This window comes from Notamacropus eugenii, chromosome 2, assembly GCF_028372415.1.
Source record: "Notamacropus eugenii isolate mMacEug1 chromosome 2, mMacEug1.pri_v2, whole genome shotgun sequence".
NCBI classification, from domain to species: Eukaryota; Metazoa; Chordata; class Mammalia; order Diprotodontia; family Macropodidae; genus Notamacropus; species Notamacropus eugenii.
This window is the reverse complement of record NC_092873.1, coordinates 18,593,825-18,727,761: the sequence shown is the minus strand read 5'-3', so window position 1 is coordinate 18,727,761 and position 133,937 is coordinate 18,593,825. Positions and strand designations below refer to the sequence as shown.

Below are 133,937 nucleotides of genomic sequence, written 5' to 3'. Positions count from 1 at the left end.
AAGGCTCACACAAGACATTTGTGAAAGGCTTGGCATGTCTGGCACATAGTAAGCACCATGCAAATGGAGATTTCCTGATCTTGGGAGAGCACCTTCCCCTCCCTGGGACTCAGTTTCCCTAAGTATAAAGTGGACTTGACTGATGTTCTTTCTGGTTACGATCTGGTAGGAGATCATGTCAATAAATGTTTACTAAGTACTTACTATGTACTACGGCAGCCAGGGGGGGCCACGGTGCAGAAAGCACCAAGCCTGGAGTCAAGAAGACTCATCCTCCTGAGTTCAAATCTGGCCTGTGGCCCTGAGCAAGTCACTTAACCGTTTGCCTCAATTCGCTCCTCTGTAAAATGAGCTGGAGAAGGATCTTTGCCAAGAAGACCCCAAATGGGGTCACAGAGTTGGACGCTACTGAAAAATGACTGACACGAAGACAGGTAAAAGGCAGGCCCTGTCCTTTAGCAACAGTCCAGGGTGAGGTGCTGAGGGGGCTGCACGTGGGGGGACCATGGGAGTCCAGGATGTCCCTTAGGCTGGGGGTCCCTTCTACAGTAAAGGGGGGTGTTTAAAGGCAAGGGTAAGGAGGTGTTTGTACACGTGGCCTCAGTCTCCCCAAACTTAAAGACAGGACAGGTCAGCCTCCGAGGATCGTTCCAGCGCTGGAGCTGGGATGTCAGCAGGGGATCTGTACGTTGGGGCGGGGCTCTTGCCTTTGTGGCCCCTGAAGGTGGGCTGGGGGTGGAGCCAGTGCAGATGTTTGACCGCAGCCCCGCCCCCGCCCCGCCCTCAGGTCACTGTCTCCTCCCCTCCCCCCATCAGTTTCTTCCCCCTTCCCTCCCCCTCCCCCCAGGTCACTGTCTCCTCCCCTCCCCCCCATCAGTTTCTTCCCCCTTCCCTCCCCCTCCCCCCAGGTCACTGTCTCCTCCCCTCCCCCCCATCAGTTTCTTCCCCCTTCCCTCCCCCTCCCCCCAGGTCACTGTCTCCTCCCCTCCCCCCCATCAGTTTCTTCCCCCTTCCCTCCCCCTCCCCCCAGGTCACTGTCTCCTCCCCTCTCCCCTCCCTTGTCAGTTTCTTCCCCCTTCCCCTCCCCCCAGGTCACGCCGTGTCTCGCCCCTCCCCCCGCAGGTCCCCCAGGCTGCTGCTCCCCGGAGCCCCGTGCCCCCCGGCCGGCCGCACGCGGCCCAAGCACACGGCCGTGGCCTTCGTCAAGACGCACAAGACGGCGGGCACGACGGTGCAGAACATCCTGTTCCGCTTCGCCGAGCGCCACAACGTGACGCTGGCGCTGCCGCGGCCCAGCTGCGAGCACCAGTTCTGCTACCCGCGCGACTTCTCGGCGCGCTTCGTGCACCCGGCCACGCGCCCGCCGCGCATGCTCGCCAGCCACCTGCGCTTCAACCGCGCCGAGCTGCGGCGCCTGCTGCCCAACGACACGGTCTACGTCACCATCCTGCGCGAGCCGGCCGCCATGTTCGAGTCGCTCTTTAGCTACTACAACCGCCACTGCCCGGCCTTCGTGCGCGTGCCCAACGGCTCGCTCGAGGCCTTCCTGCGCGCCCCGCGCGCCTACTACCGGCCGGACGAGCGCTACGCCATGTACGCGCACAACACGCTGGCCTACGACCTGGGCGGCGACAACGAGCGCAGCGCGCGCGCCGAGCCCGCCTACCTGGCGGGCCTCATCCGGGACCTGGAGGCCGCCTTCTCGCTCGTCATGATCGCCGAGTACTTCGACGAGTCGCTCGTGCTGCTGCGCCGCCTGCTGGCCTGGGACCTGGAGGACGTGCTCTACGTCAAGCTCAACGTGCGCAGCGCCGCGTCGCGCCGGGCCGCGCTGCCCGAGGGCCTGGCGCGCGCCGCGCGCCGCTGGAACGGCCTGGACGCCGGCCTCTACCGCCACTTCAACGCCTCCTTCTGGCGCCGCGTGGCGCGCGCCGGCCGCGAGTGCGTGCAGCGCGAGGCGCGGGAGCTGCGCGAGGCGCGGGAGCGCCTGCTGCACCGCTGCTTCGGGCCGCGCCCGCGCCTGCGCCCGGCCGCCGAGATCCGCAACAAGCAGCTGCAGCCCTGGCAGCCGCTGGGCAACGTGGGCATCGTGGGCTACGACCTGCCCAGCCGCCCGCCGGGGCCCGGCGGAGACGACTGCCTCAAGCTGGCCATGCCCGAGGTGCAGTACTCGAGCTACCTGCTGCACAAGCAGAAGCTGCGCGCCTCGGCCTGGGCCCAGCGGGACCGGCCGCCGCCGCCGCCCCCGCCGCGCCCCATCCGAGCGCTGCCGCGGCTGGCCCGCAGGGGCTGAGCCCCGGTCCGGTCCGGCGGGAGACGGGCGTCCCCGGAGATGGGCAGCTCCGCCCCCGCCCCCGGGAGACGTGGCCCCCAAGATGGGCAGCTCTGCCCCCGCCTCCGGGAGACGTGGCCCCCCCGGTGGGCAGCTCCGCCCCTGCCCCCGGGAGAAGAGACGGGCTCTCCCCGAGGGGGCTGATCCCCGTATAGGCAGCTCCGCCCCCGCCCCCGGGAGACGTGCCCCCCCCACCGACCACGTGCGTCCCAGAGATGGGCAGTTCTGCCCCTCCCGGCGGGGACGTGACCTCCCAGCTCACGTGCTGCCGAAATGGGACTGACCCCCCCCCCCCCCCCATCCAGAGTGCTTTGGAGAGGTGGGCCCGGGAGGGCGTGACCTCCTTGGGCAAGTGCAGCAGAAAGGGGACTGACCCCAGGCAGCTCTGTCCCGGTGATCCCTGCCTCTCCAGGTGTGCACCTCACCCCCGGCCTGGCCAGCAAGGGGTAAGCCCACACCGACAACACGTCCCCTCCCCAAGAGATGTGCATATGCAGCTGGGGCGGGGGGTGGCCCCTCTCCCACAGATGTGCAGATCCACCCCCCAGGCTGGCCAGGAGGGGTCGCCCTTCCTCCCCATAGTGGTTATCATCAGGAGGAAGTGATTTTTTTCCTGCTCCAGAAGGTGGTGATGCCTATCCCTACCTTCACCCCTCCCCCAGCTCTGAAGCTGCTGCCCTCAGACTCACGCACACGCACACTCATACACACGCTCATACACACGTATACACACACTCACTCATACACACACACATACTCACACACACACTCATTCACACACACACACACACACACACACACACATACACACACCCTCCAAAGTCCTCTCTTCCACCTAATCAGGGATGCCTGCATGTGTGTGAAGTCAGCGAGGCCAGCTCCCACATTCACTCTCATCTAAAGGGGGTGACCCCCCCTCTATCCGAGCCCTCCAAAGGGCTGGGGGCTCCGGGCACTACAGTTTGGCTCCAGAGGAGTTGGGCACCCTATGCCTCCAGCTGTGAAGTCCTGTCCTTCACCAGCACACACATCCCAAGGTCCTCATTCAGTCTTAACCTTCATGCTCCCCCTTGACCCCACCCTGCAGTTCTTACCACTCTTTGTCTCCCTGACTCCATTCTTTCCGTACAGCCACAGCTGCTCCCATACCCAGGGACTGAATATGGCTTGGGTTTTTTGTGGTTGTTTTTTAATAAAATGGATTTTCTGAGGTCAATCTCCTCTCCCAGGCATTACTACCCTGAGAGCCCAGGTTGTGGGGACACGTCTGGTGCAAGAGTTCAGTGCCCTGGTAGCAGGAGCCTGAAGGAACCCTACTCATTTCAGCAGAGACAAGCTGAGTCCTAGGGAAGTTCACTGACTTGCTTGGCTTGCCTAGATATACAAAGCTTAGGATGGAGGATTTCAAACTGACTCTTCCCAAGTGGGTTAGCAGGCCCACTACACCAGTCAGAGGCATTGACTGCCATCTGTAGCTAACTGAGGATCCCCTGGGGTGGGGGCAGCTTTTGCTTGAAAACCTCCAGCAGAGGAGGCCCATTCTTGTGGAGACAGCCTTCATAGTTCCTTTGGTTTGGTTTGCTTTCGGGGGCGGTGGGAGAGGGCTCTCCTTCCAATCTGATTTTTCCATTTATTCTGCAAATGTCTGAGGGACCCAGTGCCCCACATGGGTTCTCAGCTCCTGAAGGGCCCAGCATAGGACTGACTGGTGGTGTGTTGGTCCTGAAATCCAAGGCTCTTAGATCTCAGCTGTGTGACCTTCAGAGGCTCTCTAGGTGGTGCCGCAGTGCACAGAGTGCTGGGCCAGGGAGGCAAGGAAGACTTCAGTTCAGATGCAGCCTCAGACCCAGTGGGGTGTGTGACCTTGGGCAAGTCACTTCTCAACCACTGTTTGAGTCTGTTTCTTTAACTGTAAAATGGGGATAACACCAGCACCCACCTCCCAGGATTGTTTTGAGGCTCAAATGAGAGATTTGTAAAGTTCTGGTCTTGGTACTGTATAAATGTGAGCTATTATACTTATGAGATGTGGGGTCTGGGCTGAAGGGACCGTTCCTTCTAGCTTTCCTTTTGGACTCAGCGCTTTTGGCGTAGCCTAGCAGAAAGAACTCTGAAAGCACATCATCGCTCAGCTTGTTGTTCAGTCATGTGTGACTCTGTGATGCCACCTGAGGTTTTCTTGGCAGAGTTGCTGGAATGGTTTGCCATTTCCTTCAGCTCCTTTTATAGATGTGGAAACTGAGGCAAACAGAGCTAAGTGACTTGCCCAGGGTCACCCAGCTAGTAAGTGAGGCTAGATTTGAACTCTGGTCTTCCTAACTCCAGGCCCAGTGCCCTAACCACCACACCACCTAGCTTACTGGCTGGCTGTGTGATGGTGGCTGAGCCATGCCCACTCTCTGGCATTCCAGTTGGGAAGCCCTGCTCTGGCTTTTCAGGAGGAGCTGGGCTCCTTTTTCCTCTTGCATTCCAGATGTAAAGATCGTTCTGATCCTCATTTTACAGTTGAAGAAATGTAGGCAGGCAGATGACTTTCATGGCCTCAGATCTTCCTTACATGGGCAGGCCTGTACTTGAGGAATAAATAGTTACTTCCTGGGATCCTCAGACTCATGGGATGTCAGCTGCTGGAAGAAACCCCAGAAGCCACCTAGTCCCACCCCTTTGATGTAATGATGCCTGTGGAGTCCTTTAGGTTTTTGAAACACCTTACCTCTCTTACAGCTCATTTGCTTCTTCTAAGATCCCTAGGCCAAGTAGAAGAGGCATTTTCCTCATTCCTCATAGGAGGGCCAAGAGGCTCTGAGAGGTTATGTAATTGGCCCGAGTCTCTTTCTCCAAGTTCGGGGGCCTTTCCCAGCTAATCCAACAACTATTTGAGATCCTGCAGTGCCAGGCACTGTGCTTGGGCTGGGGCTGCTCCTTCCCTCAAGGACATGCCAACAGATGGCATCTCTATGATGACTTGAGGAATGGGGAGGGAGCACCTGAAGAAGGTGTTTCTGGCTGACCCTTCAAAGAAGAGCTGAGATTCTGAAGAGCTGAGCTGAGGAAGAAGGGCATTTTTGGTGTGGCAAAGGCCTTTCTGGTGCCAGCTTGTGGAGAGCTTTCAGTGCCCCAAAGAGGATCTCTGTAGGTTATCCTAGAGGCAAGAAGGAGCAATTACGATAGATGATATACACAGACTTGTGCTTTCTATCACCTCCCTGCGAAAAGGGGAAACTGAGGCTGGAGCCAAAAATCACACAGAGATGAGATAGTCAAGCCAGGAACTGAGCCCATGTCTTCCCACTCCCAATCCAAGACCTCTCCCCCCATGCTACACTGGGCCACTTACAACTTGTCCTCAATCACAGCTACTCCTGTGTCTAGTATGAGGACTGAGAATTGAACATGAGGGCCCCAAGGCCTACTGTGCTCTGCAATCATCCAAGAAACACTTGGGGATCCTAATAACACTTTCAGCTCCCACTTCCATGGCGTCCCATTGTTGACCAAGCGTTTTCTTAGCAACGAGTCCTGGGAGCCTGTGATCTCTACAGCATTCCCTGTGTGAGGCTCCGTGATTCTGAGCTAAGTTCTGCTGAGAAGACACAAAAGTTAGAGGAGAGAAGACAAATATGATCATTCCCCCTTCACCAGTGAAGAAACTGAGGCCCAGAAAATGTGGCTTATCCAAGGTCACGTAGCTCCTGAGCATCATAGCCAAGATTGGAGCCCAAGACATCTAAACTCAGGTCTGAGAGTCACCCTGTTTGCTTATCAGTCTGTTGTCTAGTCACTCAGTGATGGGCCATGAGCTGTAGGTCCTGCTGGTGATTTCATTGTCTAAAGGGCCATGAAGTCATCAGCTTTGCCCTTCCATCCCCCAATGTGGCTTAGCGGATGGGGTGCTCAGCTTGGAGTCAGGAAGACCAGCTTTTGACACGCTGGTTATGTGGCTTTGGACAACTCTCTCATCACCTCTCTGAGCTCCAAAGTCCTCATCTGCAAGAACAGAAGGATGATGTTTACTGAGAAAATTGTTATGGGATCAAATGAGATGATAAGGTATGGAAAGTGTTTGCAAATCTTAAGGCACATTACTAATGAGAGACTGTTATCATCATCATCGTCACCACTATCATTATCATTCTACTTACCCTAAGGCAAGGGTGACCCAAGGCCTGACCCAAGGGTGTATGTGTGTGTGATGTGTGTGTGTGTGTTGTCTGTGTGTGTAGTGTATGTGTGTGTGATGTGTGTGTGTAATAAGAACCAGAGAGGGAAATGCAAAAGACATGTTTTCTCTGCCTATCAGAACTTCAAAGAATGGAGTGCCGACTAAGGGGGAAGGCGGTTCTCAGAGGCTGGAAATGGGTCAATGGCATACATTTGCTTCCCAAGTGTGAAGGTTGAGCTCAGTCAGTAAGGATAAGAGATCCCCAGGTCTTCACAACCATCCGGAAAGGCACAGAGGGTGGGCTTGAAGGCCTGACCAATGCCACTGTTAGAGCTGTAGCATGTTCCCACGGACTAAGAACGGCAGAGGGCAGCAAAGCCAAAGGAGTCTGGGAGAGCAGAGGAAGAAACAGGGAAGGGAGCACTGGGGAGCTCTAGGTCCATGTAAGACACTCCTAGAAGGTGAGGATCAGAAGAGCAATCCCATGGAGAAGCCGATGTAGACCTACTGAGTTATGTGGCATCCTCGGGAGGGGGAGAGAATCACCTCTCTGATGAGCCCAGGTCCTTTCCCAGCAAGCAGGAGTGTCGGGCATGGCTGCAGCTTCAAGGCAGTTCTGTAAGTCTGGGACAAGCACAGAGAGGTACCTGGATAGGTGGGGCCACCATAGGGATCAATCTTCTTGACTGTCTAGGGACTTAAATATGGCCTTTCTCTAGACTTTACCGTGTTCAGCAAAAGCTGTTCCATGCCTTAGATGCCCGATACTGTCAAGCGAAAAGCTCTTTGTGGGAAATAAAGGACCATGTCAGTCCCAATTAGAGAAAAGCTCTCAAATCTGAACCCGATTATTTGTCTAAGGAAAAGTGTCTAGGAGCCCGTCACCGTCACACAGAAATTACAACAGTTCACTATCATATAACCCTTTGCTTCCACGAATCACACTGGATCCTTCCTTACCACAGCCTGGGGCACATACCAAAGCAAGTGCTACTATCATACTTACCCACCTTTATGTAGTGCCTACTGAGCGCCAGGCACCTTGATAAGTGGGGGCGCTTATATTTTAGGTATAAATATTTTATTTGCATATAAATTTATTTATAAATACTATCTCATTTGATCCTCATAACAACTCTGGTAGGTAAGTGCTAATTTTTTAAAACAAATTTATTTAAAATATTTTTATTTTGCCCCCATTTTACAGATGAGGAAACTGAGGCAAATAAGGTTAAGTGACTTGCCCAGGGCCACACAGCTAGTAAGTGTCTGAGGCTGGATTTGAACTCAGGTTTTCTTCACACTAAGGCCCAGCACACCATTCGCTGTACTACTCACCTTCTTCTATGATGTCCCAAGGTCATGTCAAGGCTCTACATACAGTGTTCACAACAGCCCTATAAGGAACTAAGACAAGTGTCAATATTCCATTTTACAGATGAGGAAACAGAGATTCAGAAAGTGGAAGGGATTATCTAAGGTCACTAGATCTAACTGTCAAACACAAGGCCTTGCAGGTAGAATTCACTCTCCCAGAATGAAGTTCACTAAGCCTCCCTCAGGTTTCTAGAGGTACCCTTAAGGGTTAGCCCATACTATTGGCTAGGGTTCCTGTTCCTGTGTATTTCCCCCAAAGTGATTCACCAATGATATGGCGAAAACAGGAATTCCAAAGTGTTTCCCCAACACATGGAGCCAGCTTTCCCATCCATCACATTGGTTTCTGGAGAGAGGAATCTCATCCCTGAAGCATCCACTTCCAGAGCCAGCCCAGCGGAGAGAGGAGTTGCTGCTACCCCTTCCAGGCTGCCTTTGATCGTTTCTGGGTGGGACGGATTCCTTAGGACTTTGCTCCTCACTTTCTCCCATTCCCACAAATCTCAGCAGGAACTCCAGCCCCAGGACTTTGGGAGTGCGGGGGCGCTATTCTGTCCTATCCCAGCTCACATAGTTGCAGCCACCTCTCGTCTTCCTTCCCCTACAATGGGGAAAAAAGCAAAGGCCAAAGGCCAAGAGCCATCCCTAGGGCCCTCTGCTGGCTCCAGGGGAAGAGGACCAAAGGTTTCTTTCCTGTCCAAAGGCTAGGATGTAGGCAGTCAGGAAAAACAAAGGAGCAGAGGCCCACTTTTGAAGCCCAGCAGCCAATCACAGCCCATCTCTTCATTGTGTGGTTAGTGGCCTGGAGCCAGTTTCAGAGGACAGGGCCCATCCTTGGCCAATCATCAGGCTTTCCTGAAGCAGGCTCTGAAGGCGTTTCCAAGTCGGCCAACAGCTATCACGGCATGGTTCGTAGGCTCTCCCTTGGCCAGGCCCTGTTACACACCATAATGGGCTCTCAATTAATTATTCCTGAGTGGATGAATGGCTAGAGCTAGTTAATGAATGCATGAGGAAGTGAAAGGCTGCGTTCAAGGCAAGCTAAGAAGGGAGAATGGGATTTAACACTGAATCACCGATGATCTGCGCCAGAGGAAACCCTGGAGACTATTTAAGCCAATCAATCCATTGATTCTATGAGTCTCCTAGGACGTAGAATCTAGAAGATGCCTCATGATCGTTGAGTCCAACACTCTGTACAGAGAAGGGAAGGAATTTCACCTGGTGCTCAGTGCGGGCTTCACAAAGGACCTTTGAAGGGGGAAGAGGACGGTGTGCAATGGGTGGAAATGGAGAATGACCTAAGTGGCAGAGGTGACCATGAGCTCGGGGGTCCTGAGTCAGAGAGGAGACAAGCCATGAGAGCCCAAGGTGCCCTTTAGGATCGGAGCACAGCTCTCTGAGAGTCAAGGTTGCATGCAGGAAGAGTGACAGGTCAGTAGCTTTGGATCCTATGGGGGGATTTGTAGTCTGGGCCTCTTACAGAGGCAGAGTCAACACTGCCCAGGGGGCCAGAGATGGGAGGATAAGCCTATGGACCTTGCAGGGCAAGGATGTCAAAGGGACAGGTGCTCAGCTCTGCCTTGCTTACTCACCTCGCCCCCAGGCTGCTGAGTGCTCCTAGTTGGTTCTTGATCACATCTATTTGAACAACTCCAGAACATAGAGGGAGTGCCCAGGTCCTGAGTCACTCTATGTCGATTTTTAGGGGATCTACTCCTTCAGCTCTGAGGCTGAAACCTTGGGACAAATAGGAGAAGGCTTATCTCCAGGGGAGAGGACAGACACCCTGGCAGGGATGAGGCCGCACAAAGAGCCTCCAGCTGGGTCAGGAGACTTGACTTCAAATCATAGAATCCTATAATTTGAGTACAAGAGACTGTTCCCCCTGAAATGGATGGACCGAGACAAGCACAGGCAAGAGTTAATTGAGAATTTGGGAGCGTCTTTATCAGCCAGTGGCTGTCCTCTGAAGAGGCAGCCCTGAACAAAGGTGTGTGTGCCTTTTAAGCATCTTAGCACCTCCTAGTACAGCCTTGTGGTTCCAATAGCACACATTTTTCACAGAACGGTTTTGACAGGGGTTCCTAGGTACTGCTAGGCAAGGGGGCACAGCAGAGAGGGGGGCCCAAGCAGCTGCTAGGCAAAGGAGTACAACAGAGATAGGGGCCCAGGCAGCTGCTAGGCAAAGGGGTACGACAGAGAGGGGGGCCCAGGCAGCTGCTAGGCAAAGGGGTACAACAGAGAGTGTAGCCACTAACAGAAAGTGGCTACTAGGCCCAACCCTGCCTAGAAACTCAACAGACATTTCTCAACCCAGGGGCTCTGGGCGGGGAGGGGAAATAATGTCCACTTCACTCCCCCCTTTTCATGTAACTAATTTAAACGAGGGACTCATCAGAGTCCAAAGGGGTATATCCACGCCTTGCGCCCTGCGACCTTAACCACTGATGAATTTGACAGGCTCACTTGAAAAGGCCCGGTCCACCGAGGTTCAAGCGAGGATCCCCGGGGTAGTTGTTGCTTGATATAAAGATTTGAGAGCACTCTGGACCTCGCACAGAGCCTGTAAGGACTTAAGGAAGGCAACGTTAGAAAAGTCGGGAAGCCAACACCCAGAATTAACGACTGAAGAAACAACGGGGGGGGGGGGACCTACTCCGAACATGATTTCGAAGTGGGGCCAGAGAGAGAGCCGTGGGATTGGGGGGGTACACCTAGCCCGAAGCAGGGCAGAAGGAAGCAGACTCACCCAGGTCTCGCCAGTTTCAACCTTTAGCTTAGCAATATGCTCCTTCAGGGTCCTATTCATCCTTTCTACCTGTCCTGAACTCTGGGGTCCAAGTACATGTACTCAAGCACCCCACCCTGTCCCCTTTTAAGTAGATGGGACCCAACATGTTTTGGGATAAGGGATGAAGGTCTCGGCTTCTGAAACTGCTTCCTGCTGAGACTGGACGTAGAGCTGACCCTGCCTCACAGGGTCCCAACATTGGAGGGGTTGGGTCTTTAACCAGTATGAGGGACTTGACGATTCAGAGGGTGATAGGTGATATTACAATTCTTGAGAAAGGGACGTCCCCGCATCAGGTCAGGGAACCTGGTGGAGGGAGGCAACTTACAGACCCTAACACAGAGAATCCTACTTAATTGTTCATGTGGCCTTAGAAAAGAGGGGAGGGGGAGAAGCAAGACAACAGTACAACAAACAATGGGGAGATTTGAGTGACTTCCAGGTTTTAGCTACAACCCACAGTGCTTTCACAAAGAAAGCTGGTAGCTGGTAAGGGGGGGGGAACCAACCGACGACCGTCCACAAGCCCTGGATACCTAAAACTCAGGTAACCAAGGAGAAAGGCCTTATGGAAAATTAAATACAATCCTCACATTCTTTCCCCTATACATTCTTCCCTTCATCTATCCCCTTTATTTACAAGGGGACTATCCCATGTTGTAAGTACAGAGATTTAAGATACAAAGGTAGATCAATGAATTATCCATTCAGAGGTTCCATCTCATCTGGGAAGCGACATCATCTGATGCAGTTTTCTGATCTAGATGCTCCTTCAGTCATCTTCAGCACAGCATCTCTGCACATTCTTTATCTTCTTGTAGAAATCCGGATGTCCACTCTCCTACAATACTGACCTTAACACCATTTCAGATGACCATTCTTAAGCTCTATACCTTTATCACTCTACAAAATCAAAATTGGGACTTTGGCCAATTGTCATATTTAAGAAATCCACATTGGAACCCATCTTACACTCAGATCTAAAGTACTAAACCTGATAGCTTAATTTTAGACTTAACCTCAGATGTTCCCCTACCAACAATCTGTTATTTCATAAATCTGATATTAAATTTACAAAACCTTTGACTATAGGAAATTGCCATTAAGAGTAGGGACATTGCAGGGAGACAACATCTCCCTAACTTCATATCAATTCCAGGCAGGAGCAGATTGTCAGCTGGCATTCAGCCAGGCTTAAAGTCTGCCACGTGTCCTTGGGGAAGTTGAGTCAGGAGAATCCTACCTCAGCCCAGGCTGAACAGCCGTTCTCCCAACTTTACCATCACAGGCTTACTGACATCATGGATCAGAGGCTCAGACCATCTTTCTTGCTATCCACACCTGGAGTTAGACTCAGAAGAACAGTCAGTTAATAGTCCCATGACATCTTAGAATAGCAAGTCCCAATAATCAGGTTTCAGATATGACTATAATTTCACATTGGCTAAGGAACATCCTTGACTCTGTTTGAATTCAGGTAGGGGTGAAATTTTCCAATCATGCAGTATCTGTATTATAGCCAGACTCAGGAACAGTCAGGTGGGAACGATTCCTTTATAAAAGGACACAGTGGAGAAAATGACCAGGAGGATCCCATCCTAGATTGAGTCTAGAATTGTCCCCTTGGTGTTTCCTCTCCAGGTACAAATTTCACCTGATCAATAGTACAGGATGCAGGATCACAGTCCCTCTGAGTAACTTGTGGCATATTCTTTCAGATACTGATTTAATGCAGACAACTATACCCAAATTCAAACTTAAACAAAAATATTTATGGTCCCAAATGCTTTTACCTTAAACAGCAAATTTCACTAATCCCAATTTAGAGCCAAATACAGTTATTTGTATTCCCATGGAGTTGAAATAAGCAATGAAGATTAACAGGACTTACATACATAAGAGATTTCATTTCAGATACTTTTTTCTCAAATTTAAAACTTGTCCTGATATAAAAGCCAATTGTTACACCTTTTGAGCAAGTCACATTCATTGTTAATGAATTATATAAGCCAAACAATTTTCTTAGGACTGATGACCGTGTCCACGTGAAAGGGTCCTTGGCAGTTTTACAAAACAAAAGGAATTGGCATGGATCCCATGTCTGCCAACCCCAAGCATATAGGAGGACTGTTCTGAATGGGCAGAACCAGTCTAAATAAATTATTACTCCATTCATTTCTTTCCACACATAGTAATCAATTAGCAATTTTAGGTTTAGCATTAAAATACCAGCTTTTTAGCTATAACCTTTTTTAACAGGCAAAGGTGAAAATACCAGGTTTTCTAAATAACATAACTGATTTTACAAAACTTTTCCAACATCTTTTAGTTTCAACAAAATTCAGATTACAAATTGCTTCCTCTAACACCATTTCTGGATTATAGAGTAAAATAAGAATCTTGATGGTTCTAACTTTTACTCAAGAAAATTTCCCATCTGTGTCCACTCCTTAAAAATGTTTTTGAAAGAAAAAGTTGTGAAACTGCAAGTGGAAGTGAGGGAGACTCTGGAACAAAGTCCAGTGGCACCTAGTCTCCTCCTTTTCACTTGGGAGTTTCACAGCCTGATCTCTGAGGTGACTTTTCTTTTTTCTTTTTGTTTTCTTTTTTGTTCTTTTTTTGTCGTCTTCCCCGTGTGTGGGGAGGCTTTAGAGAGACCTTAGGGTTAGGGTGGGGAATCAAATCTATCCAGATGCTGATATATGGGATCTGATCTGGATGGCCCAGATCCCCATTCACTATTCTCCGCATCCGTCCTGCAATGGATTTATCCAAAGTCCCCTCAGGTGGCCAATCCACCCCGAAGGTGGGCCACTCTTGTTGACAGAGTAAAGTTAATTTCTCCTTGGAGACTGTGTACTCATAACCAGCTGCAGCTTGTTGGAATTGTTTAAAACACTTTATCATGAGCTGCAACAGGGTCTCGGGACCTGAATGTCTTTGGCCCATGAGACCGGGAAAGGAGAGTAAGATACAAAGTCCGATTAAACTGGGGGTCAAACAAAACCACAAAACAAGAGACTGACAAAATGCACGGACACAGTTAGACAGTCCGGACTCAAACAAAAACAAAACAGGAGACCGTCAAAATGCAGAATACAGACTCAGTCAAGCGGTCCGGACTCTCGGAAACCCAAAATACAGGAGAGTCTACACAGGACCTCACGTAGTGTCCCACGGAGGCCAGTAAGGGCATTTCCCGCTGCATCCAGCCTCGCCACTTACTCCACAAGAGTACTCACCTACACAGGGCGCTCAAAATGGCCAGGTCAGAGGAATTTTGCTACCGGGAGCCTGGTTTGCATGGCTGTGCTTTGAGATCAGGGCCGGGGAACATCAATCCCAGTGGCCACCCCCTGAAGTCAAAGCACAGTCCGGCCGTCCAGGGCAGACGGTTTGCCTGTGCACACAGAGCCAGAGGCTGTCTCGGTTGAACAGATCGAGAAAAAGCACAGGCAGGTTGCCCGTGTACACAGAGCCAAAGGCTATCTCGGTTGAAGAAAAATCACAGCCAGGTGCCTGTGCACACAGAGCCAAAGGCAGTCTCGGCGGAAAGAAAAGTACAGGCAGGTGCCTGTCCTCACAGAGCCAAAGACTATCTCAGTGGAACCTCCATGTGAAATGGACGGACCGAGACAAGCACAGGCAAGAGTTAATTGAGAATTTGGGAGTGTCTTTATCAGCCAGTGGCTGTCCTCTGAAGAGGCAGCCTTGAACAAAGGTGTGTGTGCCTTTTAAGCATCTTAGCACCTCCTAGTACAGCCTTGTGGTTCCAATAGCACACATTTTTCACAGACCAGTTTTGACAGCGGTTCCTAGGTACTGCTAGGCAAGGGGGCACAACAGAGAGGGGGGCCCAGGCAGCTGCTAGGCAAAGGGGTACAACAGAGATAGGGGCCCAGGCAGCTACTAGGCAAAGCGGTACAACAGAGAGTGTAGCCACTAACAGAAAGTGGCTACTAGGCCCAACCCTGCCTAGAAACTCAACAGACATTTCTCAACCCAGGGGCTCTGGGGGGGAGGGGAAATAATGTCCACTTCACCCCCTACAACATTCCTGACAAGGGGTCATTTGTTTGAAAATCTCCAGAGAAGAGGTAATGGGGGTGTTCATAGGACATCCATGATGAAAGAATTTTCTCCTGGCCTGGCTGATGAATTCACAGAAGACTAGGGGTGAGTAAGAGACCACAAGGTGTTGAGGTCTTAAGTAAAGTACAAAGAAGGGTTACACGTTGTCATTTCTTTCTGAGGTATGGTGACATTCTCCCATCTAAATGGATGGAATGAGAGGGCAGCTGCCTGGTTTCTGAGCCCGGATCAGCAAGTCCCTGATGGCACTTTATACAAAGAGACCCAGTCTCCACGGAGTGGTTGAAGCCGGAGATAGGAAAGTTTCTAGCTCATCTCTGGCTAGGGTTTGACCATTGGCAGTGGAGAAGAAAGCCATCAACCCAGACCTCCAGAGAGAACTGTACCTCTACAATTTGTAGAGAGGGGAGTTTTTCCTCTCTTTACCCCCTCCATGGTCATGGTACCTTGTATTAGAGCTACTGGCCCAGTAGGAGACAATATACCCAGCAGGGAATGGTCCTGCTCAGACAAGGCCTAAGGACAAAAGAGCTTTGTGAGTTGAGAGAGCCTTAGCTGTGTCCAGAAGGAGTTGAACTGTAGTGAGAAATACTGCCCCAAAGCCCAGCCAAACTGCCCAGCAGAGATGCCACACCCAGATGAGGGTGGATCAACAAGGAAAGGGACAATGGGGACCTGTTGTGTGGGGGCCACCTGTGTTCCCGAGTGTGTACTCTCTGGGCACCGGCGAACACTACAGAAGCATCCACACACTTTTCCCACTGACACCGCCTATGTGTGTGGCAGAGTGTGCCCCAGAAATGTTTTATTATTATTATCTTTTCAATGAATCTTAGTAAATGCCTTCCCTTGGACCTAATTGTGTATTGGCTCACTGTTAATATTAATTAATGGCCCTGCCTCCCAGGATTGTTGTAAGGATCCAATGAGATAATTGTAAAGAACTTACCTAGCTCATGGGAAGCACTATGGAAACTGTTGTTGTTATTGTTAAAAATAAGCACCCCAGCAGTGGTTTGTGAGAGAGGATTCCCCAACTAGTGAGAACCATTCTTCCCCCAAGAACCCAACCTTTGAGTAGGAGTGAGCAGGGATGCAAGGGATGGAATAGTCCCTTCTCATAAAAAGTTTACTTGGGGGGACAGGAATGAAACATGTACAGAAGTAGATGCATACATGGTATTCAAGAGGGAGAGATCTATGCGGGATGGGGTAGGCACAGAGGGAGCAGGAAAAGCATTTTTTAGGGTATGGCACTTGAGATGGGCTTTCAAGGAAGCTGAGGATTCTAATGGATGAAGATGAGGAGGGAGGGCAGGTCCAGGGAAGAGCCCAGGTTGTTCATGGAGAGGGCATGAAAGGTGCACAATATGAAAGACCACTAGGAAGGTAGGTGGGAGCCAGATTGAAGTGCATGTTAATTAACTAATTACTAATTAATTAATAGGGTGGTTTACTTTTTATGCTAGAGACAAGAGGGAGCCATTGAACATTGTTGTCTAGAGAAAGTGTCATGATCAGACATGAAGGAAAAGCATTTAGGTCAATTTATTCATCTTACAGACTGTATGGAAAGAGATTAGCCAGCTCCTACTCTGGCCACTGTCTAGGTAATGGAGAGGAGTTTGCCTGTTACAGGCATCTGAACCCCCTGGGGGCACTAGAGATGTGAGTGAGTCAATCAATCAATAGGAAGTCATTAAGTGCTTACTTATGTTTCCGGAGAGCATTGAGGTGGGGCCATAGACCACAATATCTGGAGTCAGGAAAACCTGAATGCAAATCCTGCCTCAGACACTTACTAGCTGTATGACACCAGGCAAGTCATTTAGAGCTGTTGGCCTCAGTTTCCTCACCTGTAAAATGAGCTGGAGAAAGAAACGGCAAACCGCTCCAGGATCCTTGCCAAGAAAATCCCAAATGGGTACACAGAGAGTCAGACATGATTGAAATGACTGACCAAGCACAAATGCTTCAGGAAAGTCAGAAGCGTGACCATCCATACTGAGATACCTCTGGGAGCCCAACTGCATCTGAGCCTCTTCTATCATGGCCCAGGCTTCCTAGCTCAGCCCTCTCTAGGCTTTGACACGGAAAATCATTATCCTACAATATTTCATAAGTTTATCACAAATTGCCTTCATGGGAAGCTCGGGGGCAGTAAAGAAGTTTTGCAGTTTCTCAAAGGAAATCTAGTTCACCCTCCTCCTCTTTTCTAACTCTGGGCCCAGTTCATTTTGTCTTTGTACTGTCTGTCTCAAGTATATATATATACACTATTGAACAAGTTCCGTGGTTGTCCTCAAATCAATGATGTGACCTTAGTAATAGACATCTTTCATCCACTTGGTGTTTCCTGGGTGAATGGTCAGGTCAAACTCTTATGGAAGCATATTTAAAACCTTTATAGTTTCTCTAGAAATACTAATAATATTCATCTGGCCTAAAAATTCTTTCTGAACTTTTTTCATTAGAAAAATGTATGGAACAAAAGGTAAGGTCTTTTTTAGGGAAATGGGTTAAAAGTGATACCCAGCCTTAACTCTTGTCTCAATAAGATCCTGGTCTTTTCCACCTTGGAAGTGACATCCAAGAACCAAATGTACTCCATTTTCTATCGTCATTGACATTTTGGGCAGCCACTGGAGTTAAGCCTCATTTTCCTGAGTTAAGTTTTGTTTTTCTGTAAGTCGCATTGTTTCAGGGAAGTCACTCATGATTGTGCCACTAACAGGTGGAAGTAACTAGAGTGCCCAAATTCTGGAAAGTTCCTAAATCTAAAAATAGTAACTGTACTTTAACTATAAAAAACCATTGTAAAGACCAAAGATCCATTTAAATATGTGTCTATATATGTATAATGATGCCTCGGGGGCGGAGCCAAGATGGCAGAGTAGAAACACACAAATACACTAGCTCCGAACCCACAGCCCATAAAATATCTGTAAAAAAGAACCCCCAGAGAATTCTGGAGCAGCAGAAGCCACAGAACAACGGAGCGGAGGAGATTTCTGTTCCAGAGAACCTGAAAACCTTTCACAAAAGGTCCATCGCACTGCGGATGCAGAGCCGAGCCCAGCCCAGAGGCTGCAGGGCACTGAGAGGAGTGGATCCGAGCAGGCTTTAGGGACAGAATCTCCAGCGGCTGCGCGGGTCCCTCCACCCACAGGTGACGGGGGTCAGTGAGAGGGTCTCTTTGGTGTGTCGAGAGGGGAGTGGGGTACCCCCATAACTCAGGCCCCCTTGGGAGGCAGCAGCAGAAGTGGGAGCAGACTGGGGCTCCCCAAGCAGGCAGGAGCCTGGATCCATTGTTGAATGTCTCTGCATAAACTCCCTGAGGGAAATGAGCCCGTGAGGCAGCCCTGCCCCCACCTGAGCACCTGAACTTGATCTCACACTGAATAGCAGCCTTGCCCCCGCCCAAAGCCCTGAGGCTGGGAAGCAGCATTTGAATCTCAGACCCCAAGTGCTGGCTCGGCAGATCTAGAGGCCAAGTGGGTGTGAGGAGGACGCTCAGAAGTCAAGTCACTGGCTGGGAAAATGCCAAGAAAAGGGAAAAGAAATGACTATAGAAGGTTACTTTCTTGGTGAACAGGTATTTCTTCCCTTCCTTTCTGATGAGGAAGAACAATGCTTACCATCAGGGAAAGACACAGAAGTCAAGGCTTCTGTATCCCAGCCCACCCAATGAGCTCAGGCCATGGAAGAGCTCAAAAAGGATTTTGAAAATCAAGTTAGAGAGGTGGAGGAAAAACTGGGAAGAGAAATGAGAGACATGCAAGCAAAGTATGAAAAACAAATAAACACCCTGCTAAAGGAGACCCAAAAAAATGTTGAAGAAAATAACACCTTTAAAAATAGGCTAACTCAATTGGCAAAAGAGGTTCAAAAAGCCAATGAGGAGAAGAATGCTTTCAAAAGCAGAATTAGCCAAATGGAAAAGGAGATTCAAAAGCTCACTGAAGAAAATAGTTCTTTCAAAATTAGAATGGAACAGATGGAGGCTAATGACTTTATGAGAAACCAAGGAATCACAAAACAAAACCAAAAGAATGAAAAAATGGAAGATAATGTGAAATATCTCATTGGAAAAACAATTGACCTGGAAAATAGATCCAGGAGAGACAATTTAAAAATTATGGGCCTACCTGAAAGCCATGATCAAAAAAAGAGCCTAGACATCATCTTTCATGAAATTATCAAGGAAAACTGCCCTGAGATTCTAGAACCAGAGGGCAAAATAAGTATTCAAGGAATCCACAGAACACCGCATGAAAGAGATCCAAAAAGAGAAACTCCTAGGAACATTGTGGCCAAATTCCAGAGTTCCCAGGTCAAGGAGAAAATATTGCAAGCAGCTAGAAAGAAACAATTCAAGTATTGTGGAAATACAATCAGGATAACACAAGATCTAGCAGCTTCTACATTAAGGGATCGAAGGGTGTGGAATAGGATATTCCAGAAGTCAAAGGAACTAGGACTAAAACCAAGAATCACCTACCCAGCAAAACTGAGTATAATACTTCAGGGGAAAAATTGGTCTTTCAATGAAATAGAGGACTTTCAAGCATTCTTGATGAAAAGACCAGAGCTGAAAAGAAAATTTGACTCTCGAACACAAGAATGAAGAGAAGCATGAAAAGGTGAACAGCAAAGAGAAGTCATAAGGGACTCATAAAAGTTGAACTGTTTACATTCCCACATGGAAAGACAATATTTGTAAACTCTTGAAACTATTCAGTATCTGGGTACTGGGTGGGATTACACACATACATATGCACACGCACATGCACACACACAGAGACAGAGAGCACAGAGTGAATTGAAGAGGATGGGATCATATCTTAAAAAAATGAAATCAAGCAGTGAGAGAGAAAAATATGGGAGGAGAAAGGGAGAAATGGAATGGGGCAAATTATCTCTCATAAAAGAGGCAAGCAAAAGACTTATTAGAGGAGGGATAAAGAGGGGAGGTGAGAGAAAAACATGAAGTTTACTCTCATCACATTCCACTAAAGGAAGGCATAAAATGCACACTCATTTTGGTATGATAACCTATCTTACAATACAGGAAAGTGGGGGATAAGGGGATAAGCAGGGTGGGGGGATGATGGAAGGGAGGGCATGGGGAGGAGGAAGCAATTTGAGGTCAACACTCATGGGGAGGGACAGGATCAAAAGAGAGAATAGAAGTAATTGGGGGCAGGATAGGATGGAGGGAAACATAGTCAGTCCTATACAACACAACTATTATGGAAGTCATTTGCAAAACTACACAGATTTGGCCTATATTGAATTGCTTGCCTTCCAAAGGGAGGGGGTGGGGAGGGAGGGAGGAAAAGAAGTTGGAACTCAAAGTTTTAGGAACAACTGTCGAGTACTGTTCTTGCCACTAGGAAATAAGAAATACAGGTAAAGGGGTATAGAAAGTTATTTGGCCCTACAGGACAGAGGAGAGGATGGAGACAAGGGCAGAGAGGGATAATAGAGGAGAGAGCAGATTGGTGATGGGGGCAATTGGAATGCTCAGTGTTTTGGGGTGGGGGAGGGTACAAGGGGGGAGAAAATTTGGAACCCAAAATTTTGTGAAAATGAATGTTAAAAGTTAAATTAATTAATTAATTAAAAAAAATGATGCCTCTACCACTAATGATAGTTCTACTTCTACAAAATGAAACATCATAAGTCTCTTCAGGGTCTTTGTGCCTGCTGAGAGGTCCTGTACCCTATTTGTTCTGCATTTACTTACTTTGCTGATAAATCATATAGCTCGGATTTTGTTTCCTCAGTTATTATAAAATTACTCATGACAAAGGCAGGGTACTCTTTGCTCATCTCCTTGAAGCCTTGATTGTCACTGTGATCCCCTTCTTTCCTCCTTAGTCAAAAATCTTCAATAGTTAACTTATCTCTAGGATAAAATGCAAACTTCACTTATTAATGGCATTTAAAACCCCCTTCAATTCTGGCTTCCATTGATCTCCTTAGTCTTTTTTTCTTGTTGTTCTCCTTCCTGCATTCTCAGCTCTCTGCATCAGTTTCCTATGTCTCTTCTTTCCATTACTAAGAAAGGATTAATATAGCCATCCACAGAAGGAGGTCCCTAGGTCCCTTCATTTACTCCCAGGGTCCCACTGACTCCGTAAGGGGAGTGTGGTCCAAGAGGGAATGAGATGGTGACTTTACTCTTTGACTATTCTGTGATATTTTATCTATTGTGATCTTTTTTCTTGTTTGAGATTCCTATAAATGTTACCTGGAGTCATCGTAGAGCATAAAGTCATATCTGAAAGCATTGATGGAGGCTGTCCTATGCCTGGAAAGCCTGGGGCACTAGTACAACTGATTTGCTGTTATCTCTTTTCATTTAGGCTGACGCTAAGACTGATACTCGTCAACGTGAATGTGTTCAGTCACACTTTTTTCACACAAAGTGCCCAATGATGATTCAATAGTCCAAAAATCAACCCCTGCAGGAACCAACCACTTGATCCCTCCTGGTCCCACCAAATATGTCTCCTTTTAATCTTCACAATGAAGCTCCTTCTGGATCCACCCAGAAGTGGAGGCCACGTGACTCCCTCCAAGGTGGTACTCTGACAAGCGTCTGTCAATCAGTGCTCCTCTTCATCGAACATGTGATGCTTTGGGAAACACTCTTGGTGGAGACCTAGGTGCAGGCTGAAGACTGAGGCTCCAGTGGATTGTTATGGTTCTGGCTAATGGTGGTTACAAGTTACATCAAAATTCTAATTGGGGATTGATTGCTTAAGCTTAGGATAAAAAGAAAATATTATGCAAAGCTGAGGAGATTATTGAGTGTTTACCACATTTTGAGAAGCTAGGTAGTACAGCATATAGAGTGCAGGGCCTGGAGTCAGACTCATTTTCCTGAATTCCAATCTGCTGTGTGACCCTGGGCAAGTGACTTCTCCCTGTTTGCCTCAGTTTCCTCATCTGTAAAATGAGTTGGAGAAAGAAATGGCAAACCACTCCAGTACCTTTACCAAGAAAACCCCAAATGGGGTTGTGAAGAGTCAGACACAACTGAACAACAACCAAACATTTGGAATGTTAGCCTGAAACTGGAGTTTTACATGTGAGCTTTCCCTCATTCAAGATTCTATGTTACCTGAAATCATCATGGAGCAGAGAATCATGCCAGAGGGCACGAGGGGCTTTACCAGTTTGGATGTCTCCATCTCCGAGCTAGAAATGGTTGGATATAATCATAAATACTAATAAATTAAATAAAATTGATTCTGGTAGACTTGAGCCCCAAAACACAGAGTACAGTCATAGTATTCATGTTTTGTGTTCACAGTTTAAGCAAGGAGAGACTTATGTTAGACATGAGAATAAACTCACCTCCCAGTTCCTCAATATTGACTCCCATGATCCACTCCTCCATGCCACCCTAGCTAAAAATGGGGACTGTGTTGCTATGTATGCTTGTTGACAGACTGATTGACAGTCACACCCCTGATTTTCCCCCGCCTACATGTGTTCCACTTCCAAGATAAAGAATTGTGAAATCCCTTGATCTAACCATTATCTTTGATCATTCCATTTCTCCTGAAACTTATCATCTCTGTGATCTCTAATCCCATCCCTAGTCCCTAGTCAAAACCCACAGTCCTTGAGTTCTCTGGTTCCAAGCTACTTTCTTCTCTGCTGCTTACAAGCAGGGCCAGATTTCTCCCATCCTTAGAAAACCTTCACTGAGACTGTGATTCCCTCAAGTTATTCTCCAGTATCTCTCTTCCTTTTTGTCTACAGGGCTGCTTCTCCTTCCTTCTTTCTCTCATTCCTCAGCTCTTTTCCATCTGGCTTCTGACCTCATCACTCACCTGATAGTGCTCCCTTCACTTACCTGCGATCTCCTATATGGCAGCTCTGATAGCCTTTTCTCAACCTTGGTTTCAGTCCATTGGTTCAGCCTGACAATAAGCATCTTTCTGGGGGGCAATTTCCATTGTTCAGGGTCATTTTAAAATTTTTACTGTTACTGTTTTTCTTAGCAAGCATTTATTTTCCCTCTCAATCACCTCATTTTGTTTACATCATTGTATTCCACACCCTAAAGTGACTGGACTCTTGACCCATCTAAGGGTAGACTGCTTTTTGACTCGCCCTTCTCCACTGGGAAAGGATATTTGTTGTTGAGCAGTGTTAACTCTTTTTGACCTTTTGGCAAAGATACTGGAGTGGTTTGTCCGTTCCTTCTCCAGCTCATTTTACAGATGAGGAAACCAAGGCAAACAGAATAAGTGACTTGCCTAGAGTCACACAGCTAGTAAGTGTTTGAGGTCAGATTTGAACTGAGGAAGATGAAGCTTCCTGACTTCCTGACTTTATTTATACACTATACTACCTAGCTACCTATGATGGGGTAAGCATTTTGCCATCCAGAAAGGATAGATGTCTATCAAAGGGAGGAGGTCTCTTTATTTACTTCAGGAGTGATACTAGATAGTTTCCTGAGCATCTGAAGCCTGTCTACAAAAGAAAACTCCCAGATATTGTCTCCTGCTGAGTCTTCCAGATCCTGGTTCTGGCCTGTTTGACTCTTTCTTCTCAGGTTTCCTTATTGGATAAACACCGACATCATGGCCCCTCCCTGTGAGTGTACCCAAAGACTGTGTCCCAGGAATCTTTTCTCCCTCCACCCTCTTGGTGACTCCGTCTGCTTCACTATCACCTGCGTACAGGTAACTCCCCAATCTATATACCCAGGCCCAGACTCTGTCCTGACCTGCCAGTCCCTCTATCATCTAAATATTTCAAACAGGATATCCTACAGTCATGTCAAACTCTACAGGTTTAAAAAGGACCAACCCCTCCTCTGACCTGCCTGACTCCTGTCTAAAGTACCCCATCCTCCCAGCCATCTGAGTTTGCAGCCTTAATTCCTCCCCATTCCACAACCAATCAATGGGTAAGTGTTACTGATTCTAGCTTCCTCATATCTCCTGCCTTGAAAAGCTTTTCTGTACTCAGATGGCTACCTCATTGGTTCAGGCCTTATCAACCTCTTTCTGGACTATTGCCTGCCTCCTAATTGGCCATTAGCTGCCAGTGTTCATGTCCTCTAATTCCCACTAGAACTTGGACTTCCAGACATGGGTACTGTGTTCTGAAAAGGGTGTTTCCCCTTCTCTTGCCCCAAGAGGCCACCACAGAGCCCCAAACCAAACTGTCTAAGTCCCACTGTCTCACTCTAATCCACAGTAAGCTCCTTGAGGGTAGGCACTGGTTGGCTTATTATTGTGCTTAGTGCTTAGCCAGTAGCCTAGCTGATAGGGACAGAGACAGGAGGCAGCATGTGCCAAGTAAATCAAGCTATCACCCACACCCTGTCGCCCATGGAAGAGATGAATTGAACTTACGTTTCTGCAGAAAACATAATAACATCTGTAATCCCAGTGATAATCATTTAATATCATTTTTGAACCCTCAATAAGGGCCCAGAGACTGAACTGATCAACCAGGAGCAGAACCTGCACCTAACAGCTTCTTTGTTCCTTGTTCCCTGAGGGCACTCAAAGAATGCCTTCCCATGTCAACAAGGCCAGTGGGGCTGACTTAAGATCACCATTAAGGACCCTTAACCCAAAACGCTATCTTGAAGCATGGGACTTTTCCCACATCTCAGTATTTTGTGGACATATACTATGTTATGTCATGTTAATGGTAAAGAAAACACAGATTCCTGACTTCAATGGACACTTTGTCAACTCTTATCGTATTTACCTCCTGTTCAGTTAAGACATCACTTAGCCTGTTTGGCTCTTTTACCAAACCTTCAGGTCAACACTAGAAAGCTTGTACTTCAATTAAGAGAATTCCTTTAAAAGAGTTTATACTGTGTCATTCTATAAAGAAAATGAGGAATGTGGCAGTAGTGTAGACCCATGTGGGGTGAGGTTGAGGGAACCCTGGAATGCTGGCCAACAAACAGGAGGCAGGCTGGGAATTTGAATTGAAAGCTGGGCATATAAACCTTGCATTTGTCTGAAGCAAGTGTAGTAGTCCATTAGGAACTAGCCATTCATTCATTACTGTGGCTCCATCAGCACTGAGTAGTGATGTACCATGGGTTTTTGGTCCACAAATAGCTTTCAGGGAATCATAAAAGTGCTTTGGATTGTTACTATCAGCATAAAACCGAATTTCTTCTGCCTTCTTACTGAGCCAGGAATCCTGCATCTCTCTAAGTCCAAAGCTTCTTGAATGATCTTGTGTCAGTCCTTGTTGGTGCCAGCTATTTCCTGGTTTATCCCAGTGCCCTGTTTTTGGTCTCCTTCCACTCTGTCATCCTTGATTTTATGGAGAGCTTGCATGGGGCAGGCAATCACATGGTGGCCAGAAGAAACGATACAAGGACATTCTCAAGGTCTCTCTCAAGAACTTTGGACTGGACCGTGCAACATGGGAGACACTGGCACAGGATCGCTCAGCATGGCATGCCCACATAAGAAAAGGTGTTGTGCTCTTTGAGCAAAGCAGAACTGAGACAGCACAAAGTAAATGCAGGATGCACAAATTTAGGATATCCACCCCAAATATTCACATGGACTATCTGTGCCCACCCTGTGGTAGAGCATTCCAAGCTCGTATTGGTCTGATCAGCCACAGTCAGACACACAATGGTGATGCCATTTTGGTCCTCTTCTGAGATGAAGGACAACAACCACCCATTCATTCATACATCCAGTAATGAATGTAAAAATTAAGAAAACCTTTCCTGACTTCACAACAGATGTTGTCCTTTTTAAAGTGAATATATTTCTAACAGCCATCTTCCCTTAGACCCTGATGGGGACAGCCCAGGGTCTGAGCCCAAGGGCCTTGGAAGAGCCACACATCTAGTCCAGGGTCTGGGTGTCCTGGTCATCCTAGGAAGCGACCTCAGGGGAGACACAGCTAGGACCTGCACCTGCAGGGGCTGCAGCCACAGTGATTGGGGACCTAGAAGGGAAAATTGTGGCCCCCAAAGTCCTGGGGCCTGTCCATGGTTTCTTACATAAAAGAAATACACAAGAAAGAGCTTTCATAGTTGAGGGGAAAATAGGTGGTGAGCAATGCTTGAATCTCAATGTCATTGGCATTGTTTCAATGAGGGGAGAACATATGTACACACTCCTTTGGGTGTAGATATAGATCTTACCCAATAGGGAAATAAGAGGGGAAGGGGGTGAGAGAAATGGGGGAGGGAAATGATAGAAGGGACAGAGGATTAAGGAATACAGAGGCCAGAAGCAAGCAAAACAGACTTTTGAGGAGGGTCAGGATAAAAAAGAGAGAAGGATAAAAAGAAGAAAATGGAGAGAAATACTCAGTAATCATAACTGTGAATGTGAATGGGATGAGCTAACAGATAAAACAGAAGCAGATAGCAGAACAGATTAGAAATGAGAATCCAGCAACATATTGTTCACAAGAGATACACTTGAAACAGAAAGACACACACACAGTTAAAATAAAGGGCTGAAGCAGAATCTAATATAATTCAGCTAAACCAAAAAAAGGCAGCACCATGATCTCAGACAAAGCAAAAGCATTGCTTTAAATATTAAAAGAGATAATTTCTTCCACAATTTCCTCATGAGGAAACTCCATTTTGCTAAAAGGTCAGAGACCATGAGGCAATATAAAAAAAAATTTACAAGTTTCTCTGGTAAAAGCCTCAAAATATAGAGAACTGAGTCAAATTTATAAAAATAAGAGCCATCCCCCAATTGATAAATAGTCAAAGGATATGAAAAAGTAGTTTTCAGAAAAAGAAATCAAACCTATCTATAGTCATATGAAAAAATGATTAGAGAAATACAAGATTAAAACAACTCGAACACCTGTCAGAAATGACAAATGCTGGAGGGGATGAGTGAAAAATGGGACACTAATGCAGCTAAATAGGTTCACTGATAAAGTGTTGGTGGAGTTAGGAGCTGATCTAAACATTCTGGAAAACAATTTGGAACTATGCCCAAAGGGCAATAAAACTTTGCATATTCTATGATCCAGCAATACCACTACTTGGTCTATACCCCAAAGACATCAAAGAAAAAGGATCTATATGCACACACACACACACACACACATTTATAGCAGCTCTTTTTGTGGTAGCAAAGAATTAGAAATCCAGGGGATGCCCATCAGTTGGGGGATAGCTGGACAAGTTATGCTATATGACTGTGATGGAATACTACCATGCTGTAAGAAATGATAAGGGGGATGGCGTTGGGGCAGCCTAAGAAGACTTGGATGAATTGATGCAAAGTTAATTGAGCAGAACTGGGATATCATTGCCCACAGTAATAACAATGTTGTAATAATGATAAACTGCGAAAGACTTGGCTACCCTGATCAATAAATGCAGTGATCCAGAACAATGCCAAAGAACTCGGGAAGAAAAAGTGCTATCTTGTCCACCTCCAGAGAGAGAACAGGTGAACTCAGTGCAAAAGGAAGTATAATTTTCTTGCTTTTCCTTCCTTCCTTCCTTCCTTCCTTCCTTCCTTCCTTCCTTCCTTCCTTCCTTCCTTCATATGGCTAATGTGGAAATATGTTTTGCGTGATTTCACATGTATAATTGATATAATTTACTTGCCTTCCTAGTGGGTGGGGGAGAGGTAGGAGGGAAGGAGAAAATTTGGAAGTCAAATTTTAAAAAATGTTTAAATTTTTTTAAAAATAAAGACCTGGACAGCTGTCTTTGAGTATTTGAAGGGCCATCATGTGGAGAAGGGAAGAGCTTAGATTTGTTGTGTTTGGCCCCAGGAATTAGCTAGAAGTTGCAAAGAATTTGCTGTGGGCTTGAGGTTAGGGAAACCTCCCAAATGTGTGTGGGATTGTAGCCTGGGCCTTTGTGTTGGCACCTTCAGCCACAGACTGTATAATCAGTTATGTGTCTATCACGTGGAAGCAGAAATAGGTTTGGGAGGCATGATCACTGAAGTTCCTTCTGACGCTAAAAGTCTGAGGTTTTGTAAATGTAACATCTTCCAGATGTTAACAACTCCAGAGGCCCAGCTGGGGATGGTAATTCTACAGAGCACTTTATGTGAAATACATCGGGAGAATACATCCAGAAAAAAAAGTAAGGTGACCATCCTCCTTATCTCTGGTGGGGTCACACCCCCAGAGTCTCTGGAATGGGGGGGTCTAGTTCTAAGCACCCCATTTCCAAGATGGTGGTGTTCAAGGGTCTGAAGGAGTGTCCTAGAGAAGAGAGATCAGCAGGTTTCTGCTTAGCCTGACAAGGGCTGGTCCCAAGAAAGCTTCAGCTCCCCTCAAGTAGCTCCTCACTACTCCCACAGGAGCTCTGGGCCCAAGAGGCCAGTCATTCCAGCCAGAAGAAATTGAGGCAAGTTTCCGAGTGGCAGATTAAGCTGATGTGCTGAGAAACTGCCCAGGGATGAAGACAATACAGAAGTGGAATGAGTTGCCTTGGGAGATAAAGCTGCCGCTGCTGCTGCTACTACTACCACCACCACTACTGTCATTTATATGGCTTGGTAAAGCACTTTAGAAATATCATCTCATTTTATTCTTACAACGACTCTGGGAGGGAGGAGTTATTATTATCCCCATTTTATAGATATAGAAACTAGGCTTCGTACAGCGAAGTGACTTGTCTGGGGTCACACAGCTGGCCGGTCTCTGAGGTTGGATTTGAACTCAGACCTTCCTGACATGAGGTCCAGTGAACTATCATTGAGCTCCCTGTTACTGCAAGTCTGCAAGCAGATCATAGATGACAATTTGTTGGGGATGTAAACTCAGGTCTGGTGACCTTCGATGGTCTCTGAGATTCTAGGGTTCTGTGAAAGGTACTCTAGTGGAAGGCCTGAGCCTTTATATCACAGAAGGGTCTCCATGGAAACCACCAGGCCCCTCCATAGAATGTGAGACTCCACAAGTCCCTTGGATGAACTGAGGTGAGGAAAGAGGGGTCAATGGGAGGGTGGAGAGGGCAAGGAGGACCATGTCTGGAGTCTCCCAAGTGAAATACTGGTCACTCTTGTCTCAGTTCTAGGGTTCCCATTGAAGATGAATTACTTAACCGTTCCAGAGGAGATCCGGAGGGAGGCTGAGCTTCCACCCCCTCCTCCAGTTACTCCAGTAGCCCCCACAACAGTTGTTCCAGTCACACCACCTACCAAACCTAGCCATTCTAAGCACTCGTCCAAAGTCTCCCACCCATCATGGGGCCGTGTAAGCCTGAAGAGCAAGCCTTCTCGAAGTAGTAGCCGAATTCAGCCGTCCTACACCTCCATGGGTCAAACCTGGGAATTTGATCACCATTCGAGATCTAGGAAGAGTAAGGCCACCTACCTATTGGTCCCTAGGCTTGAGAAGCCCTATCCTGGAGCCTAGCTTGCACCTAAGAGTGCCAGGTTCTGAATCATGCTCCCCATAACCCTGATGGGATCACCTCAGGCACAGTCGAGGGAATAATGGAATCCTGTCAAGGATATGGCCATCTCTAGCCTCGAGACAGAAAAACACTACTGCCTAATCCTTTGGTTTACTGCCATCTGGGCCCAAGGCCTCAGGCAACACTCAGTCCAGTCTCAGCTGAAGCATTTCCCTAAGTGTCTATGTGCTCACCCTCCTCCTTTCTTTTGTCATACTCCCCTGGTAACATTCCAAAGACCCCTTTAGAGACCCCCAGCTAGGACTCCTCCTCATGACTGCTTCAGTCCTCCTCTGTACAGTGAAGGGAGTGCTCTCTTCCAGACTGAAATAAGTAAGCCTGAGAGTGGGAGAGAAGCCAGTGCCCTCCCATGCTAGAACTCCTTGCTGTGAATTATCCTGCCCCTCTGATTGTGACTGTGCCAGGGCTCCTGTCCACTTTGTTCCTGAAGGTCTCAGAGCCCTCGTAGGCAGATTGGGCCCTGGTACCATCACTGGCCCGACCCTGACCTCCCTCCTGCCCTGACAGCCAGGGTCCAGCATGCCCACAAGAAGCAGATGGCGGCTGACGAGCTTTTACACAAGTGTTGTGGGAAGATCCTTCAAGGATTTTGCCACGCCCGATCCATGCTGGCGGTCATGGTGGAAAGCCTCACCTTTGAGATCTTCATCTTCATTGTGGTCTGTTTTAACACCATTGTCCTGGTGGTCCAGACTTTTGCTGAGGTAGAGGTCTGGGGAGGTAAGCATCCTTGGGGGAAGGGCTGGAGGGGCCCTGGCTAGCTCCAGTCTGGTCCCAAGGGTTCAGGATTTCTCAAACTCCTGGGGCCATCAGAAAGGGCAAGTGCTGATAAGGACCAGGTGGACCATCTTCAGCTACCTGAAAGATTCTGTATAGAAGAGGAGGGGGTGGTAGGCAGGGCATGGGTTTCGAGGGTCATCCAAGTACCCTGGGACAACCCTTTGTCCTCCAAGATGTCAGAGAAAGTCCCAGTTACCATGCATGACAGGTATTCCAAAAGTATGCCAATGATTCTGCATTCTGCTCAGTATGTAGAGGGAGACATGCCTAATGAATAAACGGGCCTGGGAGATGAGAATGAGGAAAGGATTCCCCAGTCTGGAACATTTCTGCCTCCTAGTTTCCTTCATGTCTCGTCTTCTGTAAGAACCCTCTTCCAGGCCTCCTTCACACTGAGAGGACCCCAATTGACCCCATTCATTTCTTGTCTGCACAAAGTTGTTTGAACATTGTCTCCCCCGTTAGACCCAAAGGTCCCTGAAGTCAAAGATTGCCCCTAAGTGTTGCCACAGAGTGCTGGGTCTGGGATCAGGAAGACTCATCTTCCTGAGTTTAAATCCAACCTCAGACACTTCCTAGCTGCATAACCCTGGGCAAGTCACTTCACCCTGTTGACCTCAGTTTCCTCCTCTATAAAAATGAGCTGGAGAAGGAAATGATGTTACCAGTCCAGGATCTCCGCCAAGAAAACCCCCAATGGGATCTTGAAGAGTTAGGCACAACCAAGCAACAAAAATTAGGCACCATGCTTAGCACAGTGCCAGACACACAGTAGGCACTCAGTTAATGTTTGTTGACTGACAACTCACTTGAGATGACTCATAGGAATCAGAATTTCAAACTAGAATCCAACCTCCTTATTTAAACCTGTATAGGTCAAGTGATTTGCCTCTGTTAGTTTTCTCATTTGTAAAATGACAAATAAGAGCTATAGCCCCTTCACTCCCACGGGTGCTCTGAGGATCAAGTCAGATATCAAGTGATTTGTGGGTCCCTCAGGGAGTTCAAGGCCCAACCCACCACACCCCAGTCTCCCCAGGACGCCTCATTGCTCTGACTTGGTGAGGTCTCCCCAACGTTTCAGTTCTATTTTCACAGCCTCAGGTTGATTTAGGAACACTAGCCTAGAGGCCTTGCCTCTCCTGAGCTCCAGAGGAAGAGGCAGGTTGGTGTGAGCCTGTGGCCCAGAGAGGGCACCTGTTGCTCCCATATCTCAACCATTCTGACACCCTGATCATAAGAGCACAGAGAATACTACAGGCATTGCAATGGATGGATGGAACTCACAAATACTAGTCTGATGGAGCAGAAGTCTATGGGTTTAGAATATATCCAGAATAAAGGGGGGCAGGGGAAGTTTTAGAGAAAACAGAAGACCTTCAGCCTACTTCTATTCTGAAAGAAAATCCAGTTAACTACTAAGTAATCCTGATAAGCATGTCATTTTGGATTTACTATCCAAGAGGGGAAGAAAACTCTCATAGACTATTTATCCTCGAAAGAGTAGGGACAAGCTAGCTAGGAATCCTACCTGAGGAGAGCAAAGAGGTGGTTGGGTCAAGGCAGAGGGAGGAAGTCTGCAGATCAGGTGGGGAAGCCAAGGCCTGCAGTGAACCTGAGGGTCTGGCCTCCCCACAGAATGGTACTTCACAGCTTTGGACTCCATCTTCCTCTCCATCTACTTTATGGAAGCTCTCCTAAAGATTACGGTCCTGGGACTTGGCTACTTTGATTATTGGAATGGTCTAGGTGAGTGAGGCTTGGGTGCTAGGTTGGATGGGAAGGGGAGGGATGGCTGAGATTAGGAACAGGGTACTACCAAATAAGAGGGGGATTGGGCACAGAGTGGTGGCAGTAAGAGACCGCCATGTTCCCCAGGGAGGGGTCTTCCAGTTGGGGAAAGGGGTTGGAACAGAGAGCACTCTTTAGATATGGGCTCTAGACTTAGGGAGAAGAGGCTCTGCTGCCTTGCCCAGAAGCTTGCTTTAATGATAAAGACGCTGTGGCTTAGAGGTCAGAGCACTGAATCCTAGAGCCAAGAAGACTGGCTCCAAATCCTGCCTCTGGCACTGACTTGCTAGGCAACCCTAGGCAAGTCATCTCCCTACTGAACCTCAATTTTCTCATCTGCAGAGTGGGCATAATCATGCCTGCCTCCAGGGTGACTATGAGGTTCAAAGGACAGAAGAGGGGGGTTGCTTCCCCAGCCTCAAGGAGGCAGATAGCTCATCATTCTGGGTCATGATGAGCAGTTGAAGCTTTGCAGGATGGGCTTTTGAGAGAGCTACTGGGGCTCCCCGCAGATTTCTTCATCATGCTCATGGCCGCTGCAGACTTCCTGCTCAAGCAGATGTATTTCTCCTCATCCACAAGGATGGCCCACAGCAAAACCGTCTTCCGAATCCTCAAGATCTTCAAAAGTCTTCGAGCTCTGAGGGCCATCATGGTGCTTCGGAGACTCAGGTGAGGCCCAGGGTCAGAGGGCTAGGCTTGAGGTCATCTGGCTTCACATCCCACCTCAAGCGCTCTGAGCATTCCTTACCTTTGGAAAGTCACCTGCCCTATGGGCCTTAGGGAGGGAGGTGAACTACATGATCCTAAATGTCCCTTTGAGATTCTTATTCCTGAAGGAACCTCCATGTTCCTCATTTTCTTCATCTGTAAAATGAAGGGGGTTGGGCTAGAAGCTTTCTAGATGACTTCCCATTCGAAATTGATAGTCCTGTGGATTCTGGGTCAGCAGGTCCTGTCCTAAGGCTCTGTTCAGCTTCCCCACTCTGTTTTCTGTCCCATGCTCTAAGGGTTCTCCCTGCTCCCATACCTTGTTCTTTGCCCCAAAACCCTTTCCAGTTCTAAGGTTCTTTGAGGTCAAAGGTCCTGTACAGAGGCTCAGAAGGGATGAGAGAGAGAGAGTTTTCCGATGCCCTAACTGGTGTTGTCCAGCAAGGCCTCTGCAGTCTTCCTACTGGTCCTCTGACCTCCTTGTCTGTCTCTCCTCCTATTTTCAGCTTCCTCAACAGTCTCCAAGAGGTGACCGGGACCCTGGCCAGGTCATTGCCCTCCATCGGGGCCATCCTTGTCCTCATGTTCACCTGCCTCTGTATCTGGAGAAATTTGGGGGCCTGGGGGGATGGGCAGGGTATCTCGGCAGGGGGAGGTTACTAGGGCTGTGATAGTGAGGGCTAGGCAGAGGGCTGGTCCGCCAATATTGCAAGGGCCTCAGGGGCCTCCTTAGCCTCTTAGTCTTCTTCTCTGTGATCCTGCGAGCCCTGTTCAACAGTTCGGACCCCAAGCGCTTCCAGAACATCTTTACCACCATCTTCACCCTTTTTACTATGCTCACTCTGGATGACTGGTCCCTCATTTACTTGGACAGCCGGGCAAAAGGTAATGGAGAACAGGTCTGAACTTTTGAAGGGGCTGAGAGGTGGGTTTGGGTCCAACAGATGTGTGAAGGCTGGATATTCTCTCCAGACTGGTCTTGGGAGCTTTGCAACAGGAGCCTTAAATAACTAGGGTAGGACAATGGGGATTTGGTCCAGAGTGCAAAATTCAGGGAGTGCCGATGTAGAAACAATTACACAGTATCTAGTTAGGAAGAAAAATTAAGATGGGAAACTCTCGGCTAGGTAGTCCTCCCATCCCCTATCCTTTCTCTCCCCCACCTTCCTCCAGCTATATAATTCCTATATAAGTCCCAGGCCTGGTCTATTTTACTGGCTGAGTGCAAAGTTAAGGCCCTTCCTTCCCCAGGTGCCTGGTATATCATCCCCATCCTCATGATCTACATTATTATACAATACTTCATTTTCCTCAAGTGAGAAACTGAGCCCTCTCTCTCCTCCCCACTCTGAGGCTCCCCAGTCCCCCATCCCTACCCTGGGGCTTTCCACACCCTTCTTTTCCATCCCTCTGGCCCAAGCCCCTCCAGGACCTGGCCCTGTTCCTAGACAAGCCCCCCTACCTCAGTCCCTACTCTGCCTATGAACCCCTTCCCCTCCTACATCTACTGCCCCTTTGGAACTTTGGACCCTGCCCCTGCACATAGAGCTCAGACCTCACCCTCCAGTGTCTCATAGCCTAGTGATTGCAGTGCTGGTGGATAACTTCCAGATGGCCTTACTCAAGGGACTGGAAAAGGAGAAGCAGAAGGTACTGGGAATTGGGGGGCTGGAGGGACAAGGGAAGAGAAAAAGGCTGTGTCTTGAGACAGTTCAAAGGATCATTCATATTAAGCGCCTGCTATGTGCTACTATGCACCTACTATGCGCTGGGCATTGTACTAAGTGTTGGATGCCCAGGTTTGATGCAATCATCCCCCCAGGTTGGCTAAGGATGCACAGGAAGGGAGAAGACTCTGTTTCTCTCCAGAAGGCCTTGAGCAGGCAGAGTAGGGGCACATGCATGCACATTCATATATACACACATACCCCAAGAATGCCAGCCCTCCCCTCTAGATACAGCCCTTATGAGGGCTTGGGTGAAGCTGAGGGACCTGCCTATCCCCTGGGGCCTGATCTCCAAGCCAAGAATCTTGTGCCAAGGAGCAACTCAGCTGGAGTTCTGCTGTGCCTGGGTGGGTTTCACTCTGTTCTCTGTTTATTTCTCTACAAGAACATCTTCTCACAGTTGGTAGAGGGGCACATATGTCCAGGAAAGCTGAGAAGGCCCCTAGCTTGTGCTCCTTTCCACAGCAGGGGGGTCAAGAATGGATGGTCAGTCATTGACACTTCCCCACCCCCTGCCCTCTGCCCACACCTACCATCTCAGCCCCTTTGGCTGTTTTTAATCTCATGTATATATATGAGATATATACATATCTATGTATATATGCACACATACACTCAAACATATAAACAGATATACAGATATATAGATCAAACATATATATGTATCCACATATTATATGTACATATATATCCAGCTTACTTTAACCAATGGAGACAAGCAATTCAGCCAAATAACCAAGCACCCAATCCATCACATTCATTTAATCATCTGTACAATGTTCTGACCCCATAACCCCCCATCTCTGCCAAGGGAGGAGGGCAGATTAGCTCCTTTCATCTTCAGAGCCAAGTCGGATCATTAAGATTGTACCTAGTTAGGGAAGGGATGGATAAGGCCATCTCTTAGGGGAGTCCAGGAGGAAAGAATTAACTTGTGTCTCCAACTCACTCTCTAGAAAGTAGCCCGGATGCGTGAGAAACTTCTGGATGAATCTTTGACAAACCTTGGCGCAGGTACCAACAGCCACCTGCCCACCACCCTGTGCCACCTTTTGGGAACCTGTAATCACCTCTTTCTGACTTCATGTCCCAGACTCTCAGAGGTAGATGGTGCCTGAGTGGGGTCAGGCACTTCCAAGCCAAACTCAGGCCCCATGCTGGAATCCCCTCCAATCTCTGCTTGCATGCCAGCTGGTGACAAGGGACTGCCTCCCACTCAGCTTCCTGACCTCTCTCCTCACAGAACACGAAGAGATGATAAGTGACTCCTCTCTACAAATGCAGATAATTGAGAAAAAATATGGGGACCTGACTCCCAAGTAAGGGGAAACCCCTGGGACCCACACTGGGGAGCAGGCAGGAAGACCAGGGAGGAGTCAGTGGATCAATAGGCAAGAAGAGAGAGGGGGCAGGAGTCCACTGGAGGAAGGTTCCAGACCCTCAGAGAACAGGACCAGTTATTGAAGGAGAGTTCCTTGGGTCCTCAGATCCTGGGCTAAGAGAAAGTGTAAGAAGTGGCCTTGGCCCTGAGGAACTGAGGAGACAGGGCCTAAACAGTTAGAGAACAGCCACCTCATTTTGCAAAGGAGGGAACTGAGGCCCAGAAAGGGAAAGGAACTTGCCTTAGGTCTGAAAGAAGAGAAAGCCTCAGAGTCAGGATTCTTATCTAACTCTTCAACTGCGAGGCCCAGTCTCCTTCCAACCGTCTGAGGTGACTCTGAAAGGCCCAGTAGTCTTAGGGATGGCTCCTGGGGGTGTGGGAGCTTGGCCTATGGACAGACTGATCCCTGGGGAGGGTGAGGTGATTGGGGGAGGGGAAGGAGTTATTGAAGGACATATAGTTGGGGGGAACAGTGCCCCACTTTCTGCCGGGCTGTTTATGCTCTAAACCATTCACATCTCTAGGATCTGCTCTTTTCTCCAGGAAACAACTGTGTGGGGAGGCAAGGAGCTCAGGGAGGAAGGAATCCTGTGTGGGAAAGGGTCCTGTGTCTACAGGGAGCAGCCAAGGTCTCCTCCCTAGCCATGGCTCCCTAAGGTCCCATTTCTGAGATGGAGGAACGCTACCCAGAACCCCCTAGTTCTGCCAGCTTAAGGGACAGGAGGGGCATCCAAACCCAACCTTAATGGTTCATAGAACATTCAAGGTGGGAGGGACTTTAGAATATAAAAATGGAAGGATAAACCTGGGAGGGACCCCAGAACAGAGAACAGGGAATGTCAGATCTCGAAGGCCTTTAGAACAGAAAATTTCAGAGCTGGGTGGACCCTTAGAGCATAGAAAGTCAGAGAACAGAGAATGAGAGCTAGAAAGGACCTTAAAACCCAGAGCATGGATTGTCAGAGCTGGGAATAAAACCCAGAACCTGGATGTTGCACCTTGTCTGACTTTTCACTCTGGACCTGGGTTCAGAGTCCACAACCATAAACTGGATTCTTATTTGAGTCTGGGGAGCTCCTGAGATCTGTCCAGGACCAGATATGCAGGAGAAGGCTGTGGGGAGGGGGCAGCCTCCTGCAGCTCAGAAACCTGGCCCAGGATATTGAGGGCTGAGAGCTGAGGAGTAGGAGGTGACAATGTGCTGCTGCTGCTTCAGCCCCTGTATACACTTGTATGCAGCACACAGCTCTGCATTTCTTGTCCTCTGCCATTTTAGCAAACTCACTTCCCCTCTCTGGGCCTCAGTTTCCTCATCTGTAAAGTGGGAGCAATAACCTTTGCCTGAGCTGCACGAGGAAAGCTCTGGGAGGTCCATGTTCTGGAGCAGGATAGGCATTAACTGAGGTCATCCAGAAGCTGGTGGCTTCCCCATAGACAAGGGCATAGGGACCACTCAGCTGAGGACTGCCTGTGCTCCTCTCTTCCAGACAGCAGGACAGAATGTTCCACTATTTGCAGCTGATGGCCGCAGTGGAACACCACCAGCAAGTGTTCCGCTCACAGGCGGCTGTCATAGATGAGATCATCGACACAGTGTTCGAGGTGAGCTGGGAGGCACGTTGGGGGCACAGTGCTTGGATGGGAGGAGCTGAGGCCCAGAGGGTGTCATACAGGGGGAGATGGAGGACCACCCAGGGTGGGGGTGGTGTGGGGTCCTCCCTTGGCTCCCCCCGACCCCTCCCTCCTTCTGCTCTTCCTCCTAGGCTGGAGAAGAAGATTTCAAGAAGTAAGGAGAGGTCACCAAGTGACTACAAGAGGCCACAGTCCAGACTGGCCTGGCCCTACGTTCCAATAGAGTTCTGAAGTCTGTTCTAACCTCATCTCCTGACTGACTGGGAATCGGTGGGGTTGGTGGGAGAGGCTGGAGAGGCTCCAGGACCCAGCCCCCCTCAGATGTACCCACCTGAGATGAGGCCCCACCTTGGGGTATTTCTTCAGCAGGAGCCTGGGCAGCCTGTGACCAGAACCTCAGACACAGACTCCAGTGGGCACAGACAAGAGTGGTTGGGGGAAAAGCAGGCTCTCGAGAGACCTGAAGGCCTGTGATGGTTCTCATTTGAGCCCTTCAACAAGCCTGCATGGCAGGTGCTATTACTATCCCCATTTTACAGATGAAGAAAGTGAGGCAGACAGGTGAAGCTGTGTAACTCAAGGTTACACAACTAGTGAGTGTCTGAGGCCAGACTTGAACTCAGGTCTTCCTGACTCCAGGCCTTGCCCTCTATCCAGCTGCTAGGGAACAACAAAAATTTCCAAGGTGAAATGGGTGGTTGTGGACAGGAGGGTGGGAGGTCTTCTACAAGGGGCATCTGCTCCTTGGCATCTGGAAGGTAATTCAGACAGGCAGCAGAAGAAGCTCCTGCAGCGGGGGCTAAGGAAGGCCCAAGGTCCATCCTCCCCTTTGGAGACTTGGAAGCTGCCCAGGGCAGTCAGTGTGTCCTGAACCTACATGATGAACCAGGTGGGGAGGACCCCACCACACAGAGGGGAGCCCCCAACTCTCCTAGGACCAAGGAGTCAAGTAGGACAAGGTCCCGCATCTTCAGAGCCCTGATTACTCAAGATCATGCCCAAGAGCCAGGTGTCACCTGGGCCTGAGTCACTCCTCACCAGACCAGGCTAGCGTTGTGCCAAATTCCACTCTCTGCCTGATGCCCAGAGAAGCCAATGATGAAAACAGTACTCCCCACGCCTCCCAAGGGCCCAGCCCTGAGTCAGTTTCCACTAGTGTTGAGGCCCTACTCATAGACATTCCCACCCTGCAAGCAACCTGGGTCAGGTGGTGGTGGCCCAATGAAAGATGGCAAACTGGACCTTGGTCATGCCCTGGCATGGCAGGCTGCCAGAGAGAGACTGGAGGGGGTTCACTGGGCTGGGAGCAGAGGGAGGAGTAAGGCCAGTCATGCAGATGAAATTTGCGGCTGTGGGATGTTGGCCATGGTTTCCTAATCTGGGATGTATAAGAGGTGCTTAATAAATATTCATTGATTAAATGACTGAGGACGAATCTGGACCTCATGTCTAGGGACCTAGGCTAAAAGCCTATGAGCCTAAAACTAACTCAGAAGGGCTTCTGTTTGGTCCAATCCAGTGACTGCTTATTAAGTACCTGCTGTATACTGGGCCCTACACTTATGAGAATATAAAATTAAAATGAAAGCTCAGAGTTTTTTCAGCTTGGAATCCCAGGATGAGACTCAGGGAATTTCCAAATCAGAGCTGTAGGGTCCAAGGAGGACCAAAGGAAACCCCATAGGGGAATGAGAGGGATGAAAAGGCAGCATGCCAGCAGGAAACTGAGAGGACATTCAGCTGGGGAAAAGGAAAGGCTTCAGGGGGGAGGGAGTACCGGAATCCAGGGGGGCCCCCATCACATGACACCCCACCAGCCAGAGCTACTCTGTTTTAGGGGCTCCCCACCTACGTCCTGGGCTTCTCCCAATGTTCTGTGCCAAACTGTCTCTGCCTCCACCCTGTTACTCTGCCTGTAAATCCACCATTAGAGCCCTGTTCCTGGAGGCTGGTGGTGAAACCAACAATGACCACCAGAGTGAATTGGGGGAGCAAGATCTTCAGGAGATTTCAGGGGAAGTGCCTTTGGAGGCAGTTAGAGGGACAATGAGGACTCCAGCTGAGCAACCAAAGTCCTTACTGGAGGGTAGAGGAGGTAGGCTGGAGAGGGGAATCCAATCAGAGAGAACCTACCCATCGAGCACCCATTTCTCAATTCTGCCTTGGCATGCCCTGATTGGGCCAATATTTCCTCTTTCCAGGAACCATTCTTTTGCCCCTTGAATTGTGTGGTTCCATGTGTAAATGTGTACATGTTCCCAGCTATCTCTAGGTGTGGATGTGTGTCCAGATCTCTAAGCAGGGCAGATATGGGTGAAAGGGAGAAAGAGGATGCTTGACTAGGGAATTTTTCCTGTCCCTGTTCCCATTTCCATCGCATGAAGCCCTAACAAGTTCTATGTCCCCAGGGTTTGTCTCTAGCTGTTGTCACAAAGCAGCAGCAAAAAAATCCTCCTTGGGATCTGGAGATTCAGTCTGTCTGGCCCTGGAGGGTGGGGAGAGGCAGAGAGATAGGCCTCCCTCGGTCCCCTCTTCCATCATAATGTACACTCATTGAAAGCCAGGCTGTTTTTAACCTTTGATTGTATATTTGGCACTTGGCACAGAGTCTGGCACATAGCTCTAAATGTTAATATTTCCTGGGAGACACTTGTCCCCTCCCCTCTCCTTCCTCCCCCTGCCCCAGGCCCTAGTTTGGGGGTCTCAGTGGAACTCAGAGAAGTGAGCAAAGAAAATAATTGATTTATCCATTTATTTAGACAGATGTGGCCACTGTTCAATCACCAGGCCCTTGGAAGATCCCTCCACCTTTCTGTGCAGAGCAGGCCTGTGTGTGCTGGGACCAGCCAGGGCCTTCTTAGACTGGTGAACATGCGATGTGCTGAACGCTGGTCTGATTTTGCCAGGGAATCACCAGCACTTCAAACTGACATTGTAGTTTCTAGGGAAACAGAGACAAGTCCAAAAGATGGAGAAAGGCCTTCTGCCCATCCCAGACCCTGGGAGAAGGGGGCACCTAGATCAGGAATCCCTTTCCCAATGAACTCATCCAGACTCAGCCCAGAGAGTTCTCAGGATAAAGGACCCCCTGCCTCCTGGGGCAACCCATTTCCCTGAGCTGGAGTGGGAAGACTGGCGTGGCCAGAGCCTGTGACTCTCCAACTACAGCCTCACCCTACTCTTTTAGGTCTCTTTTCTCCTCCATAGAATGGGAAAGAAGTGATGATAAGACCCTTCCAATCCTAAATCTGGAAGCAGAGGTGGTCATGGCTGTCCTGAAGCCTCTATGGCTAGGTCCAGCTGCCCAGAAGCTCAGGGTTAACTGCCCCAGGCAAAGGACCTGAGAGGTCACCTTACAGAAGATCAAACTGAGGCCCAGAGAAGGGGAGAGAATGCCCAGGGTCTCCTGGATAGGAAGTGGCAGTGCTTGGATTTGAACTCAGCTCCTGGAGTTCAGTTGGCCATGCCCCTCCTCCAGAGCTGCTCTTTGCTTCCTATGCCCAGCCCCTCCTCCACTGCCCAGGAATGAGGTGGGGAAATAGAAGCGTACAGTCCTTTTGTCCTGAACCTGGAGGCCAGGGGTGTGGATGGGGTAGGGGTGGGAGGGATGGGGAAAGTGGGATCTGCTATGGGGAGGGGGCAGGGGTAAACACACACACACACACTGACCAGCAGACAGACACACACACACCCAATGACCAGCAGACATCCACACAGACATTCCTGGGGCAGGACATTAAGGAAAGTGCTTCCTGTCTGGATGGAATGCCCAGACTCTTTGAGGCAGGTCCTGGGGTCTCAGAAGTCGCGAAGGTTTGCCCCCGGAGCCAGGCTGAGCTTGGGGAGATAGAGTCCCAACCCGGGCCCCTCCATGGCTCTTACCTCCCCTTCTGCAGAAAAGGGGCAGCTGGCCACACTCACTCCGTCCAGAGCATCTGAACCCTTCCGACACTCGGTGCTACCCATCTCCACGGTCAGGTAGTATTTGATGCCAGACACGAGCTAGATACAGCATTCCCTCCCTCAGGCATGCGGCTGGCTGCCCAGCGGGCAAACACCACCCACCCCCCAGGTTGGAAGTCCACCCCGGGGCTCCGACCTCTCCAGCAGGAAGTCAGCTAGCCTCTACTTGAAGACCTCCAGGGCTGGAGAGCTCACTACCTCCCAAGGCAGCCCATTTTGGATCCTTTAAAAGATTAAAGTTTTTCCTACATGGAGCCTCAAGATTTCTCTTCCCTCCCCAAACTTCTCCAACAATGCCGCCCTTAGTCAAGGCATCCTGTGGGCCCTTTCCAGGGTTTCCACTGCCATATTGCTCGTATAAAGGGATAGAGAGGCCGAAAGAGCCAACAGAAGAAGGACCAACAAATGGAAACCTCCAAGACCCCAGACGTGCCTTGCCTTGAAACCCCAGAGGGAACCTGAGCAGACTCCACTTCAGACCCTTCAGACAGGCAGCCTGTCTCCTCCTGCCAGGGCCTCTGGGAAGGCTGACTTGGGCCCTTCCTCCTCCCCCCCCAGAGCCCTGCTCTCCTGGGTAGGCCAGGGGCCGCCAAGCCTCCCCTCCTCAGCCCCTAGACCCAGCCTTCCTTCCCCTCCAATGGCCACCTCTGGCTTCTCACCTGCCTCTCGGCCTTGATGATTTTACTGTCTCGGAAATAGTATACACTGTTGTGACCCTTGTTGAAGGTTTCCACAGCAAACTGGGCCGCCTTCTTCACGTCTGGATTTGAGGGGGCCAGCGGCGTCCGGGCACCCAGCAGGTTCCCTGGCTGAGGAGATCTGCCGTCAGGACTGCCCCCCTCATCTCCATGGGCTGAGGGCAGGGTGAGAGAGGTAACGCAGAGCACCAACAGGGAGAGCAACATGTTGGAGCGATCAGGCAGGGCCTTGGGGAGCACAGGTGAGCAGGCCTGGCCAGGACAGCCTTTTACCTGCTTTGGGAGCCCCACCCCCTGAGCCCAGCACTGGAGAATCTCTGAAAGTCCCCTCCTCCTCCTCCTCCACCTTAGGCCAAAGGCCCCACCCCTTAGAGCTGTCCAACAGGTCTGGACCTCATTCCTCCCCAGCCTCAGGGTCTGGATGGAAACTCTGCCTTGGCACTCCCTCCTCCTGGGACACAATCCTGGAGTCCTTCCTTCAGGGGGGGGAGGTTGAGAGGGTAAAGCTCCCACCCCCATCCCAGAGCTCCCTCATTTAAGGGGCTCTCTCCCATTCCTTGTTTATTTAGTCCAGGGCTTTAGGGAGAGTGAAGGCACACCAAAGACACAGCAGGTAGATCAGAAGACTTGGGTGAAAAAACTCAAGAAAAATAAAGTGTGTTTCAATCTGTATTCAGATACCATCAATTCTTTGCATTCTTCATCACAAGTCCTTCAGAGTTGTTTTAGATCACGGTATTCCTCAGAATTGCTAAGTCATTCACAGCTGACCATCTTACAATATCGCCATTACTTTCTAGACAGTACATGTCACTTTGCATCAGCTCATGTAAGTCTTTCCAGGTTTTTCTGAGAGCGACCTGCTCATCATTTTTTACAGCACAGTAATATTCCATCACAATCACAGACCACCATTTGTTCAGTCATTCCCCAATTGGTGGGCACCAATTTCCAATTCTTTGGCCCCAGAAAAGAGCTGCTATAAATATTTTTGTACATATAGTCCCTTTTCTTTTTTGTTTTTTAATCTCTTAGAGATACAGACCTAGGAGTGGTATTGCTGGATGAAAGGGTACTGCCGAGTCAGAAGGCATGTATGTATGGTCTTATAGCCCTTTGGGTATAGTTCCAAATTCTTCTACATAATGGGTAAATCATCACAACTCCAACAACAGTGCATTGATGTCTCATTTTTTCCCACATCTCCTCCACCATTTGTCATTTTCCTTTTCTGTCCTATTAGCCAATCTAATAGGTGTGAGGTAGTACCTCAAAAATGCTTTAATTTGCGTTTCTCCAATCAACAGTGAGTTAGAGAATTTTTTTGATATGGCTATAGATAACTTTTATTACTTCATCTGAAAACTTCATATCTTTTGATCGTTTATCAATTGGGGAACGACTCTTTCAAAAAAATAAACTTGACTCAGTTCTCTGATGTTTGAGAAATGAGGCCTTTGTCAGAGAAACTTGCTTCAAAACTCTTTTTCACATTTACTATTACTAACTATATTTCCCTCCATCTTACCCCCCATTGTATTCTATTCTCTCTCTCCTTTCACCCTGTCCCTCTTCAAAAGTGTTTTCCTTCTGACTACCTCCTCCCCCAATCTGCCTTCCTTTTATCACCCTCCCCCCTTCTCTTATCCCCTTTGTCTCCTGCCGCATAGGGTAAGATGATTTCTATACCCAATTGAATGTGTATGTTGTTCCCTCTTTGAGCTAATTCTGAGGAGAAGGGGCAGCTAGGTGGTGCAGTGGATAGAGCACCAGTGCAGGAGTCAGGAGGACCTGAGTTCAAATCTCACCTCAGACACTTGACACTCACTAGCTGTGTGACCTTGGGCAAGTCACTTAACCCCAATTGCCTCATCCTGGGTCATCTCCAGTCACTCTGATGAATATCTGGTCACTGGATTCAAATGACTCTGGAGAATAAGTGAGGTTGGTGACCTGCACAGCCCTCCCTCACTCAAAACAAAGTCAAGTTCAAGCCATGTTATTATTTCTCTGATGGCATGGTCTTCTTTGGTAACAAAAGACGAACACACAATTCTGAGGAGAGTAAGGTTCACTCACTCCCCCCACCCGTTGTGAAAGGTTTTTTTGCCTCTTTTATGTGAGATAATTTACTGCATTCTATCTCTCTCTTTCCCTTTCTCCCAGTACGTTCTTCTGTCATCTCTTAATTTTATTTTTTTAGATATCATCCCTTCATATTCAACTCATAACTATGCTGTATGTTTATATATGCTCCTATCTGCTCTAATGATGGGAAAGTTATGATTTACACGTATCATCTTTGCATCTGGGAATGTAAACAGTTTTAACCTTATTAAGTCCCTTATGATTTCACTTTCCTGTTTACCTATTTATGATTCTCTGAGCCTTGTATTTGAAAGTCAAAAGTCAAATTTTCTATTCAACTCCTCTCTTTTCATCAAGAATGTCTGAAAGTCCTCTATTATACTGAATAACCATTTTCCCCTTGAAGGATTATACTCAGTTTTGCTGAGTAGGCAATTCTTGGTTGTAATCCTAGCTCCTTTGCCACCAGAAATATCATATTCCAAGCCCTCCAACTCTTTAATGTAGAAGCTGCTAAATCTTGTGTTACCCTGCCTGTGACTCCATGATACTTAGATTGGTTTTTTTTTCCCGGTTCCTTGCAAAATTTTCTCCATGAACTAGGAACTCTGCAATTTGGTTACAATATTCCTGGCTGTTTTCATTTTGGGATCTCTTTCAGGATGTGATTGGTGGATTCTTTCAAATTCTATTTTATCCTCTGATCTAGAATCTCAGGGCAGTTTTCCTTGATCATTTCTTGAAAGATGATGTCTAGGTAGCTGAACTTCTAAGTTGTTTTTGACTGGAAAATTGTTTCAGTCTGTCTTTTTGTGAGTTCTGCTGCTCTGGAATTTGTTTAGAGTCATTATTTAGAGGTGTTTGGAGGGGTGGGGAGAGCTCAGGCAAGTCCCTTCCTTTACTCTGCCATCTTGGCTCCACCCTTCCGATTCTTTGTTTAAGAGGAAGGGATCTGGAAGATGGGAGAGTCTGGCTGGGGGCAGATATATTGAAGTGAACCTCTTTCGCCTTTGTCTGAATCCTCAGTGCTGAGCAGAGAGCCTGGCACACATAATCTCTTAATCAGTGCTTGCTGCCTGCCTGCCTAATTGACTGACTACAATTCCCTGTGACTGACCCCTTGAAAAGACCCCTCCCTGAGGCAGAATGGGGAGAGAGGCCAGGTTTGTGTTGAGAGCTGCCCCCTCCCAGCCTCCTAAAGTGTGGCCCATTCCCCCTTTCCTCCATCCCAGACCTTTGCCCTGGTCCTCTCAGAACTGTCCTTTGCCCCACATCCTCCCTGGCCAGGATTTTGGGCCATATGATGAAGGAACACTAGCTGGTCAGAGCCTTACTCCTCACTACTCTTAAACAAATGTAGCCCCAGTCCCAGAGCCCACTGGCTGAGCTGAATCCCCTTGGTCCCAATGGGAGAGTCCTGGGTTTCACCTGAGAGCTCTTTGAAGTCTCTGGTGTAGCAAGCTTCTTCCCAGAGTCTTTTCTCCCTTCAGTAACCCAAAGAGAAGTTGACATCTTCTATCTTCTCCCTCAAAACTAGAACAGGAGCCTGTTCCAAGAGACTAAAGGGGATCTGAAGGAAACCAGAGGACTTTGCTCTCTCCCTCCCCAGTTCTGTCCCACTCCTCATGCCCAGACAGAGCCTTCGTCTCCATCAATAAGGACTGAGGCCACACCAAGGGCTTCATGGATCCTGTCAGGCCATCAGGCAGGGTTAGGGTCTCCTCATCTGCTCTAAGTTCCTCTCTGTTCCTTCTTGCTCACTTTCCCTTATCGTTACAGCAACATCACCTTTGTTCCTGAGAAGGAGGTGATTATTGCATTCTGGGATTCTACGTCCCAGATAACCCAGAATGAAGCTTCTCTCCCTGACCACCACTTCCTGCTCTCTGCAACCCAATCGTGGCAGTCCCAACCTAGATCTTAAACCCCTTCATTCTCTCCTACCATTGGGCCCTCTGGAATGCCTGTTTTGTTAATAAAATACCTTTGAATCAGACTTGTGGTTATCTCTGCCTAAAGTTACTGGGTTTAAATTTTGTATTCAACTTTCTAGGTGCTCTTCTCACCCCCAACCTCCTTCCACATATACAACCAAGACATATAGGCCCTTTGAGGATAGGGCCTATCTAATTTCTGGTTTTGTATCCCTATCACCTAGTAGGTATAGCTGGGTGGCACCATAGTGCACAGAGCACCAGGTCTGGAGTCAGACTCAACTTTGTAAGCTCAAATCTGGCTTCAGATACTTCCTAGCTGTGTGACCCTGGGCAAGTCACTTAACCCTGCTTGTCTTAGTTTCTCATCTGTCGAATGAGCTGGAAAAGGGAATGGAAGACTATTCTGGTATCTTTGCCAAGAAAACCCTGAATGGGTCACAGACTGGATGACATCTACATAATAGGTGTTTCATCAATTGTTAAGTGGCAGCACCAGAATTTTCACCCAAGTCTTCTGATCTACCTGCTATGTCTTTGGTGTGCCTTCACTCTCCCTAAAGCCCTGGACTCAGAGGACCTAAATTCAAATATCACCTTACTACTGACTACCTGTGTGACCTTGGAGAAGGTCACTCCTTTTCTCTGGTCCTCAGTTTACTGATCTGTCAAATGAGAAGGCTACAGTAGATAGCATTGAAGGATACTTTCAGCTCTAAATCAACGATCCCAGAACTTCCTGTACATTCCATCACCCTCTACAGGTGTCATGAAAACAGATGTGAAGTAGAGTGGGCAGCTGCCATAAAGGGACAGAAGAAACAAAACACAGTAGGCAGCTGGTCAGCCATTCTCTGTGGGGGCAGAGGCTGGGCTAGGATCCAGAAGAGATAAGATACTGAGCATGGTGGCTGTTCATGGGGAGGCCAAGTGAGCCAATCAGATATGCTTCAATGGGATGAGTTCCTGAGGTTTGTGTTCCTCCTGGGTTCCTTGGGTTGAAGCCTAGCCCAGAGTTCCCTATGAGCTCTCTTCCCTTTCACATCAACTCCAGGCAAATCCTGGGTCTAAGAAGTCTGAGTTAGTCCTGGATTTGGCTGGTCCTACACAGAAGCAGAACACTTTGTGTGTGACCCTGACCTAGAGGCCTCCCTACTCAAGGTCTCAGTTTCCCTATTGGTAAAGCTCACAGGGTTAGACTAGTTGACCCTCAATATCCCTATAATCCATGATTTCCCAGGATGGCTGGTCCATTTCAGGTCCCTGGGAGGCCGAGAGCTGGACCCAGAGTCGAGAGCTGAAATGATGTCTGACCTGGCCACATGATGTCTTGGCACCCTTCCCCCTCCCAGGCCCTCCTTCTTCAGCTAAAAAGTAGAAATCATGACCCCTGCACTCCCCACGTTATAAGGAAGGACCTTGGTGGGAGGAGGGAGGGAGAGTGCCACCGACTCAAGCTTGATTGTTATTGTTTTATTAATTTTGTGGTTCCCCCCACCACCACCATGGTCATGAATCTCTCTCCAGATGGCAGGTCACGGCTTCTAAAGTGTTGGTTCAAGCCCACATGGCAGTTTTAATGAGGGCTGCCAGTGCATACGGGCACTGGTAACCTGGACAGGATTCAGCCCCCAACACACCAGGATTCATCAACCCTGTGTTTAAGTCTTTGCTCACCGTCTGCTAGCAGAGAGGGTAGGGTCTGAGGAGCAGAGACCCAAGACGGACATTTGAGAGGGGATTTTATAAAGGTGAAAAGGGGAATGGAATGAAATCTGAATGGAAGCAGCCAAGCACACAAGTCTTAGCTTCATTGCTAACCCATTGTGTGCCTCTCTGGGTCTCAGTTTCCCCATCTGTACAAAGAGTCCAAATGTTAACAGAGGTCAGCCTTAGATCTTGGCACCACTTCTAAACAGCAGACCTTTTCTAACACCCCACAGTCCTGGGAACATGTGATAGTCTAGGGATTCTCTGGGCTGGGGCTTCTCCGTACTCAGCTTGTCCTTCCAATGGAGGCAGCTTGGAGAAAGCAAGGGAGTTACTTGGCCTAGCCTAGTCCCAGCTGGTTCAGCCCCAGGAACACTTTTTGTACCTGAGGTCAGGCAGGAATGGGAAAGATTCACCTTGGGGAAGAGGGGAGACTCACCAAGAGGAAGAAGTCTGCCATGGAATGGGGCAACCCTGAATGTCCCCACCCTTTAATAAGACCAAAAGCCATTAACCAACTAATAAGTGGTCAAAGGACACATTACAGGTCAGCCTCCTATAATGTCACTGCTCACACCTCAACAAAACCTGACCCTGGACTTATGTATCTGCTCAGGTTACTGCTCACTAGGGGCTTCCCGAGCTCCTTTACATAACAAATTGACATCCTCTAATCCCAAGTGGTCAGCCTCAAACACTTTCCAGCTGTGTGACCCTGGGCAAGTCACTCCACCCTGCTTGCCTCAGTTTTCTCATCCATAAAATGAGCTGGACAAGGAAATGGCAAACCACTCCATTTGCCAAGAAGACCCAGCATGGGGTCATGAAGAGTCAGACATGATCGAAATGGCTAAAATAAAATCCAAATTGGGCCCTATTATAGCAAGACGATGCTTCCCACCTCATCCCCCCACTAGATACACATACACACAGACACTCACACACACATACATACACACACACATTCACACACATACACACACACATACACACACTCACACACAATCTTGGCCATAAATGTGTAGTCTGAATACAAATCTCCCATCCCAAACTATACGTTTCTCATCCTGCGTCATCCTCCTACCAAGGCAATTAATCTTTTTACTTCTCCATAAGAGATTTGCCATCTGCCTCTGCACAGGGGTGGTTCCCAGCCTTTCCTTGTTTTCCCCAGCCTCCTTCCCACATTTGGGCAGTTGAGATTAGATAATGTCAGCTTGCTGTGAACCCCAGCAGCTCAATGGTGAGACTTCTGCCAGCTCAGTTTCAGCCTGTTGTGAGTAGGAGAAGAAAAGATGAGATGGTGGGAGTGATCCGGGGTTGTGTTTTGTTGGGGTGTGAGCAGTGATAAGACAGGGGCCTGAGGGGTTCAAGAGTCATGGGACCAGGCAGCACGTTTCCATGTGTCTAAAGACAGACAGTGGATAGATTGCTGGGCCTGGGGTCAGCAAGACCTGAGCTCAAAAGCAGCATCAGATTTAGCAGATGTGTGACTATGGGGAAGTCACTTCACCTCTGCCTGCCTCAGTTTCTTCCACTGTAAAATGAGTATAAGAGTAGCACCTACTTCACAGGATTAAATGGGCTAATATCTGAGAAATGCCGGGCACATAGTAGGTACTTTAGAAATACTTATTCCCTTTCTCCCCCCCCCCCATCAGCTGGATCTGGCTTTGTGCTTTAGTGACCTCCCATGAGCTCCTTCTCCCTCTTTCTACATCTCCTAAATCTTTGCCCCGGATCCCTTCCTCTCCTCCTTTGCTGATCCAGTGTCCTTGCTAAGGTTAACTCCTTCTCCTAGCATTTGTCCCTTCAATCACCATGTCTCTAATCTCCACTCTTCCTATCTGGGGGTTCCTTCTCCACTGCCATCTAAACCTTATCGTACCCCTCCAACTATCACCCGATGGCCCACCCCAGCCACCTATGCCCAGGCTTTTCTTCATTTCTCAGTTCTCTCCATTCAGTCCTTCCAGCCACATCACTCAACAGACTGCTCACAGTCAGAACCAACAATGATGGCTTAACTGGCAGACTGGCAGTTAGGGTTAGGGCATGACTCCCAATCTTAATCCTTCTTGACTACGCTTTCTCACTTGATGACTTCATCAGTTCCCATGGATTCAATGGTCATCTCTGTGCAGATGACTCCCAGGCCTCCGTGTCCAGGCCTGTATCACTAATTGCTTATGCTCCTGTATGTCCTGTAGATCTCTTAAACCCAACATGACCAGGATGGATCTCGTGATCTTTCCCTACAACCTGCACCTCTTCCCAGCTTTCCTGTTCTGCCACTCTCCCCCTATCCAGGCAAGTGCCAAATGTGGCCATTTCTCACGTTGACGCATCGCTCTTCTCTCACAAAGCCACCACATTAGGGGTCTTGAACATTTCAGTAGTCTCCAGATTGACCTTTTCACTACCTCAAGTCTCTCCCCTCCCCACTCCCTATTTCTGCCTCCTAGAGTCTCATTTCCTTCCAAATTCTGCCCAAGGGCCACACTTTTCTACATGATTCACACACACACACACACACATACACACACACACACACATACTCACATACTCACTCACACACTCTGTGTTTGTGTCCTTCTCCTCAAAGTGTATGTTGTGCTTGTCTTGGGTACACTTTCTATATCTTCTCTCATGAAGATGGAAGCTCATTGTTGAGAGCAGTGTCGAATACAGAAGGTGTTTACTAAGTGCTTGTTGATTAAGAGAAAAGCAAAGGAAAACAACTCTAGCCTTCAATTCACACTCAGCACTTTGGAAAAGATAACAGAAGATGGGAAAAGTCAGTATTGGAGGGAGTACGAGAAGAAGACAGGCTAGCGCAGATAGGGGGCATTATAGTGAATAGTGTCAGGCCTGGAGTTCAAATCCAGCCTCAGACATCTACCTACTAGTGGTGAGACCCTGGGAAAGTCACTTAGCCCTGCTTGCCTCAGTTTCCTCCTAAGTGGTCTCTTTGGGATTTTAGCAGAAGAGTGAGTGCTAAGCTGTGCACTCCCAGCCCTCAACCCAGCAGTCCTGCTGTGGGACTTGGAGGAAGTCAAAGGCAGAAATGAGGGTCCTGCATCTAGCGATGCTCTTTGTGGTAGCAAAGACATGACTTAAATGGGTGCTGGCCATAGTCGTAGAGGCGAGATCCTTCTCTCTTCGTGGGCCCAACGTCCCTAGCTCACTGATCCTCAAGTGGCCCCTTCCATCCCAGCTGCTCTTCTGCAGGTGTCCTTGATTTGATGAGGCAAGGTCCTAGACTCAGGCATCAGCCCTTTCTTGGTCGAAGTATCCTCCCTCCTGCCATCTTCCCACCTTTTCCTAATATCTCTTATTTCCAATGACTGCCTTCCATTCACTCTCCATTCCAGTCAAACTGGCCTGCTGGCTCTTCCCCATGTCTAGCATTCCATCCCCCACGCCCACATCTGGAATACACTCCCTCTTGAACTCCCCCTCCACCACGGAATTCCTGACTTCTGTGGAAGCATCCTTCAGGTGGCATCTTCCTACTTCCTTCTAGTATTTGGCCTCTCTCTCTATATATTAGTTTGCTACTTCATTATACTTTGTACATGCTTATGCACTTGCTGCATACCCTAGTACTGTATCCTCCTTGAGAGAAGAGCCAATTTGTTTTTTTGACAGTATGCCAGCCTGGAACATTTGTGAACCCTAAAAATGTTTGTTGGATGGAATTTGTAATTGTGAGTTTGGGGAGGGGGCATTAAATCCACAGATACAGAAAACATTTATCAAGTGCTTACTGTGTTCCAGACGTTGTATTAAGTTACAAATACAAGCAAGCAAGATAGTCTGCCCTCAAGTAGCTTATATTCTAATGGTGAAAGACACACAAAGGAGGACTAGAAATTTCATCTTCTATTGCGAACTTAACCATGTGATTGTTTCAAATCATTAGCAATAAGGCAAATGGAAAGCAAACAATCTGAAGGCTTCCCCTGACAGCAAATCGCCAAGGATGACGAAAGATGGGAAGTCAGTGTTAGAGGGGATGGGGCAAGACAGGGAAGTGAACAGACTGTATTTTGGGCTGAGGGTACAATGAATGAAGTATATCTCTCTAAAATAGACTTTCATTGATCTCTTTGGTTGTTTTTATATCCCCCTGGATTTCTCCCTCCCAGAGAGCCATCCCTAATCGTTAACACTTTTTTCTAAAAGAGGAAGAGAAATTCAGTAAAAAGTCAACGTATTGAACAAAATCTGACCTTCTTTGTAACGTTACACACCCATGAACCCCAACCTCTGCAAAGGAGTAGTGGCCTCTCTCTTCTCTGGGTCAACATTTTTGAGTTTTGTGGCGTTTTTTCCCATTCCCATTGTTGTCTTCCTGGTTCTGCTGACTTTCCTCTGCATCAGTTCATGTAAACCCTTCTATGTCTCTCTGTTTTCATGGTTTCTTATAGCACAACAATATTTCTTTATATTCATGCATCAGAATTTGCTTAGTCATTTTCCAGTTGATGGGCACCTACTCTGTTTCCAGTTCTTTGCTATTGCAAAAAGGGCTGCTATAAATATTTTGGGGGTCTATGGAGCTTCTTTTTCTCACTGACCTCCTTCAAGTATATGCCAAGCACCTTGACACACTGTTGGTGGAACTGCTAATTGATCCAACCATTTTGGAAAGCAATTTGGATTTAAGCAAAGTGATGCCAGAGATGACACTCCTAGGAACATTTTCCAAGAGGGTTAGTGATAAAAAGAAAGGTTCCACAGACACCAAAATATCTATAGCCACCCTTTTTGTGGTAGCAAAGAACTGGAGACAGAGTAGGTGCCCATCAGTTGGAGAATGGCTGAGTAAATGCTGGTACATGATTATAATTACAGCCTATTACTATGCTGCAAGGACATTGAAAACGGAAGCATGGGGAAATTTATATGAACAAGTGCAGTTGTTGTGTTTGTCCTTCCTTCTGGGAGAGGACCATGACATCAACATGACATGACCTGCAGTTGATTTTGATTTGAGTGAGGGAGGGCTGTGCAAGGTCACCAGCCTCATTTCTCCTCCAGAGTCATCAGGACTGGAGATGGCCCAGGAGGCAATGGGAGACCCTGGCCCTTTCAGGATAAGGTCCTATCACATTCTCACTTTGAGTGAGATACAGCCATTCAATGAATAGACTTCTTTAAGTGGTTGGTCAAGGGATGGCCCCTTTAACTAAAAAAAAGCATCACACGGGGAGGTCAGACCCCCCACAAAACAGCACATGGGGAGGTCAGACCCCCCCACAAAACAGCACACAGGGAGGTCAGACCCCCCACAAAACACCACACAGGGAGGCCAGACCCTCCACAAAACAGCACATGGGGAGGTCAGACCCCCCCCACAAAACACCACACTGGGAGGACATACCCCCCACAAAACACCACACGGGGAGGCCAGACCCCCCACAAAACACCACACGGGGAGGACATACCCCCCACATTCCCCGCCCGGGCCAATTCTGCCCTGTCCTTTTAGCCTCACACTGTAAACAGTGTTCTTTTCTGCATCTATTCAGAGCCATGATTTGGATTTTAGGGTTTTTTCAGCATTTTTGTAGGGTTTTGTTGATGACTGCTCTTTGCAGTAGCACTGCTTTGATTGTCTTGTGAAGTTACCTTGTCAGGAAAGGAAAAGGGGGAAGTTCTAGGTTCTGAATCAGCAGGGAAGGGCTTGCTGAGCCCCTCACAACACGTATTACACCTTTCACTGGGCCCAACAATCAAGGGCCACATTCCTGCCATCTGGGGCTCTAGTAACTTACTCAGGGTATGGGGGGATGTGGTTTGGTCAGCTCCCTGTCAATCTCCCCAGGTTCAACAGAGAAGGGACCTTGTCCAGCTACACCCAGAGTTCTAGATGGCACCAGTCAAAAGTATGCCAGCAACTGGTAGCAGGGTGGGAGGGGGCGATGAAAGTGTCAGGCTGGGCTAAGCAAGGGAGCAGAGTGGGTGCTCCGTGTCAGTGATGGAGCCCTGCCCCATCCTCACCTCCCAGTGAGCACGCCCTACCTGGGATTTCTGTAGGCTCAGCATCAGATAACACCTTCCCCTTGGGCATGGGACAGCAAGCTGCTGGCTCACCCATTGCCACAAGTCTCCCCAGGACTCTCTTTTGTTCTGTCATCCTTTGGCCAGTCTCACCCTTTCCAAGGGTATGCTCTGGGGTGCCAACATCACAAATGGCCACAGGATCCCACCAAGAGAATACAGAGATGACCTGTCATTGCTCCTTCTTGCCTCATATGAACCTAACTCCAGCCAGTAACTGGGAAGATAAACAGATATTTGCCTCCTGGGCCCCTACTATGTGTCTGGCCACCTGTGCTTGCAACCTCAAGAAAGGATCAGTCCTGACACTTTGCTCAATCCCTCTAACATAGTCACGGAACACGACCACACATGAAGCAGAGAACAATATAGAGCAGTGTCTAACAAACACAAAAACTATGGTGCAAGCATATGTTGTAGGTTACAGAAAGGTGAAAACTCAGTGTGGGCTGGAGTAGTCAGGGAAGGCTTCCTGGAGGTGGTGGGAGTCAGGATGACCTCATTTAACCACAGGGACATTCCTCCCTCACCATGGAACATAAAAAACCAACCTCCTCTTTCCTCAATCATAGAATCCTAGGTACACTGGAAGGAGACACCCTAATTGACAGAGGATGAGGAAGCTGTAGTCCAGAGAGCGAATTGCTTAAAGACATACTGGTCACAACAGAGATAGAATTTAAACACAGGACCTTTGCTTCCAAGCCACCTAAGCACAGTGAAGAGAGATGAGGCTGGAGGGGGCGCCATAACAGATCAAACTTGTTCATAAACTTCTCTCTAGACAGTACATTTATCACTTTCTTTGGGCAGATGATGTAAAGCAGTTTTTTCCCTTGTTGCAACCGCCAGCTTCTCCCTGCACTGGCTCCTCCTAGGCAGCGGGGCTAGTTCACTCTCTGGGTACTCTCCCAAATAGCCAGGTGTTTTCTTGTGCCTGGAATGTTGTGGTTAACACAGGAATGGTGTTCCTTGCTCCCTGCAGTCATTCCTAGGCTTCACCAGAAGCATCCCTGGGAATCGAAGGTGGACAGCTGGTCTTCCACCCCCATCTAACCCAACACAGGAAACCCGATCAGCCGTCCCTGCAACCTGGCAGATGGCTCCCCTCAGCAGGTGATCAATGAGCCACATCCTGGACCAGGCCCAATACTAGCCTCTGGTGACATGCCCTTCTTTGATACTCACTAGACTACTCTGCCTATACCGAGGCACTCAGGCACAGCAGCTGAAACCTCAGCCCTAGGAGGAAGTCACAAAAAACCTTTCCCCCACATAACTAAGGAGCTAGGACACCAACATATTTGCCCAAGTCCCAAGACACCTACTCCAATGACCTGAAGATAGTCATGGGATGAGTTTACAGTTTGGGTTAGTATCTGATAAGAGCGGTGTTCTTGAAGGAAGTGGCTGCTTCCTGATCCAACATTCCCCCTTGTCCCAATTCCTGTTCACGTAACTAAGAACAGATGTCAAGGCTGATGACTTTATTGGTTTTAAAAAACTCTTTACAATGGCAGTGAACATCCCTCTACCAAAGTTACCCAAATGGCATAAAAGAGATCAAAAGTGGGGGGTTAGGGGGTAGGGAAGCCACTCCAGAGACCCACCCAGGAAAGCTAATAACTATCGCCACTGAAATTTACAGGACCAGGAGGCATGCTGAGGTGTGGACAGGGAGGCTTGAGTCAAAATAGTGGTGGAGAGGGGAAGGTGTCCCAGGTGGGGGCGGCAGCAAAAATCTTTCCTTCTGTTGGGAGGTGGGAAGGGAGAGAGGGGCAGGATTTCCCACTTGGGGGTGCTAACTGTGAAGACCCATCGGAGGGGGTAAGGGGGGCCGGCCCCCAGGCACGGGGCTCACAAGAAGGCGTCACACCATTCTCGAAGGCAGCCAAAGCAATCCCGAGCCTGCTTGGCATTGGCCCCACAGGTGTCTTTCAGCCACTCTCGGAAGAGGTCTTCGTCTTTTTTCAGCACCAGGAACTGGCCCAGAACCACGTAGGCCTGAAAGAGACACAGAGCCAGAAGGCTGTGGGCAGGCCACCTGGGAACGAGCTGGGGCCGAGTCACCGCCCACCCCTCCCCTTCTAAGGGGCTGATAGCGCCCCCGGGCCCAGCTGTGCTCGCGGGATCCGCCCCCATCTCCCAGGAATGAATGCGCAGGCCGGCACACACAGCCCGGGGCTCCCGGGGGTCACCCGCCCTTCCTTTCCTCCTCCGGGGCCCCACAGCCACGCCAGGGGTCGGCGCCGATCCCCACCCTGCCTCAGTCTTCCCTCTGGTCCCGCGAGGGCCCCGGACCTTATCGAAGCCCTTGTCCTCGAGCTTCTTGCCCAGCACTTCTCCGATGCCCGCCAGGCTCCCCACGGGCTTCTCCCCCATGGGCTCGGCCACGAAGTCCCGGTGCTTTTGGGAGGTCGTCATGGCTCCTCACCACAGACCTGGGGCGGACCACAGGGAAAGCACACGCTCGCCTCCGCCCCAAGCCAGGGGAGCTCCAGGCACCGCGCCCGCGCAAGCCCCGCCCCCTCCGCACGTGGCCGCCAGCCCCAACCCATGGCCCCGCCCCCTCGCGGGCCCCGCCCCCTCAGCCCCCGCGTCTGCCTCCCCGCGTTCCCCGGCGGGAGGGGGGAAGGGTCATCACAGCCGCCCGGGTCTCCCCCGACTCGCCCCAACCCTGCCCACGACCCTGGCGCTCGTAAGCCGCGCGCACGCCCACCGGCTCCGGCTCCGGCTTCTGTAACGGTCACACTACCACTTAACCGGCCTCTCCCGCCGCTGCCTCAATACCGCAAGGCGCGTGCCGGCTTCCGCTTCCAGGTTGTCAGAGTCGTTTCCGGGTCAAGGGCAATTTGAAGGGAGGCGGGAAGGGGGGGCGGGGCCTAAGGCAATGAGGCGGAACCGGGGAAAGGGGAGGGGAAGGGAGGGGAGGGGAAGGGAGGGAGGCGAGGACCAGGCGCATGCGCGTCTGCGGCGGAAGCGTGCCTCAGGATGGTTCCCAGGGAGACGGCGCCGCTCTGTTCTCTCTTCTCTATGGCCAGATCTGGGGCCGCACTCCTCCCGGCGCGGGGCGTGGAGTGGAGGGTGCTCACTACACGCGTGGCGCTTGCGGAGGCTCCCCACTCAGCCCAAGACGGGGCCGGCAGCGGCAGAGGCGGAACTAAAGTGCCGGGGTCTGCGGTGCCTAGCAAGGGGAAGATTTAGCCGGGAACACCGAGCCCTCTTTTCCCCCTCCCCCTCCCGAAGCGAGCACCGGAAGCGTGGTCTCCGGAAGTTCTCGGCTCGGGCTGGCGGTCTCGGCGGAGGCTGCGGCAGTGGCCAGCGGGAAGGTATGGTGGCAGAGGGCCCTGTGGAGGCGGCGGGGCCCAGCCCCGCCGGCTGTTTCCCGATCTTAGGTAGCAAGGGTTTCCGGCGGAGGCTGGAGACGGCTCGTCACCCCTCCCCCCATCAGTGTCTGGGGCCGGCCCGCGGGACCCAGACCCCCGTCACCTCCCCCTCGACCATCCCAGAGGCGTCGGGTTAAGCCCGGGCTGCACCCGGTCTCCGAGACCCTCAAGAAACCCCTAGCCAGCTAGTGGGATCCCGCCCCGGCGGGTCACTGACTCCTGTGGGGGTCCTGACCTCCACAGACTCGGAACCAGCATGTCTCAGACCACCAAGCGGAAGCACGTGGTGCAGGAGGTGCTAGGGGAGCACATGGTGCCGTCAGACCAGCAGCAGATCGTGAGGGTGAGCCCCGGCCCCCCGCCCCCCTCCCGGGATCTCCCGGCCGCTGCACCCCCTCCCCCAACACGCTCTCCTCCGCCCCGGGCAGGTCTTGGGGACCCCTGGCAACAACCTGCACGAGGTGGAGACGGCGCAGGGGCAGCGCTTCCTGGTCAGCATGCCCTCCAAGTACCGCAAGAACATCTGGATCAAGAGAGGTAAGGGGGCGGGGGCAGAGGCCCGGCCCTGCCCGGCTGCCAGGCCTCACCCGCGGCCTCTCCTGCAGGAGACTTTCTCATCGTGGACCCCATCGAGGAGGGCGAGAAGGTGAAGGCCGAGATCTCCTTCGTCCTCTGCAAGGACCACGTCCGCTCCCTACAGAAGGAGGGGCTCTGGTAGGGCCCGGGGTCCTGGGGGGAGGGCTCACCTGGCCCGGCTCCTCTCCGCCCCCTAAATCCTTTCCCTTATTTAGGCCTGAAGCCTTCTCAGAGGTGGCAGAGAAACAAAACAGCAGAAGCAGGTGAGTGTCTCGGCTGTCCCCTCTCCTCCCTCCAGCACAGGCTGCTAGCAGGCCAGCACCCTCTTTGGGGTGGACTTGTCTGTCCAGCTGCTTGCGAATGCTAACTAGGGAGGCAGCCCCAAGGCTGTCCATGCCCAGCTGCTTACTTGGGGCTAGCTTGCCCCAGTCTCACGTGTAAATGGGACTGATGTTTCTCAGGTTGGGGGGGATCCTGAGCTGTTCCAACTTCTGCTTCCTCGGCTTGGAATCTGGAAGTGCTTCTGTCCTGGGTATGGCTTCCAGGAGCCTCTCTCACTCATCCTCCTCCCTGCAGACCGCCTCAGCCAGAACTTCCAGGAGAAGCCCAGTCTTCAGAAGACGACAGCTCTGCAGATGACTCGGACCTTTTTGTCAACACCAATCGGGTGCAGTACCAGGAGAGCGAGGAGGAGAGTGAGGAAGAGGCCTGAGATTGCAGCTTCCTTTCCAGCCGGAAGCCTAGTCCTATACCTTGACCCCACCTCCATGGACAGAAATGGGCTTGCTCTGTGCATCCACCCCCTGGCTGGGGATGAGGCAGGGCTCCCATCTGGACTCCTACTCTTCTCTGTAAGAGATTAAACCCCTGGTGGGTTGAGAGCTGTGGTTGACTTGTACCAGTGTGCCTAGTAAAGCAATTCCGACTTTGACTTCTCACTCCGGTGCAAAGGAGGGACCAAAAACTTGGGTGGGGGGCTGGCTACAGTGCTAACCAGCCACTGGGGGCATTTCAGAATGGGCTCCAGGACAGGCAATACCTAGTTCCACCACCCAACTCTCTGTCCAGCTCTGACTCAAGGGAGGAAAATGGAATCATAACTTAAACAAGGGAGGAAAAAATAAGGAGGGAACTTTATTTAATATTAAAGGACTGAGGATACGAGACATCTTCACTTTGTGATGGTGTTTCTGTGGAAAGAAGAGACAAGAGATGAGGGAGGGAAACAGACACAAGTGCCTCTCCCTCCCCTGTCCCAAGGCCCATCCCCTGCTCACGCATTCATGCTCTTGCCGCTGCCACTAAGTACGATGTACGGGGTCTTCTGGGCTTTCTGTTTTTCCTGGAGCAAGGCCACTGTGCCCAGGGGTGTGTCACTGGAGCTCATCTTTTTCAAGAGCTGTAACAAGGGGACCCCTTATGCTCAGTGGCCACTTTTACAAACTCTTGAAAGACACCCCCCTCCCCCACCCCAACCACTCACAGCTTCCTCATCGAGCTTCTTCATCCGCCGCTCAGTCTTCATTTTGCCGGAACCCTTTCCATGGAATCGGTGGGACAGCTGTCGGAAGGCCTGAGCACAAAGGTCAGTCAGGGATTACTTGCAGTAACAGACCTGCACTGAATACTAATTAAGTACAACCATCTCTGTTTTGGGGAAGTTTTAGGCAGAGGAGCAGACTGATGAAAGCACAGAATTTTAAGTCAAAAATCCCTAGTTTGAGAGGAGGAAATGTGGGAAAGCCATGAAGCATCTTTGGGCCTCAGGAGTTTGAACTATAAGGAGGGGGCTTCTGAGATCCCTTTCAGACTAGAGGCCGGCTGGTAGTTTAGGCAACAGAGGATGGTGATAGATGAGGAAGAAAAGGGAAAGGATGCTAGAAACTTGAGGTTGGGAGAACGAAATCTGGGATAGTGGGAGACAGGCATTCGGCAAGATCTTGCAGACCTATGGTCCCTGCCAGGGAAAAGTCCTTTACACAGGGAGACACAAAGTATTCCATGTTATCAGGAGTGATGAGCCATCAAGCAAGGACTAGAGACTGGATGACAGAAGACTTTACAGGAGAAAGAAAAGCTGGAGAAGGAGGCAAGTGCCAGCCTTCTGATACTTGGCCAAAACAGAGATAAACAGTACATACCAATGCCATAGGACTGCGAGGCTCAAATGAAGTCACTAGTAAAGCCCAAAGAAACCAAGCACTCAATGAATGCCAACTGGAGACTGGGTCATAGGGTAGGGATGAGGCTCCCTCCATGGAGGGCAGGGCTGAGATAGTGATACCTGAAGACAGTCTGCCCACCTCAAAACATCTATCTATCCTGTTGGTCTCAAGCTTGGAGCATAGCTCCTGGCTCCCAAGGATTCCCATAAGATACCCTTTCTGCGAAACCAAGGCTATGGAGACAAAGGTAATGTTTTTGCCTTACTGCAACTGACTTAAAGGCTTTGTGTTCCTAAGAAGATCACCTGCACTTTTGCCAGATGGCTCTTGCACCAGGTGAGGCTAGGGTTTCTGACTGAAAATGGCCTGTCCTCTTCTGTCTGCCAGACCGAATGTTCTCAGGGCCAAACAGAATATCACAGGGCAAATGGTCTTCAAAAAGACTGTGGTCTCAGGCAAATAGATATACATGTGTACAAGGGATACGTGGAGCCTAGCACCAGGAGGTTGGTTCCACTACACAGAGAGGACGGGGCTCTCAAGGGGACCTCTATGACCTCCCTTTATAAAGAGCCTAGATGTATGCAGTACTGTTGGGACCCTGTTGTGGAGTAGGAGAGGGAAATGTGAGCCACAGTCAAAGGAGGACTGCTAAGGGAGAGCCCCCATCTGTACAGAAAGAACCAGGGATGGGAAATGACCATCCTGACACATCTTTTGGAATCCTCTGGCAAAAACAATCAACAATTGGAGGCCTGCTCTGATGCTAACTCCAGATAGAGGAAATAACTGACCAAAAAGGCAGGATTTCAGGGCTGGAATCTGGAAAGAGGTGACCTTTCCCACTGAAGTCCTTGAAAGACATCGGAGACATCTGATGTAGGAAAAGTGGGCTGGAAAGTCACCACCAGAGGTAGGTGAGGTCACAAGGAAAAAGCCAAGGAGGCCAAGGCGCACAGACGTTAAACAAGCACCTGGCTCTGGTGAGATGTAGAGAAGATGGAAGCCAACGGGAGAGGATCTCAGCCCTGAAGCTGAGCATTGTGGCGCTAAGGAACAGAGACCCAAAATGGACGCAAAGGGCAACAGGGGACTTTGGGAGAAAAGGACAAAGCTCTGAGAAGATTGGATAAGAGTAAAAGTATCACTTCATCTGCTTTTACCCAGGAAGGGGAGTATTTGGACTTGGAAGAATAGAACAAAAATGAATGTCGCCTGGCCAAGGAGAAATGCACCCTCACTCCCCCCCCCCCCCCCCCCATCCTAAAGTAACTGCCAGGGAGGGGCAGCAGGGCCAAAGGTAAGTTGATGTTCCAGTTTCCAAGGATCATGAGCATGACTGATTCTTGGCAAAACTGTAGCAGATGGGATTAAAGGGATGGTTTGTGAGGGATCTGAAACATGTGCTGGTCACTAAGAGCCAAAATGGCTTTGTCAAGGTGGGCCGGTCCTGGCCAAGCCTTGTCTCCATTTTTGACCAGGTGCTAGACTGCTTCATCAAACACTGGCACTAGGAAATTTCTCAAGCTTCCCTCATGGGCTACAAGATACTGGAGGCTGACCACTTCAAAACTGGCTCACTGACTACAAACAGTGTGTGATGAGTGCCTCAGGGCACTGGCCTTCAACGTCTTCACAAACGACTGGGCCAAAGGCACAGAGGGCTTGATCATCCAATGGGCAGATGAGACAAAGGTGAAGGGAACAACAGAATCAGCCTCAGAGGCTTCAGCAGACTAACTTCCCAAGTACCTAACTGGGAGAGGCCAAGCTGGCCAAGTCAGAGATTCATGGATTCTGAGCTCAAAGAAACCTTGAAGGCTGGTTGTTTTACTGATTCAATAGGACCGGACATATAAAGCAACACCTAAGATCATATGGATAGTCACGGAAAGAGGCAGACTGGGTATTTAACCCAGATTTCTTAAACTTCCAATGTCAAGTTTTCTCCTGTGTCATGCTACCTGACCCAAATACTTAGGACTTAAAAGAGCTGGAGCAGTGGGGGACATTTAGTGGTACCAATGTGAAATGTCAGCAAGAAAAGCGAATGCCTTATTGGGCTACATTGAGAAGCCCAGAGTTTCAAGGAAGGGATGGGCTCACACTGCTGTCCTTGGTCCTGATCAGAGGCCATCTGGAGGAAGGTGGTCAGTTCTAGGCACATTATTAGGAAAAGGCCAGGAGAAAACCTTTGATGGCAAGAAGACTAGAAACCACACCATGCAAGGCCTGATTTGAAGAACAAGGCAAATTAACTCCACAGGATGTCTTAGGAATTCTCGCCAGCATTTGAAGGGATCCTTTGAGGAGGAGGCTTACACTATTCTCCATGAATTCCTAATCCCTAGAGGCAGTTTAAAAAGGGAGCCAATCCCATTCTTCCTGCTGGGGTGCAGGCTCATCCCCAGGGGCACCAAGCTCACTTACCTCCTTGGGTGTCAGCTTTCTCCCAGTCTCATCCACATACTCAATCTTGACATCAGGTTTGTAGCCATCCTTCTCCTTGAAATCCTGTGTAAAGCCTCGATACTCTTCCCGCCGACTGTACTTGTCATCAATGGCCCTGCAGCAGACAACACAAGGAGGCCCCTCAGACAACTGAACCCCACCCATCAAAGCCCTGGGGTCTGGGGCTCCTGGCCCCACTTACATCTTGTCCTCGATGCAGTATACAGCTGAAGGCAGAGACTTGTTGGGGGCCTTCACCCGTGCCACTTTCTGCACTGTTGTCTCCAGCAGCCCTGAAGAAGAGAGTCCTTAGGAACGCCCAACCTTGGCAGCCCCTCCCTGGGTGCCCTTCAGGGCTCCCTCTCAGGGCTCCTTGGTTACCTTTGTTCTGACACAAGAGCAGAGCGGCAGCCAGGCCCCTGTTCACAATGGGCTCCTCATCCAGAATGGTGGTAGACGAAGCCGAGAACTAGGGGGAGTTGAGAGGAAAGTGCCTCTGTCAATGGTCAGGTCACACACCACACACCACACTTCGGGCCTTCCCTGCATGTGACCCTCTCTGCCCGTCCTCCCCCCCCACCCCAGTTCTTCTCCTTCTCACATCCTGCTGCTGCTTTTCCTCATCCAGGTTGACGGTGCTCCAGCCAATATTCTCCTCCCCATCAGATTCTGAGCCACCGTTGGCAGACCTTTCTTCGTCTCTCTCAAAGTCCTAGTGGGGAAAAACAGGCATCAGGCCAAGTGAACAGGAAGATGCCATGGATGGCCACCATGTGGCACCCTCTCTGGCACTGCACCAGCTCCTCTGACAGCCAGAGGGGTCTGAGACAATGGTCCTGCCCTCCACTTCACCTCTTCAGTCCCAAGTTTTTGGTTTCTTTGCCCTGTTCCTGACCATGGAGCCCCATCTTAAGAGAACCCACCATGAGCTCTTCTTGGTCCTCCCGGTTGCCAGCTAGCCCATAAGTGGGGATCTCCCCCAGGGTGCGGCAGAATTCTGACGTGGCATTGAACACAATCGCCCCCTTCCGCTCAGGATCTTCATCCTCTTCCCGGCTGCGCCGGGTCTCCAGCTTCTTCACAATCTCAATCACCTATGGAAGAGTGGGGTGTTTAGCCTAGAGAAGAGAAGATTTAGGGGAGACGTGACAGTTGCCTTCACAGAGCAGAAGGAAGGACTGCTCAACAGAAACAGCATCAGAACACAACCTCCTGCTCAGAGGTCAGAATGAGAGTGGGAGTGGGAGGGAGGGATGCATGCCCCCCCCCCAGTTCCAGAGGCCTCCTCCAAACCCAGTCCAGAGTTACCCCCTACTACTCCCCACCCTGCCACGGTCCCTCTGCCTCTCACCTTCTCCCCACTATCTCTGAGCTGCTGCAGCTGTCTCAACCTCCGACCCTTTTCCAGCTGCTTCTGTAGCTCAGCCTCTACTTCATCCTCCTCCAAGATCTCGGGGGAGCCAGGTCCCTGGGCTCCCCCCTCTTCTAGGAGACAGACACCAACCTTGCCTTACCTGGCTCTGCAACCCCTCTCCATCTCTCCTGCTCGACCCACTCTCAGCATCACCCCTCACCATCATCGCTGATGTCCATGTTTTCCACACGGGTGTCATCAGACTGGGGGAGCTGGGAAGGGGCCTCCCTCTCATGCTCTCCAGGGACTTCGTCCTCAGCCTCAGGGACACGGCGACGGCCCCTCCCCCGCAACCTGTGGGAGGGAGAGAAGAGCACTGAGCCCAGACAACTCCTGCCCCCCAGCCCCTGCCCCATCTAGGCAGTGCCCAGTTACCTGGAGCCAAAGTCTCCCTCACTTGTCTCGTTGCCAAGAGGAAGCAGATCATCAGCTTGGACCACAACCTCCTTCTCCTTCTTTCGGATTTTCCTCACCCTGCGTTTTGTCTTTTTGAAGGTCACCTGGGGGACAAGAGGCAGAAGAAACCTCATCAGCCCTGTCCTCTTCAACTTCTGGGTTCTGTGGCCCTGAGGACTCTTCCCTGTCCCCCTAGACAATCACTGTCTTTCTGGTCCTTTTTCACAGATTCTCCTGCATGTGGTCATCCATCCAGTGAGTGTGAGCCCCTCACCTTCTGGGGCAGCATCAGGGCCCAGAAACATTTCTGCATGGCTCCAACTCTCAAGCCTAACCTTGTCTCTTTGCAACCCCACGTCCCCCTCCTCTCCTGTGGCTCTTGTTTCTACCACCTCAAGACAAGGGAAAAGAATTGGAACCTTCTCCCCTGTGAGACTCTTTCAAACATCTGAAACCCTGTCACCTTCTCTTCTTGAACATCAGCATCCTCAGTTCTCTCAACCAACCCTCCCCTGCGTTAACTCCTTCATTACCCTTCCTCTATCTTCCTCTAGATACTTCGCAGCTCAGTGACATTCTCATGTGGTGCCCAGAGCTGCCCTTTCCTTCTGCAGCTTTCTCCAAACTCTGCCTGGTTTAACATGGTGTGTTAGCCGCCATGGCCCATGGCACTCCTGAGCCAAACCCTTGGATCTCCTTTTAGACAAAACACTTCCTTTATCTGTGCCCAATGGTCTGACCTGTCAAGATCCATTTGGATACTGGCCCTGGCACTCAGCTGGGGGACATCTGTACTAAGTCGGACCAGGAAGACATCTAGGCTTGCCACAGGAGGTTATCTTCCAACCATTTGTGAGCACATCTACACTATGGTCCCACCCACACTTCTCCACCTTTTCCACAAGACTAACAAGTGAGTAAAAGCCAGGTAAACTACCTACAGTATCCCTGATCTTCTAGGTAGCCTGGATGTATACCCTCTTCCCTTCCCGTACTGAAGCCTCTCTCTGATCAGCCTATCCTCTGCTCTGCCATCTGAGTGAACTTCCTAAAGTGCGACAGGTCTGGCCACATCTGTCTGTATCTCTCTCACACACATATCTTTCCCTCCAGGATTAAATACAAAATTCTTGGCTTTCCCAGCCCTCCAGGCCCCTTCCTACATTTCCAGTCTTCTTGCCCCTTACACCCCCTCATCCCTGGGGCTCTGGGGATCCAGGGACACTGCCCTTACTGATCCCTGAACAAGACCTTCCACCTCCTGAGAATTGTGCCAGGTGCCCCCATACCTGCCAATCTGTTCCCCTTCCTTCCCTAGCCCATCCCCCTGCCCTCCAACTCCCAAAGCCTCTGGGGCCTGGACTTTCCTTCCTGTTCTCCTGACCCTCTCTTTGGGAATCTCATCCCTCAGATAAGCACAGTAATCCCCTTCATCCTGGTCAGTCTCACATCTACACCTTCAGCTATTAGAGCGCACCAGCCAACAACCCAATCCAGGGGTGGGGAACCTGCAGCCTTGAGACCATATGTGGCCCTCTAGGTCCTCAAGGACAGAATCCAAACTTCACAGAACAAATCCCCTTCTGTAAAATTTGGACTCAGTCAAAAGGCTATACCCAAGGACCCATAAGGCCACATGTGGCCTCAAGGATGCAAATTCCCCACCCCGACCCAAACCAATCCATTCTAAAACTGTTGCTCCAGATGCTGCCATCCTCTCGGCCTCCAGGCTCAGTACTAGTCACTATGGAGTTTTCCCTCTCCTGTCCACAGCCAATCTCCAAGTCTTCTCTCTGGGAGCTCTACTTCAGCCCCAACATATCTCCTGTCCACTTGTTGCCATGTTGGTCTGGGCCCTTTTCTTCTGGACCACCACCCTGCCCTCCTGCCACTCTGTCTTTTTTCTTTCCCCTCCCATCCATCCCTCACACTGCCTTTAAACTCCTATTGCTAATTCAGACCCCTGTCCATGCACTTCCTGGTACAAGCCCCTCTGGGGCTTCTCCTCATCAATGGAATAAAGGTACTCAGCAAGCATGGAGGTCCTGGTCCAGCGCACCACCCCATCCTGATTTCATGACACTGGCTTTCCCCCATTCAGGTCCACTTGCTAAATGGCAGATGTAGCCTCCCCATCTCACAGCAAGTCTTTCCCCGTGACTTTTACAGCTTCATTCAGGAACCTTTGAAGTTGAGAACTCCCAGGTACCTCCTTGCAAAGCCCCCACCCCACAAAGTCTCTTCCTTCCTCATTCTTCCAGGAGACTCTGGCTGGGGCTCCTGAACAACCTCCCTGAGCAGACACACCTAGAGTCCCACCAAGGGCTCCGCCTAGTGGCTCACTCACATCACAGCACTTGTAGCAGCCCTCTCCCTGCCAGAGATGGGTGTGCGTGCACGCATGTGCATGTGTCTTTTCACCCCCATCAGGCTCTGGACGCCTTCATGTGTTCATCTCTGCTACAGACTTACCATCTCCTGTGGGGTGAGGTATTCCGAGGCAAGCCGGGGTCCAGCCATTGTCAGGGACTGCGCCTGCTGCCTCAGGTTGGCCCGGATTTCCTCTAGCTCCCGTTCTCGGGCTCCGTCGGCTGTCCCACCACGATCCAGTCGGAATGAGTGTGGCCGCTCCCCTTCCAGCTCCTCATCATACTTCGCCAGAATGGTCCGGGGCTTAAACTGTGAAGGTCAGCAGGGTCAGCCCCATCCCCCACTTCCAAGTCCCCCTCCTCCCCCAGTCCCTTTCTACAGACCACAGCCATGCTGTCCACGCTCTCCTCCTCAGCGTAGGGCCGGTAATCTGGCTTCTTTTTCCGAAGCTCTACATTCTTTTCTGCTCGCTCTTTGTCAAGGAGGTTCACATTCACCAGCACGTCCTCCTCCTCCTGCAGCACACCTGGGGAAGGAGTGGCCGTGGCCACACAGGCCCCAAGCTCAGTTGGACACTCTGTGTCCCCTCACAGAAGCCCAGAGGCTCTGACCAGAGCCCTCCACCTGGCCATACCTTTGTCCTTGAGGGTAAGGATCATGGTCTCCCCCTCCCGGAAGGAGTCAATGGTGTGCTCCACGGTCAGCCCCTGCAGGTCCCGGGCACTGTACTGATCCTACAGCAGAGACACAAAGGCAGCATAAGTAGGCCCTGTGTAACACAGGGCCTGCCAGGGGTTTCCAGGATCCATCTATCTGGGCAACCCTCCCCCCAAAGGCAGGAGCCTGGAGCATCTCCTCTGAGGTATTCTCTATGACCACAGTCCTGCCTGGCACCTCACCTTCCGCCTTTGTCCAAACTCCTCTTCCACCAGGCTGCTTACTCCAAACTCTTGGTCCATTTCCTCCAACAGCTTGGCCTATGGGATGGGATGGGTAGAAGGACAATGTACGAGCTTCCAGACAGCATTTGAAGGGGATGAAGGACAGACATGGACAGATGGACACACACACACATGCCCAAGGAACACAAAGGTCCAGACAGAAGTAGATACTGCAGGAGCCAGCCCTTTACGAGTGGAGGAGACAAAGCAAAGAGCATCTCCATGAAGCAAGAAGCCCCACCTCCCCTTGCCCTCAGGAGGGAACTGGCTCAGTCCAGCTGTCCCAGAGACTTGGGCTTCTCCCTATCCTTCAAAGGCCAGGTTCTCACCCTCTTCTCAGCCAAATCCTTCTCTTTCTGCAGTCGACGGCTCTTCTCAATCCAAGCGGCTGTGTCATCTAGCCATGGATCATCATCCCCTAGGGTCTTTATCTTCCTGAGGAAGGAGGATCATGGAAAAGGCTCCAACCTATTGTACAGGTTCCCTCCTGCTGCCAAATGTCCCTGTTTCAGGCCTAGTTATGCTTTTGCCTCACAACCCACCCGTCTATGTATTCATCTGTCCATCCACATGTGACCACCTGCCCCCAGGGGCTTTCCCACTCACCCCAGCTTCTGGTTGAGAAGACGCTTCTCCTTGGCTGCTGCCAGCTTTTCACGTATTTCCTCACGCTGCCGCAAGGCCATAGGGTTGATCACGTCGGCCAGCACTGGCTCCTCCTTGGTACCTGCTGCCTCTGGAAGGAAAAGGCCCAGGGGTGGTGACCCCCTCACCCTCCCAGGTGCAGCTTCGAGAAATCATCCTCCCCCACACCCCCAGCCACCTCACGCAGATCTCCAGTCTCTCCAGACCAAGTCTACACCTGATATATTTTCATGATCTTTAAAAACAGCTTTGCTCAGTCTCTGATGGACTGACAATGCTCTAGGGACAGACAGACTGTCTTGGCTTTTCTTTGTGTCAGACAACATATGCTTGGCCAGCCTTAAAGCATGATACGAATGCTCTCTATTATGATGACGCCCCCTCCCTGAAATAGCAAGCACAGAGCAGCGTATCTGGCTATTGAGATTCATTCACCAACTCTGGCTTTGCTCTGGGCACCCAAAAGCCCTCCCTCAGTTCTACTCACTATTTCTCAGTCAGTCCATCCCAAGTCTCACCTTTCTTGACAGCACTGATCTCCAAAGGTTTGAGGCCCAACTTGGCTCGGAGTTTACTGAGAACAAAAGAGATAGCTACGGTTATGAGGCTCTCAGGAAACATGGGGCAACTAAATTCTGGATGGACTAAAGAGAAGGAACTGGGGAGAGATGCTACTCAGCACTCATTTGGAAGGATCGGTAACAAGGCCTCCTTAGGTCCATTAGCAGAACACTATGCTGGAAGAGGTCAGAGGGCATTGGGGAACTAAGCCTTCCCATCACTCACTTGGTCTCCTCAATGCTGAGAGATGAGGCATCTCCAGAGCTGGCCTTGGAGCCAGTGGCTAGAACGAGAAAGACAAGGGTCAGGCTCCCTCTGTGCTGCTTTGAGGGCATCCTGACCACAGTTCAAAGAATTAACATCTGGAAGCCCAGAACTCAGGAGTTCTAAGCCCCAGACAACACCTGGTGTAGACAAGAAGACTGTGTTTACTTCCCTGGCCAACCCTTGCTGGGAAAAACTTCTTTAGCTCCACAAGCCAGCTTTTCCTCTGCAGGAATTATCATACCTTCCCTGAAGTCCTGGGAAGGCACTTCCTTGTATTGGTTGGGAGAGGACAAGTTAAGAGTCAGGGGCTACAAATGTTTCATTATCCCTCCAAATCTGCCAATCTCAAGCCCTGCTTGAGAAGCATAAAACAGATTTCTGTTTTATAGATAGAGAGTTTGGCAGACCACTTAGAATCAAAGTATCTCACATCTGGAAGGGACCTCCAGTCCAGTCTATAACTAAGCAGGAAGCCCACTGCAGTAGCCCATTTCACTTTCAGCTCTCCCAGCCCTAACCCCACTCTGGCCTCTGGCAAACCACTCTAATCTTCCTGAGCTCTGACTTCTTCACATGTAAAATGGTGCTAATTCTCTCTACCTGAGTTGTGGAGGAAAACATTTTGTAAATCTAAGGTAAGTAAGAGCAAGGTATTACTGCTTGAGTCTAAACCCTCCAATAGCTCCTGGTAGAACATGGAGTCAAGGGTGAAGTTATTTCCTTGGTATATGAGGCCCTCATCCAGCTGGGAATGGTCCACTTTTGCATCTTGTCTTACCCACACCCTGTTCTCCAGCTGAAGTGAACTACTCATCATCCCTGTACATTTCCAGGCTCCCCACCTTCAGGCCTTGGTGATTCCCAATACTTTCCCTTCCTGAATTCCTGCTCCTCCTTTAAAATCAGACTTGAACGTCTTATTTCTCTAAGAACACTCTCCTGGTTGTTGATAACCTTTCCCCTCTGACCTTCATGCTTGCTGCATTCACAGGATCATCAAAGTTTTGGGTTTCATCCCCTAATGAACTTGAGCTCTATGAGGGCAGGAGCCGTGTCTCAGCCAGGGCCCAGGACAAACATTGACGGTACAGAGTCAGCAGAAACACACCCAGATTTGGCGTCACATGACGCGGCTCCCCAGACTCAGAGCTGGAAGGGATCTTTAACATCATCTAATGCAATTCCCTTCTTTGGGCAACTCACACCCACGACCCACGGCCTGGGCCGCAGCTCCCTTCCCCTCCAGGTCCAGGGGCTCCCCCCGGGCTCTGGACATTCTCTCTGGCTGTCCCCAGCCCGACTTCCCCCGGAAGCCTCCCCTAGTCAGTGATGTCGTCGCCCCTGCCAGACTGTAAGCTCCTCCAGCGCGGGGCCCGCCTTGGTTGCAGTCTCCGCACCCAGGAGGCACCTTACCGACGGAGCCCCCCCCCCCATTAGCGCAGGTCAGTGGTAGTTACGCTCCCTCGGCCCCAGGATCCGCGACCTCGAACCACAGCTGTGCCTCAGTTTCCCCACCTGTCTGCGCGGGTCCCTGCAGATCCTAGACTTAATGGGAGTGGGGAAAGATCCGGCCCAGGGCTTACACTCCCGACCCTGCCCCTCAAGCTCCACCCCCACCTCGGCTGCGCTCCCTTACTGGCCCACTCAGGAGGGAAGGCCCCGCCCCCGGCTGTTCATTGGCCCCGCCTCCCTCAAGCCCCGCCCCTCGGGCCTCGCGCTCACCAGCTTCGTAGCCGTCATCGCGCTTCTCTCGCTTCACTCTCCGCTCCGCAGGCTCTGCCTGGCTGCGCTCGCGCCCGTGCGCGCTCCCGTTACGGGCCTCGGTCTCGCCCCCGCGGCGGCTGCTCCCCCTCTCGGCCCCGCGCTCCCGGCTGCGCTTGCGCCGCTCGCTGGCTCCGCCCCCGCCGCTCCCGCTGCCGCCGCCCCCGCTGCGATGTTTGTGCTTCTTATGCTCGCGATGCCGGGGCGCCTGCTCGGCTGTGCCCGGGCCCGAGCTCCCTGCTGCCCCCGCTCCGGCCCCCGCCGCCGCCTCCTTCTCCCCGCGGTGCTTCTTCGAGGAGCCCATGGCGGCTCCGCTCCCACCGAACCCCGGCCGCCGTCACCGCCGGCCCTGACGCGGAATGCGAGCTCTTCCGGGTTACGGGCCGCCCCTCGGCGGCTGTTGCCGGAAACCAGTAGGCGCCGTTTCCGTTGTGCTCTGGTCCTCTGGCCCAACGCCCGACGGGAAATCAGGCCCGAGGCTTCCGGCGCCCGCTCGTCACTGCGCTTTCGCCGTGGCGCCTCTCTTCTTTCCCCCTCCCAACGCATCCGGGCCGAGAGGCGCATGCGCCAGGCTGGGCCTGCGGCTGCGCCAAATCTCAGGCTGCCTGAGCAAGGACCCTTTGTGTGGCTGAAGCATGGCGCCTGGAAGGGGGATGGGCACGCATGCGCAGCTCGGGATAGGTTGGGCGCGTGCGAGGTTCTCCTTACCCCCTTGGCTCCTGCTTCTGCACCCTGGCAGCCCCCATCCCCTCTCCTTCTCCTGTGGGCTTGCCCTGCGGATCCAACGGGTTCAGTTACATCTCTGTGAATCCTCCCTGTCTCAGCTACTGGGTAGTGGCCAGTGTGAGAACGCCCCTGCCCGCTCTGCTGCCCAGCACGTGGAGCCCGGAATACAGCCTGGGCACAGAGAGGCGGGCTGGCAGCGGGGAGCATGGAGGGAAGCGTGGCGCCTGGACCCGGCAGCCATCCCGGTGCCACACTTGATCCGTTACCCTTAACCTCGCCTCCTCCATCCTTGATTACTTGCCACCCACGTGCCTCCAGCTGGTGCCACCCTTGACTACTTCCCTAGTTACCCCAGTCTCATCAAGATCCTCCTCAGATCTTGCCCATGGTCTTTCTGTACATAAGTTCCATCTCGCCTCCATGAAGGCGCTCAGATTCAATCCGGCTCCAGCTTTGTAGCTCAGATTCTCTCTGGCCCACTTGTCAATACTGATGTCACCCATACGGTGAACCTTTAATAAACTTTGTTTTACTTTGGCTAGAAGAAGTCTTGCGTTAAATTCATTCGATGGGACCTGGCGTATTGGTATTTTGGGGTCCCCAGCACCCCAAACCTCATGGTTCCCAGACCTCAACAAGACCACTCATCCAGTCTCTCTGTACCCTGCAGTGCCAGCCCCCCACCTGCTGGCTCAGCTCGATCTCCACAGGGGAGAATAGAGATGAAAAAATACTTAAGATTTAACCCTCGAGTGGTTGAAAAGTCTGAATTATTTAAAACCCTGAGTTTGTGAAAAATCAAAAAATGAAACATGAATGTCCTACAGGGTCTATTGACTTCAAGTCAGAAGTTAAACCAATGTAAATTAATTGCTAGAAACAAGGAGACCGAGGGAGCCAAGAAACATCTTAGAAAACACTGGACTTATTTGCCAAACAAATACCTTGGGAAGGCAATACATGTCTAGAATATAAACTCGTTTGTAAAATCTTACAGAGGATGATGGTGAATGAGCAGAATTGTCTCATGAAGCAGACAGAGATAGCAGTGGAGGGTAAAACCAGTCTAAAGAAAGCTTGGCAAGATTTCCAACTGAGCAAAGTCATACTGAGGGAATTAAAAAATGAAAGTGGAAAGAAGACCACAGAGAGAGGGAAAAGAGAAAAGATTTGCAAAAATGAATAAAACATTCTTTTCTTATATATAGACACACATATGTATAGAGAGAGAAAGGAGAGCTGCTGTGGAGGCAATACAGTGGTAAGGGATTATAAACTTCCCTTGTGTTCATTGATTTAAAAAAAGCATTCCACTAGAATTCCACTGGAGTAAAAGCTTCCTGGACCCCCCTACCTCCCCTACAGGCTACTGTTTAACTAGGTGTATCCTATCTCTACATTAAGCTCATTCAAGATTCTAAGATGCATCAACAGAAATAACCCTATTCAGTGGCTCTCTGGTCAGAAACACCCAGTGTGGCATAAAATAGGCAGATGTGTTCTTGCCTCAAATATTTGCCTTCCTGATGTTGATCCACAAAGAGTCCTTTGGAATGGTGAGGTCCTTTTGACATTCCTGTTTGAGAGTGACATGTTGATTGCATCGAACCAAAGACTTTGCAGAATCTCCTGGAAGAGATCTTTTAACTATCTAGAAGAATTTGATCTGTTCGCTCATCCAGGAAAGATCAAGTAGGCGAAGACAGGGTATTGCTCAGATTTTGACATACATCTGGATTGGCAATCTACAGGGCTTGACCAACAGGATGTATTTCTGAGATAAACAATAAATGCACCATGAGCTAGATCCAGATTTGAAAAGAAAAAGGAAAATTAGATTGCTTTTGGGAAATTGCAAGGTTCTTTTACCAACTGATTGGTTCCCATAATAGCAAAGGGTCAGTCTTTTTAACATTGGACCAATGCTGCTGTATCACAACAAGACCTGAAAGCCCATTGTCTTTGAAGAACTAAACATTAGTATCACATCAGGGGCACCAGAAGAGCACATGGTAGGCACAAGCAGGCAGGTGACATCTAACCAACAAGGGATCCCAAGTAACAGTGGTAAAGGACATCAAAGAATTACATGACAGATGACAGGTATATGAGGGATACCTTCCACTGGATGGAAGGTTTTCATTTTTTTCCACCCACTTAATAGTACTGTACTTCTTCCAGTTACATGTAAAGAAAGTTTTCAACATTCAATCTTAGAAGAATTCGAGTTCTTTTTCTCCCTCCCACTCTTTCCCCCTCCACAAGACTGCATGCAATCTGATATAGGTCATGCATGTACAATCATATTAAACATATTTCCACATTGGTCATGTTGTGAAAAAGGAATCAGAACAAAAGAGAAAAAACCACAAAAAAGAGAGAAAATCCTATATTTTGATATGCATTCAGATGCCATAGTTCTTTCTCTGGATGTGAATAATAACATTTTCCATCATGAGTCTTTTGGAGTTCTCTTAGATTCATCGCATTGCTGAGAAAAAATAAGCCTATTAAAGTTGGTCATCGCACAGCGTTGCTGTGACAGTGTACAAGGTTCCAGTTCTTTTCACTTCATATAGCATCAGTTTATCTAACTCCGAGTTTTTCTGAAATCTGCCGAACAATAGTATTCCTTTACATTCACATACCACAACTTGTTCAGCCATTTCCCAGTAGATGGGCATCCATTTCCAGTTCTTTGCCACCACAAAAAGAGCTGTTATATTTTTGTACATGTGGGTCCTTTTCCCTTTTTAATGATCTCTTTGGGATATATTGCTGGATCAGAGGGTATGCACATTTTTTTTAGTCCTTTGGGCATAGTTCCGAATGGCTCTCCAGAATGGTTAGATCGGTTCACAGCTCCATCAACAATGCATTAGTGTTCCAATTTTCTCCAGCATTTATTATGTTTTCCTTTTTCATCATATTAGCCAATCTGATAGTTGTGAGGTGTTATCTCAGTTGTTTTAATTTGCATTTCTCTAATCAATAGTGGTTTAGAACATTTTCTTCATCTGAAAACTATTTGTGCAAATCCTTTGACCATTTGTCAATTGGGGAATGATTTGTATTCTTATAAATTTGACTCAGTTATCTACATATTTTAGAAATGAGATCTTAACAGAGACACTGGCTATAAAAATCATTTCCCAGCTTTCTGTTTCACTTCTAATCTTGGTTGTATTGATTTTGTGCAAAACCTTTTTAATTTAATGTAATCAAAATTATCCATTTTGTATTTCATAATGTTCTCCTATCTCATTTGGTCATAAATTCTTCCCTTCTCCATAAATCTGAAAGGTAAACTATTCTTTACTCTAGTAATTTGCTTGTGATGTCACCCTTTCTATCTAAATCATGTATTGATTTTGACCTTTTCTTGGTATACAGTGTAAGATCTTGGTTTTATGCCTAGTTTCTCTGTACTATTTTCCAGTTTTCCCAGCAGTTTTTTGTCAAATAATGAATTCTTATCCCAGAAGCTGAAGTCTTTGGGTTTAACAAACAGTAGATTACTAGTCATTCACTACTGTGCCTTGTGCACCTAACCTATTCCAACTGATCCACCACTGTTTCTTAGCCAGTACCAAGTAGTTTGAATGATTGCTGCTTTATAATACAGTTTTAGATCTGGTATGGCTAGGCCACTGGAAGGTTTTTTACTGTGCTGGATGGACCCCTTGTGGTGAACTTTTGGGAGGATCTGGACAAAATGTGTTGCCTGGGATGGACAGGCTACCTTCTGTATTGTTGAAGAGAATACCCAGATCAATGAACATTTAAACATTCCCAGCATGAACTTAATAACCATTGCTTTATTTTTTACATAAACCCTCTTAAGAGCTTCCTCTGAGGGTTGGTAGAAATTATGACTGCATGTTAGGTATTTCTTGTGTTGGCCAGTGCTGGAAGATTTGTTCTTCTGGTACCCAAGAAAGGAAATTCATGGTCCTATGGCCAAATTGGCCCAAGATCCCACCTCTACTCAGAACCTTCTGGGACTGCTCCTTTCACCAACGATGAAGTCTGACACTTCCCAGCTTGGCAGAATTGGCCAGTGGATGTACTGATGAGAGCTAAGCACTACTTAGAACCAGCTTCATGAAGTCTGCCCTTAGTGCAGGGAGGGTTAGAGACATCCTACCATCTGGAATCTTGTTTCAATCATTTTTTGTTAATGAAATTCTGTGGTAACTTACTGATGGGCTCCCTGCAAGTGCTGTGGGAATGCTAAATTCAGAGCCAGATGACAAAATCTCAGTGCCCTATCATAATTGCAGCTTAGCCAACTTTACCCCCTGCCCAGATTTAGGCATTGGAGGAAGAGGTTAGTGAAGGTCAATACTGCCAACCATCAGTAGCATAATTAATACGTTATGAGTAGGACATGTGGACATATGTTTTGTGTGACGTATAAATACTTCTCAATGGGTGAGAGAAGAGAATTTAGAAATAAAAATAAATGAAAAATACATTGTGAACATAGCTTGCGTTTGGAACCCTAAGACCCAGATTGTGTGGTTGGTGACAATCTGTGTCATAGGCTCAGAAATTTATAGCAGGAAGGAACTCCATCCAGTCTAACCCCATGATGTTACAGATGAGGAAACTGAGACCCAAAAAAGTTAAGTGACTTGACTGAGATCACAGAGCTCACAAAGTGGAGCTTTTTTTGAGGCCTAAAGGGTTCTGAGCATCGATATTACCGTATTTCTTGCTGGGGCCTTTGGACAAGTCACTTGACTTCTCTGGGCCGCTGTTTCCTCCTTAGAAAAAGAATAAGTTTAGTCTACATGGTCCTACTGGGTCTGCAAGATCTCATCTCTACACCCTCCTTATTGTCTGTATGTTCCTGTGCTGACCACCAGCCCAGCCTACTTCTTTGCCTGATGAAGGGTCAAGGAGAACTCTGACCTTTTAAGGCCAAGTCAGATGGCCTCCCTCAAGAAGCCGTCCTTGATCCTGCTGGCTGGTCAAGGACCTTCACTTCAGATCATAGGCTTTGAGCTCAAAGGGGACCACAGAGGACTTCAAGTCTAACTGATATAAGAAATCTGGGGTGATTTACCCAAACTCATAGAGCTACTGTCTGAAGTGAGATCTGAACCCAGGTCTTCCTGACTGCTATTTTCATACACCCATAATGCCAACCATGTTCTGGGATCCATTAGGTGTGTGGTTCCTTCTTAACCCTCTACTGGTCAGTCAGCCCTTGTGAGGGCAAGGACCCTATTGGCTGTCTCCTTGGTACCATACACAATAGGTGATTAATATATGAATTCAGATGGCTCTATGAAATTCACTGCCCCCCCTGCAATATTTTTTCCTAAATGTCTTTTAATGGAACCCAGTGGAACCAAAGGGTATCTCTTTACTTTTCTGTGACTCAGTACAAGATCCCTTTGCCTCCACGTGCCTCAGTTTCTTCCTTTATAAGCCAAAAAGGACCATCTCCTCTCCTAAGGGGGATGAAGATGAGAGGTCTCTGTGGCTGTGTAACTCTGGGGCCTTAAGGAATTTAAACATTGGTGTTAAAGAAGTCACTCGTGGGGAGGGAGTTCTGTATTTCTCAGGGCTGGGGCTGGGCAGGGTGTACGCCCGGTTCAGGACAGAGGGCTGAGGAACATTGAGGATGGCCCTTCTGGCTCTGACACAGACCCCAATGCTTCCATCTGGATTCAGCATCCCCAGTAACCATCAATCATCTGTCATCGCTGCTCACTTCCCCAGACAGACCCCAAGGTCCCACAGGCTCTGGCCAGGCAGGAAAGCAGACACTGGGCTTAAATACAACAATTTCATTTTCTTTCTCTCTGTCTTTCCCATTCAACCCTGGACTGGGAGTAATGCTCTCCCCATACTAGGCTTGCTGACTTCGGGCAGCATCCAGCTCTGTTCACTCCATGCCCCACAAAGGCTGCTCCACTCGGATCCTGGACAGCTTCCTGGTCTTTGAGGACCTGGAAAGAGACAGAGGGATGTTCTTTGGCATCCAGGCTCCCCTCAGGGTCTACCTGGCCTGGGAGTTGCCTCCTTAGAGCACCCCTTCCATCTGGGCTGGCAGAAGAGACCTCATCTACTCCCAGTCTGTAACATGAATGCAGTAGGCTGGATGGATTGGCAATGCTGTGGTGGGCTCCCAGTGTGGAGGCCTCCTCTTTCCTCCAATCAGCATCTCAAGCACTTGGAAAGACCCTGCTGCGCTAAGGACTGCAGATACAAAAAGTGGCAAAAACTAGTCCCCCTGCCACGGAGCTCACCATCTAGTAGGAGAGACAAGAAACACCAAAGTGTGCAGACAAGATATGCAGGATAAACTGGGTGAAATCTGAGGTTAAAGCCCTAAGATTAAGGATGGGGAAAGGCTTCTCACCAAGGGTGGGATTTTAGCTGAGACTGAAAGGAAGTCGGAGAAGTTTGGAGGTGAGGGGGGAGAGCCACCTGAAACCAGTCAGGAGGTGGAGTGTGGAGACCAAGAAAGCATGGCTTTTTAGACATCCAGAGCAGTTCTAATCCTACCAGCTGTGTGACCTTGGGGAGGCCTCTCTCTAGGCCTCAGTATGCTCCCCTGTAAAATGAGGGGCTTTCTCTAGATCCTCTAAACCTCTAAGAAAAGCTCAGGTTCCTACCTGTGTTTAAAGGGGATTTCCTCAATCTCATCCTTCAATGCTTCAGCCAATACCTGCTCCTCATCCAAACCCAGGGCCGACAGCACCTGGGAAAAGCGTCTGTTCACAGAGAGCCGTGCATTGGCCTGTCAGGGAGACAAGAGTCCCTAAAACCAGTAGCAGGGATGAGAGAGATGGGGCCCCCCTCCCAGTCAGGAGGTTGTACAGATGGAGACACCCTTGCCCAGTCCAGGGGATGCATGGAGGAACTCCTTGGAGGCAGGAAGCAGGCTCATTTTAGCAGAGTGCCTGCTAGGTGTAGGCACATAAAGGCTTTTTCCTGGATGGATTTCACTGATTGATTGATAGAAGGATGGGTGATGGTACATAGAATGAACAGAGCTAGGAGGGCTCCATTCCCTGGAGTAGGCTCCTGTAGGGTTGGGCCTTGAGTTCCATGGGAGGGGGCTATTCTTTCCTTTCCCACTAAACTTACCCTTCCCCCTTCTGTGTCTGTCCCTGGCATCCCCATGGACCCTGTCACTCACTCTCCTCACCTTGGGGTTCTCACCCTTCACAGGCAGCCAAAACCACCTCCCCAGTGCCCTCTCCTTCCCTTTAGTCCCATGGCCACACCAGAGGGCAGGCCTCACTCCCACCCACCTTTGCATTCACCTCCTAAAGGGTGACTTCCTTCATTCCCCTCTCCAGTCCCTGGACCCTACCTTCCTCCTCTGTAAAACAAGGGAATTGGAGTAAATTTGCCTCCTCTAAACCTTGGGACCTCTGCCAGCACTGTCTTCTGCTTCCAAGGCTCCAGAGGCTCCCCATTGCTCCCAAGGAAAAGGTCAAAGGCCATGTGGCACCAAGCGGCCTTTCTGAATTGATCCATGGTTTTCTGCCTGCCCTCTGCACTCTAGTCTAAGCAGACTAACCTTGGGACTGCCAAACTGCCCTTGACCTTCATACCTTTTTTCCAGCTTAGCTCACACTGTCCTCTTTGTCTGGCACGCCCCCCCTTCCCTTTCTTTCATGTTTCCATTCCTCTCATCCTTTAAAACACAATTCAAAATGTCCCCTCCTCTAGGAAGCCCTTCCCCTTTCCCAAACAGATGAGGAAACTAAGGCAGGGCAGGTATGGAATGGTGATGAGTGGCATTGTTAGGGAGAGAGCTTATCACTGAGATGGGAGCTCACTGGAATTTTGGAGTATTTGTAACGTATCCCCCAGCTAGGTGGTAAGTTCCCTGAGGAGAGCAAAGATGGTCAGTCCCTCATCCTGCAGGAGGGCTCTGCACACAGCAGGGGCCTAATCAATGTGCATTTTGTTGATTTGGGATGACACTGGGGAGGCCTGGAGGTAAGAGCAGTGAGGATATGGGGGAGAGAGGGCAGCAAAATTGGGAAGATCTGCTTTGTCCTGACTCCAATCCTGCCAGGTGCTGAGGGAGGGAGGACAAAGCTGGCGGCGCCCAGCTGAAGTGGAAGCCATACCTGCATGGCCTGCTGGAAGAGGAAGGGGCGGCTCTGCACCCTGTGATGGATGCCCTGAAGCTCAGCCTGGTACTCTGCCAACCGCTGCTTCTCCTGCCGCCTGGCTTGGGGAGATAGGACAGGGTTACTAGAGGTCGGACTCAGCCTGAAAACCCTCTGAAATGACCCTCCTAGCATAACCAAGGGCTTGGCTAGGTTCTGAGGATGCCCCCAGTGACCAGAGATGCTAGACTTTGGTCCCTGACCAAAAGATGAAGCCAGGGTCACATGGCTAGGAAGTCATATCTCCCCACTTCTGACATCTGGGTGGCACAGTGGGGAGAGCCCTGGACCTGGAGTCAGGCAAGCCTGAGGGCAATTATGCAAATGTGCCCTCAGATGCACTAGCTGTGTGACCCTGGGCAAATCCCTGAACCCATCTGCCTCAGTTTCCCCTGTGTGATATTGTGAAGCAGTTTGCAGGCCGTAAAGCACAAGATCAACCCTAGCTACTCTTACTAGTGCTACTGGGCGACTGTGCCTGCGGAAAGGCAGCACTTTCCTAGCGCCAGGCAAGTCAGTCAGTCTGGAGACCAGTGACCACATTTTATTTCTCTGTTCCCATGCTTTCTGCACACAGTGATGTTGGTGGGGTGAATGAGTTGTGGGAAGGATGCACAGATGTGGAGTCACACACCCTGGAGTTGGAGCTTCCTCCCCCTAGCTGTGTGGTATTGGGCCAGAAGCTGCCTCCCTCTGGGCCTCAGTGGTCCAGAATCAGGTGGACTCTGGAGCGTAGCCACGGGCCTGCTGCCACTGTCCTTGCACCACCAGGGCCCAGCTGCTGGGGGTGAAGTCGCTATGGCCTCCCTGACCCATCCAGATCTAGAGCCAGCTCAAGCCCTCTCCTCCCCTGGCAGCCTTTCCTGCTCCCTCTGCCTGCACTGGTGCCCCCTCTGCCCACACTGGTGCCCCCTTTGCCAGAACCTCCTGAAACTTCTGCCTTGGCACCCTGGCCTTTAGCAGAATCAACGTGAGGCTTCCCTGAGCAGCTTCCCGCACATCTCCTGCTCCCAGCTCCTGGCTCCCCAACCAAAGTGGGGGGCCCCTCTCCATACTTGGTAGGGGTGGGCTCCTCTCTTCTCCCCATCTGCCCTGGTGCCCCACACACAGGCTTCTGCAGGGACCAGCTGTGCCCCCACCTTTGGGGAACCTCCTCCCCGCCCCCCCACCACAGGGGTGGGCACCTGAGCTCATCAAGCCTGCGATGGGTGGCCCCAGATCCCTTGGAATGCTCATAGGCTGCCAGGCACCGAGCCACCTGCTTCTGGACCCGCAGCTCCTGAGCCCGGCGCTGCCCTTCCCTGGCCAGTGCCTCTCGCTTGTGGAGTTCCCAGTCCAGCATCAAGGTCCTGGTGAGAGGGGTGGGGATAAAGTGAGTTCCTGCCAGAAGACAGGCAGCCACCCCTCTAATCCCTCCCCTCCAGATGCCCCCTTGTAGCCTCAGCATCAAGGTTCAGAAAGGGGAAGGCCTTGAGGGGCAGTTGGGGAAGAGAAAGCTGGGCTGAGGATGGATGCCACCTGACTCTTGGCCAGGGCTGTCTCCACAGGACCCACATTTCCTTTCTTAAGTCTGAGAAGAGGTGGCAGGGTGTGCACCCAGGTGGGGGCCAGGCAGGGGCATGTGATGAAGCCAAGACCATGAGGGAGAATCACTGAGGGCCACAGTCACAGGCAGATGGGAGCATGGGCAAAGATGGGGTCTAAGGGGAGCAGAGCTCAGAGTGTGAAGTGGAGATGGGGCAAAGGAACAATTGGACTCTGCAATTAGCCCACCTGCCCCCCCAACCCCAAGTATCTGCCTTCCCCTCAGTTCAGCAGCCTCTTAGACTTCCTTCAGAGCCCAATTCATGGGCCTCTGTCTTCAGGAGGCCCTCACAGAGGTGGTGACTCATTCAGGAGAATAGAAGAGTCTGGAAGTAAGGACCTGGCTCCTTCCCTGCTGCCTGCACGGAGGCCCCAGCCTTCCCCATTCACACACACACACACACACACACACACACACACACATACACACACACCCATACCCCCCCACCCCAAAACCCACATACCCACACCCTCAACACCCCCACACACACATAGATACCACACACACATAATATACACATACCACATACCACCCACAAACCACACACACACACACAACACACATAACACACACCAACTACAAAGCACATACACCACATACCACACACATACCACACACACAACATACGCACACACCATCCACTCACACACATCACATACACCACATACATACACACAGACACATCCCCTTTCCCTCGATCCTGCAGTCCCCTTGAGCCAGCATCCTCCATTTCTCCCTCTCACTGTTGTAATTCTAGAAAATGCTATTGATTGTCTCGGGCTCCCCTTCCTCTGGACCTCAGCATTCCAGCTTCTGACTTCACTGAGCTGAGGCTGCCCTGTCCAGGTTCCCAGTGAGCTCTTCCTTCTCAGTGTTCACCCTTGGGTCCTCTCTGAAGCCTCGGACACTTGACCACCCTCTACTCCTCCACCTTCTCACTTCTCTGGGCTAGTGATATACTCACTCCTCTTGCTTCTCCAACATGCAAGGTCTCTGTCTTCATTCTTTGTTGCGCTAACATCCCAGCCCCCCAACTGTGCCCTAATGATGGGGACATCCCAAGACTCTTCTCTTTTACCTTCGACTCTCTGAGTGAACTTATCCATTCTGTGGGTTCAGTGACCCTTAGCTCCAGGCCTAGGCTGTCCCCTGAGCTCCAAGCTCCCATTAGTCATTTCTAACTGGACATCCCTGGGCCCCTCAAAGTCAACACACCCAAAACATTGTCTTTCTCTCGAACACACCTCTCCTCTTGTCCAGAAATCACCGTCCTCCCAGTCACCCCTGAGTCATCCCTCTCTCCTAGCTCCCACAGCCACACCCGTCCTGGCCCTTATTGCCCTCCCTGTCCCAGGTCTCTGCCCTCCCCTCAGAAGTCTCAACAGCTGCCACCTGCCTCTAGGATCCAATACAAACTCTTTGGTTTGGCCTTATAGTGCCCTGGCTTTGCTTCCTAGGCTTCCCCCATGCCAAGGTCTCCCTTCCCTGTGCTTCACCCATGCCTACCACACAGTTCTCTCGTCACCTCCTCCTTGTGGTATTTCTAGTTTTACTCAGATCTTTTCCTAAAACCCATTCCCCATGAGGCCTTTCCCCACCCAGCTAGTGCCACCCCCCATTACCTTGTATTTTCTTTCTAAATAGTTTGTATTCAGTTGGATTTGTATGCTACCCTCCTGCAGAATGTGAGTTCTTTGAGGGGAGGGATTGTCGTGGTTCTGTCTCCTCATAGCTGGGCATATAAGAGGTTCTTAGTCAATGCTGGCTGCGTTAACTGGCTTTAATGGTAGCTTTCACTAAGGCAGGCAGGCAATAAGCACCTAGAAAGCTCCTACTATGTGCTAGGCTCTGGGCTAATAAACACTAGGCATACCAAAAAAAGGGCCGAAAACAAAATTGAAATATACCACTCCTTCGCCTCAAGGAGCTCCCAGTCTAACCAGCAATGAGAGCAGACTCAGGCCACACAGATTTTGAGCTGAAGGAGACCTCAAAGGGCTCAGGAAACTGTCCACTAGGTTCACGTTGGTCATGTTAGCTTGGCCACGCCAAGCCCCAAGGGTCTGGGGCGCTTTGTGAAGTCTATACAGTGCTTTGGCCCGCGTGTGATCCAGGCTGAGCCTCCCCCCAACCGTCTAAGGCAGATATTACTGTGTCCATTTTACAGATGGGGAAACAGGCTTCCACCATCACCATGTTCTAATGAAGTCCAGTGGGGCTGCTCAGCACTGGGGCACAAGGACCAAACCTATTGTGAGCCACTAAGGGTCTGAGATGGGAACTGGACTGGGCTCAGGACAGTCTTCGTTTCCTTCTGCCCTGCTGTCTGCTTTCCTCAGGTGCAGGGGGTCCCCCAGCCCAGCAGTTCTAGCTCATCATGTGAGCTTTGCTTTGGTTGCAGAGCCCACCAAGTGAATTCCTTCAGAATTCTGAGGCCTCTAGCCACAGCATCATGACCCTGGTGCAGCTTTTGGATGTCCATCAAGGGACTGCTAATGGGCCCAACCTCCGCCCCAGAAGGGCTTGGGATTTTTAGGGTTTAGGACCTGGCTAGGTGACCTTGGACAAGTTACTCTAGGTCTCTAGGGTTCAATTTCCTTAATTATGAGATGAGAGGGTAGAAGGTCTCTTCCATCTCTGTCTACACTATTGTCTTTTCACTCTGCATGTGTGTGTGTGTGTGTGTGTGTGTGTGTATGCATGTGTACCTATGTATTATAGATGACAGGTGGTAGAAAGTGAGTCTGTGATTCAGTGATGTAGGAACCGCCACTGTGGGCGTATTATACCTCTGTGTATAACCTGAACCTGTTGATGGACCAACCAGTGAAAAGTCTAGACAGCCAGTGAAGGAATGATCTAGGGGAAGGCACCCCCAGCCCAGGGTAGGGGATGGGGGTGGGGGACAGGTACCTGGTGGCCTCTCGTCGCATCTGGAAGGTTCTGGTGGTGCCACCAGTTGTCAGGAAGGGCTTGACATCCTCCCAGGCCTGTACCTTCTCGCCTTGAGGATGGGTGGTATCCTGAATTGGCCACTGGGAGTCTGACAACAGAGGAAGAGAAGTCAGGAACCCCTCCTCACTCCCCATCCTCCCCCAATGCCTTACCCCAGTGCAGAGGGGCCAGGAGGTTCTAAGTAAGGGAGGTATGCAGGTAACTGAGGCTGGCCTCTTAAGCACAATAACCTTTGGAATGGACATAATCCCACAATGTTGCCCATATATCTCTGCTTTCTTAAGCAGGTGGTGCAGCCTGGTAGGGGATATCCCTGGGTTTGGAGTCAGAGATCCTGGGTGTCAGGGCCATAACTCGAAGTCATAGCTCTCAAAGCAAGCAGCACGAAAGGTTCTCAGTTCAACTTTTTGAGACCAATCCCAATAAGTGGTGAAGAGGAGAGCCTCTAACTCAGGACACTGGCCAGAGACTGTGGGAAACCAGGAGGCTACTTCTGGGAGTGGGAAGGCCAGGCTGGGGAGGGACCCCCTAGTATAAAGTGAAGTGGGGGGTGCTGCCTGGCAAATTCTGATTTTAATGTTTATTCTGGCTAATGGGCTGCTCATTCTATCCACTGACACAGTACAAACAGAAGAACCCCAAACTCCTCCTTTGACAAGTGAGCTGAAGGCCAGAGAGGGCTTGGGAGTCATTGGCAGGGGGCATGACTTACTGTAGAGTTCATCTTCCTGTAAGTGTTTCTGCAGAATTTCCATATCTAAGAGCTTCTCTGGGTCCTTGGACTTTGCCGACTTCCTCTGGAATCCTCTGAGGAGGGCGAAACCAGCCAGATGGAGGGCTTTCCACTTCCTCAGCTGGCCTCTCTCATCTTCTCTGCTCCTGGGCACAGGCAGGGAACAGATGAACTTCTTGAAGGCCCTGTCCACTCTCTCCTCTCCCTCTGCTGCCCCCACCCAGCTGTAGTTACCTCCCCTCACCCTGGGCTCCCCCCACCATCCTTAGCCTTTGGGCCCATTTTGCTTGGAACCCCAACCTTTCCTTGGAAGACAGAAAAGAGGGCCAGGTGGTGAGTTCCCTCCTGCCCTCAGGCCACTCCTCCTCCCTGCCATCCTGTTCTTGCCCTTCCAGCTCCTGGCCATCCTGATAATCCTGGCTGTCCTGGCTCTCTTGGCTGTCCAGCTCAGAGTGAAGCCAGGTTTTCAACTGCCTCTTCATGTCCTGACTTCGGGCCTCCATCTTCCAGTAGAGTGGGAAGTTGGCCGGCTGGGCAGATGGGGGCATGGCCTTCAACCGGGATTTCTGGGGAGCCCTGGCAGGGGGCAAGGCTGAGGTCTTGGCCCTCTGGGCCTTCTGGGGGGCCCCCTGAGGTTGTTGGGTCTGGTGGGAAGAATTGGAGGAAGGCAGGGGCAGGCTCCGGCCATCCACCAAGAAGCTCTCCCAGGCCCACTGGAACGGGAAGGAGGGCTTCCGAGGAGGTGGTGGGATGAGGCTGGGGATGGGGAGAGAAGCGCCAGTCAGAATGTCAGCCTCCCAGAGCCCCGGGTCACCTCCCTGCACCCCCAGTTACTCACTCTTCAGCCTCAGAGGGCTCATTCCTCTTCTTGCCTTTGTTAGATGCGTCTTTCTTTCTGGTATTCCCAGCACTCCGGGCCCGAGGTCGGCCTTGGATCAGCACCCCATCTCCACTCCCAAAAGCACTCTAGAGGGGGGAATGACGGAGCCCCAGTGAATAGCCAGCATCCCTGCCCAGCACAGACCAGAACAGCATGTGCCCTGCATCCCACAGGCGAGGAGAGACGAGTCCCGTCAGCGGCTGATGTCCAGAAAGGGGAAGAGCCTTCTTACAGTCAAGCAGAATCTTAGGTCTGGGAGACAATGACATCCTGGGCCTTCTGACTCATTCTGCCCATGTGAATTACCTCATCATACACATGGGAAGCCACAGGACCTAGAGATCCCTGGATTTTCTCAGAAGAAGAGACTGTCACAGATCCTCCCTGCCTTAAAGAGCCCTTAACCCTTAGGGGACCCTCTGCCACTCCTCCCCCTGCGCCTCCGTGGACCAGGCATCCTGTCTCCAAGCTCTAGGGTCTTGGCAGTTAGAAGCCACATACTTGGTGGGCCAAAGGCACCCCAGAAAGGAGTCCCAGCAGTCCAGTGGCTGTTCCCTTTTCAGATGAGGCTGAAGGGACCCGGACTCGGGCATCCTGGTTAGGTTTCACCACAGAGGCAGCCAGAATTGACTGTTGATGGGTTCTTAGCAAAGTATTCTTCTGCCCCATCCCCCTATTTCAGAACTTCTACAAGCCTGGTCCTGGATCATCACTATGGAGACCAACAGGCCTCTGGGGAGGCATGGTTACCTGGCCTGTGAGACCCTGGCTTCTGAGAGCACTCTGGCCCCTGAAAGCACCTCGGGGCAACTGTCCTCCCTGATCATGTCATAATGTCTTGCTGTGTGTCTGGCCATTTGTAGTAGCCTGTACTGTAACTTTTGTGAGGGCAGCATCTGACCGGAACCTGCTCTCTATCTCCTTGAATGGGGTCTTACATAGTAGGCACACCCTCAGCTCAGGAGATTGACAGCCAAAGGAGGAAACTCAGACTCAGAGGAGGTCATGAGCAGTAAGCGGAGGAGCCAGTATTTGAGCCCAGCTCCTCTGACTCCCAGGGTTTCCCATGGCACCGTCCTGTGTCTAAGTGGTGGCTAAAGAACCCTTGCAGTCTAGGGTCAGGGCCTTCCTCTCTCTGGATCTCAGTTTCCCCACCTGTATAATAAGGGAATCAGACAAGATGATCACTTAAGGTCCCCTCTAGCTCCCACACCCTCTCCCTGAAATAGGGATCTTTTTGTTTGGGTTATACTTCTGCCTAGCCTGGGACCCTGGTCTGTCTGGTCTGTCCCTGCTCTCTGAGCTGTCCCCCCCATGGTTACAGCAGCTAGAGGTGTGAGTCCTGGTCTCTGCCTGGCTGGTAACTCTCTATGGAGCTGGGGGTGGGGGGGACTTCAAAGGGGCCCAAGAGGAGGATGAGCAAGTTTGAGTGTACAAAAGGTTTGATGGGGTCAGAGGAGATGCTCTCCCCACAACTAGCTCTGGGAGTCCAAGGTTCTGTCTGGGAAATTGGAGGCTCCCACCCCACATGAGGGGAAATGGCTTGGTATGCACCGGCCTGGATTCCTCCCGTTTGCCCTTGAAAATCCTATTTGCAAGTTTCCAAACGATTCTCAGAGGCACCCAGTCCAGCACCGCATTCCTTGAGGCATACAAATTTTGCTCAGAGACTTCCAGTGATGGGGAGGTCACTACCTTTTTCTTAAGGCTGCCCATGATGCTTTGGGACAGAAATGAGGGTTAGGAAATTAGAGTGAACCGACATCCACAAGACCCAGCTCAGTCACTGCCTCTCATAGGAGGGGCTGAATGAGTTGACCTCTGAGGTCACTTTCAGCTCTGACTTTGTAAGCCTATAAGTCCTGGTCACAGACTCGATACTCCGACCAAGCTGGACTCCTCGATGTTCCCTCCTGACTGGTCACAGGCACTGGCCACTCCTCCTTTCTGATGTCTCCATTCACCTGCTGTTCCTTGAACAAGCCTCTCCATCTCCCGACTCCAGGCATTGTCCCCCATGCCACAGACACTCTCCTTATCTCCACCCTCTGGCTTCCTTCTCCAGGAAACATCTCTCCATGGTCTTTAATCTTGGACCTTCCCTCTGGGGTGGTCTCTAATATAGCCTGTATGTAGCTTGTTTATTCACATGGTCTCCACCCTTAGAGTGGTAGCTCCCCGAGGGCAGGGGCTGGGGTTCTTTAAAAACTCTCTCTTTGTATCATCCTGTGTTTAGCTCAGGGCTTAGTACACAATGGGCTTAATTAATGCAGGTGAACTTGACTTTATGAAATCCTTCCCTTTCTTCACAGGGCCCAGTGCACTGTGGTGTCCCCTTGTGGCCTCTCATCAAGAGACAGTGCAGTGCAGGGCCCAGCAAGCTAGACTTGAAGTTGGATCTGTATGACTCGCTCTGCCTCAGTTTCCACATATGCAGTACGAGGTTTTACGGTCCCTTCCCTCTACCTATGATCCTATCATATAATGAACTCTGCGCCTGCTTCTTCATCTATAAAATTGGGATATGACTATCTTCGTTACCCAGTTTCCAAGGTGCTTTTCCAGAGGAGACTGAGGATCAGCACCCCATGCCTGGAATGTCCTCCCTACCCTGCCCTGTGCAGGCAGTTCAAAGGTCACCTCCTCCTTGAAGCCTTCCCAGATTCCCCCTTAAGGTTATGTGAGTGCCTTTCCTACTGGAGTTTCCCAGTAGCTAAATCAGTTTGGCTGATTTACTCAGAGTCAATTGATGAGACCCCCCTCAAGGAGGCCATTGATAAGAAGAAAGTCCCCAAATATACCAAAATATTCCTAGCAGCACTTTTTGTGATAGCAAAGAATTGTAAACAAAGTGGGTACCCACTGATGGGGAATGACTAAACACAGTGCGGTGCATCCATGGAATGGAATGTTAAATGAGAAACATGGGAAGATGGACATCTATATGAACTGACGCAGAGGCGAGCTGGCAGAGCTAAGAAAACAGCATACGCAGCAATTACAACAGAAATGGAGAGAACTGCACACCAAAATCAAGTGAATGTTGTCAAGCCGAGGCCCAGGAAGCCCCCTCCCCTCCCCTCCCCCTCTGCAGAGGCGATGCTGCGACATGTGTCAACCTTATTGCACGTATTACTCAGTTAGGCTGATTCCCTCCCCCCCTTTTTTTTGTCTTTATAAAATAGTGTTACATGGAATGGTTCTCTGGGTGGGGCCAGGAGAAGGGATACTGGAAGAAATTGTTCAGGCGTATCAGGTGTGTCCAGTTCTCAGTGACCCCATTTAGGGTTTTCTTGGCAAAGACACTGAAGTGGTTTGCCATTTCCTTCTCCAGCTCATCTTACCGAGGAGGAAAACTGAGGCAAACAGGGTGAAGTGACTTGCCCAGGACCACACTGCTAGTGAGTGTCTGAGGCCAGATCTGAACTCATTGAGATGAGTCTTCCTGACTCTAAACCCAGTGCTCTATCCACTGTGTCCCCTGGAGAAATTATGCTGATTCCAAAAATTGACATCAATAAAAACTTATTTTTTAAAAAACAAATCTGTATCTGCCCACAGCATTGCCTCGCCTGATGGCCTTGGAGTGGGTTGGCCTAGGGTGGAGCTGGAGGTAGGACCCCAGGTGAGTCCTTTCTCCTGAGTCTCAGAGTCACCAGCTCTGTAAAAGGAGGGCAGACTGGTGGCCTCTTCAAGTCCTGGCTTCCTGTGATCATCTGAGTTTGCTCAGGACCCTGAGTGCTGGACCATCTACCCCACCTCCTCCATGTTTTTCCTCTTTCCATGGGGAGAGAGGGATTCCAAATGCCTAGTGTCCCAGGGTGCTGGGATCACCTACTGCTTCTGCTTCCTTTGGGCAATGAGCCAGAGTCAACTCTTGGGATGCCCAGGGAGACTGTTCCCCGCACACCTTCAGCTCCTACAAAGCTGGAGCCTCTCTTGACTCCTGGAGTCGATGGGATGAAACTTCTAGAAGCCAGAAGGCCCAGCCTGTAAACATGCCTGATCTCTGTAGGCTCTGCTTGCTTCCACTTCCCTCCACTCTGCCTCACTTTCTCCTCCCTTTTCTTCTCATCAAGCCCAGTACTGCTGGTACTGAGACCTAGCTCAAGTCTCACCTTGTCTAGGCAGAAGAACCTCAGGACATTGTGAGCCCAGAAAGCTCTTGGGAACCTATGAAAATGATCTGGGGTTCTTAGTGGACATTAAGCTCCAAATGACCCAATAACGTGAGAATAGCCAAGAATGGCAAAGCAGTCTTAGGTCTTGTTAAGAGGCATGAACCCACCTGGAGTCTGATCACATGATGGCATCAAATAAGTGGCCTCTAAGACTCCTTGTCGCAGAGCCTTAGGATACTCTTTGGGTTACATTCTAGGCATCAAATCTTATGACCATGCTGAAGTGCACAGAGTCCGGGAGATGGGGTGGTGGTAGAGGGGTATAAGTGGGGCAGGGGGTGGGCGGCCAAGATGCTGAAGCATCTCAATAGCATGTGGTATTTAGATCATTTGGAAAGCCTAACTTGGAGATTCTGCCACACTGAGCGCAAAGGGGCTCTATGCAGAAAGTGTGTGTGTGTGTGGGGGGGGTGATTAAACTATATCTAGGATGACGTGCCCAGTGATTCCTGCCTCACTCCCCTGGTTACTATTAACATGTGAATTTCAGCAGACAGGACCATGTCCATAACTCACTTTGGGAGGACCTTTAAGGGACTGCCCTCTGGGAGGAGGCTGGAAGAAGGGGAGCCCCAGAGAGCTTTGGGTTACAGCCACCTTCTACTTAGGGGTCAAGACAAATGGACGGAAAGTGGGAAATGGAGTTGTTGGGACCTAATCTGACTAAGATGCTGCCCATCTCCATGACCTACCCTTCTCTTGACCAGTCACTGGGATGAGAACAGTTGCTGCCTTATGGTGGTAGAGGGAGAAATATTAGGACATTTACAATGCTTTGCAAACCTCTGAAGGCTGTCTGCAGAGAGCAGCTACGACCAGTGTGGCTACATGGGACATTTGCCTTGACATTTCACATCTCTGGCCTCAGTTTCCTCATCTGTAATAAGAGGGGGTGGCCTAGATGTTCTCTAGGGCACTAACAGAGTCAGTGCAGGTGAAGGCCCAGAACCCAGCCAGCTCCACTCCTGGGCTTTACCGACCTGTGGGGATAGGGGTATTTTCAGGTCTTGTTTAAGTATCTTGAAATAGAAAGGCCTATAGAAACAAAGGGCAGTGGGGTGGGTGTTGTAGGGTGGCCCCTCCCGCTCCCCATCTGCATACCATAAAGCCCACCCCTCCCCAGGGTGGGCACTAAAAGTTATTAAAATCCCTCTTCCCTTACTGTGTGTGTCCTCAGGGCTTGGCCCAGAGCAGTCACTTAAAGATGAAGCTCCTGTTTTCCTCCCTTCACCCCAAGCTGGGTCCCTGGGCAGACAGGTTGGGGAGGGGGAACAAGGGAAAGAGCAGGGGAAGACAGGGTCTTCTGTCAGGGTCTAGATCTACCCATCAACCCTAACAATTATGTTCAAAACTGCCCTCCCATTTCCCCTCGCCATCTTCAATCGGGCTTTAGCTCTGCATGGGAAAGAGTAAAAGAGCTGAGGCCAGAGGACCCAGGTTCAAATTCAGGTGATATGTGACCTGGAACTGTTTCTCTATCTGTAACATGAGGAAGGGGCTGGCCTGGACAATGGGCAATGCTCTCACCTTTGTCCTCTCACTGTGCGCCATCACATACCTCTGGTTTTGACCTCTCTGGGGGCAGGGGTGTGTGTGTCCAGAGAAGCCTTTGTACCCCTATATGCTGACCACCACTCTTAAGTCACTGGCATCCAAAGAGAAGTTTTGCTGGGACCCCTCAGTGACCCTCAATCACCGGGCCAGGGGTAGGGGCAGAGAAGTAGAGAGGAGGGTGGGCTGTCTGGACTCCAGTGACCCTGACAGACTCCAAGGCAGGGCAGCCAGGGAAGGCGAGGCAGCACGAGGATCCTGGCCCTGGGCAGCCCTAGGGGGTAGCCACCTTGGCTTACAAATGAGGAGGTGGGTGAATGGGCTGAAGAAGCGTTTGAGCCAAGGTTCCAAGGCAGAGGGCAGCTTGCCCACTCTCCAGGCACACTGGACTCAATGGCCCCCTTTTACAGATCAGGAAAGTGATGTCTATGGGAGAAGGGACTTCCCAAACATCTGGGGGGAGGCAGGACAGAGGAGGGGGCCAAATACTCAGGAGCCTCTTTCTTTTTAAAAATTTTTAATAAATTTAAGAAGGCCCTCCCCTACCCCCTACCTCACCCTCAGCCACTAAAATTGACTAAACGAGGGTGGAGGGTGGGAGGAGGGGGGGGAGGGCCAGGGGGGAGGGCCTATGAGTCATAATCTTCTTCTTCTTCAACAGCTGTAGGGGCAGGGGGTGCTGGAGGGAGAGGCAGGGTGGAGGAAAAGGGGAGAAAAGGAGCCGGAGGGCTGTGGAGCAGAGAGACAAGAAAGGAGAGAGGCTGTCAGATTAACTGCACAGGCATCCTCGAGACCAGAACCCTAGAGAACCATGGGTGCTGGGAGGTTGGTGGTATGGACATTACAGACAGGTACTGGGTTGAGCCAGATCCCCTCAACCCCCAGCCTGAGCCACATTCCCCCCCACCTACAATGCTCCCCACTCCTGCCTCCAGGTCGCCAACCTCACCTCTGGAACTGGGCTGTGGGCCGGCTGGATTGGGGTGGGGGCTGTGGCATCTCCTCCTCCCCATCTGTCTCTGTGTCTTCAGAATCATCCTGTGGGACGAATCACAGAAAAGGCTGTCAGACCCCCTGAGCTCAGGGAGAAGGGGCCATGTTGACTGCCCAGGTATATCAGGCAGGGAGAGGAGAAGGCATTGATGGCCTCCTCTCAGAAGCCTGGGGCTCAGTCACTGGACAGACCTAAGGGAGACAGGTCCTGTCCTCAGCTGACAGTCTGATGGGGCTAGCTCACCTCCTGCTCCGAGTCTGTCCCAGACTGCTTCTTATCTTTCCCCTTTCCTCCAGCACCACCGTTTTTCCGGCTGCTCCCAGGCTTCCGGCCCCTAGAATTAGAACCAGAAAGGCCCTTAAAGGTTACTTTAAAAGGTGGAAACACCAAGGGGACAGCAAGTACCATGAGTAGTCCCACGGACATTTATGAATGCGCAAGGTTACAGGGGACACAAAACACCAGGGTCTGACTTCAAGACGTTTCCATTCAGCTCGGCTGTGAGGCTCGAATGAATCAGGCCAGGAAAGCCCTAAGGTGCTTCTTCACAGTGGCTTTGAAACCTTCTTATTCCCAAGGGACCCAGGACAGCTCAGACCTTTGGTCAGAGAGGTATGAAACCATCCATACCCTTTGGACTCATCTACACCACTGAAAAGAACACACTGTATACAAAAGCATCCACAGCAGCTTGCTTAGTTCTGAACCCAAAGTGGAGCCCCTCATCTGGGAAAGGGCGGAACAAAGTATGACGTGAGTATAATGGGATACCATGTGCTGTGAAAAAAGGGACTCTGGGAAGATTTATATGAACTTAAGAAAGGAGGAGAATCAGGTGTGGGTGGGCTTCAACAGTGCAGCAACTGGGCAAGGGAAACTGGCCGGACTTCAGTGAAACCATAAAGAAAGGAAGCCTCCCTCCCCCTTTCCTCCCTTCACCGAGGCAGAGGTGCACAGGTCTGGAGTGCTGTAGGTTCCCAGACTTGTAAGATTTGATCGCGTCTGCTGATTTTGTCTCTTTAAAAATGTTATCTGTTTTATGGGACATTTCTTTGGGAGGAGGTGGGGTGGGGGGATGCCCTGAGATGAACAGAGACAGACAGAGAGATCTGGGGCTTCACAGTGCCTGGCACACGATAGCAAGCTGAATAAATATTTTGTGACTGTTCCACTTTGTATATGGTGCTGGTTAGATTTTGGAAATATTTTCTCTGAAACACAACACCTTGCTAGGGTGGGTCAGAGGAGAATGGGGGAATGTCCTACTGTAGCCCCTTACCTTCGGGTTCCTTTCTCCCCATCCAGGTGATTGTCTTCTCCATCTCCCTGCATGTCGGGCACGGCGGCAACCAGGTCCTTCAAGAAATCAAACTTCTGCTCCAATTCAATACATTGTTTCCTAGGATGGGAGATAACAGGGGCTGAGCTCCTCCTTCAGGCTCCAAAGGAAGGGGGACTTGGGGGTGGGGGGAACTGAAGGGCAACAGAAGCTCTTGGGATGAAGAACTGGAAGGGGCCTTAGGAGCTTTCTAATTTAACCCCCTAATTTTACAGCAGAGAAAACTGAGGCCCAGAACAGGTTTGGCTGAGGTCAGGGGCAGAACAGAGATTCCAATGTGGGTCTTTTGATTCTGAATCAGATGATCTTTTCAAAGGTGAGGGAGGCAGAGGGAAAGGGTGAGGGTGGGGCAAGAAGGAGAATGGAAATGTGTCCTATGGGACCAAGGGGGAAGCCAGAGTTGGGGAGCAGAGTGGGGCCTCCCTGGCAGGACTCACAGGTGACAAGTGGTCATGGTCTTGGCATTCCGAGACTGGGTCACTTGACAGGCTTTCTTGAGAAGGGATTCCAAAAACAGTTCTAATGCCCTGGCTGAGGAGCTGGTCAAGAAAAATCAGGGAAGCCTGACGGAGCCCTGAGCCCCTCAACCCTGGCTTCCTGAGCCCCCAGCCCCACTGTCCCCGGCCACCTGAGCCCCCAGCCCCTCTGCCCTCAACCTCCTGAGCCCCCAGCCCCTCTGCCCTCGACCTCCTAGCCCCAGCCCCACCGTCCCCGGCCTTCTGAGCCCCCAACCCCTCTGCCCTCGACCTCCTAGCCCCAGCCCCACTGTCCCCAGCCTCCTGAGCCCCCAGCCCCACTGTCCCCAGCCTCCTGAGCCCCCAGCCCCTCTGCCCTCAACCTCCTGAGTCCCTAGCCCCACCGTCCCCGGCCTCTTGAGCCCCCAACCCCTCTGTTCTCAACCTCCTGAGCCCCCAGCCCCTCTGTCCTCGATCTCCTAGCCCCCAGCCCCACCGTCCCCGGCCTCCTGAGCCCCCAACCCCTCTGTTCTCAACCTCCTGAGCCCCCAACCCCTCTGCCCTCAACCTCCTGAGCCCCCAGCCCCTCTGCCCTCAACCTCCTGAGCCCCCAGCCCCTCTGCCCTCGACCTCCTAGCCCCAGCCCCACTGTCCCCAGCCTCCTGAGCCCCCAGCCCCTCTGCCCTCGACCTCCTAGCCCCAGCCCCACCGTCCCCGGCCTCCTGAGCCCCCAGCCCCTCTGTCCTCGACCTCCTAGCCCCCAGCCCCACCATACCTGACCTCCTGAGCCCCCAACCCCTCTGCCCTCAACCTCCTGAGCCCCCAGCCCCTCTGCCCTCGACCTCCTAGCCCCAGCCCCACTGTCCCCAGCCTCCTGAGCCCCCAGCCCCTCTGCCCTCGACCTCCTAGCCCCAGCCCCACCGTCCCCGGCCTCCTGAGCCCCCAGCCCCTCTGTCCTCGACCTCCTAGCCCCCAGCCCCACCGTACCTGACCTCCTGAGCCCCCAACCCCTCTGCCCTCAACCTCCTGAGCCCCCAGCCCCTCTGCCCTCGACCTCCTAGCCCCAGCCCCACTGTCCCCAGCCTCCTGAGCCCCCAGCCCCTCTGCCCTCGACCTCCTAGCCCCAGCCCCACTGTCCCCAGCCTCCTGAGCCCCCAGCCCCTCTGCCCTCGACCTCCTAGCCCCAGCCCCACCGTCCCCGGCCTCCTGAGCCCCCAGCCCCTCTGCCCTCGACCTCCTAGCCCCAGCCCCACTGTCCCCAGCCTCCTGAGCCCCCAGCCCCTCTGCCCTCGACCTCCTAGCCCCAGCCCCACCGTCCCCGGCCTCCTGAGCCCCCAGCCCCTCTGCCCTCGACCTCCTAGCCCCAGCCCCACTGTCCCCGATCCTCCCCGGCGGCCCAGGATACAGATGATGACTGGCACAGCCGCCGCCACCTTGCCGATCTCCTCGTCCGTCTGCATGATCTTCTTGATTCTGGCCTTGGGGTGGGGGAGGCAGAGATCAGCTTCGAGGAGGGGTACCAGGGCACCCCCCTCCGGAACCTCCATCATCGAAGGATGTCCGGGCGCTGGGCCGGGGGAGAGGGCGGCCCGGTGGTGCAGCGGGGACGGGAGCGGGGACCGCTGGGGGCCCAGGTGTGGAGCGAGAGCCGGGGGAGGGGCAGGGGCCGGGGCGGGGGTCCCAGGGTGGGGAGGAGCTGGGGGAGGGGCCCCCGGGATCCCTGGGCGGGGCGGGGTGGGACCCGAGGGAGGGGGCGGCTACGGGCCGGGCCAGGAGGGCCCAGACGGGGCCGGGGCTGGGGGCGGCCGCGGGGGCCGGGTCCTCACCGGTGGGAAGCGCGCGTTGTATTTCTTCTTTTTGCTCGGCATCTCGTGGCCTCCTGCTGCCGCCGCTGCTCTCGCCGCACCTCGGCCTCGGCCCTCCGGCCCCGGCCCGGCTCCGGCCCCGGCTCCTCGGGCTCCTCGGGCTCCGCCGCCGCGGCTCCTCCGGCTCCGGCTGCGGCCCCACCCGGGTCCTAGCGCCGGGCCTCTCCGGCGCCTCCGGGTCCTAGCGCCGAGCCGCCGCTCGCTCCTCCGGGTCCTAGCGCCCCCGCCACCGCGGACGCTCCGCCCCGCCTCGCTCCTCGCGGCCGCTTCGCTCCGGCACCTCTCCTCCTACAGACCCGCGGAGGACGACGTTCGCCCCGCCTCCCTGCTGCGGGAGGAACGCCTTCAACGGCCCCGCCCTCCGCGAGTTCACGCCTCCGCGGAGGGGCCCTGCTTCCCATTGGTCGCGTCCTCTGCCACGTCCGGAGGAGTTTCGCTCCCCCGTCCCCCCGCCCCCTCTGTCCTGGCTGTCCACGACCGCGGCCGGCGGTTGCCGATAAAGTTGTTGTTGAGGCGGCAGGCGGCCCAAGATGGCGGCGGCCGTAGGGTGGGCGGAGCGGAGGGCCCGCGGCGGAGAAGAGCCCCGGAGAGAGCGGGGGCCAGGCCGGGTTGGCACGGAGAGGAGCGAGAGGCGGAGGTGACTGGCTCTTGAGGGCAGGCAGCGGGGTCGCGAGACCGGAGACTCGGGCCAGGGCAGCGGCCGTGGCGGGGCGTGTACGGGAGCCGGGAGGGGCCAAGGCCGGGGGGAGGGGCGGGGAAGAGGCGAGCGGCGGCGAGCGCCTCCTCTGGCGGGGGAGGGGAGGCGGGGCTCGGAGGAGCCGGAGGGGCGGGGCCGACTGTGGCTCCCCGAAGGCGAGCTGGCGACTTGGCTGGGATCCATCCGAGGGCTTCTCTCCTTTAAGAGCTGGGGGCGGGGGCTTAGTGATTGGGATCGTCCTCTAGCAGCCAGGGCCGAGCGGGGGTTGCCGTGCGCTTTCCCTGCGTTCATTCATTCGGGTCTCCCCACCCCCTGGGGAGGGGCAGGGGCTAGCATCATCCCGATTTACTGACGGGGATACCGGGACAGGGAGCAGCCACGTGAGTGTCCGCATTTGAACTCGGGGCTTCCCAGCCTCGAGCCGGCGCTCCACCCACTGGGACACCCCGCCCTCTGTCCCTAAAGGGCCACAAAGAGCGGGATGGTAGGATGGCACTGCAAGGGACATCCTTTACAGGGGGAGGGGTTCTTGACCCTGCTGCAGGCACCCAGCTCGCAGGTGGGGGTTCCGGGGCCTCACCTTTCCTCCTCCCCGCAGGATGGAGCTGCCGGAGGAAGAGATCCCCCCTGGGGGCCAGGAGGATGGCTTCACGGCCGAGCATCTGGCTGCTGAGGCCATGGCAGCCGACATGGACCCCTGGCTGGTCTTCGATGCCCGCAGCACCCCGCCTTGTGAGCTGGACTCCTGGCTGGCTGCCTACCCTCCTTCTCGTGTCTCTCGCTATGGGGGCCCCAGCGCTCCCAATCCCAAGCCTGTGGGCTGGATTGCAGTGTATGGGCCTGATTTCTCCCCTGGAGCTGGGGATGTCCAGGGACTGCAGGGGGCTTGGGAAGCCCTACAGGCCAGCGGGCGGCCCATCACACCTGCTATTCTGCGGGAGTTGGCCCTCACTCACCAGGTCCTGACCGGCAAGTGGCTGATGCACCTGAGCCCCGGCTTCAAGCTGGACCATGCATGGGCTGGCATTGCCAGGGCTGTGGTGGAGGGGAAGCTACAAGTGGCCAAAGTGAGCCCCCGGGCCCAGGAAGAGGAGCGTCAGGTCATCTGTGTCTACACAGAGGACTTCACAGACCAGGAAGGAGTGCTGAAGGCTGATGCCGCCATCCGGGCAGCTGGGGTCAAGTGCCCACTGACCTATAAGCCAGATGTCTACACCTACCTAGGAATCTACCGTGCTAACCGCTGGCACCTCTGCCCTACCCTCTATGAGAGCAGCTACCACCTGGAGAGTGACCCCCACTACTCCCGAGTCCTGGACAGGCTCAACAACACAGCACTGACTTAGGGGGGGTGGGCACTCGGGTGCTGGGAGCCAAGACATCTAGGGTGGGGAAGGCACAGACAATCATTCCGGCCCTCTGGGGCAGCTCTCTGGCTCTTAAATCAGTCCCCATGGCAGGGCGGTCTGCCTTCCTGGCTTTGGGGACCAATGTCAGGCCTCAGGAAAGGAGGGGAGGCAGAGACGTGACATTATTCCCTGTGTTGGTCCAGTCGATGGAGGGCCAACGGGACCCTGTTCCTCAGAGTTTCAGTTACTTGCCCAGAGCCTTGACTGGGCTCCCTCCACCTGCTTAGAGCTACTCCACCCCATCCCTGGATGGCAAAGCACCTAGGAGTTGGTGGAGTGTTGCATCTTGGGATTGGTAGTCCTGAGTGTGGACGGGGCCACCAGCAGGGGGGGCCCGTGGGGTAGGTGCCTGCTGCTCCCTGCTCTGCCTGCAGTTCCTACAACCCGTTCCTCTACTATTCCTTCCCTGGCTTCAATAAAGCCCACCTTTGTTTTCAGCCCACCCCTCCCTCCTGCTCCTCTGGTTGTCAGATCCAGGTGGCAGCTGGTCAGCTCTGATGTGATGAGGAATGGGGTTAGGAGGCTTGCTGGGACCAAGGAAGCCACAAGCCTGACTGTGTGCTTCTGGTTTTCAGCCACCACTTCCAGGATCAGCTTGATGATGCTCTGGCATGAAAGCCCCTCACAAGTGCCAGTCTTCTGACACTTTATTCCTTCCCTCAAATCTCATAATCCAGGTATTGGTCTGTTCTTGCACAGGCGGTACCACCTCCCAACTCCAGGCCTTTGCAAAGCCTGGTTGTGCCCCGTGCCTGCAGTGCTCTTTCTTCAACCTCTGCCTCCTGCCTTCCCCAGCACCTTCACTGCCTTCCTTTCCTTTACACTGTATATATCTTGTGTCCCAGTCATTAATACGATGTCTCTTCCATTTGAATGTGAGCCCCTGGAGGGAGGGATGCTGTTTTTTGCTTTTCTTTGTCTCCACAGCTTTCCTTTGTCTGCACTTAGCACAGTGCCTGGTGCCTAGTGAGTCCTGAATAAATGCTTGTTGACTGACTGAGTCCTGCAACAACTTTGCTCGCTGCCTTGTGGTACCTCTAGGCACGTAGTAGTTTACAGAGAGCTTTCAGTATATTCTCATTTGATCCCCAGAACAGCCTTGTAGGGAGCGTAGTGAGTATCCCCATTTTACAGATAAGGAAACTGAGGCACAGAGGTCACATGACTCAAACCTATGTCTTCTAGCTTCCAATCCAAACCTCTCTCCTGCCTCTCAGGGCAAAACTTAATTTAAATCAACAAGCATTTATTATGTTCCCAGAAATGGGCACGAGGCTCTATGCCCCATGCTGGGCATAAAAAGAAAAATGAACAGCCTGCTGCCCTCAAGGAGCTTTTGTTCTACACTATTTCCACAGACAGTGTTCTCATAAACCATTTTGTTCCCACCTGTTGGGAGTCATTGAAGACCAGGCCCCTGAGTTAGGCCTCAAAGCAGGGGGAGGAGGGAGGCAGTTACAGCCAAGGGAGGGTTCTGAGCTGGGGGAGATTTCAAGTTACCTCCTGGCTTATTTGTAACATTGCATGTGAGAATCATATGGGGATCCTTGAAAGATGAAAATAGTAGAGTCCTCCTGTTTGGTTCAGTGAGCCTCTGATGAATGATGAGAAATGGATGCTCCCCAACAGAGGCCTTTGCCACATCCCCCCAGGATCCCTTCCCTCGAGAGAATGGCATCTCCTAGAATCTAGATGCTCCCCTTGGCAGAGTCTGCTGACTGCACTGAACTGCATTTGGCTGGGCATCCTCAAGAGCGCACACACAGTAACTATCTAGGCAGGAAAGCCAAGTGGATGAAACCTGTCTGTGGTCTGGGTTGACGTGCTTAGGTAGACGTTGGATGCCGTAAAGGTGCTGACTTTCATTTGGGAAATTGTGCAGTACTTTTTAATGATCCCCAAGGTTCTCACTAAAACCAACCAAAAACACCCACCTTTCTTTAAATGCCTTTAAAGTGCTTCTACTCAGCTGTATGGCTGAATATCATGGAAAACTGTCATCTCCCAAAACATCAAAATTACAGGCCACCCAAAGAGCCATTCGAGATGCTTGGTAGTGTAATGGATAGAGCCCTGGACCTGGAGGAAGGAAGACCTGAGTTTAAATTCAGTCTCAGACATTTGCTAACTGTGTGACTCTGGGCAAGTCACAACCCCTGTTTGCCTTAGTTTCTGCAACTTTAAAATGAAAATAACAGTCCCCTTCCAGTCATCACCAATGGAATCTCATGCCCTTGAAGGATTGGAATAATACATTTTTTTCTGACCCTTTTGGAGGGATCCCTAAGCCAAAGAGTGATTTTTTTTTTATTTTTAAATTTTATTGATACCCTTTCATTTGTACAGAACAGATATTTCCCAGAGTACCTCACTGTACCCTTTTAAGCTGGTGCACTTCCCCAAAAACCCATTGGATTGAGCACAGAAAAGTCAGGGAGATGTGTCCCCTAACTGGTGGCAGGGTGAAAACTCTGACAGCTATCCTGGCCGTGAGTTCTTTGCTTTTCCATAGTGACACTATTGGCACAATTTTGACCCTATTTTCTTTCATTGACATTACTTCCTTTTTCCATGTGATCCTCTGGATTTTTCAGATTCAGCATTCCTTAAAATACAGGAATATTCCTTTACACTCACAGACTAGCCCCTAGCTGTTGGGCGCATATCTTTGTTTATCACAAATAATGCTACATCAACGCTATGGCATATCAGGAGTTATTTTTTTTTTCTGTCATTAACCTCCTGAAAGTATCATCCCAGTTGTGGGATTTCAGGGTCAAAGGGGACAAACAATTTAGTTCTACGTCCCCCTACCTCCCCGGGCAGTTGGACAGTTTCACTAGCAATAAATTAGTTTGCCTACCTTTCCCCAACTGCTCCTGCAATGAAATTGTCCATTTTTTAGTATCTTTGCTACCATAAGGTGGAATTCATTCAAAAGACATCTTTTGTCTAATTGCTGTCTCAGGATTATAATTTGAACTTAATTGATTATTTGTGTTTTTGAAATTTTTTTCAAGTGGTTATTGGTCATTTGTATTTCTTGGTAAACTTCTCTGTCGAGGTTCTTAAACATCTTTATATCAGTTCCTTACAAGCTATATTTATTGAATTTTTGTCAAATATTTAGTAGAAAGATTTTCCCAAATCCATATGTTTTTCTCTGATTCTAGCTGCGTTGATTTTATTTGTGCAAAAACATTTACACTTTATATATTTGAGATTTTCCATTTTGTCTTCTATGCCTTCACTTGTTATGAATTTTTCTCCTACTCACAACTGGGAAAAATTCAACTTTCCATTGTCCTAATTTTTTTATGGAGTGACTTCGCATCTAGACCGTTTTTCCACTTGGAATTTCCTGTGCTGTAAAATATAAGGTGTTGGTTTCACTCTATTTCGCCACTCATCCTTGGCTGGATTGTGAAGCATTCTATTTGGATGCCCAGCTCATTCACCGAGGGCCATTGGCTCCAGAGAAATAGGAGTGAAGGAGGCAGGGAGGATGAGGGGGAATCGGGAGGACTGGGGTTTCCGCTCATTTCTGTCCCTTTGACTTGGGTAGAATCTCGTGAGCCAGCTCGGGTCTCCACGGCTGCCCCTTATTCCCGGCCTCCCCCTTTACTCTGGGGTTTGGGGGTGGTCTCTGACTGCCAATTCCTGGGGCGCAGCGCTGCGTGCGAAGGCTGAGTCAGGACCGGGAGCCTCACGCGATCGGAATGCCACGGCTAGGGAGCGGAGATGCCACAGAGTTGAGTTGCCTTGGCGGGAGAAGGGAGGTGGAAGGGAGGTGAGTCATGGACAGTTAGTTACTCGTGGCTTTCTCCCCATGAGCCACCGTGGGGGTCACAGGGATAGTCATCGCGTTCAGTTGCTTCGGGGCCTCCTGCTCCCTTCTGGCTTTGCAGTCCAAGGCTCATCTTTCAGGACAGTCGGGAGCTTGGAGGAGTCACCTTTCCCCCAGTACGCTTTCTCCCAGCCCCCCAGGCTCCTCCCTCTGCTCCCTGAGCCAAGGCAAGCCGGCGTCTCTCCTCCAGCTGCTGGATCTCTTTGGTTCCTGCTGACAACACGCAGGTGCCTCAGTTTCCCCTGGCGCCAAGGAGCACCTGAGCCCTCTAATCCCACTAAACAGTAGAGACACTAACACTCCACTCTGCTTTCTAGAGTCTTATGCCAAATTTGATCAAGTATCTGAATCCTAGAAGGGAGCAGATAGAGGCTGAGAGAAGAAACATAGCCAGTCACCCAGCCAGTTAGGGGCAGAGCGGGAACTGAACCCCAGTCTTCTGACTTCCAGGTCAAGGTGGGCAGGTGAGACCTGGGTGTGGGGTTCTGAGGAAGGCCAGTCTTTCTACAGCTCAGTTTCCTCATCACCAAGATAAGGTTATCTAGACTGTCTCCCTCACGGGTTTGGGGGATGAAGGAAATGAGATCACTTGTGGGCCCCAGAAGCCCAGATAAAAGTCTCGCCCCCCTCAGCCATTTCTTCAAGCTCTCTCCTGAGTTCAGAGGGCTGTGTGCTTTCAGTAAAAGGCAGCTAGTGTCTCAGTGACTAGAGCTGGGCCTGGAGTAAGGAAGGCCCAGATTTGGCCTCTGCTACTTACTAGTATATGACCTTAGACAGGTCACTGAATTTCACTTGGCCTCAGTTTCTTCATCTGTAAAATAAAGATAATAACAGCACCCACCTCACAAGGTTGTGGAGGATCAAATAAAGTCATATTTGTAGAGAGCTTGGCACATAGTAGACACTATAAATGCCTAATTCTCTTACTCCCTTTTTCCTTCTCTGGTGATTCCCCCTTATTCGTCCTGCCTCCCCACTTTACTCTCCTTCTCTAGACCCAACTTGGGTCTGTTCTTATGGAACTGAGTCTAGGAAGGGTACAAGACCCAGAGAACCTCAATTTCCAACATCAGAGCACAAGTGGATCCCGTGAAGACAGTGCTGTCCAATTCTTCTATCCTCATCCCATCAGGAAAGGCTTCCTGGAGGAAGAGTCATTTGAGCTGGTGTTTAGAGAATGGGGAAGAATTCTGCAGGTGAAGGGGGAGGGTGCAGAGAGAGGGAACAATGAGGGCCAAACTCCAGGAACACCTTGGGGCGGGTTTGGGGATCACAGAGTTGTTTTCTTTAGCCAACTGGAGTAGAGTGGAGACGGGGTGATCCCAGACAGACCTGGAAAGATACACAGTGCCAGATTGGGCAAGGCCTTGAGTGCCAGGCAAAGGATTCTTGTTTCTGGGAAGGGAAAAAGGGATGCCTCTATAGGAGCAGTTGTGGGGAAGAATCCCCATCTGTCTCAGCCTCCCCATGTCTCCTTCCTCTCTTGCGGAAGGAAGCAGAGGCAGAGCAGTCGGCTACCTGCTGTTTCCCATCCCTCTCCATCCTGCTTTCCCCAACCCATTAAAGACTGCAAAGGGATTGGTTGCTTGTGTCTCAAACTGGAGGAGAATCCATCCAGTTCTGTCTACCTCCATCATAGCCCGTGAGCTTTCCTGGGACACTGGACCCCATCATACTAGAAGGAGGGACGCCAGGGATGCGTTATAGGAAACAGGAAATGACTGACGAGGGAAAGCAACTGGCTTTGGATGGGGTTCAAAGCCCCCAAATGGGGAATTTCCCTGGCTGAGGCTCCCTGACTTCAGCTTAGTGCTGGGAGGGAGTGGCCGGTAAGGCGCCTTAGCCCCTGGCAACCTGACACATGGGGTTGATTCATCCTCAGGGGAAACTCCCCATTTCATTGATTCTCATCCTTGGGGTAGCAAGGGGGTAACTTGGGGTCATAGGAGGTTTCTCTGAGGGGCCCTCAGCCCACCCCCAAGCCTTCTCCCTTCCTTACCCTTTCTGCCACCTCAGGATTTTCTCCAGTTCCTATTTCCTGGTTTAAGGGGTCAAGGAGCTATCCTGAAAAGGCAGAAGATCTGTATTCCATGGAGGGAGAAATGGGGAGAGGGCTGATCCTGGCAGGGTGGGGGGGACGCAAGGCGGGAGAAAAGAGTGTGAGGAATGAACAGCAGGGAATGACCACCTGGTGGCTGTGGGAAGGGGAAGGACCTCGCCACCAGCAGAAAGGGAAGCTCTCCCCTGAGCACAGGTCAGCCCTAGGGCTAAGCAGAGGGACCAGAGGCTAGGGGGGAGCTCTTCAGCCAAAGAATGCCTCTTTCAGAACTCTGAATCCCTTCCAAACCCAAAATCCTTTTCTTTGGAGTCAGAAGCTTCCTGTCTGCCCCAGGGGGAGGGGAAAAGCCTGAATGACCAGCTGTCTGCCTTTCTCCATCTGTGGCATGGATTGGTTTTCCAGCTGGTACTTTGCTGTCCTCCCCACCACCCACCCACCTTGGTAGCTTCGCTATAACTATAGCTCAGAGCAAAGAGAAGTGACCTGCGAGGTGGGACTCCTGGCTCCTATTCTCCATGCATTGCTGAACCTGGAACACATTCCTTCTCTCCTCTTCTCACTGGGGTTTGATAATGACGCTGATTCTAGGTCAAGAGAGCTGAGGCTTGGGCTGGAACTGAGGAGAGCCAGAGGGAAGAGGAGGCAACCTAGAGAAGGTGTGCCCATACCTTCTTAAGTCTCCAGTGACTCACTGTTCGGTCTTGGGTTGCTCCCCCTCTGTGACTCAGTTTCCCTCGGGCATTTGGAGTTTCTCGTTAGTGAGGTGCGGCAGATTTATTGGCCAACTAGATCATCCTTTAGTACCTTTCATCCCAGGAGCTCAAAACCTTTTGCTTTCCCAGAGTGAGATGCAGTGACTGACAGAGAACTAATGCTGTGTTTCTATTTGTATGTAAACAGGACATCCCCCCCCATTCTTCCCAACAGCCACATCAACACCTAGGCAAACCTCAACCTAAAGGATTTCTGCCCCTCCTCTCTGTCTCCTCTCCCATTTTAACAGTTGACCTATTAGAGTCTTTCCAAACTGAACTGGTCTTTTAGTCTGTCTGCCTTTTGCTTCTTAACAAGCCATGGCATGGGGAGTGAGAGGTGGAGTTCCTTAAAACCATCAGAGTAGGCCTGGGACTAGAGCTTTGCTGGTAAATGTTTAACAACTGGATCTCTCTCTCTCTCTTTTTTTTTAAATTATGCCTGACATACTTTTAAGTCTAACCTGCATTATTATATTTTCTCCATTACTTTCTCACCCTTGAGCATTCAACAAAACAATAAACCAAGTCCTGATTTATAGTGTTTGTCAACTGCTCACACTGAAAAGTGAACCATTTCTCAAGACCCTGAGCCCCTACTATGACCGCGTAGAACTGGAGATGGCTTAAGGTTTGCTTTGGCTTTACCAAAGCATAAATGGAGATGTAACCAGGAGAGAAAGCTCCTCTGCCCGTTCCTTCGATTCTTAGAAATCTTAGGGTTTAATTTGGGGCCCAGAAGCAGAAGGCAAGAGTCACCCTGACAAAGGTGTAAGGGCTTTCAAAGGCATCACCTCCCAAGTTTGGGCTCCTTCCTCTTGACCAAGTCTGATGGCCTCTTTCTGGGGCCTGAAGTCCTCCTTGTCTGCCCTTACAATTATTGACCAGATTCTCCTTAAATTTTTTCTGCTCTTGACTTCCACTGTATTCTCCTGATTCCCATCCAAACCTGAGGAAATAACACCAGACTGCTGTTCAGGGAGCCCAGGTTGTGGTTCTGGGGCAGCCACTCGGGGCTGGGCAAACCACTTCCTTAAGCAGGTCCCTTTCCTCTCTGGACTTTAGTTTTTTCATTTTTAAACAGAAGGGGTGGGACTCAATGATCTCAAAGGTCCCTTTCCAATCTGATGTTCTAAAGTTTATGCTCCCTCCAGAAAAAAAAAAACTTATAAAGAGAAGTATGCATAGTATGATTTTACATATGTAGATGAAAAAATTTATGTATATCTGTGCCTTCTCTAGTATGGGCTGAGGAGACAGGGAGGGAAGCAGTTCAGAACTTAAAATGTAGAAAAAAAAATTAAACAAACAAACAAAATCTATCATCTAAGGTCTTTCCCATCTCTGACATTCAGAATTAGGGTTGGAGTTCTGACATTCAGAATTAGGGTTGGAGTTCTTTGCTTGGCACACAGTAAACACTTAATAAATGGTTATTGATTGACTAGGGTCCCTCCCAGCTCTGACATTCTATGTTCTAAGACTCCTCCCAACTCTACATTCAATGTTCTAATGTACCTCCCAACTCTGATTTTCTATGCTCTGAATTCTAATGATTGTTGGATCTGGAAGGGCTCTTAGAACATAGAACATAGAATGTTAGAGCTAGGAGAGACCTCAGAACACAGAAGTCAGACCTGGGAACACCCTTATAATTCAGAACTGAGAATGTTGGATCTTGGAAGTACCTTAGAATCTAGAATTAAGAATGTCAGAACTGAGAGGAGCCTTAGAACATAAAATGTCAGAGTTGGGGGTGGGGAGGGAATCTTAGATGAGAAAATGTCAGAACTTGGAGGACTCTGTTGTAGAACACAGAACGTTGGAGCTTGCAGAAATCTATCAAGGAAGATTATTACAGCTGGGAGAAAGCTGAGAACATAGAATGTCAGAGCTAGGAGAGATGTTTGAACACAGAATGTTATAAATGGGAGTGACCTTAGAATAGAGAATGTCTGTGCTAGGAAAGGGACTTAGAACATAGAACAAAATATCAGAGCAGACAGGTGATTTAGAATATAAAATGTCAGCGTGAGGAGGGACCTTAGGACATAGAATATCAGAGCTGGAAGGGACCTTGGGACAAGGAACACAGAATATCAGAGGTGGGAAGGACTTACAATATAGTATGTTAGAGCTAGAAGGGGCCCTAGAACACAATGTTAGAGATGGGAGGGATCTTAGGTAGGAGGTTCCTTAGAACACTTACTAGAGCATGACAGAGCTGGGAGGACCATTCAAAACCATTCAGTCCAAGTCCCTTATTTTACAGATGGGGAAAGTTACTACAGTTCCCAAGGTGACACAGTGAGTCAATGACAGAAGTGGAGCTAGAACCTTCGGTTCCTGGTTGTTTGTCTGTTTATCTTTCCCCTACAATGTCCTGCCTCTGTTGGGGTGGGTCTGGGTGTGCATTTCTAGGGCTTTGAAGTGAAGTTGGGTCTGGTTCAGTAAAGGTAAGCGAGCCAAGTATGTGTCAGCATGTGTATGTTGAAGCATGTCTGTATGTGTGCTGACACACACACGTCGGAAGTATGCATCTGCTTCTGTCCTTCTGTCCCTGAAATGTGGCATCTCCTGACAGCTGACCTCCGGCATGGTTCATGCTAATATGTGCACCTTTGTCATTCAGGGCCAAGTCTCCCCTGAGGAGACTGTGTGAGGAGACCCAGTTCAGTGAGTGGCTTGCCATTTTTCTCTCCAGCTCATTTTACAGATGAGGAAACTGAAGCAAATGCCTAGGGTCACTCAGCTAATAAGTATCTGAGGTCAACTTTGAACTCAGGTCTTCCTGACTCTAGACCCAGTGCTCTAGCCACAGAGCCACCTAGCTGGTCCATCCTGTAGGGATGAAGAGGGGGGAAGGGAATCCTTCTTAGACTATGTAGGGCAGGATGACATAATAAACAGAGAGCACCGGATTTTGAGACAGAAAACCTGAGTTCAAGTCCCAACTCTGCTATTTATTGCCTATGTGACCTTGGACAAGTGGCTACCCGTTAGACTGGTGGCCTCAGCACTCAGTACCTAGTAAGGGCTTAATAAAACCTTGTTGACTTGACTAACCTTGGGTCTCAGTTTCCTCCTCTGTAAACTTTAAATCTACAAACCAATTTAAATCGATAGTAGAAGCCCCCTGGTGATGAAAAGGGGGTTTTCGGGTCTGCTTCTTATTTTACATACACAGAAAGGCAGAGTGGAGCATCTCTTTGCTCCCTTCCCCTTTACCTTTGAGCATTGGAAATGAATTGAGTTGAACTCTTACACTTTATTTTTTTCCCAAGCGTGGACAGGCTCCCACTTCCCTAGCTTCCACCTCCCTAGTTCAGGGCCAGCCAGTTCCCATTCCTATAGTACTCTAAATATTTTTAAAGCCCTTCCTAACCTGACCCCCTCCCACCTCTCTACACCTCACATCCACTCCGATCCCCCCAGCTTCCTGACTGTTCCATGAACCAGACCCTCCATCTCGGCTCCAGGTATTCTCTCCGGCTGCTCCTCCCCCCAGACCTGAACGGCTCTTCCTCTGCTCTGGCTACTGCCCTCCCATATCCTACCTTTTAGAGGAAACCTTCCCTAACGCCTCTTAATCCCAGCGCTTTCACCCTTTTAATTACTTCCTATTTATCTCGTAGGGGTATTTGTTTGCACGTGCTCTTCACCCTTAGGTTGGGAGCTCCCACGGGGCAGGGACAGTCCGCCTCTTTTTGTATCCCCAGCACTTAGCACATAGTAAGTGTTTAATAAGAGAGTGTTGAATGGATGAGCAGTTTTCCTACAAGCACCCCGGAAGGTGGGCCGTATTATTAACCCGTTTTCACAGAGGTGGCAACTGAGATTCAGAAAAGTGAATTGACGGGCTCAGTGACACTCCGCTGACTTCGGAGCCCCCACCTCTTGATCCGCATTTTGGGAGCTGCTCCCCAGATTCCACACTTCATCTCCCCCCTCCCCTCCCATTCTCCGCCTCTCCAAAGCCTTCTCTTCCTTCTCGGATCAGCTCAGGTGACATCCTCTGGGAAGCCCCGGCCCCCCTTCTTCCCCGTCAGTCTCTCCTTCCCCTCTGAAAAGAACGTAAGGTCGCTGAAGGCAGGACCCTGAAACCCGTTACTTTCCGAGCTCTCAGCTCTCCCCCCAAATCAATCCATCAGCGAGCTCCACAGAGGCTCTCCGGCACCGAAGGCTCCTCGGCCCTGTGGGTCCCGGCCGATAAGTGCGCGGTAGCACCTAAGTTCTCGGAGGGCAAGGGCTGCTTCACGTTGGGCCCAGTATCCGGACCGTCTGGCACACAGTTGGCGCTAGATAAAAAGGAGGGAGAAATAGAATTCAGTCTCCTTGCCCCTCGCAACGCGAGGCCGCGGGTAAGCGGGGCTGCCAGCCTCCCCTGGGCCTGGCCCCGCAGCCCTCTGGGCGTCAGGAGGAGGAGCCCAGGTGCCCTAGAACCTGCGGCGATGTCTGGCGTCGGGGGAATCCTTTACTAAGCTCAGGCGTGGCGTAGGAAGTTGCCCCATATATGGGCATCTACGTCATCGATCCTTAGGCCGTACCATTCTATGTGGCTCCCAGGGGAGGAGTGCGGACTGTTGGCTCTAAGGAGCACGGACCTGAATTTTTTCTGAAAAGAAGAGGATAGAGTTATGTAAGCGCAGAGACAGAGTATAAAACAGCGGAATTCAGAATGGACTCTTGTTTTTGGAAGTGAAAGTCGAGAAGGTGGATAGTGATCTTCCCCCCAAGACAAAAATGGTTCGTTCCATAAAAATGTTCATTCATAAAAAAGCAAAGGAGGCGGCGGAGCAACAAGTGAGTCAGATCCGAGTAGGGACGCGGGGAGTCCGGGAAGCCTGGGACCCACTCTACTAGCGAAGACATGTTCCGAGATTTCGGGGAAGCTGGGCCCAGCTCCGGGGGCGGCTCCTACGGCGCTCCTCAGCAGCCACCCACCACGTCGGGCCAGCAGGTGAGGAGGACCTGGGAGCCAGGACGGTGCACTTGGGGCCCGGAGCCACTCGGGACGGGCTGAGAGGCTGGCGGGCCGACTGGGAGAATATAAGCTCCCTGAAGGAGATCACGAGACCAGGATGGAGATGGGGACTACATAGAGACCAGGGCCTGGCCTCTGCTCTCCCGGGCTAGTGCTGGGCTCAGCCTCAGTCGAGGATCTCTGTTGCGGGGCAATGGAACTCACTGGGGCCTCTCTGTTTAGAGTGCCCGCGCGGGCAACTGGCCAGGTCTTACTACCTCCACTGGACCCCCAGACCCAGCGTTCCCTCGCTGGACGCCTGTGGTCTGTACCCTGATCGACCCTCTAGTCCCGGGCTCTGCTCCTCCTCCTCTTCCTCCCCCACCTCCATTCCTCTTTCTCCCAGCCCGCTATTCCCTGTCTCCACACTTCAGTTATCCGGGCCGAAGCGGGCCCTGGCCTCCGCTCACCCTGACCTGGAGCGGGGATATGGGGAATCAGATTCTTGAGGTCCGATTCATTTCGGGACTTTCGGCTTTACGTCCCTCCCAAAGGATGAGGCTGAGGAGAAATTAATCCCTCTCTGAGCTTATAGCGTCCCCAGGATTGAGCTGGCGAGGGGGCGTAGCCTGGGATCCTGGCCGGACACTTCTCCCCACTAGTCATTGAGTACGGGACTCCGGAGCCTGGGTAGGTGGGTGCGAGAGTCGGTGCTCTGTCCCCCAGGACCCAAGGGATCCTGGGCAGGTGCCCATTTCCTGCGGAACCAGGGCCAGGCGAGCACGTGTCCCGCGTGGGGAGCTAGCCGGCCGAGGGCCCTAAGTGCCGAGTCACAGGCAGCTGAGTCACCCGTGGTGGGAGGGGGGGCGTGCGAGGGGCGCCCCTCCCTTCCTGGCCCCCAGAGGCGCTCCTGTCCGCGATGCCGCCTCCTTTGGGTGCCCAGGGAAAAGGAAGTTGCCGACTCCAGAGTCCCTCAGGGGACGGAACCGGGGTCACGGAGGCCGCCCCAGCCCGGAGGAGACTGATCTTGAACAAGCCTGGGCACGGCTTCCCGGATGGGGTCCCAGCCCCTCCTGACCCACAGCCCTGGGCTCTACCCATCCTCGCTCTCCCTAGCCTCTTCCACGCCCACCCCCCTCACCACTAGCTTCTTCCATTCGCTAAAGCCAGGCTTCGGGGTCCGGAGGTCATTCCTGTGCCCCCGCCTCCCTGCAGCTGGAACCTGCTCCCCAGCTCCCAGTCCCTCAGATCCCTTCGCCAACCCTCTCGGGAGGGCCTGCCCCGCTAGCCTGGTGCTGGAGTTGGGAGGGAGGTGGCAGTACTCCTTTAGCTGAGGTTGTCCCTCCCTGGAGCCAGCCGCAGCCTCGGAGCCTGGTCCTCCATCTTCGCTTGGAGCTGGAGTTCTGTGGGCCGCCTAAGGTTGGCCTAAGCAGCCCCCCTCTCTGCAACCGGTCACTTTCCCGGTGTCTTCCTGAGCTGAGCTTTTCCTTGACCTGCCGCTTCTTTTGTTTCTCCTCCTCTAGAAGTTCCATTTCGTCCCCACCCTCAACGCGGTCAGCAGCAGCCAGGAATTTCAGTGGATGACACAGCCCCGATACTTGGGACCCGGTGGCAACTACCCCAGGCCTCTCCCGTACCAGCCCTATGGTCTCCAGGGCCGCCCTGGGGTCATTCGTGCTGTGGGGCCCCCGCCTGGGGTGCGGAGGAGGCACAGCGAACAGGTGAAAGACCCTTCCCCGCCCAGCTCGGGACCGGAAGGTGGTTTCTGGCTCCCCAAAGTCAGCTGCTTGGAGCCTAGACTACACACTGGCAGAGACTTGTTTCCCACCTGGGCTCCCTCTTAGGAATGAGAGCGGCCAAGGATTTTAGCTCATCCACCCCATAGCAGCTGTCTGACACTAACCTACTGGGTCCCTTCTGTGGCCTCAGCTTCTGCAAAATGGGACCAGTTCTTCCACCACACCTCTCACTGGCTTGTGTTAAAGCAGGTCCTATAGAAATGTGAATCAATGGCTTCAATTTCCTCCTCTGAAAAATGAGGGGTTGGACTCTGGGGACCCTTCCAGTCCTAAATCCTCTGAACTCTGCCTCCTTTTCATGGGCTCCTAAATCTAGAGCAGAAGGCTCCTCAGCCAGCAGGTCTAATCCCTTCCTTTTACAGTGAAGGAAACAGAGGCACAGGAGAATAAGGGACTAGGGCGCTGGGTTTGCTCCTTGGAATCAGCTGCCTTTTCTGGGAGTAATTTCTTGTGCCCCTGCTGCCTTTCCCCAGGAGTGAGAGGAGAAAGAGCCCCTGGGTCAGCTCTCTTACTTACTTCCTATGTGATCTGGAGCAAATCACTAGCCCTCCCTGTGTCTTGGTTTCCTCATTCCTAAAGTGAGGGATTTGGACCACAGGAACTCCAAGTTCTCTTCCACTTCTGAATCCTAGGGCCCAGGACAAAGCACTCTAGCCCTGGTCTCTGCTCCTAAGCAAAGATCTGCACCAGTTCCTTAAGGGGCAGAGGCTGTCTTTGGATGCCCAGCGGTGCCCTGGCACAAGTGACCAGGACATGCGATGCGCTTAATAAATGCATGTGGGTTGCTTGATCTCCATAGCTTGAGAGTCCTTTATTTTGGGAGAGTGAGGACCCCCTTTCAGTCAGTCCCTTTGGGAGGTCTTGTCCTGGTTGGAAAGTGAGGAGCAGGGGACAACGCTGGATCTGAAGTTAGAGGGTTCTAATCCCATTTCTGACTTCTTTGTGTGTGTGATACAAAGCAAGTCATTTAGTCTTTCTGAGTTTTGGGTTGCTCATCTTCAAAGGAGCGGGGAGTTGGGCTGTCGAGGGATCTAGGAGATGGAAGGGAGCCTTATCCATCCCATCAGCAACAAGGATCCTGCCTCTAAGCTCCCTGACAAGTGACCAGCCAGCCTGCAGGACTGGGTGAATGGTGTGACTGTTATATAAGGAGAATGGAGAGGAAGATGGAATTGGCTACATGATGCCCCCCAGTGCTCTTGGTTCAGTCCTTTGGGGCGAACAGAACCAATCTAATCCTTCTTCAAACACCTGAGCATCTGGCAGAGTGACCTTGGACAACCTGAGTCTTTGCATTTTCTGGCCAGTTCCTTCACCCAGTCCTCAGATGGTGCGGATTCAAAGCCCTTTGTTATCCTGATTGTCCTCCCAGGACAATCTTGGCCAATGTCCTTTGGAAACAATAATTTCCAGAACTGAGCATGTGACTCTGGCCTCCAGAGCCTCTGAGGTTCCTTTCAGCTCAAATTCAGTGATTCCCTAACCCCTTGACTCTGGGCTGCTCTTCCCAGGGTGTGTGTAAGGGATGGATGGTTCCTCCTCCTCCCCTTTCCCTGCCACAGGGCAGCACCTCCCACTCATGATGGTTTTCATCCTTCTCTTCTCCTCTGACCCCTTGTAGATAAGTCCTGAGGAGGAGGAGAGGAGGAGGGTCAGGCGGGAAAGAAACAAGTTGGCAGCCGCTAAATGCCGGAACCGGAGGAAGGAGCTGACTGACTTCCTGCAGGCAGTAAGTGAGAGGAGGGGGTCCCATCAGGCCCTGGGGCAAAGGCTCTCAGAGCCAGGGGGTGGGGGGGTTAGATGGGATATGGGGGGGCGGTCTGAAGGCCTGAATGCAGGTACTGAGGCTAACTATGGCCCCTGACTCTCCCCTTCTGAGTGATAATATTTGTACTACCTACCTTGGAAGCTTGGATTGTAGTGATGAAAAGTATTTTGTCAATCTTTGGAACACTGGAGAAGCTATTATTATTTGTTTGGACCTAGCGAGAGTCAATAATAGTGAAGGCTCCAGAACCTTCAGTGGCTCCCTATTGCCCTCTAAGTAAAAGTCAGATCCTTACCTGGCATTTAAGGCCTTCTACCCTAACTTAGCAACCAAATGTTACCCTATTTGCCTCTTATTCTATTCTTGAGACAAACTAAACTACTTGCTCCACCCTGTCGATGCCTGTCTCACTTCTTAGCTTCTGCTTAGGCTGGTCCCCCTGCTTGAAATTCTCTCCAGGTAAAGAAAAATACTACCTGCCACAGTGAGACTTTTAAATAATTATCTTCTACTTGTATTTGTATAATGCTCAAAGGTTTCAAAGCACCTTACAAATATTAGAGATAGGTGTTATTATCCCCATTTTAAAGATGAGGAAACTGAGGCAGTCAATGGTTAAATGACTTGCCCAGGGTCACACAGCTAGTAAATATCTGAGGTTGGGTTTGAACTCAGAACTTCTTGACAAAATGTCCAGGGCTCTATTTTACTACCTGCCTTCCCCTCTCTCCCCCACTGCTTTCCCTTCTGATCTCCAAGGACATTGTTTTGCACTCATACACAATATTAAATGACATCTGTATTTATGTTATTCCCTCTTGGCCTCCATGGGGGCAGAGACTATGTACCCTCCAAACTTGGTCTCTCCCAGTACTTAACGTTTACTCATCTTTTGTTGTTTTTTTGTTTTGTCCAGGCAATCAGGGTTAAGTGACTTGCCCAAGGTTGCACAGCTAGTAAGTGTTAAGTGTCTGAACTTGGGTCCTCCTGACTCCGGAGTCACTGTTTTATCTACCGTGCCACCTGGCTGCCCCAACTTAATATTTATTGAATGGAGTAATCCCAGTGAGGGAATCTGGATACCAAATGGAATTCTACCTTTATCACTCAGCAGCTGGGTGGCCTTAGGCAAAACACTAAATCTCTCGAAGCCTCAGTTTCCTCCTCTGTAAACTGACAGGGTTGGTCTAAATAATTCCTAAGTCCTGTGATCCCATGAACCTCCCCCTTTGGGAGCCTGATGAGCACTGTAATCTGCACTGATCGAGAGCCTCGAGGCTTTGGTGAGACTCATGGCTCCAAGAGGACCAGGCTAAAGAAGGAAGGTTATGGGGTAGGTGCTAGCATCCCTCTGCTGCTGCCCTGCTTCTGATGACTCATCTCAGCCTCCTCCCTCTTCTCACAGGAGACAGATAAACTGGAAGGAGAGAAGTCAGAGCTACAGAAAGAGATTGAGGACCTTCAAAAGCAGAAGGAGAGGCTGGAGCTGGTTCTGGAGGCTCACCGGCCTGTATGCAAAGTCCCCAACGAGTCAGAGGAAGAGGCCGAGCCCCCAGAGAGGGCCTCAGGCAGTGATACAGCTCCTCTCCGTCGCAGGCCCCAGATCTCCCTCTCCCCTGGTCCAGTTCTGGAGCCTGAGGCTCTGCACACGCCCACTCTCATGACCACCCCCTCCCTGACCCCTTTTACTCCCAGTCTAGTCTTCACCTACCCAGGGACCCCAGAGCCCTGTTCCTCTGCCCATCGTCGGAGCAGCAGCAGCAGCGGGGACCCCAGCTCGGATCCCCTGGGCTCTCCCACACTTCTGGCTCTCTGAGTCCAAGCCTTCTGGCCCTCCAAGAGCTCAAGTCACCTTTACCCTGATCCAGCCAGCCCAGGCCACCCCCTTCCTGTTTGGCCCCATCTCCATCCTGGGCATCTTGTCTGCATATCCCTTGTCCTAGCATATTCTGAGCACTTTGGGGACCGCAGAGACTCTCCAGCCAAGTCCCAGGGCTCAGACTGAGACTGATCCTATTCAAGGCAAGGAACATTGAAGTGCCTACTGTGTGCAGGAACTCTAACTGTTGCTGGAGCTCTTGGGACTGCTCCCCTCCCCTGACACACAGCTCCAGGCTCCAGGGCCAAGCTGCCTGCATTCCTGTTCTTTGGAACTTGTTGCTAATTTTTCTACTAGGTAACCCCTTTCTGAGCTATCACTGCCTCCCAACTTAGCTCCACCTGGGACCAACTTTCTCCCTTGTAGCTAGCTCCAGGTGTCCAATAGAACACTAAACACAAGACCCCTTCTGGGCCTGGTAGGGGATGTGGAGCCCCCCCTCCCCCACCTTGATCTGCTGCCCTTCTTTTCTCAATGGGCAGGCCCTACTTCTGGAAGAAGGGCTCCCAGGCCTCCTTGATGGGCTGGAGTGGCCCCTGGCCCTCGGAGCTCAGAGAGGCTCCCCACAATCCCCCACATGGAACCTGCTCCTTTTCCTGAGCAGCTGCTATTTATTTTCCTAAAGAGACTATTTTTATACAAATTGGCCAAATGGAATAAAAGGACTGAAGGCTGGCTTTGGATGATGTCTCTCTGGGACCTGGGAATCTGAGCGCATGGAACCAAAGGCTGTGCAAGCAGGGGAAGGATCTTAGAACACAGAATGCCAGAGTCCTTACAATATGGAACAGAGGATGTCAGAGCAGGGAGGGAGCTAAGAATCAAAATGTCAGAGCAGGGAGTGACCTTGGAACACAGACCACACAATGTCAGAGCTGGAATGAATCTGAGGCATCATTCAATCAAACGTCATTTTAAAAAGAGAGAAACTGAGAGCAAAAGAGGAGCCCATGTTAGGTGGCTAGTTTGTGGCTAAGCCAGGCATAGGACCCAAGTCTCCTGATTCCTCAGTACTTTCAAAGATGCCAGGAAGCTTGGGAATGGGGGAAGGGGGAAGAGGAGCAGTGCCCCACAATCACTCCCCCCTCTAATCCCAGGGGTCTGCCTGCCAGGCCCCAAGGTATCCTGCCCGTTGGCCAGTTCTGAAGTCCCAGAGAGGCGGGGCTCACTTCGGGTTCCTCTTTATCTGGACCTTAAACCTCACCACCTGCTTCCTGCCCCATTGTCTTAGCCAGAAACATCCTGGACCGGGCAGGAAGGAGCCTGGATAGGGTGGGGGCTCCTCCTCAGGGTCTGGATCTGGGCCTAGTTTTGCTTTGGAATTCTCCAGACCCTCTCTGAGCCCGAGACCTTGGGGGTCCACCAAAGATTTGCTTCCTCACAAATTCCCGGTCGCTGTCACCCCACTCCGTCTTCAGCTATCTCTAAGCACAAGCCACTCAGGTTCCTGCTCCTTCCTCTACATAAAGGGGCCGCGGCTGGGCCTTGAGGGAAGCCACCCCAGTCTCCGCAGGGGTCTGGCTCCCCACCTCCCCTCCCCAGTCGCCTCTGGGTCCCCAGACAGACGCACGGTCCAGGCCCGTGGGCTGGGATCTCTCCAAGTTTTATTGTCCAAGGGCAAGGGCGCGTCCAGGCTGGACAGAGCTGGGGCTCGGCAGGGACCCGGCCCAGGGGGCCCACTCAGTCGTCCGGAGAGCAGGTCAGGTGCAGCTGGTCCGGGCTGCCCACGCTGCCCGTGCTCGAGCTGCCGTCTCCCACGTCCCGGGCCCCGCACGGGGGCAGCCCCAGCTCCGGCCCCGGGCCGCCCGGCCCGTCGGGGCCGGGGCCTCCTGCGCCTCCCGCGGGCTCGGCCCCGGCCTCAGCTGCTGCTGCTGCTCCCGCTGCTGCCGCGGCCGCTGCGGCAGAGGCGGCCCCGGGCCCGGGCCCAGCGCCCGGCCGCGGGCCCCACTCCTCCTCGAGCGCCAGGCAGAGCTCCTTGAGCGCCAGGTTCTCGCGCAGCAGCTCGTCCTGGCGGCCCTCGAGCTGCGCCAGCTTCTGCCAGCAGCCGGCCAGCTCGTCGCGCACGGCCCGGGACGCGTGCGCCCCGAAAAGCTGCCACTCGCGGGCCACGCGGCGGCCCTTCTGGCGCTCGTGGTCTAGGAAGCAGCAGAGGTCGCGCAGCTCGCGGTTCTCGTCCTGCAGCCGCCGGTTGACCTGCTTGAGCTCGCGGATCTCGCCCAGGTGGCCCTGCAGCTGCCGGTTGACCTCCTGCATGAGGCGGCCGCGCTGCACCAGCGCCGCCAGCTTCTCCGCCTCCTCCTGCCGCAGCCGCCGCACCAGCTCCTCCTTGGGCAGCGCCGCCAGCTCCGCGTCGCTCAGCGGCCGCCCCGGGCCGCCCGCCGCCTCGCCGCCCTCCATGGCCCCCGGCCGGGCGCCCGCTGGCGCATCCCCCCCGGCCCGCTGCCCCCCGGGCCGGCCGAGCGGGGCAGGGGCGCGGAGGCGGCCCGGGCCCAGGCCGAGGCAGAAGCGGCCCCGAGGCCGAGGGAGCGGCGGCGGCGGCGGCAGCAGCGGCGAGAATGGGGGCCCGGGGGCGAGCGGGCGGCCCGGGGCGGGGCCCCCCGACGTCACGGGGACGCGGCCAATGGGGCCGGACCGCGGTGCAGCCCGGGGAGGGGGGCCCCGCCCAGGGATGCTCAGGCCTGGCGCCGGCCCCGGAGGGGAAGGGAGGGGGACCCCGGCTGGGAGAAGGGTCCTTTCTGCTCCGCTTCACAACCTTGGACCCGGACGACTGACTTCCCAGTCCTCACAGGGTCCCCACCTGAGTTTCTACAGAACCGTGGCATTCCCATGGCTGCGGCGGTAGGGAAGGAACTCTCCTCCCATCTCTGATAGAATCCGGGACTCAGGTGTCCCAGCTCCCGGTCCTCCAAGGACTCCCATCTCCTCTTCCCCAGAACCCAGGGGTCCTGGTGTTAGCCTTGGGGGGCTAGCCTCCTATCTCGGCCTGAATCCTGGACCCAGAGGTCTGAACTCCCGTCCTCAAGTCCTCAAAGGGCTCCCATCTGATCTTCCCCTGAACCCAGGCGTCCCGGTGCCTGCCCTGAGGGACAAGCCTTCTATCTCTGTCTGAATCTGGGATCAAGTAGTTTCAAGGTCTTATCCTCAAAGGACTCCCGTCCGAGCTTCCCCAGAACCCTGGCGTCCCAGTGCCTGGGGGGATGGGGAGAGGATCATCTTCCCATCTCTGACAGAATCCAGAACTCAGGTGTCCTGGCTCCCTGTCCTCAAAAGGACTCTCAGAGCCTGCCCTAGAGTACTGTCCTAACCTCCACCTGAACCCTGGACTTGGAAGCCTGAGCTCGTGTCATCAAAGGGCTCCCATCTGATCTTCTCCAGAACCCAAGAGTCCTGGTACCTGCCCTGGGGGGCTAACTTCATCTCCTCCTGAACCCTGAACCCAGAGGTCTGAACTCCTGTCCTGAAAGGGCTCCCATCTGATCTTCCCCTGAACCCAGGCGTCCCGGTGCCTGCCCTGAGGGGCTAGCCTCTTATCTCTGCCTGAACCTGGGATCAAGTAGTCTCAGGGTCTTATCCTCAAAGGACTCCTGTCTGAGCTTCCCCAGAACCCTGGCTGTCCCGTGTGCCTGCGGGGATGAGGAGAGGATTATCTTCTCTTCTCTGACAGAATCCAGGACTTAGGTGTCCCAGCTCACTGCCCTCAAAGGACTCCCAGAGGCTGCCCCAGGTTACTGTCTTAACCTTTACCTGAACCCTGGACCCAGAAGTCTGAGCTCGTGTCCTCAAAGGGCTCCCATCTTCTCTTCCCTAGAACCCAGACGTCCCAGTACCTATCCCTGGGCATTGTTATCCCACCTCTGCCTGAGCCAATTCTCCTGGGGCTTCTAATCTAGCTTTCTTTCTCTAGAGTTCTGAGCACTCGGAGCCTGCCCTCCAGGTCCTCAGTGGTCTGCCTTGGCATCCAGGTGTTCCTGTGCTCTCAAAGCCTGGGGTGCTGTCCTCATCTCCCCTGACCTTGGACCTTCTCTAAAACACAGTCCTATATCTTCCTGACCTCTAGACCTAGGAGTCCCTGGGCCTTCCCCCAAGCGCTGTCCTTACAGGGTCTGCCTGCCCCATGGCTTGTCTGAACCCTGAACCCACCTGTTTAGAGTCCCACCCTATCATCACTTTCACCCTGCGGGGACCCTCCAGTAGAACACAAGCATCCCAGGCCCCTACATCTCCCTTTCTTCTTCAGGTCTCACTTTTCCTCTCTTAGTGGCTGGTCCTTTCGCTCTAGCCACTGGCCCTGAATGGGCAACCTAGTCCCGAAGCTCCAAGCTAGGAACTGTTAAGCCTGGAGTGGACTGGAGAGACTGAGGTGCCCAGGATTGCTGTAAGATTCCTCACCAGACTGGAGCAGAGAGAGGAAGGAGGATTGAGAAGTGGGGAGAGTGATGAGGCCAACTGGAGGGAGGGGGAAAGGAGGGATGAAGATGGGCAGAGGGACAGATGGAAGACGGTAGGGCTTAGGGATAAATGCTATGGCCAGGGGAGAGGGGACCCCAATGGAGGATAGTGAGAAGAAAAGGGATGAAGAAGAGATTAGGGTGGGGGGCTGAAGACTGATGAAGAGGAGGTAGAGAGAGGAAAGAAAGGTGGGGAGAGAAGAGGAGGATGGGGGAGGTGGAGCTGGGAGAGGAGTGAGGAGAAACTGTGCCTTTCCAGAGGCCCTGAGTCTGGAATGCCCTTCCTCCTCACCTCCATCCCTTTCAATCGCCACAGGCCCATCACCTCTCACCTAGGCTCTTCTCCCTGGCTGGTCCTCCTTCCTTCCCCCATTCTCTAGCAATAACAAGGGCTAGATTGTTATCTACTTTTCCCAGGAAAAGAAACTCTCCTAGGGTAAGAGCTGTTTCCACTGTTTGTCTTTGTATCTGAAATGCCCGACGGGCAGTAGGTGCTTGATGCATTTTTCTTAATAAATTTTTTTTAATTGACTTACTGATTTAATAAAGGTGATGTTGTGGGAAGGCGAAGGGATGGGGAGATAGGGAAAGGGGCGGGATGGGGGAGACTGATAAAGGGGAAGGAATATGGAATGAGAACTGGCGGTGGGGGATGGGGAAGGAGGATGAGCTTTGGAAAGGGGGAGGAGGGATTGGTAAAGGGAGAAGGATATGGCATGAGGAGCTGGAGGATGGGGGATGAGAAAGTCGTGGAAGAGGAAAGGGGAGATTGACAAAGGGGATGGAGAAATGGAAGGAAGAGCTATGGGATGTAGGGATGAGGAGCTGTGGAAGGAGGAAGGGGAGATTGGTAAAGAGAAGAGGTATACAGAATAGGGGATCTGTGGGATGGCAGGTGGGAAAGGAGAAGGAGCTAGAGGAGGGGAAGTTGGGAAAGAGCATGGAGACAAGGAATGGGGAGCTGTGAGATGGGAGATCGGAAAGCTGTGAAGGGAAAAAGGGAGAGGGGGATGGAATTAGGAGCTGTGGATGGGGGGGACAGGAAAGGAGGAGGAGGTGGGGGAGCTGAGGGAGGGGAAATTAGTAAAGGGGAGGAGGAGAGGAGTATGAAATATGGAGCTGTGGGTCGGAGGTGGGGAAGGAATAGCTGCGGAGAGGGCGGGGAAGTCTCCAGCGCCGGGATTTCCCCTTGCTTCTGAGCCGCAGGGCTGCGGGTGGCTCTGAGGATTGGGCGGGGCCGAAGAGGAAATAGGGAGGGGCCACCGCCCAGCTAGGGGCGTGGCCTGGCCCCGGCCCCTCCCCAGGACCCGCAGCCACCGCCCCTCCGCACCGGAAGTGGTCCGTGGTTCGCTGCGAGTGCGGGAGCCGAGGCCTGGCTGCACCCGGAAGCGGTGGCTGCTCCGGGGTCGGGCCGGATTGAGTTCAGTGTGGTCCGGTGGGTGTCCGGGCGCCCGGCTCCGCCATGACCAACGAGCTGGACATCTTCGTGGGGAACACGACCCTCATCGACGAGGACGTGTATCGACTCTGGCTGGACGGATACTCGGGTGCGGGCGGGGGCGCGAGCGGGGACGCGAGGCTGGGCGGGGGCGGGAGTGGGGGCGGGGCGCGCCCCTCCCCCTCCCCCTGCCTGCCTCCATGGCCGCCTCTCGTCCCCAGTGAGCGATGCCGTGGGGCTGCGGGTGCGTTCGGGCATCTTGGAGCAGACGGGGGCCACGGCGGGCGTGCTACAGAGCGACACCATGGACCACTACCGCACGTTCCACATGCTCGAGCGCCTCCTGCACACGCCGCCCAAGCTGCTGCACCAGCTTGTCTTCCAGATCCCGCCGTCCAGGCAGGCCCTGCTCATCGAGAGGTGGGGGCCCCGAGGCCCCGCCCCCGGCTGCGGGGCTCCGCCCCCTGCTGCCCCTGGGTCCCGCCCTCCCCTGGCTCGAGGCCCCGCCCCCTGCTGCCCCTGGGTCCCGCCCTCCCCTGCCCCAGGCCCCTCCCCCTGCTGCCCCGCAGCAGCCAAGGCTCTGCCCCCTGCCAGACCCGGTCTCCCCATAAAGTCACGGCCTACCCCCCTACAATTAGCTTTGCCCATGGTCAGCTTCTTGGTCCTGTGGTCAGAAGCCCCTTCCTCTTCCCCTTTGGTTTCTCCCCTTCTCCATCCTGTGCCCCCCTTCCCTCCCCCAGGTACTACACCTTTGATGAGGCCTTTGTCCGGGAGGTGCTGGGAAAGAAGCTGTCCAAGGGCACCAAGAAGGACTTGGATGACATCAGTGCCAAGACAGGGGTGACCCTGAAGAGCTGCCGGAGACAGGTCAGGGCCCACCCCCTCTCAGGCCCGGTGTCTGGGTGGCCATTGGGCATGGATTTCCCTTTTCTCTCCTGTGCATCCCTCCCATCCTTGAAGACAGCCCTGTGACCCCCTCTCTCCTCAAAGCTATCCCAAAACAGTGCACTTAGGGAGTCGAGCAGATCACCAAGTTGGGTAAAGAAAAAACTAGGAAAAGACAAAGAAAATTCCCAATTAAACACCAGACTGGATGTCCTGAAAACCGAAGGAGAGATGAATAAAATTCAAAAGAAGAAAACCATTGAATTGATTTTTAAAAACCTAGTAGATGGTTTTATGAAAAAGTCAGTAAAACAGATAAACCATTGGTTAATTTGATTTAAAAAAAAAAAGACAGAAGAAAACTGACTGATCATTGTGAACTTGGCACCAGAAGATGAAACTTGAAGTGGGTTATGAAGCTGAGCTTCCAGGTTCCATGGGCTGGCCTGCCTTAGGCGCTGCTGATAATGTATTTTCTCTTGGGACAGTGACCCTAGTCCTCCTACCTCAGCCTCCCTGCCACTTTCTACCCCACAGTTTGACAACTTCAAGCGAGTGTTCAAGGTGGTGGAGGAAATGCGGGGCTCCCTGGCTGGCAACATCCAGCAGCATTTCCTCCTCTCTGACCGGCTGGCCAGGTGAGGGGTGTGGGGGATTGAGAGGGCTTGGCCCCAGGGGTCTGGAGATTGGCTAAGAGCCCGGGCTCCCTCTAGGGACTACGCTGCTGTGGTTTTCTTCGCTAACAACCGCTTTGAGACGGGCAAGAAAAAGCTTCAGTATTTGACTTTTGGGGACTTAGCCTTCTGTGCTGAACTGATGATTCAGAACTGGACACCCGGTGCTGTGGGTGAGCAGCTCCCCGCCCCCAACAATGGGTTCCTGGCTTTTAGTCCCACCTAATCTCCCAAGGCTCAAATGAGTGCTAACTTCTGTCTGGCAGATTAATGCAGAAAGTACTTACTGTAAGACTCAGAGCAGGTACAGCCAAGCATATCTATCCTTCCCTGGGGGAAAACTGAGTCACAGGATCATTGATTTAGTGCTGGGGCGGGGAGGGGGTCCCTGGGGACTTTCATATCTAACCTCTCATTTTCTGAGAGACTCAGTTAAGGGATAAATCCAAGGTCATGCTGTCAGTCATTGTCTGAGGCAGAGCCCAGGCCTTCCTGACTCCAGGTCTACTGTACTATGGTCCCCCAGCTTATAAATGACATCCTCCCTGGCAAGGGCTTCTCAGCCAGCCAGGCTGCTTTTCTCTGCTTGAGGCCCCTTCCTCTCCAGGCTCTGGCCAGATGTGGCAGTCTGTAGCCAGCGCCCAGGCCTCACTGGGGTCTCTCCCTCCTCCCTGGGGACCCCTCTGCAGACTCTCAGGTGGATGACATGGACGTAGACCTGGACAAGGAATTTCTCCAGGATCTGAAGGAGCTCAAGGTGCTGGTGGCTGACAAGGACCTTCTTGATCTCCATAAGAGGTGGCTGGGGCTGGAGACGAAAAGAGTCAGGGCCCAGGAGGAAGGACCCAGGGCCCAGGATTGACTACTTCTCTCTTCCTCACAGCTTGGTGTGCACTGCTCTCCGAGGGAAACTTAGCGTCTTTCCAGAAATGGAAGCCAGCTTCAAGGTCCGTCCCCAACCTGCAGACCGTAAGGGATCCTGAGTCCTCTGGAAGGGCCTGGCCCCCACCCTGCTGTCTCTTCAGAGGCCCAGAGAGGGGAGCAGCCTTCCTGAGTGTCAGGACCAGGGCCCAGGCTGGAGCTTTTGCCAAATCCTCCATCTGCCATCCTCAGCTCGGCCACCCGAACCCTGGTTTCTTGTAGTGACTCTGCAGCAGATGCTGCTGCTGATCCTGTCAGAGCCCAGGGTGGTGCCTGTAGAAGGGGGGTCCCCCTGCTCTGGGATTCTGGGGTCCCTGGGGTGAGAGGGACAGACTCCAGGACTCCTGGCTTCCTGGCCCCACAGAACCTGTCCCGAGGGCTGGTCAACATCGCCTCCAAGCTAACCCACACCAAGGATGTGCGGGACCTGTTTGTGGACCTCGTTGAGAAGGTGGGAATCTTTCTGCCCTAGGTCTGCCCCCAACACCTGCCTTTCACTGTTACGTCCAGCTCCCTTTTGCCTTCTCTTCTTGTCCCATCCTGCCTGTCTCAACTCTGACTTGGGGCTGAAAAGATAGGGTTGCTGGGAAGGGAGAGCAAAGCTGGGCCCTCCTGTCTTCCCAAAGTTTATAGAACCATGCCGCTCCGACCGGTGGCCACTGAATGACGTCCGGCTCTTCCTGAACCAGTATTCAGCTTCAGTCCACTCTCTGGACAGCTTTCGGTGAGGCCCCTTGCCCTCTCCCCCCATCCCTCAGCCCCAGTAACCTGGTAGGGTACATGTGGGCTCTGGGTCCCAGAGGGTCACTCTGTGTGTTAGCCCAGGCCCTTTCTAGCATCTCCTTTCTCCACTGGCAGGCACCAGGCCCTCTGGGATCGTTACATGGTCACTCTCCGGAGCTGCCTCCTACGCATGTACCATGATTGAGGGGCCCCACAGCTGCCTTGCAGGACAGCACCACTCCAGGCACCTGCTCGGTGGTTCCTTATCTGGGCCCTTCCTGCCCTGTGGAGGGTGAACCCGGGCCCAGAGAGGGCAGCTCAGCCCCTGACGCCAGCCCCACAATACCTGCCCATCGTATCCCCTGTTGGCAGGTGGGAGCCCAGACCCAGGGAAGGGGGCTTAACTTTTGACCTCAGGCCCAGGCTTCTTCTGCCCTGTGTATGAGGAGCTCAGCCCATGATCCCCCTGCTCCCCAGCTCCCTGGGCCATTTGGGCAACATTCCTTCTTTGTGCTGATAATAAATGGGCAGACCTGGGGCGAGCTCTGACTGTGGGGAGTCTGACCAGGGGTAATTCTTGGGCCTGAAACAGGATCCTGGAAGTCGTGGGGGCAGGGAGGACTCCTGAAAGTATCCTTCAGTCAGGATTGAGAGAGTCTGATGCCCCCACTTCTTCTGCTGACTCAAGGTTGAACAAAATCACCTCTGAGGCCCCTTTGAGCTCTGATGCTGGGTCCTGTGTTCTGGGCTCAAGGGTCTCCCCATCCCTGGTGCCACGTTCTAAGCTGTTCTGTTAGTTGTCTCAGTTGCATCTGATTCTTGTGACCTCATTGGGGGTTTTCTTGGCAGAGATACTGGAGTGGTTTGTCATTTCCTTCTCCAGCTCATTTTATAGCTGAGGAAATTGAGGCAGACAGGGTGAAGTGACTTGCCCAGGATCAAACAGCTAGGAGTTGTCTGAGGCAAGATTTGCATTCAGGTCCTCCTGACTCCAGATCTGGTGCTCTGTGCCCCATGGCCCCGCCTAGCTGCCCCGATGAGCCATGTTGAGGCCCTCTCATCTGTTCAGTGGGGGGAAGGCTGAGTTCACTTAGCCAGCAGCAAAGCTCCTTATGAAGCATCTGGCCCTACTCTTGTGGAGAAGAGTGGGAGATCGGGATTGGAACAGGGGTTCTTTGCCTCATTCTGTGCTGTGGTCCCCACAGGTGGGCTGGGGGAATCTCAGGGACCCCTTCTCAGGGTCTTGGCTTTTGTTTTTCAAATTCACAATGGAAGAAAAGGCCATATTTCAGTTAGAGGTTAGTGAAAAGAAATGGTTTCTTTCCCATCTAAGTTCAAAGATACCCCTCCCTGCCCAAAATCTCTCTATGGACCCCAGGGGAAGAATGTCTGGATTAGACCATGACAGGGGGTTTCAGGATGAGGCTGGACTCAGAGTCCTTAATGGCCAGCGTCTGCCTGGCAGGTATGCAGTGAAGTGCCTTAGCAAAGGTCCAGATGACATGCTTCTCTGTGCTGAGAAGCAGAACACTGCACAAGAGAGGGTAGGGTCTGAGAGGCTCCTGACGGGCCTGAGCACTTGGTGAGGAAATCCAGTGCTGATCCTACAGTGCTACAGTGTACTAGGGGCATCGTTTGATGCTCGGAGGTGGGGGCTATTATCCCACTTGTTCTGATGAGGAAACTGAGGTAAAACTGACCTGCCCAAAGTCACACAGCTAGTAAATGTCTGAGGTCAAGTCTGAACCCAGGTCTTGAGGCCCAGCACTTGGCACGCTGCACCACCAGGCTGCCTGCGCAGTCTTACACAAGGGCACAACTCAACTTCACAAGCTTGAGATGGGAAAGTCATGCATTTTGTCCTGAAGAGCATCTGGGGGTCATAGTGGACTGCAAGCACAATGTGAGTCAGCAGTAGAGTGTGTGGCCAGTTTTGGCTGGCAAGGAACTTCTAGGGATGGGGAGATGACCCCCTCACACACACATACCCTTTGGGGCTGGCCCCTAGAGCAGAGGGAGACCCCTGCCCCACTTGGAGGCCTTCAGGCAGAGACCCTGGCTGGCAAGCGCATTCTGGTGGGCACTGGAGCAGCTGGCTGGGGAACGCCTGTGTTGTCTTCTTCCAAGGCTCATTCCAGCTCCTCCTTTCTCAGTGAGCTTCCCCCTCCCCCCTCCACTTGTCAGTTCATTTTGGAGACTGTGGCCAAACAGCTTTATTGAGTATGAAGCACAGACTACTTTGGGGAGGGAGGGGCTGGAGTCTAGCCGTTGCAGCGTATCCGTCGCCCTTGGCTTTGGCCTGCCACCAGAGCGGTGACTGGGTACTTGGTGATGCCACAGGCGTTACTCCCTCGATGAAGCCGGAAGTAGCCCTGGCAGAGAGGGGTGGGGGTCGAGCTGAAGACTAGGGGAACCAGGCTCAGCTGCCCTTCATTACCCCTTCTCCCTTGTCCCCTTTGAGCCTCACCTTTTCACCCCAGTTGCTGCCCCAGGAGTTTTTTAGGGTCCAGTAGGTAAAGTTGTGGACTGCAAGGAAGATGAGAAGCCAGAGCGATGGGGGGGACTCAGCTAAGGCTAAAGCCCCACCCCCAGTTCCCCCAGACACTTACTGTGGCCGAAGCCCACTAGCAGCACGCTGTGGTCCACGTGTTGAGGATCACAATTGCGGTCTGGTTTGATTACTCCTTTTTGGTAGTTCTTATGAGAAAGGGAGTAGAATATAGTGAGCCATTGAAGGGTCAAGAATCTAGTAGCCAGCCTCTGGGCAACCTTCCCCCATCCCCACCTGTAAGAGTTTCATATTGATGGTCACCGTGATGGGTCCCTTTTCTACCAAATGCTGAGCCATGTCTATGGGAAAGACAAGTGTTAGCCTCCTAGAGTGGGGTCGGGGGAGGGCCCATAGATGCCCTCATTTCTACCGAAGGGGAGGTGGTATCCAAGGTCACAGTAGACTCTTAAGAGCTGCCCTAGCCTTTGACTCTGAGGTTTCTGCGGCCCCCCCCCAAAACCCCACCCTGAGTTGCATTTCCTGCCTTCCTTAGTTTCCCTCCCCCTCCCCTGGTCATGAAGCTGGGACAAGGATGGAGCCACCCTGAGCTAGGACTCCAGGTTCACACTTCTCACACTCACTACTCACAAATGCTTTCAGAAGTGAGGCTGTGCTGCAGGGGGGCTGTCTCCCAGACCAGAGGGAGCAGCTGATTCTGCTGAAGCCTGCCTGGTGTGTTAGAATAGGCTAAGAATTCACTTTTTCAAAGGAGGGAGGGATTATCTCTGCTGTATACATGGGCGCTAGGTCTGCTCAAGGGGAAGGGACAGACTCAAGGTCACTGGGCTAACTGGCACCAGGAGGCAATCTGATGTTGGGTCCTAGCAGCCTCTCTGGCTCTTCCCAACGGGAGTGGGGGCCAGTAATCGTGTTGGAGCCCAGCTCCAGTGAGTCCTGGCTTTGGCAGGATTCAGATTCAGGGGCCCAGGCACCTACAGTTTTCCTCCCTGGGCAGCACTAAGAAATCGTGGATCCAGGCCTCTTTCTTTCTCTTCTGACAACCATTGTGGGAGAGCTGGGCCCTGTAGGGATAATCCCTCTCCTTGGCCAGGCCACCTAGTTGGGAGGAAGGAGAGTCAGAGGCCCCCACCCGTGACCTCCTCCCCACACCCCTAAGGTCCTGGCATCATGCCAGAAACAGACCCAAGGAGTCCTCTCCTGGGTCTGGGCCTCTGTCCTGGGGGCGAAGCTTTTGGGCCCAAAGGGTTGGGTATGCACATACTTTGGTTGAGGATAGTTATGAAGGCATCCCAAACGAAGCCACCCTCACAGCTGTGTCCACAACGGTTACAGTCCAGCACCTCTGTGGGGAGAGGGGACCTCGATTAGACACATGCACTGCCCAGTCTCACTTTCCACGTGCATCCCCTCTGGACACCCAAAGCCTGGACCTGCTAAGAATCCCCCATCACCTTGGACCAGGCAGGGTTCAGAGATCCCCAAGACTCAGCTCAAGGTACTAAACCAAGACCACTCAACAACGTCCACATGGCTGGTGCCAGGGCAGCGCAGGAAGTGGTTTCCTTGTTTGCTGCCTGTGTGACCTTTTTAGATGGCTACCTCATCAGTAAGAGGAGGGGGCCGGATCTTGACTCTGGAGCTTTCTGCTTAAGCTTTCAGGGGCCCCTGGAGGCCATGGTGCTTGGCCCTGGGCTTCCTCACTGATTATCATTGTTTCTACAGCCTTCTGTGGTTTACCAGGAGCTGCTCAGGATGCCTCCTGAGGCAGGTGGTGGGAGTGAAGATTGTCCTGTTGTGGGTGGGTGAGGAGTAGTGGATGACCGGCTAAGGTCCAGGATCCAAGCCTCAATTTCCCAAATCCAGTCCCAGCCCTCTTTCCTTTATTCCATGTTCCAATCCAAAAAGCATTTAAGCTACTATGTGCTACACACAGAAATACAAAGACAAAAATAGTAGCTGCCCTCTACAAGCTCATGGAGGGACATGTTGTACATACAGGTATAAATAATAATTTGAGGAAGGATGCAAAATTCAATCTCCCATCTTTGTACCTTTGCATAGGCCATACCTCATGCCTAGATGTCCATACCTCCTTAACCCTAGTTCTTGGAAACTCTAGCTCCCCTCAGGGGCTTCTTCCCCCATCACACTGGACATCTTTATATGTATATTCTGTATTTGATTACCTATGGACATGTAATATTTCTTCTTTCTCCTTCCCCCTAGTTGAATGTAAGCTACTGGAGAGCACTGAGTAGGTGCTCATTAATTTGTCAGAACAGCTAAGGAATGTGGGAGAGAGAAGAGTTGAGGATGGCTCTAAGGTTGCACCTCTGGTTGAGTGGTGGGAGGAGGAGTGCATCCTGGGGAGAAGATATGCTCTGTGTGAGATGCTGAAGGGACATCCAGTTGGGAATGCCAAGCAGGAAATTGGTGATGGTAACCAGGAGAGATTAGAGCAGAATGCAGATCTGGGAACCATCTGCTTGGCCATTATGGAGCTGATGTGGTCACCAAATGAAACAGCACAGAAGGAAGAGAAGGGAGCCCAGGACAGAATCTTGGGAGAAAGCCAGGGTTACTGGGAGCCTGCATAGGTGGCTCTTCACAGGCTCCAACATGCCCACTCATCTCACACACTGATGCCACAGAGGGTGGCCCTGTCCTGCATGGATGCTCCCATACACAAGCAGCAGCCCCCCATACCTTGCACAGAGAGCACAACGTTCTTATGGTACTGGATGGCCCACAAAGCCTCGACGTTTTCCACGGCTGAAATGGCCCAACAGCAGTTGCAAGTTTTCTGTGGGGAGAGGTCAATTTTTGACCTAGCTGGTTTCCCCATCCCTGCTCTCTGCATCCCTCTGTCCATCCAGAAGGAGAGGAGAGTTTTTTATGAGAAGCATCTGCTTCTTTGAGGGTGCCAGGGAAAGGGCTGGGAGATAGCTTTTGTTCAAGAATTAGGGTTAGTAAGATGATCTGGCTGGGGATGGGTAGGCGCACACAAAAGTTATCTAGGATGATAGGGGTGAAATGAAGGTGGCAGCTGGTACCTGATCTCTCACAGGGTTGAGGACTCCTGCCTTCCTCCAGTCACAGGAACGAGTCCTTAGTCTCTGCAATCTTGAGTGCTTTTCCATCTTCAGCCTGGGATCTGAGCTGCTGGGCCACCATGGTTGGTAAAGCTGGCGAAATTCCTCCTCTGTGCAGACAAATGAGGGCCTCAGTGACCATAGACCCAAAGACCCTGACCTCATACACCACTGGCCTTTTCCATTTCTAGTCACAGTGTTAGCCCTTAGGGGGTCACCTTGCCTCTAATTTTATATAAACTGCTTCTGGGGAGAAGGCACTGCCTGAAGTCACAGCTTATTTGGTGATGGGGCCCAATAAGGACTCTAGAATTGTAGGACTCAGGTGTCCACACCCTCTCCATTACACTAAGCTTCCTTATTCCCAAATGCCCTTCTTTCAAACAGAAAAGAACAGCATCTCCTGGAAAGAGCTCTTTGATCTTATCCCAAAAAGTAACTTCAATGCCAATAGACCATAAATGTAGAAGCATCCAGTCCAATCCTGCCATTCCACAGATGATAAAATTGAGGCCCCTGCAGGGTAAGTGATGACTCCAAGTTCACCATTCTTTCCACTGCACCCCACTGTTTCCAGCAAACATAAAATCATTGCAGAATTGAGGCAATTGTGTTTCTCAAAGGAAGCAAAATATCACTTAGGACCAAGAGATGCCTTCTTTGGTCTCAAAATTAGGCAGGTAGCCTTTATCAATACTTGCTTGGTTGGGCTGTGAGCGCAGCTACATAGGACCCTGCTTCCTGTGTCATCCTTCTTATCGTGGGTCCAGACAAGGAGTTTGTTTGTAATAAGGAGGAGGCTTGGCCACGTGAAACACTGTGGCAAGGTGTATTGAAGTTGGAGCTTGGGATAGAGAGAGAAAGAAAGGAAAAGAGAGGAAGGAAGGGAAGGAGAAAAAAAAAGGATGAAAGGAGGGGGGAAGGAGAGAGATCCAGACAGGAAGAACGGATCTTTGGTTTCTACTCCTAGCTTTGCCTCTACCTCCCTGCTGGGTGTTGTTCAATCACGTCTGACTCTCTGGGACCCCATTTAGGGTTTGGGGGCAGATATATTGGAGTGGTTTGCCATTTTCTTCCGAAGTTCATTTTGTAGATTATGGAACTGAGGCAAGCAGGGTGAAACGCCCGCCCCAGCTCACAGCTAGTGAGTGTCTGAGGTTAGGTTTGAGCCCAGGTCTTCCTGACTCCAGGCTTACACCACATTACTGCCTCCATCTGCGTGTTCCTGGACAAGTTCTTTCCCATCTCTGGGCCTCAGTTTCCTCAGTTATAAAACACAGACAGTAATCTCCATGTGCTTCTCAGTAGAGATCATAGCAGATTCTGGAGGACTGGGGATTTTAATCTTGAAAAATTTGGTATGGGGGATGATAGGAAGTGGGTCTAGGGGACCAAAAGCTCCCCAGGGCAAGACCTGGACAGAATGCTAGACTTGGAGTCAGGAAAACCTCAGTCCAAATTCGTGCTCTGGCATTTATAGTAGGCAAGTCACACCCTCCCTGAGCCTAAGTTTTATTATCTCTAAAATGGAGCAGAAGGTTGACCCAGACTCCTCCAGGCACCTTCCAGCTCCAGACCTTGGAGCTTCTGGCTGGCCATCCCCTGGGGCCTGAGTCTGACAGATGATTCAATTCTGATTGGTGGGGGCCCTCTTACCTGTGAGGTCACTGAACTGGGTCACCCCAAACTGGGCCATGCCCCCATGCTCCTTTGTTAGCTGCTGGGCCCAGGCCAGGTTGTCAACAAAGATCTCCAAGCGCCGCTTTTGTTCTACAGAGAGGATTTTGAGGGCCCTGAGAGACAAGTGGGTAGGAAGAGGCACTGGGCCTCCTTCTGCCCCCAGCCGGGAACTTCTGTCTCCTATCCCACCGTGGATGCCCTTGGGTATCTCCTCCTCCAAGGTCATTGAAGCACTGTCCCTACAGGCCCACCTGCACTGCTCCCCACCCCTGCCCCAGTGAGAGGAGCTGTAGCCTCATGCATAGGGGGGGTCTCATCTCTCCCATCAGTCCCTTACTGTCTGGTCTGCTCCTGCGGTACAGGGATGGAAGGACATCACTTCTCTAACACTCAGTTTGCTCATCTATAAAATGGGGTTAATACTGAGGTCATATTCACATAATAACCATTCTAGTAAGATTTGGTCTACCACCTACAAGGAGGCCCAGGTCACTAAAGACCTTCCCTAACAGACCTATGGAAATTCCAGTGATCATACATACACACACACACACACACATACACACACACACACACACACACACACACACACACACACACACCGTCGGAGTGGGAGAGGGCATCCCTCCTGGCCTGGGGGTGGGTGTTTGCTGACCTCAGATCAGGTAAGTAGTCCCTGATCATGGGAAGGTTGGAGGGGGCCCTAGAGCAAGAGGTTCTGTGCTAGAGAGAATGTTGGGAGCAATACAGAACCTCTGAACATGAAACTTGGAATGTTAGAGCTAGGGGGAGACCTTAGGTTAGAACGTAGTACACAAAATATCAGAGCTGGGGAGCACCTTAGAGACCCGACCCTCAACTAAACTCCTCATCTTACAAATAGAAAAAATAAAGGCAAGAGGATGTGGTTCTCCTGACTTCCTGGCCAGTGCTAGAAGAGGCAAAAAGTCCCTGAGATCTGGGGACCCAAGGAACTGACAGCTGTGGAGAAGCCCCCACACTGTAGCACACACATGAAGAGATCCGCACACCCACACGTGTGTAGACATTCCACACATGCGTGTCTCTTATGGCTAGCTGTATTCATTGATTTGTGCATGTACATTTGTTGGTGTACACCCACACGCATGTACATGCACAGTCATGAAGGAATACAAGAAGTCCCACCTGCCGGATCTGGGTAGCTCTTGTTATACTGGATTTGAAAGGCCTTGAATTGCTCCACGATGTCCCAGGTGACTGGTGGCAGGTCATGGAAACTCTGCAGGCAGGGCAGGGAGAGTGAATCTGGAGGGTCACCACACTGCCTGCCCCTGGAGAGGGGCCCATCTGGGCTGAGCCTCCAGAGACCAGCAAAGGGGCTTAGTCTCATTGTGGATGTGGAGAAATTGAGACCCAGAGCAAAAAAAATGACTCATAGCTAGGCAGTGGCAGAGCCAGAGATACAGCCCAGGTCTAGCAACCCTCACCTCCCTTAGGATGAATACTGTCTTTTCAATGGAGTTCCTGACCTTGATAGAGAACCCAGGGGGAAGGGGTAGGAGACAGGAAGTTAGGAGATCCAGGACCTCTAAATGGTAACACTACATCTGGACACAAGGCAAAGGGATGTGACACAACTGGGAGGGACATCAGAATACTAAGACTGAAGGGAAGAGCCAAAGGACCCCAGACCAGGAACCAGGGGAGAGGTCTGCAGTCCAGCATGGACAAGTAGCAGAATCTGAATTGGAATACAATGGTAAGAGAAATCTGGGTGCTGATTGAAGGCCCACAGAGCACATGGGGGCTCACCTGTTCGAGAGCGGAGTAGGTGTTCCAGGGAAGGCCCACCATGGCCAGCAGCCCCAGAAGGTAGGAGAGCTTAGTGGGGAGCATCATGAAACCAGGGAGCGGTCTGAGAAGTGAGATGAGAACAATCAGATTGATGACTGAGGCCAGGAAACCAGCCACCAACCTCAGTGGTGGGCAGGGAAGGCACTCATAAGCCCCACCCTCAGAAAGGAAACAGGGAGGGGAGAACCCAGGGAAGGGCCTTAGAACCCTCAGATCCAATCTCCTTCCCTTCGGTTCCTGGGCAGCCTGGAAAGTTGGGGATGTGAGAAGCACAGACACCTGAAACCATAACCTCTTGGGGGTTGGATGGGACTGGGTGGGCCTCAGGGCAGGGACAGTAAGCCAGTTTTCACAATGTGAGCTGGGGAGATTCTCATCATGCCTTTAGAAAAGTCCATATTGGATAGGGAAAACATGACTGGGCAACAGTTTCCCTGGAAAAGTCCGGTGGGTTTTAGTGACCAGCAAGCTCAGTGAGAGATCCCAGTGCATTACTGCAACCAAGAAAGTGCTGGGGATCTTGGGCT

At 51.6% G+C, this 133,937-nt stretch overlaps 13 protein-coding genes and 2 long non-coding RNA genes across 24 annotated transcripts in view; 6 read left to right on the top strand and 9 right to left on the bottom strand.

The window, feature by feature from the left end:
- Positions 1-799, bottom strand: part of LOC140524572 (uncharacterized) — a 16,718-nt gene extending 15,919 nt beyond the window's left edge. For 4 of the 5 annotated variants that reach the window (XR_011973761.1, XR_011973762.1, XR_011973763.1 and 1 more), the window contains exon 1: positions 1-799. This exon is cut by the window's left edge. This is a non-coding gene — a long non-coding RNA (uncharacterized lncRNA). The other variant, XR_011973765.1, reaches the window with a different exon arrangement.
- Positions 1-2,393, top strand: part of GAL3ST3 (galactose-3-O-sulfotransferase 3) — a 4,657-nt gene extending 2,264 nt beyond the window's left edge. Inside the window, exon 2 of the mRNA XM_072639164.1 lies at positions 1,123-2,393. Within this exon, the coding sequence (XP_072495265.1) occupies positions 1,123-2,293 (1,171 nt within the window). The 3' untranslated portion in view covers positions 2,294-2,393. The remainder of the gene's footprint in view (positions 1-1,122) is intronic.
- Positions 2,394-2,486: 93 nt separating this feature from the next.
- Positions 2,487-14,425, bottom strand: LOC140524571 (uncharacterized). The gene is made up of 4 exons (XR_011973759.1): positions 9,467-14,425; positions 7,833-8,806; positions 5,670-7,118; positions 2,487-5,474 (listed from the first exon to the last, which is right to left on the bottom strand). It is a non-coding gene; the product is annotated as an uncharacterized lncRNA (long non-coding RNA).
- A 176-nt stretch (positions 14,426-14,601) lies between these two features.
- Positions 14,602-37,465, top strand: CATSPER1 (cation channel sperm associated 1). Of its 2 annotated transcripts, XM_072639160.1 has the most exons (16): positions 14,602-14,841; positions 21,129-23,468; positions 23,579-23,695; positions 28,080-28,700; positions 28,793-29,083; positions 29,708-29,920; positions 31,619-31,729; positions 32,284-32,443; positions 32,989-33,080; positions 33,224-33,367; positions 33,734-33,797; positions 34,060-34,132; positions 35,166-35,223; positions 35,453-35,528; positions 37,078-37,192; positions 37,354-37,465. In XM_072639160.1, exons 5-16 carry the CDS (start codon positions 28,813-28,815, stop codon positions 37,378-37,380), a joined length of 1,404 nt encoding a protein of 467 aa, XP_072495261.1. In that variant the 5' UTR covers positions 14,602-14,841; positions 21,129-23,468; positions 23,579-23,695; positions 28,080-28,700; positions 28,793-28,812; the 3' UTR covers positions 37,381-37,465. The 2 variants fall into 2 exon arrangements, with proteins under 2 accessions (XP_072495261.1, XP_072495263.1); XM_072639162.1 differs by lacking the exons at positions 14,602-14,841; positions 21,129-23,468; positions 23,579-23,695; positions 28,080-28,700; positions 28,793-29,083 and adding an exon at positions 29,390-29,512.
- A 2,495-nt stretch (positions 37,466-39,960) lies between these two features.
- CST6 (cystatin E/M) lies at positions 39,961-42,330 on the bottom strand. The gene is made up of 3 exons (XM_072639163.1): positions 41,845-42,330; positions 41,105-41,224; positions 39,961-40,163 (listed from the first exon to the last, which is right to left on the bottom strand). The coding sequence occupies exons 1-3, from the start codon at positions 42,088-42,090 to the stop codon at positions 40,080-40,082; spliced, it is 450 nt and encodes a 149-aa protein (XP_072495264.1). The 5' UTR covers positions 42,091-42,330; the 3' UTR covers positions 39,961-40,079.
- A 12,826-nt stretch (positions 42,331-55,156) lies between these two features.
- On the bottom strand, positions 55,157-56,662 carry BANF1 (barrier to autointegration nuclear assembly factor 1). Its single transcript, XM_072639155.1, has 3 exons — positions 56,404-56,662; positions 55,986-56,125; positions 55,157-55,688 (listed from the first exon to the last, which is right to left on the bottom strand). Exons 2-3 carry the CDS (start codon positions 56,106-56,108, stop codon positions 55,542-55,544), a joined length of 270 nt encoding a protein of 89 aa, XP_072495256.1. The 5' UTR covers positions 56,109-56,125; positions 56,404-56,662; the 3' UTR covers positions 55,157-55,541.
- A 215-nt stretch (positions 56,663-56,877) lies between these two features.
- EIF1AD (eukaryotic translation initiation factor 1A domain containing) lies at positions 56,878-58,577 on the top strand. The gene is made up of 6 exons (XM_072639154.1): positions 56,878-57,013; positions 57,314-57,413; positions 57,499-57,607; positions 57,676-57,784; positions 57,862-57,909; positions 58,223-58,577. The coding sequence occupies exons 2-6, from the start codon at positions 57,327-57,329 to the stop codon at positions 58,356-58,358; spliced, it is 489 nt and encodes a 162-aa protein (XP_072495255.1). The 5' UTR covers positions 56,878-57,013; positions 57,314-57,326; the 3' UTR covers positions 58,359-58,577.
- A 183-nt stretch (positions 58,578-58,760) lies between these two features.
- On the bottom strand, positions 58,761-71,563 carry SART1 (spliceosome associated factor 1, recruiter of U4/U6.U5 tri-snRNP). Of its 2 annotated transcripts, none has more exons than XM_072639152.1 (20): positions 70,579-71,563; positions 68,815-68,872; positions 68,547-68,602; positions 67,990-68,119; positions 67,713-67,818; positions 67,342-67,419; positions 67,077-67,176; positions 66,826-66,968; positions 66,545-66,751; positions 64,052-64,176; positions 63,837-63,970; positions 63,614-63,747; positions 63,186-63,356; positions 62,864-62,974; positions 62,644-62,731; positions 62,465-62,555; positions 62,242-62,377; positions 59,130-59,219; positions 58,924-59,045; positions 58,761-58,836 (listed from the first exon to the last, which is right to left on the bottom strand). In XM_072639152.1, exons 1-20 carry the CDS (start codon positions 70,919-70,921, stop codon positions 58,818-58,820), a joined length of 2,442 nt encoding a protein of 813 aa, XP_072495253.1. In that variant the 5' UTR covers positions 70,922-71,563; the 3' UTR covers positions 58,761-58,817. The 2 variants fall into 2 exon arrangements, with proteins under 2 accessions (XP_072495253.1, XP_072495254.1); XM_072639153.1 differs by having other exon boundaries at positions 63,614-63,744.
- A 5,566-nt stretch (positions 71,564-77,129) lies between these two features.
- Positions 77,130-86,328, bottom strand: TSGA10IP (testis specific 10 interacting protein). 2 transcript variants are annotated; one of them, XM_072639149.1, is made up of 9 exons: positions 86,145-86,328; positions 85,602-85,729; positions 85,151-85,519; positions 84,743-84,909; positions 83,989-84,118; positions 80,675-80,839; positions 79,449-79,548; positions 77,976-78,100; positions 77,130-77,306 (listed from the first exon to the last, which is right to left on the bottom strand). In XM_072639149.1, the coding sequence occupies exons 1-9, from the start codon at positions 86,310-86,312 to the stop codon at positions 77,243-77,245; spliced, it is 1,416 nt and encodes a 471-aa protein (XP_072495250.1). In that variant the 5' UTR covers positions 86,313-86,328; the 3' UTR covers positions 77,130-77,242. The 2 variants fall into 2 exon arrangements, with proteins under 2 accessions (XP_072495250.1, XP_072495249.1); XM_072639148.1 differs by having other exon boundaries at positions 85,064-85,519; positions 86,145-86,327.
- A 5,547-nt stretch (positions 86,329-91,875) lies between these two features.
- DRAP1 (DR1 associated protein 1) lies at positions 91,876-96,258 on the bottom strand. The gene is made up of 7 exons (XM_072639151.1): positions 95,990-96,258; positions 95,569-95,641; positions 94,146-94,239; positions 93,649-93,768; positions 92,613-92,703; positions 92,325-92,413; positions 91,876-92,104 (listed from the first exon to the last, which is right to left on the bottom strand). The coding sequence occupies exons 1-7, from the start codon at positions 96,029-96,031 to the stop codon at positions 92,005-92,007; spliced, it is 609 nt and encodes a 202-aa protein (XP_072495252.1). The 5' UTR covers positions 96,032-96,258; the 3' UTR covers positions 91,876-92,004.
- A 206-nt stretch (positions 96,259-96,464) lies between these two features.
- On the top strand, positions 96,465-99,147 carry C2H11orf68 (chromosome 2 C11orf68 homolog). The gene is made up of 2 exons (XM_072639150.1): positions 96,465-96,665; positions 97,324-99,147. The coding sequence occupies exons 1-2, from the start codon at positions 96,559-96,561 to the stop codon at positions 98,069-98,071; spliced, it is 855 nt and encodes a 284-aa protein (XP_072495251.1). The 5' UTR covers positions 96,465-96,558; the 3' UTR covers positions 98,072-99,147.
- A 10,437-nt stretch (positions 99,148-109,584) lies between these two features.
- Positions 109,585-115,876, top strand: FOSL1 (FOS like 1, AP-1 transcription factor subunit). The gene is made up of 4 exons (XM_072639146.1): positions 109,585-109,752; positions 111,279-111,476; positions 113,176-113,283; positions 114,728-115,876. The coding sequence occupies exons 1-4, from the start codon at positions 109,663-109,665 to the stop codon at positions 115,136-115,138; spliced, it is 807 nt and encodes a 268-aa protein (XP_072495247.1). The 5' UTR covers positions 109,585-109,662; the 3' UTR covers positions 115,139-115,876.
- Positions 115,877-116,788: 912 nt separating this feature from the next.
- On the bottom strand, positions 116,789-117,645 carry CCDC85B (coiled-coil domain containing 85B). Its single transcript, XM_072639147.1, has one exon. The coding sequence runs from the start codon at positions 117,596-117,598 to the stop codon at positions 116,882-116,884; it is 717 nt and encodes a 238-aa protein (XP_072495248.1). The 5' UTR covers positions 117,599-117,645; the 3' UTR covers positions 116,789-116,881.
- A 3,302-nt stretch (positions 117,646-120,947) lies between these two features.
- FIBP (FGF1 intracellular binding protein) lies at positions 120,948-124,832 on the top strand. Its single transcript, XM_072639142.1, has 10 exons — positions 120,948-121,196; positions 121,309-121,507; positions 121,828-121,954; positions 122,510-122,610; positions 122,686-122,819; positions 123,336-123,444; positions 123,530-123,593; positions 123,932-124,018; positions 124,194-124,291; positions 124,426-124,832. The coding sequence occupies exons 1-10, from the start codon at positions 121,112-121,114 to the stop codon at positions 124,493-124,495; spliced, it is 1,074 nt and encodes a 357-aa protein (XP_072495243.1). The 5' UTR covers positions 120,948-121,111; the 3' UTR covers positions 124,496-124,832.
- A 1,653-nt stretch (positions 124,833-126,485) lies between these two features.
- CTSW (cathepsin W) lies at positions 126,486-133,507 on the bottom strand. 3 transcript variants are annotated; one of them, XM_072639143.1, is made up of 11 exons: positions 133,369-133,506; positions 132,742-132,835; positions 131,551-131,664; positions 129,856-130,004; positions 129,509-129,605; positions 128,064-128,144; positions 127,778-127,897; positions 127,076-127,140; positions 126,900-126,987; positions 126,758-126,816; positions 126,486-126,662 (listed from the first exon to the last, which is right to left on the bottom strand). In XM_072639143.1, exons 1-11 carry the CDS (start codon positions 133,453-133,455, stop codon positions 126,552-126,554), a joined length of 1,065 nt encoding a protein of 354 aa, XP_072495244.1. In that variant the 5' UTR covers positions 133,456-133,506; the 3' UTR covers positions 126,486-126,551. The 3 variants fall into 3 exon arrangements, with proteins under 3 accessions (XP_072495244.1, XP_072495245.1, XP_072495246.1); XM_072639144.1 differs by lacking the exon at positions 128,064-128,144 and having other exon boundaries at positions 133,369-133,507; XM_072639145.1 differs by lacking the exon at positions 127,778-127,897.
- Positions 133,508-133,937: the final 430 nt, after the last annotated feature.

What these genes read in the sequence shown, in the direction of transcription:
- CATSPER1 (XM_072639160.1), top strand. Translation starts at nt 28,813, where the DNA reads ATGAATTACTTAACCGTTCCAGAGGAGATCCGGAGGGAGGCTGAGCTT. An exon ending in ATGGTGCTTCGGAGACTCAG is followed by an intron (nt 32,444 to 32,988) that starts GTGAGGCCCAGG and finishes TCCTATTTTCAG; the next exon opens with CTTCCTCAACAGTCTCCAAG. An exon ending in TTTGACAAACCTTGGCGCAG is followed by an intron (nt 35,224 to 35,452) that starts GTACCAACAGCC and finishes CTCTCCTCACAG; the next exon opens with AACACGAAGAGATGATAAGT.
- CST6 (XM_072639163.1), bottom strand. Translation starts at nt 42,090, where the DNA reads ATGTTGCTCTCCCTGTTGGTGCTCTGCGTTACCTCTCTCACCCTGCCC. An exon ending in TCATCAAGGCCGAGAGGCAG is followed by an intron (nt 41,225 to 41,844) that starts GTGAGAAGCCAG and finishes TGCTGTATCTAG; the next exon opens with CTCGTGTCTGGCATCAAATA. An exon ending in CCTTTTCTGCAGAAGGGGAG is followed by an intron (nt 40,164 to 41,104) that starts GTAAGAGCCATG and finishes CTGTTTCCCTAG; the next exon opens with AAACTACAATGTCAGTTTGA.
- BANF1 (XM_072639155.1), bottom strand. Translation starts at nt 56,108, where the DNA reads ATGACGACCTCCCAAAAGCACCGGGACTTCGTGGCCGAGCCCATGGGG. An exon ending in AGGACAAGGGCTTCGATAAG is followed by an intron (nt 55,689 to 55,985) that starts GTCCGGGGCCCT and finishes TGTCTCTTTCAG; the next exon opens with GCCTACGTGGTTCTGGGCCA.
- EIF1AD (XM_072639154.1), top strand. Translation starts at nt 57,327, where the DNA reads ATGTCTCAGACCACCAAGCGGAAGCACGTGGTGCAGGAGGTGCTAGGG. An exon ending in CTACAGAAGGAGGGGCTCTG is followed by an intron (nt 57,785 to 57,861) that starts GTAGGGCCCGGG and finishes TCCCTTATTTAG; the next exon opens with GCCTGAAGCCTTCTCAGAGG. An exon ending in AAACAAAACAGCAGAAGCAG is followed by an intron (nt 57,910 to 58,222) that starts GTGAGTGTCTCG and finishes TCCTCCCTGCAG; the next exon opens with ACCGCCTCAGCCAGAACTTC.
- SART1 (XM_072639152.1), bottom strand. Translation starts at nt 70,921, where the DNA reads ATGGGCTCCTCGAAGAAGCACCGCGGGGAGAAGGAGGCGGCGGCGGGG. An exon ending in AGGATTTGGCTGAGAAGAGG is followed by an intron (nt 67,420 to 67,712) that starts GTGAGAACCTGG and finishes CCCATCCCATAG; the next exon opens with GCCAAGCTGTTGGAGGAAAT. An exon ending in CCTTACCCTCAAGGACAAAG is followed by an intron (nt 66,969 to 67,076) that starts GTATGGCCAGGT and finishes CTCCTTCCCCAG; the next exon opens with GTGTGCTGCAGGAGGAGGAG.
- TSGA10IP (XM_072639148.1), bottom strand. Translation starts at nt 86,312, where the DNA reads ATGGGGCAGAAGAATACTTTGCTAAGAACCCATCAACAGTCAATTCTG. An exon ending in ACAGGAAGATGAACTCTACA is followed by an intron (nt 84,119 to 84,742) that starts GTAAGTCATGCC and finishes CTCTGTTGTCAG; the next exon opens with ACTCCCAGTGGCCAATTCAG. An exon ending in TCTTCCAGCAGGCCATGCAG is followed by an intron (nt 78,101 to 79,448) that starts GTATGGCTTCCA and finishes TCTCCCTGACAG; the next exon opens with GCCAATGCACGGCTCTCTGT.
- DRAP1 (XM_072639151.1), bottom strand. Translation starts at nt 96,031, where the DNA reads ATGCCGAGCAAAAAGAAGAAATACAACGCGCGCTTCCCACCG. An exon ending in ACAACGCGCGCTTCCCACCG is followed by an intron (nt 95,642 to 95,989) that starts GTGAGGACCCGG and finishes CCCCACCCCAAG; the next exon opens with GCCAGAATCAAGAAGATCAT. An exon ending in ACCATGACCACTTGTCACCT is followed by an intron (nt 93,769 to 94,145) that starts GTGAGTCCTGCC and finishes CTCCCATCCTAG; the next exon opens with GAAACAATGTATTGAATTGG.
- C2H11orf68 (XM_072639150.1), top strand. Translation starts at nt 96,559, where the DNA reads ATGGCGGCGGCCGTAGGGTGGGCGGAGCGGAGGGCCCGCGGCGGAGAA. An exon ending in GAGAGGAGCGAGAGGCGGAG is followed by an intron (nt 96,666 to 97,323) that starts GTGACTGGCTCT and finishes TCCTCCCCGCAG; the next exon opens with GATGGAGCTGCCGGAGGAAG.
- FOSL1 (XM_072639146.1), top strand. Translation starts at nt 109,663, where the DNA reads ATGTTCCGAGATTTCGGGGAAGCTGGGCCCAGCTCCGGGGGCGGCTCC. An exon ending in CCACCACGTCGGGCCAGCAG is followed by an intron (nt 109,753 to 111,278) that starts GTGAGGAGGACC and finishes CTCCTCCTCTAG; the next exon opens with AAGTTCCATTTCGTCCCCAC. An exon ending in GGAGGAGGCACAGCGAACAG is followed by an intron (nt 111,477 to 113,175) that starts GTGAAAGACCCT and finishes GACCCCTTGTAG; the next exon opens with ATAAGTCCTGAGGAGGAGGA.
- CCDC85B (XM_072639147.1), bottom strand. Translation starts at nt 117,598, where the DNA reads ATGGAGGGCGGCGAGGCGGCGGGCGGCCCGGGGCGGCCGCTGAGCGAC.
- FIBP (XM_072639142.1), top strand. Translation starts at nt 121,112, where the DNA reads ATGACCAACGAGCTGGACATCTTCGTGGGGAACACGACCCTCATCGAC. An exon ending in CTCTCTGACCGGCTGGCCAG is followed by an intron (nt 122,611 to 122,685) that starts GTGAGGGGTGTG and finishes GGCTCCCTCTAG; the next exon opens with GGACTACGCTGCTGTGGTTT. An exon ending in CTTCTTGATCTCCATAAGAG is followed by an intron (nt 123,445 to 123,529) that starts GTGGCTGGGGCT and finishes TCTTCCTCACAG; the next exon opens with CTTGGTGTGCACTGCTCTCC.
- CTSW (XM_072639143.1), bottom strand. Translation starts at nt 133,455, where the DNA reads ATGATGCTCCCCACTAAGCTCTCCTACCTTCTGGGGCTGCTGGCCATG. An exon ending in CATAACTATCCTCAACCAAA is followed by an intron (nt 127,898 to 128,063) that starts GTATGTGCATAC and finishes CCTCCCAACTAG; the next exon opens with GTGGCCTGGCCAAGGAGAGG. An exon ending in GCTAGTGGGCTTCGGCCACA is followed by an intron (nt 126,817 to 126,899) that starts GTAAGTGTCTGG and finishes TCTTCCTTGCAG; the next exon opens with TCCACAACTTTACCTACTGG.